The 144,179-nt window shown below is 35.3% G+C and overlaps 1 protein-coding gene and 1 long non-coding RNA gene across 3 annotated transcripts; one reads left to right on the top strand and one right to left on the bottom strand.

The window, feature by feature from the left end:
• Nucleotides 1-38,634: 38,634 nt before the first annotated feature.
• On the top strand, nucleotides 38,635-135,927 carry SCN1A (sodium voltage-gated channel alpha subunit 1). 2 transcript variants are annotated; one of them, XM_028830800.2, is made up of 26 exons: nucleotides 38,635-38,927; nucleotides 59,358-59,476; nucleotides 61,546-61,635; nucleotides 63,244-63,372; nucleotides 65,075-65,166; nucleotides 66,034-66,303; nucleotides 69,792-69,855; nucleotides 70,976-71,117; nucleotides 71,771-71,977; nucleotides 73,442-73,726; nucleotides 74,732-75,079; nucleotides 76,368-76,500; nucleotides 77,322-77,560; nucleotides 79,508-79,681; nucleotides 81,202-81,558; nucleotides 82,724-83,206; nucleotides 103,029-103,149; nucleotides 104,859-105,013; nucleotides 112,659-112,832; nucleotides 115,238-115,360; nucleotides 122,314-122,595; nucleotides 125,375-125,428; nucleotides 126,961-127,098; nucleotides 129,017-129,121; nucleotides 130,684-130,954; nucleotides 132,677-135,927. In XM_028830800.2, exons 1-26 carry the CDS (start codon nucleotides 38,664-38,666, stop codon nucleotides 133,849-133,851), a joined length of 5,994 nt encoding a protein of 1,997 aa, XP_028686633.1. In that variant the 5' UTR covers nucleotides 38,635-38,663; the 3' UTR covers nucleotides 133,852-135,927. The 2 variants fall into 2 exon arrangements, with proteins under 2 accessions (XP_028686633.1, XP_028686628.1); XM_028830795.2 differs by having other exon boundaries at nucleotides 74,732-75,112.
• Nucleotides 94,285-111,768, bottom strand: LOC144333392 (uncharacterized). The gene is made up of 3 exons (XR_013402013.1): nucleotides 111,674-111,768; nucleotides 103,027-103,143; nucleotides 94,285-94,421 (listed from the first exon to the last, which is right to left on the bottom strand). It is a non-coding gene; the product is annotated as an uncharacterized LOC144333392 (long non-coding RNA).
• Nucleotides 135,928-144,179: the final 8,252 nt, after the last annotated feature.

The following is a 144,179-nucleotide window of genomic DNA, read 5'->3' as shown; positions in this document are numbered from 1 at the left end:
AAACTTAGGGTTTTCTCGATTAAGGAAAACAGAAGGCCAACAAAGTCCATGTAGTACACACAAGATAGAGTCAACTAACACTTAAATCTGAAGGAAGCCATTCCAGTGCATGATTTCTTGCATTGGGCTTGTTCTCTTTCTTTTTGATTCTCCTTTCTGGTCCTCAGTGGGAGTAGAAATCACACAAACAGCTTGGCTCACTACTTTCTTTTTTTTTTTTTTTTTTTTTTTTTTTGAGACGGAGTCTTGCTCTGTCACCCAGGCTGGAGTGCAGTGGCCGGATCTCAGCTCACTGCAAGCTCCGCCTCCCGGGTTTACGCCATTCTCCTGCCTCAGCCTCCCGAGTAGCTGGGACTACAGGCGCCCGCCACCTCGCCCGGCTATTTTTTTTGTATTTTTTAGTAGAGACGGGGTTTCACCGTGTTAGCCGGGATCGTCTCTCGATCTCCTGACCTCGTGATCCGCCCGTCTCGGCCTCCCAAAGTGCTGGGATTACAGGCTTGAGCCACCGCGCCCGGCCACTACTTTCATTCACTCTCTCCTCTCATCGTTTGTTCAAAATGAACCCATTTGGACTAGTTCTTTAATATTCTCAGATGTTTTCCTGCTTTCAGAAACAGGGACAAAATAATTTATATATTAACATTGAACAACTCTCTGAAAACCATTGCATTGTTTAACTAATTTCTGATTTTTCTACCACTTTCCAGCAGAAAGCAACTTTCTTCTCAGAGTTCTTGATAGAAACTTTTTAAGAAATTTAAAATATACATTAAAATCTGTCTTTGATGAGCATTCTAAGTAATATGATAGCTGGAAGGAAGGTAAGGGAGTGGTAACAGTTTTAAAGTTCTAGTTTATTTTTCAAATATGAATAGTTACAGGTTTTTTATTATCTAAGAAAGAGAATTATTAATATCCTCCATGAGATCCAAGGATCACATTATATCTCAAACCAAGGTAACATTAGAGTGTGAAAAACAATTTTAATTATTATTTTATCAATTTTAAAAGTTTTGTATATTTGTAGGGTACAAGTGCAATTTTGCTACATTGATATATTGCATTTTGGTGAAGTTAGGGCCTTCAGTGCATCCATCACTGGAGCAATGTGCGTTATATCTGCCAAGCAACCTCCTATCATCCACCCGCCTTGCACCTACTACCCTTCCAAGTCTCCATTGTGTTTTATCTTAAAGTGTAGTAATTCTTACCCTCTAGCAATAACCTTGGTGTATGCATCTAATTCTCAGACGATAATCTGCAATTTCAAAACTTTAAAAGTAGCTGTTTAAAATTATAGCAAACCTATTATTTTATTTTATATTTATGATTTTTATATATATATATATATATCGGTTGCTCAAGCTAAAAGATGAATGAGAGGAAACATTTGAATCAATAGGATTCTTTTAGCTATTATGGTAATATTCATATTTATTGGGCCTTAGAGTAAAACAGTCAGGAAGTTGGTCAGAACAAGAAATAATTGTCGCATTCTTTTTTCATTTACGAGTCATTCATTTAACAAATATGTATTGAGAACCTAGTATATTTAATACTAGGTGCCAAGATAGCTACTCTTAAGTACTTAGATTCTAAATTTTAAAAAAAGCCAAGTACTACTGTTTTAACCACACCACTTCTGACATCATATGTGTGGGTTGTTTTGTTTTTGTTTCCCTCACCAATCAATTGTCTGACAGTCAGTTGAGTGTCCTACAATTCAGTTCAAGAATAACTTGGCATTATCCTCAGATACCATAAGTCAATGGCTCAGTCTCACAAAACTGCCCCACTTCAAACATCAGTTGCAAGACCCAGGCCTCTGGAACTTCTGACTGACCAGCTCTAAATCCTCCAGTTCAATAATGTGCTACAACAGCTCACAGAATTTAAGAGTTTACTATTTCCAGTTTATTATAAAGGAACAGCCTGGAAGAGACACACAGCAGAAAGTATAGGGTAGGACAAGCTATCCAAACCCCATAATTTAGAGTTTTTATGGAGGTCTCATTATGTAGGCATAATTGATTGAATCATTGGCCATTGGTGATTATCTTCATCTTCAGCCCCTAGCCCTTCCCTTGCAGATGGGGGTCTTTCTAGTGACTAGGCTCAATCCTGAAGCCATGTAGGGGCCCTCAGCTACTTGTCATCTCATTAGCATACAAAAAGACACTCCAGAGATTCCAGAGATTATAGAAGCTCTTATGTCAGAAACTGGAACTAAGGCCAAATATAAGAAAGATGCTGCTATCACCCATATCAATCAGGAAATAGCAAGGGTTGTAGGAGCTCTGTGCCAGGCAGCAAGGACTAAGACCAAATACAGGCACACCTCAGAGATATTACAGGTTTCGTTCTAGACCACCACAAAAAAGCCAATATTGCAATAAAGTGAGTCACACAAGGTTTTTGATTTCCCAGTGCATATAAAAGTTCTGTTTACACCATGCTATAGTCTATTAGGTATGTGATAGTATTATGTTGAAAAAAAGTACATACCTTAATTTATAAATACTTTATTGCTAAAAAATGCTAACAATCATCTGAGCCTTCAGCGAGTCATATAATCTTTTTGCTGGTGGAGAGTCTTGCCTTAATGTTGTTGGATGCTGACTGATCAGGGTGGTAGTTGCTGAAGGTTGAGATGACTGTGACAGTTTCTTACAATAAAACAACAATGAATTTTGCCACACTGATTGATCTTCCTTTCACAAAAGACTTCTCTGTATCATGTGATGCTGTTTGGTAGAATTTTACCCACAGTAGAACTTGTTTGAAAATTGGACTCAATGCTTCAAACCCTACCACTGCTTTATCATATAAATTTATGTAATATTCTAAATCCTTTTTTGTCATTTCAACAATGTCCTCAGCATCTTCACCAGGAGTAGATTCTATTTCAAGAAATCACTTTCTTTGCTCATCTGTAAGAAGCAACTCTTCCTCTGTTAAAGTTTTATCAGGACATTGCAGCAGTTCAGTCACATCTTCAGGCTGCATTCTAATTCTAGTTCTCTTGCTATTTCTGCCACATTTACAGTTACTTCTTCCACTGAATCTTGTACCCCTCAAAGTCATCCATGAAAGTTGGAATCAATTTCTTCCAAACTCCTGTTCATGTTGATATTTTTACCTCCTCCCATGAATCACAAATGTTCTTAATGGGATCTAGAATGGTGAATTTTGTCCAGATGGTTTTCAATTTACTTTGCTCAGATACATCAGAGGAATCACTGTCTATAGCAGCTATAGTCTTATAAAATGTATTTCTTAAATAATAAGACTTGAAAACAAAAATTATTCTTTAATCCATGGGCTGCAGAGGGGATGTTGTGTTATCAGGCATGAAAATAACATTAATCTCCTTGTACATCTCCATCAGAGTTCTTTGGAACATTGTCAGTCAGCAGTAATATTTTGAAAGGAAACTTTTTTTTTTCTTTCTTTTTTTTTTTTTTAGCAATAGGTCTCAATAGTGGGCTTAAAACATTCAGTACAGCATGCTGTAAACAGATGTGCTGCCATTCAGGCTTTGCTGTTCCCCTTATAGAGCACAGAGTAGATTTAGCATACTTCTTAAGGGCCCTAGGATTTTTTGACTAGTAAACGAAAATTGGCTTCAACTTAAAGTCACTGGTGACATTAGCTCCTAAGAAGAGACTGATCTTATACTATGAAGCTTTGAAGCCAAGCATTGACTTCTCTCTAACTATGAAAGTCCTAGATGGCATCTTCTTTTAATATAAGGCTGGTTCATCTACATTGAAAATCTATTGTTTAGTGTAGTCACCTTCATCAAAGATTGTATTAGTCTGTTCTCACGCTACTAATAAAGACATACCCGAGACTGGCTAATTTACAAAGGAAAGCAGTTTAACGGACTTACAGTTCCACATGGCTAGGGAGGCCTCAAACAATCATGGTGGAAGATGAAGGAGGAGCAAAGAAATGTTTTACATGGTGGCAGGCAGACAGTTTGTGAAGAGGGACTCCCCTTTATAAAACCATCAGATCTCCTGAGACTCATTCACTACCACAAGATCAGCATGACAGGGACCTGCCCCCATGATTCAGTTACCTCCCGCTGGGTTCCTCTCATGACATGTGGGAATTATGGGAGCTACAATTCAAGATGATATTTGGGTGGGGACACAGCCAAACCATATCAATGATCTTAGCTAGATCTTCTGGATAACTTGCTGCAGCTTCTACATCAGTACCTACTGCTTAACCTTGCACTTTTATTTTATGGAGGCGGCTCCTTTCCTTAAATCTCACAAACCAAACTCTGCTAAGTTCAAACTTTTCTTATGTATCTTTCTTACCTCTCTCAGCCTTCATAGAGTTGAAGAGAGTTAGAACCTTGCTCTGAATTAGGCTTTGGCTCAAGGGAATATTATGGCTGGTTTGATCTTTTGGTTGGACTTTCTCCATATCAGCAATAAAGCCATTTTACTTTCTCATCATTTTTTGTGTTCACCAGAGTAGCATTTTTAATTTCCTCCAAGAATATTTAAGAATATTTATTTTTCATTCACAACTTGGCTGTTTGGTTCATGAGGTCTAGCATTTGGCCCATCTAGGTTTTCAACATGTCTTCCTCACAAAGCTTAATTATTTCTAGCTTTTGATTTAAAGTGAGAAACACACAATTCTTCCTTTGACTTGAACATATAAAGGCAATTGTAGGGATTAAAAAATTTTCTTTTATTTGTATGGCTACATAGTAGGTGTATACATTTATGGGTTACATGAGATGTTTTGATACAGGCACATCATATGGAATAATCACATGAGAGTAAATGGGGTATGTGTCCCCTCAAGCATTTATCATTACTTTGTGTTACAAACATTCCAATTATACTCTTTCAGTTATTTTTCAATATACTATAAATTATTGTTGACTGTGATAACTTTTGTGTTACTAGATCTTATTCTATTTAACTACATTTCTAGATCTTACTCTATCTAATTATACTTTTATACCCATTAATTATTCCCACCTCCCCACCACCCACATTGTAAAGTTATTGACTGGAATAATTTCAATATTATTGTGTCTCAAGGAATTGGAAAGCCCAAGGAGAGGAAGAGAGATGGGAACAGCATGTTGGTGCAGCTGTCAGAGCAGGCATAACACCGATTAAGTTCACTCTTATTTGGGTGCAGTTCTTGCCATCCCCAAGCAATTACTAAAGTAACATTAAATATTACTGATCACAGGTCACCATAACAGATATAATAATAGTGAAAAAGTTTGAAATATTGCAAGAATTAACAAAATGTGACACAAATACATGAAGTGAGCACACGCTGTTGGAAAAATGGCACCAATAGACTTGCTCGATGTAGGGTTGCCACACACTTTCAATCTGTGAAAAACAGTATCTGTGAAGCACAATAAAGCAAAGTACAATATGTCCAGGTATCTATGTATATACTTCTTATGATAAGACCACACCAAGTATATAAAATATTTTTCAAAGATGGCACTTGTTACTTCTTTGAGACTCTCAATGTGTTGCATACCATGTTTAAGCTTCAAATTACTGATCTTAAGGAAATCAATGTTCTTATCTATCTGTACTGTTATCTTAATGTAAATTCAGTAGTGTGCCTAGTTAGTCAGGGTAGGATCCAAAATTCCAACCTGAAACAAAGACTTTTCTCTATTATAATGCCCAACATAACACCAAGGGTAATTAATAAACATACTAAGATGAACAATTATTCTTGATTTTAGGCAAAAAGAAAATTATTAAAAGATATATTTATTAATCGAATGCTGTAATTTTTGTTATTATTTCTGTAAAGTTCTAAACTTGAAATCCTATAGAGGAGGAAAGAATAAAAAATTATCAAGGCATTCTGATTCATACAGAAAAAGAAGGGAATCAAATAATTATCACTGCTTACATGATCATCATTGTAGTTTTAGCTCCTTGTTAGTTCAGTGCTTTTTTGTATATTTACAGAGTTGTGTAGCAATCATTACAGTCTCATTTTAGAACATTTCCATTGAGCTTAAAAGAAACTTGATGCCCACTTGTAGTCACTGTCTATTCCTACTCCCAGTCCTAAGCAATCACTATTTGCTGTCTCTGTACATTTGCTTATTCTGGACATTTTATATGAATAGAATCACGCAATGTGTCATCTTTTGTAACTTTCTTCTTTCACTTAACATATAATATCTTTGAGATTCATTCACCTAACAGCATGTTTCAGTATTCATTCCTTTTAATTGACCAATCATACTCCCTTATATGGATATATGACATTTTGTTTATCCCTTTACCAGCTAATGGACATTTGGGTACTTTCCACTTTTGGGCTATTATTAATAAGGCTGCTATGAACATGTCCATACAAGTCTTCATATGGATATGTATTTTCATTTACCTTGGTTAGATATCTAGGAGTGAAATTACTGGGTCATATAATGAATCTGTGTTTAACATTGTGAGACACTGCCAGTGTATTTCCAAATGCCTGTACCATTTTACTAACAGGATATGAGGGTTCCAGTTTCTCTATATCCTTCCTAACACTTGTGATTATCTGTTTTATTATTGTTATTATAGCCATTCCAGTGTGTGTGATGTGATGTCTCATTGGGTTTTTTATTTGCATTTCCTTCATGATTAATGATATTGAGCATCATCTGATGTGCTTTTGATTAGTCATTTATCTTCTTTGGACACATATCTACCCAAATCTTCTGCCTATTTTTATAGTTAGGTTCTTTGGAGTTTTTTATTATTGACTTGTAAGAGTTTTAAAATATAGATACATGCTGGATACAATCGCTCATCAGATATATGATGTGCAAATACGTTCTTTCCATCTGTGGGTTGTCTTCACTTTTTTGATGTTGTCTTGTGAAGTGCAAATGACTTTTTATGAAGTACAATTTACCAATGTTCTCTTTTGACCACTTATGCATTTGGTGTCGCAGCTAAGAAATTATTACCTCATCTATGTGCACCATAATTACTCATATTTTTAAAGAATTATAGTTTCAGCTCTTACATTTAAATGTACGATTAATTTTGAATTAATCTTTGTACATTGTTATCCACAGTTTCAAATCCTTCCTTTTGTATATGGATATCTGGTTTTTCTAGTAGGAGTTGTTGAAATGATTATTCTTTCCCAATTAAATTATCTTCACACCCACAGCTGAATTGATAAAAATTGTTAGCCAAGTTGTGTTCTCTTCTTATTTATTCAAGAATGATTCCGAATAAGAACCATTGCTACTTTCCATGTGTCAGATATCTAAATATTAAGAAAAATATTTCATCGCTATAAAATTCATACTTTCCAGTAAATTACATAAGTTTTACCATACAATGTTCAATACTGTAACATGTTCTGTATTTTAACTTTCGATATTTTTAATAACTGTTGAATTTTGAACTATTGTATTTTGTAGCCTCTCACTCTTAGGTGTTGTTATTCCAAATACTTTATTAATTAATTCAGAAACTATTGTGCGACTGTTATGGGAAAAGTACTTTGCATGATACAGTGAAGAATGCAAAGGTAAATGCTACTCTCAAGGTGCTTATGGACTAAAGCAAAAAACAAGACACATTTAGAAGCAAATATACTGGGAGGTAGAAGTCAGTCATCAAGTAACACCAGAGTTGCAGATAAATGCTTATGTGAATTCGAAGATTACTTGCTTTTTGTTTCAGAAAAGTGCTAGTGGATGAAGAGATCAACAGTCTATATGACAGCAAATTTGGTTCCATATTGGTCTTTAAAAGTAGTTAAGTTGGGAGGCCGAGGCGGGCGGATCATGAGGTCAGGAAATCGAGACCATCCCGGCTCACACAGTGAAACCCCGTCTCTACTAAAAATACAAAAAATTAGCCAGGTGTGGCAGCGGGCACCTGTAGTCCCAGCTACTCGGGAGGCTGAGGCAGGAGAATGGTGTGAACCCGGGAGGCAGAGCTTGTAGTGAGTCGAGATCGCGCCACTGCACTCCAGCCTGGGCAACAGAGTGAGACTCTGTCTCAAAAAAAAAAAAAAAAAAAAAAAAGTAGTTAAGGGCAAAGAATAAGCAGTAAGTTTCTGATGAATATAAATAAAATATATGTAACCGTTAAAAAGTATGATGTAGCCGTTAAAAAGTATGATCTGTGATTTAAAAAAATGAATAATAATATTCATGTACAAGACATGACAGTTACCAATGTATTGCCTCTTAGCTCTCTGTTTGGTAGCTAACCAGCAATAGTGTATTGGGCACTTAAAGCGTTTGTCTTTGACCGTGAGCATGACCTTACTCTTTGTCAGTAGAGGGCAGTGAAGGGTCGCTGCAGGAGGAACGGGCTTCTCTTCCTGGTTCTTAATGCTACGTTTTGATTTTACTTGGATCATTAGCAATGTGGACCATTAGCAATGGACCATTAGCAACGTGCTTGTGTGATGACATCTGGTGGTGTTTTTCCTCAGCCACATGCCCAGATGGGGCAGTCTGTTGATGACTTCACAGCCTTTATATAAGGGCCTAGTGACCACTTTGCCACAGTTCTCCCAACACAGACACTGCACACTGCCAACATAGACACATCCTCACTTCAGTGCCGCACTCCTTCTGAAGGCCCGCCCACCAACCTTAGCTCACCTGTGCCCTAAACGGTTGTTTCTGCTTGCCCAACTGTGACCCAACTATAGACCAGAGCTCTGGCCAGGACACCCCAGCAAACTATTCTGCTGTAGAGTAAGAGGGCTTCAACCACACTTTTCCCAATGACGTTTGGACCCCAGCCTTGGGATGGGAAATCCTTCCAGTTCATTCTTCTTCGAGTCCTCTACCTTAGCTCCAGGATACCCTTTAGATTCTCTTACATCTTTATAGTTACTCTCCTATCAGTACTTAATAATTCTTCATATATTAAACTTTCTCTGTTTAAATTAGCATGTGGTTTCTGTATTTTGATTGTGTCCCACACTGATTCCTGTTGCCACAAGTTATTTTGCTCAGTTAATATTACTGATTTTCAAATGCTTCAGTTTATAGGGGTAAAGACTTAATTTCTTGATGCTATCCCTGAAAAGGAATTGGACAAGTTTAACTTATGTCATCTTCTCACTTGGCTTCATGGAAGATAGCCTTTTCACTAGTGAATATTGGATATGGTCTAGCATTTCCACTGAGAAATAAACAGGCATTCATTCAAAAAAGTGTGGTTGATCCTATTTCTAATTCAAATGCTTTGATTATTATTGAGTTATTCGTATAGTAGATTTTCTAAGGATTCATTGTTTTTGGCCAAGATAAACCAAATGTGGTAGATGTAAACTATTTTCATATGGTCAAATATGTGATGATTATTTTAATGTGAAGGGTTTCATTGAAGCATAACTGCATATGTAGGAGTTTTAATATGTATGAGGTCTGTAATTCACAAAATTGTTGGTTGATTCTTTCTGTTTCACTTCTATTGGCAAAGGTTTGATTTACATTCAGGCCTGGTGGTAACCCTGTTAATAACCGAATTCAGTCTCTCATTTTAAACTTACAGCTCTGGCAAAAGGGAAATCCTGGATGAAGTTGTTTTTAAAATTTTATGAATGATTCTTTTTAAACTCTTTAAAATCTGAAACATTTTAAAAGTTCATCACTTTCTAAAGAGTATCCACCAGGTAAGGTCCAGGTACACCAAGCAAATATGTATAAAACATTAAATTAAGAAAACTTCGCACTTTTTCCTCTATAGCAAAAATCATAAGGAGTAAGACATATGATATAAGCTATTTCCCCTAGGACTTCACTGAGGTTATTTGAAACATATCAGAAGTAAGTTGAGAAATTATTTCATTTCTTTTGTTATTTTTATTCCTTGAGGAAATAACTTTTTTCAAGACCATGATACCAACTATTTTCTTCTCTACAAGCATTCCTGTGCTTTCTTACAACAGCATACTGGCAACACAAAGTAGCTGAATTGACTCAACGACAAATTTCTGTAAAGGCTGTTGGCTGAGAAATATCATTTGACGGTCTCATAGTCTCATATATAAAATGCACCTTAATTTACTCTTTTAATTTTTTTGAGACAGTCTGGCTCTGTCACCCAGGCTGGAGTACAGTGGTGCCACCTCGGCTCACTGTACCCTCCGCTTCCCAGGCTGAAGCAATCCTCCCACTTCAGTCTTCCAAGTAGCTGGAACTACACTCCCGCACCACCATGACTGGTTAATTTTTGTTATTTGTTGTAAGGACGGGGTCTTGCCATGTTGCCCAGGCTGGTCTTGAGCTTGTGAGCTCAAGCAATACACCTGCCTCAGCCTTCCAAAGTTATGGGATTACAGATGTGAGCCACCATGCCCAGCCCCATTTACTTTTTAAACTACCACAATCATTATTATATTGTAGCACTCTAGGTTCACAGAGATGATTAGGGACAGCTATGTTGGTAATTCAATGGATTCTGTTCTGTTCTTACCTTCCTAGATTATGCTGTAACATTAGACAATGTTCATCATTATCTCTTTCTTACTCTCTCTTCCCCGTTACTTCCTCCAGAAAATGGGGTTTTGTTTGTTTGTATTCTGCAAAGATTAAAGTTGAATTCTAACAATGAAAGCATTCATTTTGACTAAAGTCTAGTTCCATAATTTTTCTTAGAAAGTATTGGCAAATCTGTTTATGTCTCTTTTCAATTATTTTCCTATTATCTCTACATACCACCAATAAAATCAACTAAATTTAGTTTTATTTCAAATCACCCACTGGTTCTTTTATTCAAAAGATATTAATAAGCATAGTGTCAGGCACTATGCCATGAGCAGAGATATATTTCCAGGAAATTGATATAATAGGAAGAAACTAGGGCTAGAGTCAGGCAAATCGATATTTATATCCCAGCTCTAGCTATACACAGTATCACTTTAATTAGCTACATTTTTTCTGACTTTTGTTTCTTCATCTGTAAAATAGTGATAATAATATATATTTTCACATTGTATTGTAAAGTCTAAAGTTATGTTCACTGATACATAATGCAATTCTTGGCACTGAGTAGAGGCTTTAAACACTGTTAGTGCTCTTTATGGTATTTTTTTCTAAGTGACTAAAATATCATATTAATTTTATATGCCTCATAGGTCCTCAGTCCTTTACCTTTATCTACCTGGTGAATTTCCTTTTAGTTTACAAAACCCACTTCAGCTCTCACTTACTTAGGAAGCTTGTCTTAACATTTTTCCCCCTCATTGTATCCCAAAAGAATTGATTATATCCTCTTCTGTGCTTCTTCCGTGTCTCAAAGATAACTTATTGTTATACTTCCTCAATATTTATTTATTTATTTATTTATTTATTTATTTATTTATTTATTTAATTATTTGAGACAGAGTCTTGCTTTGTCACCCAGGCTGGAGTGCAGCAGTACGAACTCAGCTCACTGCAACCTCCACCTCCCAGGTTCAAGTGATTCTCCTGCCTCACCCTCCCGAGTAGCTGGGACTACAGGTGCCTGCCACCATGCCCGGCTAATTTTTGTATTTTTAGTAGAGACCGGGTTTTGCCATGTTGGCCAGGCTGGTCTTGAGCTCCTGACCTCAGGTGATCTGCCTGCCTTGGTCTCCCAAAGTTCTGGGATTATAGGCATGAACCACCGCGCCCAGCCTACTTCCTCAATATTATAATCTATTGGTATTCAACTGTGTCTGGCCTAATAGACTGCCTGCTCCTCTATAACAGAAACTCATATATATATATCCCAAATCCAAAGTCAGGCTTGAAATCTAGTAGGCAGCTCAAAAGTGATTTATTCTTAAACAGAATTGAACCATGCCTTAAGGTACAAAAGTTGTGCATTATCCACAAAAGCATAGAATATTACTGAAACTTTGTTGAATGGTATTTCCTCTGAAGCACCCATGTTTCTTCAAAGGACATACTTTTGTTCTTACTTATGGCTGTGTAATGTTCCGCAGTGTATATGTACCACATTTTCTTTATCCAGTCACCCATGAATGGACATCTAGGTTGATTGCATGCCGTTGCTATTGTGAATAGTGCTGCAATGAATATATGCATGCATGTGTCTTTTTGGTAGAATGATTTATAGTCCTTTGGATATATACCCAGTATTGGGATTGCTGGGTCAAATGGTAGTTCTGTTTTCAGTTATTTCGAGAAATCTTCAAACTGCTTTCCACAGTGGCTGAAATAATTTCCATTCCCACCAGCGGTGTATAAGGGTCCATTTTCCCCACAACCTTGCCAACATCTGTTATTTTCTGACTTTTTTTTTTTTTTTTTGGATGGAGTCTTGCTCTGTCACCCAGGCTGGAGTGCAGTGGCACGATCTTGGCTCACTGCAAGCTCCGCCTCCTGGGTTCACGCCATTCTCCTGCCTCAGTCTCCCGAGTAGCTGGGACTACAGGCACCTGCCATCACGCCTGGCTAACTTTTTTGTATTTTTAGCAGAGATGATATTTCACCATGTCAAACAGGATGGTCTCGATCTCCTGACCTCATGATCCACCCGCCTCGACCTCCCAAAGTGCTGGGATTACAGGCGTGAGCCACCGTGCCCAGTCCATGACTTTTTAATAATAAATAGTCATTCTGACTAGTGTGAGATGGTATTCTCATTGTGGTTTTGATTTGCATTTCTCTAATGATTCGTGATGTTGAGCAATTTTTCATATGCTTATTGGTCATGTGTATGTCTTCTTTTGAGAACTGTCTTTTTAATTCTTTGCCCATTTTTAAATGGAATTGTTTTTCACTTGTTGATTTGTATTAGTTCCTTATAGATACTGGATATTAGACCTTCATCATATGCATGGTTTGCAAATATTTTCTCCCATTCTGCTGGTTGTCTGTTTACTCTATTGATAGGGTTGTTTTTGTTGTGCAGATGCTCTTTATTTTAATTAGGTCCCGCTTGTCTATTTTTGGTTTTGTTGCAATTGCTTTTGGAGACTTTGTCATGAGGTAGGCATTGAGATTTCTAGAACTATTAATAGGTTTCCCCTTCTAGGAAGGAAGGTGAAAAAAGTTTCAAAAATAGAAACGAAGTGTAATTACTGTGCATATGTAAATTATTGTAAAAGAAAACATTGGAAGGCCAAGGCAGGCAGATTGCCTAAGCTCAAGAGTTCAAGACCAGCCTAGGCAACAAGGTGAAACCCTGTCTTTACTAAAATACAAAAAGTTAGCCAGGCATGGTGGCATGCACCTGTAGTCCCAGCTACTCGGGAGACTGAGGCAGGAGAATTGCTTGAACCGGGGAGGCTTAGGTTGCAGTGAGCAGAGATCATGCCACTGCACTCCAGCCTGGGCAACAGAGCCTGACTCCGTCTCCAAAAAAAAAAAAAAAAAAAAAAAAAAAAAAAAAAAAAAAACACCATAAATAAAAATAAAAAAAAGAAGAAGAAATAAATATATAGTATTTTTAGATTTACATCACTAATGGTGAATGCTTTGAGTATTTTGTTAAATCTAGTGGTAAACTCTATGAAAGGGCAAATTTGGAGGTCTATATTTGAGAAAAGTGATTAAAGAACTTCAGGACTTTCCTCTTAACTCAGTATCTTCAAATTTTGATAAAAACAAAACAAAAACAAAAAGTCACACATATATTAAAACTAATAGTCCTCTAGAATAGCATAGAATAAAATCACTATGACCTTGTGAAAAGAAATTGTCACATCAATGTAATTTTCTTTTGAGTTAAAGCAAAATGTCATGTTGATCAAGAAAAAAATAATGGATACCACTTATCTGTGTTTTAAGAAGGTATTTGCATATCTGTATATGTATATGTTCTTATAAAAAATGTGATCTTTCAGGCCAGGCGCGGTGGCTCACGCCTGTAATCCCAGCACTTTGGGAGGCTGAGGTGGGTGGATCACGAGGTCAGGAGTTCAAGACCAGCCTGGCCAACATGGTGAAACCCCATCTCCACTAAAAATACAAAAATTATGTGGGTGTGGTAGTGGGTGCCTGAGGCAGATAATTGCTTGAACTGGGGAGATGGAGGTTGCAGTGAGCTGAATTCACACCACTGCACTCCAGCCCAGGCAACAGAGTGAGATACTGTCTCAAGAAAAAAAAAAGAAAAACGTGATCTTTCATCCCTGATTTCCAATTTTCATATCAGAATTATGGACTACCACATGAATGAAAGAAATTGAACTTTCAGTGTCAGTTGATAGTAACAATAGACATTGACTCTCAAAAGTCTTCTGTGGAGTCAATAACTCTTTGAGAGAATTTGCATTTTATTAAATACTTACATTTGTATAATTTTAAAAGAACATAGTGTGAATGTTTGTAAGACATGTATTTAACATGAATCCAAAACTGGAGTGGGACATTATGGATTCTTGAAAACTTTAGAATAAAACTGGACCTAATTGTCTGCAATTATTCATCTGTATCATATTGCTTTTAGGGGAGGGTTCAAGTGGATCAAGATAGGTAATGATGATTTTATGACATCCTGGAGAAATATATTAATTATAACATATCTAAATTAATCTAAAGACTGTTACCATTTGATAGCTTTCATGCTGGATATTAAAATTAAATATAAATGTTAAGTGAAACTGATATTAATAGCTCTGAGGAATGTATAAATAGGAATCAGAATAATTTTGAAACCTTTAGGAATTGGCCCATCAAGGCAAGTAAGACTCTAGTGTCCAGTTTGGTTAGCTTGTAGTATATTTTGAACCAAGAACAAACTATACAAATAACAGGATGGCAGAGAAGCTAATTAGTCACAAATTTGGTAGAACCAATAAGGTTCTTTTATTTAACAGGCAATCGATAAATATTTGTTGTTTCTGATTGATAGCAGGAAGAATAGGATAATTATGGCATATTTTTATATTTAAAGATCAATTTTATTGTTTCAGTCCCCCTTTTTTAAAATATCAAACTGGCTTGTAAAATGTCACAGGCTAAATAAGGTATTATATTACTAAAAAACTTCATACAGTAATTCATACTAAGGGAAATGTACACAAAAATCAGACATCATCTTTTTACTGTTCTTATCATCATTATTCTATTACAGTTTCTACCCTAAGGAGATTAGTGAAGTTGGGCAGAAATTAGAAGGGAGCAAAAGAGGAATACAAATAATTATATCATACCTATATTATGAGGTTAAAATATTGAAAATTTTTCAGCTTGGAAAAGAGAAAACTAAACAGAGACATAATAACTGCCTTCAATTGTATGGGGGTTTTTCAAAAGGAGGGTACATAATTGAATTTGTATCCCTGTGGAAAGATAAATCACTAAAAATGGGTATAAACTGTAGCAATGGGGAGCTTATTTGTTTATTTTCTATTTCCAAAAATTATTTGATCTGGCTTACAACATCAAATACAATATAAAGCAGAATAATAAAGACCAAATGAGCTAAAAGGAGTGGTGAAATAGATGTTGCCAAATTCAGAAGTATAACAGCAATTTTTGTTTGATCCTGAATTTGGCTTTGTGATTTTAACAGCTGAAGGGGAAGGGTAGGAGCACATGGAGGATTATGTAGATAGATCCCATAGACTACACAGGAAAGGAGCACACTGCCCATCTCTGATAGCCCTATACCCTCAAGTGTATAACTGAGCATCGTTGCAGTTTAATAGGTCCTTTAGTGTTTGGTTGTTTGGTTGATTGGCATTTAATGATCTTTTGTTGTTGTTAAATTGTATTCTACTCCATGCTCAGCAACTAAATTATTAGAAGATGAAATTGCTAGTGAGATGCCAACTGAATAGAACTTTCTGGTATTTTTATCATATCCAACTTATTTTCTGCATTTGGCCGTACTTCGAAACATCTAAAATGCTAGATATTTTTATACTAAGATTCTTTGAATTTTGGAGTGCAACATTCGGAATGTTATTCCTTATTTCTGCCAAGAGATTATATAATGACATATAAAACTGTGACTTTATGTGGAAAATAAATTTGACTCAATTTAATATTCTGGGCACAACTTACTATCAACTACACTAAAACTTGTTCTGTCTGGCAGGTATTCTCTGGAGTCTAAATTGATCATTTAAAAGGACACTTTCAATCACTCAACTCATTAAGTGGCTCAGTGATTCTGTTTGCCAGTAGTCCATTCCAACACGTCTATCAGTATGCAATTCTCAAAATCAGTCATTCTTCAAGGCTCATTCCTTTTTTTCTCATTTAATATTTAAGGTGTAATAATAATGGCTTTCTTTTTTTCTTATCAGATGTTTATCCATCCTTCATAACATAGAGCTCTGGTATCCCAACTTGGTATTTGTCTAAGTGCTTGAAATAATGTTAAAGATCATTTTTTTGTGTGTGAAAGATTCGACCGATAAGGATTCTTTTACCTTATTTTCATGAAAAAGTGGGATGACTCAATTTCTCAATGTGAAAACATGTTGGGGTCATGAGTGTTTCTAATGAAATATCAGTCTTGCTGCCTGAATTTCTGGTTTTAAAACAAGAGCATTGAACTGTGAAAGATTAGACCCGATTTAAATCTCAAACTTCCTCCTGACAATGGTTATCACTTTATTACCTGTGATATTTAACTTTGCTGAACCTCCATTTTTCTCTCTATAAGGTAGTCAGTTAAAACAAAAGTTTAAGACCATGTTGTGTTCAGTGTTTTTACATTGTGCTTTCGTTAGAACACTTGTATTCAAAACATAAGGGCACATTTAAGCAGGTATAAGTAAAATGGTTTATTTGTTATAAGCATTCAATTGAAAATCCCATAGGCCAAAACCCAAGTAAGGCAAAAAGAGTTTCAACTGGAATGAGAAGTCCAGAAACATATCAAAACAGCCTACATTCTTTCTGAATGCTTGCATGGCTACTGTTATTTCTGTTTTTTGTTGTTGTTGTTGTTGTTGTTGTTTCTGTTTTGGACAATATGCTCTGCTTGCTTATAGCCACACATAGCTTCCTCATCCTCAACTCTGGATCATGTAGTGCATCTTCTCATAACATTCTGACTCACTCACTCTTACCTCATTTAAACACCCAGAAAGCAAATTCTATTGTTTCAGTTAAGCCTATAGATGAGTCCCCCTGTGATCGGTGTCCTCATAAAACCTACCAAGCCGTGGCCATGGGAAAGGGATGAAATAGTCACATGGTATAAACATAGTTTATACTTTCCTCCATGGGTTACATGGAGGACAATTTCAAAAAAGGAGGGCTGAATTGGCACCTATCGTGTTATTATAAAATATTTTCACATTTTATAAATTATAGAATTGAAGCTAAGGAAGACCAAGGCACTATTTTAATATCACAGTTTCGTTAAGGACTACAACCAAATTTTGAACCTGACTATTCTTTTTTTTTTTTTTTTTTTTTTTTTTGAGGCAGAGTCTCGCTCTGTCGCCCAGGCTGGAGTGCAGTGGCGCCATCTCGGCTCACTGCAAGCTCCGCCGCCCGGGTTCCGGCCATTCTCCTGCCTCAGCCTCCCGCGTAGCTGGGACTACAGGCGCCGCCACCACGCCCGGCTAATTTTTTGTATTTTTAGTAGAGACGGTGTTTCACTGTGTTAGCCAGGATGGTCTCGATCTCCTGACCTTGTGATCCGCCCGTCTCGGCCTCCCAAAGTGCTGGGATTACAGGCTTGAGCCACCGCGCCCGGCCTGAACCTGACTATTCTTATTCTAAGTCTAATGATCTTATCACAAAACTTACCTGGTTGAGAAAATAAATCTTCATGTCAGAAATGATCCGTTCCTACCTGAGCATGGTGGCTCATGCCTTTGATCCCAGTGACTCCGGAAGCTGAGGCAGAAGTATCACTTGAGGCCAGGAGTTCAAGACTAGCCTAGGCAACATAGTGAGATCTCACCTGTACAAAACAATTAAAAATAAAACCAAAAGATATGACCCGTTCTAACATTTAAATTAATTGAATCATAGATACATCTTTAATCAACAAACCAATACCTGCATGAATCGACTCAATCCCTTAGTTACCAAAGGCTTGCTTTTCATATTTGTAATGGATGCTTTTCCTAGACCATTCTCTGTAACGGTGTTTCTCAAAATTTGCCCATTCATTAACTCTGAGTGCTACATCCTAATCACCTGGACAAGCAGTTTAAATACAGATCCTAGGTCCACCTCTGAAACAAAATCTTGGGGTGGGACCTTGGACTATGTGTTTTCAAAAAGATCTCCAGATGATTTTTATGAATGCAATGGTCTGTATTTTCAGTTTAGTGTCTACTAGATAAACAGAAAGCAATATGCCATATTATTTAAGTTCTCCACAAAGACGCCTTTATTTAATTAAAACTTAATATTACATTCTTGGATTTTAAAGAAAAAAATATCCGAATGAAGCTCTAAACATTTGTTTTATGGCTACATGTTTTAGTTTCCTACATGTTTTAGTTTGATGATAACACTCGTGTTAGAATGAGATGGGTGGGAAGGACAGTGGTATTTGCTCTTCCTATAGCTTGTGCACTGAGCAGATGACCTAGGATAAGGCATTGATGATGAATTCAGTCAGTTATTCATTCATTCAAAAAAAAATTACTGAGCTCACTGTGGCAAACATTTTGGTTTCTTCAATAGGTTGCATAGAATGAAACATCAAGCACAAGACATTTAGTTGATTTCATTATGGCACTAAAGTATTTGACTTTTTCAAGGCTGAAGTTGACTTCTCTGCCTTCCTGAGCTGTAGGGAAAAGGGTCTTGCCTTGCCTATGCAGCCAGCAAGATGCATCAGTTTAAGAAAAGTGCTGAGTAATGCCTGCAAATGTAGCAGGCAGTCAGCCTCTTCTCTGCAGTTTGGTTCATGTCCTCTACCCATGCTATTTAACCCCCGATGTTTTTATAGCCCTATTTCTAAACTGAAAATGAACCTCAAACTGAATAAGGCATACAATAAATGTATCCATATTTTCTTTATTCAATTCAGTAACATCTAAATCCCTCTTGTGAGGACCCTCTGCTTTGGTCATTAGATAGTTAAAAAGATTGAAAATTATTATATCTCTAGTTTCTAAAAATTGCTAAATGATTTTCTAAGGTAAACACCTTTCTGTGTATCCAGTGCTTAACAGAATTAACGTTAGTTATGTGAGTTTTCAAAAGAAAGAAAGGAAAAAAAGGAAATCTCTTTTTTGTCTCAGCCAACAGCAAGCAGGGCTGCTCTGGAAAGAAATGATTTTATTTCTAGCCTCTCTGCGGCATCTCCCTACCGCATTAGTATGTTGCTGCAAAGCTATGCATTGTGTAACTTTCCCCATCAGTCAGTCAGCTGTGTAGTTCTCTTCCCTATAAAATCATTGTTCCACAGGAGACAAAAAGAAAAATACAGTGCAGGTTAGTTCATTATATCTTGACATCTGTTTCATGCAGATTGTGATGCAATAAAATACTAGTAATTTAAAGAGAATGTAATTGTGGTTTGAAATCACTTGGGTAAATCGTGTTATTTTAAAACACAAATCTTAGGAAAATGAAACTTAAACTTTGCATTATTTGATTAGGAGTAACAAACAACAATATGAATAAACCAATAGATATAAAATATTAGACTTTGGTACTTAGAATATGTTTTAAGAGTTTGCTTCTAGTATGAGTTTTAATTAGCAATTATTCATTAACTGAAAATTTTTGAGGACCTATTAAGTACCTATACTCTTCTGGGTACTATGGGAGGTGAAAAGGGAGTTTGAAGTTTGTGGCAAATGTATAGTAGTTACATTTTATAAGAAAATGTCTCATGCCTAGTGACTGGTAAAGACAATAAAGGCTGTAGACCGTGGTGACTAGTGAAGAACCTATGACCTGGCTTCTGCTTAAAGAGAGCTCAATGTTGCCAAATTCCTATTTGCCCTTTCACTTTTGCTAGAAGTGTATTGCGTCACTTGTAAGATTAAGGGGAAAATATACTTATTTTGTTTCCCAAAAGTTTATAGGTTTCTGACTTTCACAAATGCTTAAGAGCACTCTTCTCTTTGTTGTTATGGCCGTCCAGGTGTAACAGTTTCATCTTTAGAAGTTTAAATTATTTTCTCTTTCTTGCTGGACACAATGGCTCATGCCTGTCATCCCAGCAACTTGGGAGGCAGAGGCAAGAGTATCACTGAGGCCAGGAGTTCAAGACCAGCCTGGGCAACATAGAGAGACACTGCCTGTACAAAAATTTAAAAATCAACTGGGCATGCTGGTATGCATCCCAGCTACTTAGGAGCCTGAGGTGTGAGGATCACTTGGGGCCAGAGGTTTGAGGCTACAGTGAGCCATGATCTTGCCACTGTACTCCAGCCTGGCTGACAGGGTAATACCCTATATCAAAAAAAAAAAAAAAGAAAGAAAGAAAGAAAGAAGGAAAGAAGGAAGGGAGGAAAGGAGGAAGGAAGGAAGGAAGGAAGGAAGGAAGGAAGGAAATTTCTTTGGTTTGTATAGGACCTACTGAGCTAAAGTGAAGTGATAAATTCAACAAAGGAGGAGTCATTAATGTGGAAAGATGTACTACTCATATATTTGAGGATAATCTTACATCAATACTTTTAATAATGAAAGAAACATGAAAATCTGCTTGCCACTGGTTTTAACATTTACATTATCCATGTTTGAAAAATAAAACCCATCACTGGTTCCTCTCATGAGTATTTCATTGTTCAAGACAAATCCTAAAAAGAGTGAGTTTTTTCTGGCACTACCACCTTACACTCTGTACGCCCATTCCATCTTTTTATATAGTCTTTTCTTGGCACGTTGATAATTCATTCCATCAGAAAATCCCCACTAAAAGTAATTCATCCACATGTATTCTTCCACTGAAATTAACAGGTTCCAGCCAACCCCACCCTCTACCTAATCAACCAAAAAAAGCACTCTTAAGCCCTCTGTCTGACTGATTAACCCACTTTAACAATGAGAAATGCATTTTACATTGAGAAGTAAGTAGTCTCATTGATGCATAAACGACTCATATACTCCCAGAGATACTTGTCTTTTAAAAGGGAGCACTTGTTAACTGAACTGAAAATGCTAATAAATTGAATTTCAGGAAGCAGGAAAATAATTTTTTTAGCAGAGAAGACTTTCTTCATATTTAGGGCTACTACATTTGGAAAATAAACATACAAACTGTCCAGTTATATTTGACTTTCAGATAAACAATGAATAACGTTTACTAGCAGTGGGCCCCAAATATAGACAATGAGAACACATGGACACAGGGAGGGGAATATCGCACACCGGGGCCTATCGGGAGGTGGGGACTAGGGGAGGGATGGGAGAAATACCTAATGTAGATGACGGGTTGATGGGTGCAGCAAACCATGATGGCACGTGTAAACCTATGTAACAAACCTGCAAGTTCTGCACATGTATCCCAGAACTTAAAGTATAATAAATATTTAAAAAATTGAATGAGGTATGCTTATGCTTTAAAAAATCAGTTATCTGAAATTCAAATTTAACTGTGTGGCATGTATTTTTTCTGGCAACCCTGTTCAGATATCTTAAATCATCATGATGGTTACTCATATCCTCCATGTCATAATGCTGACCTTGGGTGTCCCTACCTCCAATCTGCCGGTCAAGACCCTTTGGACATCAGTATGTTTCCTTCACCCAACATTCTACCTAGAAAACAACAACAGTTGTCCCAACAAATCAGGTACTCTTCTAGGCCAACTTGGTGACATTCTAAAACAATAATGCCCTACCTAGCCCAGGGGCTTTGGGACTTTACTGGGGGTGAAGGTAGGGTAGCAGGTGAGATATACTTGGGAATTTAAAGAAAAGAAAATGTAATTTGAGTGTAGGCTTTAGCTGACTGTAATAATAGTATTTAAATTATTTATAAGGTTTTAACAAAGCATATAATCGAACAATTTCAGCTGTCACCTGCTATTGAGGAAAACAAAAAGGAAAATTTTCTTAGCACTTAAGAAATGTTAGAAAACATATTGATATGAAAGAGTAGAAATGAATCCAAAAAGCATACATTTTTTTCTTTCACAATTTTTGTTTTAACTATATCTTTTTCCAGTTCTTCATCACTGACACCTGAAAATAGGCATTGGCACCACAAAAATACTTAGATGGAGAGAATGCAGAACATGAATTGAACTTTATGTTCTGTTGTCTCACATGTTTATCAACATTCAGTTTGATGTACCAAAAATATTTTTAAATGAGATGCACATTTTAATGTGCATGTAGATTAGAGAAAAATCACTCTGGTCTGATAACTTCATGGGATTGTGAATACAGGTGATGTGATGGATGGTTGCCCAATTATTTTAAAAATGATTTGGTGACAATAATTCAAGATTGTGTTGCAGCTCATGCCCTTACACACACACACACACACACACACACACACACACACACACACAGACTTATGGGATTGAGAGAGATGTTCAGTTTTCAAAGTCAATATTTCAGTGTTCAACCTCCATTTTCCTCTACTCTGGGACTTAAAAAAATGAATCTGTTAAAATCAGGAATACCTAAATTTCCAAGTAAAGATCCAAGAAGCCTGAAGCCTAAAGTCTATTCATAAGGGAGCATCTACAATGAATTCAGTTACTTTGCAGAATTCTCAATATTACTATTCTCCATTTGCCAACTTCATAGTCTCCACATCTCTCACCAGTGCTTTGCACATTGTCTATATTCAATAAATATTAAAGAAATGAACGAAATTGACTGTATAGACCATGTCTCTTAGTCCATTTAGTATTGCTATAAAAGAATACCTGAGGCTGGGTAATTTTTTTTTTTTTTATATAAAAAGGAGGTTTATTTGACTTATGGTTCTTCAGACTGTACAAGAAGCATGGCACCAGAAGCAGCTTCTACTGAGGGCCTCAGGTGACTTCCCCGCATGACAGAAGGCAAGGGCAGCCTGTGTGGGTAGAGACCACATGGCCAGAGAGGAAACAAGAGACAGGGTGAGGTGCCAAGCTTTTTTTTTTTTTTAATGGAATTTTGCTCTTGTTGCCCAGGCTAGAGTTCAATGGCATGCTAGGGTCACCGCAACCTCTGCCTCCCAGCCTTCCAGGTTCAAGTAATTCTCCTGCCTCATTACAGGCATGCACCACTATGCCCAGCTAATTTTATATTTTTAGTAGAGACGGGGTTTCTCCATGTTGGTCAGGCTGATCTCAAACTCCCGACCTTGGGTGATCCACCCTCCTCAACCTCCCAAAGTGCTGGGATTACAGGTGTGAGCCACCGTGCCAGGCTGCTCTTTTGTTGTTGTTGTTGTTTTCAACCAGTTCTTATGAGAACTAACAGAGTAAGGACTCACTCGTTACAGTGAGGATGAGGCGAAAACCATTCATGAGGGATCCACCCATGACCCAGACACTTCCCATTAGGCCCCACCTCCAACATTAGGGATCAAATTTCAACATGAGATTTGATGGAGACAAATGAACCATATCCAAATTATAGCACCAACTGTCATACACTTAGACAGAAATAGACCTGGCTCAATGTCACATCTGCTGTGACAGATGTGCTGGACATCTGGTAGTGTCCACTCTATACAAATCTGTGATAATCACCAGCTGCTGAGCTCTCAGACAAGACAAAATTGTATAAGAATCCCTAGAGGGTCTGTTTAACCTGGACCAGTATACTACAGAAGGAATATAGTGAGAATGACTGACTTCATGTGACAGACTGAAAGCAATCTTAAGTAGATGTTTATATGATTATCACCTGAAGAATGATGAGGTTCATAAATTTGGAAAGGAGAACTTTATTTCTCGTAAAGGGCTGCAGCCTGCAGTGTGACCTTCTGACAGGTTGGGAAGCACAACTTCCAGCCAGAAGCCAGAAACAGACACTTCAAGGGAGGGGAAAAGGGAACAGAAATTTATGCTAAGCACAGTGGCCAAATATATATTCAATAAGTTGTAGGAGGGATCATGAATATTTATGAGAGGAGAAGCATGCACATCCTCAACTGAGCTTCATGCCCCTTCGTGGGATCCATGTGGAAAAAATGGCAGGATTAGCATGATCCGAGGGTGGAGTTTTCGACCCTCTGACATTAAAAGGTGAAGCAGAGGGCACAAAAATCCTTACTGCACATTCTCAGTGGAATGGCTAGAATCATTCCCTAGTGGGTGGTCTCTTATGAGGCACAAATGGAGGGACAGTGTCAGGTGGTTGGTCCATGTCACGGGGGGAGTCTTTTGGAAGGGCTGGTTTCTATTTAGCCTTTAGGGAAGAAAGCCTCATAGTGGTTAGTGAGGGAGGGGTTATAAGGAGGTATGTCTGACTCCCCGATCCCATCGTGGCTGAGAATTTAGTCTTCAAGGTTATTCTGGGATCCTTTTGGCCAGGAGAAGGTCAATTCAGTTGGGGGACTTAGAATTTTATTTTCAGTTTACATGATAAATTAAGCATAATTTTATATCATAAATGATAAATAACATACAGAAAATTTAATATAGTGAGCTTCTGAATCAGGAAATTCTCTCTGCCTTTCATCTTTCAAGACCTATTTTCTGTAAGTTCTTTCAGCTTTCTCTATGCCAAAATGGTTCTTCTTTGAACAAGAATCCATAGTAACCATTGCAGATAATATGCCTTTGCTTAGAATTGTTCTATGTCTAGATTTTATATATACAGAATCTGAACCAAATGAACCCTGCAGCTCTGATACTTCTAGTCTCAATTTTTCATAACTCAGGGAGGTTTCATTTGTCTTCAGGTCATTTGTTAAAGTGAAAGTGTCAAACACCTGATACTCATTCCGCAGGGTAGTTAATTTGTGCTTAACACTCTCCTCTCCCCGTTCCTGGATCTGTTTCTCTTTCCCCTGTAGTTTTTCTCTGCTTCAGCCCCGCTGCCTATGGGTTCTATGCTGTCTCTCTCCATATAGCAACTATGCCTGGACAGTTTTGCTTTGTGATGAGGTGGTTTCATAAGAATGCTTTTGAGCAGAAGAGTATTTTCAAATTGAGTTTATGCTAAAGAGAAACCCCTCTGAGCAGAATTCCACACAGAATTCTGCAGGATATTTCCTGCATAACACCATAAATGTCCTTCTGGCTGCAGCAGCTCAAGTATTTCTCTTGAACCATTTCACACCCTGAGCTAACTAACACTCAGAGAATGAAAGGTGAAAGTCTTAAAACATAAATTAAATAACTATGATTTCTTAATGACACTAATGACTAAATATTCCACAGAGATCCTACCAAAGGAGTGAACTGTGTGTCTCCCAGGAACAGAGTCTGATCATACCATTGTGCTGGAACACCATTGAGTCCAATAGGGATGGCACCATGGCCAAGAGACCAAAGAAGAGACTTGAAGCCAGCAAGGGAAACATAGGATTTATCTAGGACTCATATACAGGGGCGGTCCAGTGGCAGTGGGTTGGACAGGGGAACCACTAACGTTTGTAAAAAGCATGCAGTTTATATAGCATTTTCACTTAGCACTCTCCACCTAGCAACATTCATTTAATCCAAACAAAGGGCTTCATCCACTGTATGACCCACATTCCGAGGAATGGACCAGGCTTTGGAAATCCTTAATAATAAGGGGCGAATTTCCAGGTTGGCCACTTCCAGCCAGATTTCTTACCTCAGAATTCTAAACACACATTCTTTTTAGACCATAGAGTCATTCTCAGGGTAGCCTTAAATTATTGCTGTCAGGTGCATCTGCCATACAACCATGAGTCCTGAAAGGATATGCACACTGAAAATACTGCATTATTTTACCAAAGGAGTTATCAAAGTAGATATTTCCAAAGAAGGAATGTAAGCATCCTTCCCCCAACCCCCAACCAGCATTCTGTGTTAAAATGCTAGTGTTGGCGTCTTTTTCCTTCAAAGGGAATTGTACCAAGCCTGAATTTTTCTCCCATTATTGTCCCACAGCAATAAAAAGACAATTGCTGACTCAGGCACTATTTCCTCTGGCTGCTACTTATAGCTACATAACTCCTGCCTTTACCAGCACCATAGGCAACAATGATCTGCGATGTCTGAGAGCAGCGAGAAGAATGGCATTCATTCTGTCTCCATCTTTGTGGGTTTACATTAAGTTACTTCTAGACCATGGTTTTTGAATGAAATAGAATGGACTCTTGACATGTCTACAAAGAAGAGGCAGAGTCTGGAGTGGGAAGGGGTGGGGAGAGGAGGGCAACGGAAGTGAGATGGAGGCTGAGCAAAAACAAGAAAATGGAGAATAAAAGAGAGCTGGGAGAGAAAAGATGAACATCAGGAAAGGGGAAGATGAACAGACTGGCCATTAGACTTTCTCTTCTCCGAGTAATTCATTTTGTGCAAAACCTGTCATATACAACTTGGATATAGGCAGTGCATCTCTCATTGCCAGCTAAACAGCCCTTGGAGGCCCACACTGGGCTTTTAGTGCCTATCACCTCACACCTGGTATCTCAAAATCTGCAACCACGATCACAGTCATGAGGATTAGACTTCACTCTCTACATCCTCCCAAATCTCTCTGTCTAGTGACCACTCACCCACACAATAAGATTACTTATTTTCTAACAGGAAAACTTTACTAAAAGAGTTTAACTGAAGTAATTTTCTGACAGTGACAGTCATTACTATATTCTTGATATAAACTAATCACATTTGTTCGAAGGAATTCCCTTTAATTATTCTATGATCGCCTAGAAGAGATCCTAAATTTCACATGATTTATTATGTGAGCTATCCATGGTCCTACTCTTTAATGACAATCTTCTCTGTAAGGAAAAAAAATGAAATTAATCATCCTAATGATACAGATGTGTTTCATAAGAAAACTACAGGCAGAGCCTAATAAACTATGGCAGATCTGAATCTCAGGCAAACATTATGTATTGTATTGCTTTGTGAATTTTTTTTTTTTTTTTTTTTTTTTTTTTTTTTTTTTTTTTGGTTGTGTCGCCCAGGCTGGAGTACAGCAGCACCATCTTGGATCACTGCAACCCTGCAACCTCCGTCTCCCGGATTCAAGCAATTCTCCTGCCTCTGTCTCCCAAGTAGCTGGGATTACAGGTGCCTGCCAACACGCCCAGCTAATTTCTGTATTTTTAGCTGAGTTGGGGTTTCACTATGTTGGCCAGGATGGTCTTGAACTCCTGACTTCAAGTGATCCACCCACTTCGGCCTCCCAAAGTGCTGGGATCACAGGCGTGAGTCACCATGCCTGGCCAAGATATTGTATTTCTTTATTTGTCTAATCTGTTTAGCAGTCTGGTAATTGATTAGTGGCTCACACTGACAGACTAGTTAGCTTTGCTGTTAAACAACCCTGTAATCTCAGTGATTCACAACTCCTAGTAGTTGCTGGTTGCTCCAGAAGCCCTGTTCCATGTGTCTTCTTACTCCAGGATCCAAGCTGAGGGAGCAATCCCTATCTGAGACATGCCATTCTCAGGGCAGAGGAAAAAGAACAAGAAGCTGGGAGAAATGACAGTATTGCATGGGAATCATCTGTGTGGTTGAAGATCATGTGTGTCATCTCACATTTTGCTGACTAAAGCAAGTCTCATGGTCAAACTGACAAAGGGGCAAGGAAGTACAGTCTAGGAATGCCATCTGCTGAGAGGGCCTGCAGGTCACATGGCAGTTAGTGGAGATGTGTAATCCCTTACAAGGAGCAAATGGTTGGATGTCTACCATGACTAAATGCCACTGAGGTGCCCGTTTCACCCCTTCAAGTCCATAAGATCTGCTGTTTCTCTGTCATGCCTAGCATCTACGAGTCTTTGGCAAGACTGGGATCTTCCCTCTCTAGGATCTAGCTTTGCAGTTGTCCTATTTGAGATGTTTGTCACCTGCCTAGGTCACTGCCATCCCCTTCCTCATCTAGAGAGTCTCACTGCTTACCCATACAATTGTCTCCCCGATCTGAGATTTCTAACATCATTTTTGCAATGTGTTAAAGATTTTACTGAGAGAAAAGAAAGCATTAACTTCAAGCAGTTTCTGTTTACTGCTGTACTAAAATTTCTGAGGTAATAACGACCTCACAATTTGCTTGAAATAATTTAAAAAAGAGAAAAATATAAGCAAAGCACACGTAAATGTATATTTTGATAAACTATGTCACCACAAAATAAATTTTTCAGTGGCTAAGACTCTCAGCCCAAGTCTAGAACATATATGTTTCAGTACTTCATACTGTCAAGACATATTTTTATTCAGGAATACATTCAGATATATCTTATATTGCTCAGTGGTGGAGTTGTTGCTGAAGTTCAATTGCCATCAATTGAAGAAATGATAGTGTAGTTAAAGGCATATTTGGGAAATAATAATTGCTCAAAAGACTAGACTCAATGAACTGTTTGGCCAAAGAAAATTTAACACAGGCTGGGTGCAGTGGCTCACAACTGTAATCCCAAAGCTTTGGGAGGCCAAGATGGAAGGAAGGTCAGGAGTTCCAGAGCAGCCTGGGCAACATAGTGAGACCCCACCACCACCATCTCTGCAAAAGTAAGAAAATTAATCAGGCATGGTGGTGTGCACCTGTAGTCCTAGCTTGAGCTAGGATCACTTGAGCCCAAGAGCTTGAGGCTGTAGTGAGCTATGATCACATCACTGACTCCAGCCTGGGCAACACAGAAAGAACCCATCTCTTAAAAAAAAATTATCGTAAGTCAAAGAAAAATAAGATTAGAGATAGAATAATATCTATTAGAACTATTTTTGAGTAGGAGAGTTTTCTTCCCAGCAAGAGTACAAGACTTTGGGCTACAAGAGTATGTTCAAGCAGATGACAGCTGATTTAAACGAGGCTACGTAGTTCTATTTGTTATTCATCAACACTGCCCCACACATACTGCCAAACTGGGATTATATTTAAAGTTAACTTCAACTGATGGGATTAGAAATTTATATCCTATTTTATTTTTCTAGGTATTTTACTCAATAATAATACAACAAAGCAAAAGAGTCCCAATAATTGTGCAGTTTTATTAAGACATTTAAATATTCTATGTTACTTAATTCCAAACATGCCTAGAATACAATGTTTTATTTTAGTTCAACATATAACATTTTTATCACACTCTTTGTATTAGATTTACATTAGCATCTGAAGTAAATATAGGCCACCTATACAACAGAGTAATAAGTGATGCACTCAATTTGAACAAAGTAGTTTTTTGATATCAGGTCGACAGAGTCACTAATAGATTGAGTGATTTTTTTACTTCTTAGTTTATTATTAGAGTGTCTTGAAAAACACCCCTGAAGTATACAAATGTAGATACAGACATATGTGAAATATCTGACCTTATTTTAACTGCAGTTTGCATAAGGCTTGAAAAGCTAAGGGTAGATAATAAAGTTATTTTTAAATGTAAAAATTTTAAACATTTGGATGAAATATGTTGTTTTAGTTAACGCCAACATACTAAAAATTGGCTAATTGAAAAATCAAATGAAATATTTTTGTAATTATAATTACCCCAAATCAAATTATTTCCAGAAAAGAAATCTATAAAACAATACTTTCTAGGTTTGGGATTTCTATGTAAAAACCAATTTCTTTCTTGGCTGCTAAAAAATAGTTATGTGAGATCACAACAGCAAGAATAACATTTTACCTAGTTATTTTTATTATTATTGGCAGTAACATTCTTTTGTAAAGTAGGTGGCAAGAACACTACAAAACGAACTGAAACACTTCACAAATTGTCGTGCCCAGATGGTTTATGTCCCCAGAATAGTAATAGCTCTTTACAAGGAGATGGCAAGCATTTTGGTAGAAGTCTTTTTGGTTTCTCTTCAGTATGGATATTAAACTGCTTTATAGACAGAATTGAAGATATATAATTTTTCTCCACATCAGATTATATATTATAAGGTGGTCAAGATATATAAATGTTGCATAACTATATCAAACTTTGGAGTTACAGATAAATTATATAAAGTCATCTGCTCAGTTAGTAACTAGAAATAATCCGGTTTAGCAATACATAAAATGTAATAGAAATAAAACATAAATTGATGGCGGAGGTATAGTTCAGCAGGATTAAAATCTGCATCATATAATTCTAAACTTGAATATTATAATCATCTTCTTTTTTAATTTCGGTGTCTGCCATTTTTCAAAATTTTGAAGTCTCCATTTTTGCCAGAATGCTTTATTTACTGTATTTGTTTTGGGTCTCTCAAAGTAATATAAATTCCTTGGCGAGGCCTAGATCAATTACAGTAGATAAATACTATTGTAACACAGCTACTTATATTTTCATATATTTTACTTAATTTTAAAAACATATTTCATAACTATTATGGCCTGGCAGACACTGATTTGGGAATTAGAAAATAAAAGTTCTGATTTAAGTCCTACCATTAATAAGCTGTGTAACCTGGGAGAAATCACATATTTATTTTGAAAGTAGGAAGCACATAAGTTCTAAACAAAGAAATTGCCCATTTTTCTTTCATTCAGTTTGTTTTCTATTAAATGAGAGGAATAGACTAATCTGTTTTTTAAATCTTTGCCATTTCTTGGTTTTGATTTACTTATCTTTGTCTAATTCTCTTAAAATAACTCACTCAACCTTTCAGAAGTTCAGAGGTCAAGGTAAACTAGGTTTTGTCTGCCTGAAACCCTGTATTATACACTTACACTATTCCACATCAACAACAAAACACTATCATATTAAGGACTACATATATTCTTGTCTGTGAATAAACCATAAAAGCTGCACTTTATATTCAGTTCACTAATCAATTGGTTAGTAATTTTTTTCCTGTAAATCACTTCCAGGGTCAGATAAGGCATAAAATAATAGCAATTATTCTAATAGATCATAACAATAGCAGTGGAAACTGGGAGGAGAAAATGAGAGAATTGTCTCAGCAGGTTTAGGGAGAGGCAGGGGAGTGAGTAGGGGGAATTTCTTTTAGGCTTTAAAAACAACATGGAATTTAAGGACATTATTGAACCAAAAAAAGCCTCAAGACATTATCTCAGTTACGGTATTCCTCACATAAATACACAATGGCATCAGAGTGTGAAGTTGTGGATGTTGGGTGTCTCTCGGTGATGGGAAACATTAAATTTCATTCATCTTTCTCAGGTTCCAAACAAAGAAAAATTAGTCAGAGGACTAACACAGATATCACCTTTTTGTCTCACAGAAGTTTGTGTGGAGAGTATAGCTTTGTGTGAAAGCCCAAAAGTCCATTAACCAAACAGATCGAACCACAGAGGCCCAAGTAGTCACAGACAGAGCTGCTCCTCAAATGAAGAAACTGCATGATGATTAACTTATAAAAGGCCAGTTTCTTCAGGTGCAAAGCATTTATAAGGTTGCCTTTACAGTTAAGACTTCTGTGTGAAATGCCACAGGGAAAATGAAATACTTCATTGTGAGCTATCGTAGATATTTCTGTTTGACTAGAGAAAAGCAGATGCCCAAGGGAGTTTAATTCTAAGACTTCATGGGTTAGGATCGCTTTAAATAAAGCTCCTCCATCTGTACCTTGAGGGTCACCAAAGCCATATGGTTTACCAGTCCCAGTCACCTCAGTATAAACATCTTTTGGCTGTGATAAACGCCTACTCAAGTCCAGAATGTAATATATGTGTCCTCTTCTATGGGAAAGAGAGATATATAATGCCCAGAAGCAAAAACCTCATCCAGTACTAAAACATTTATTATAAGTAATAAATTAGTAAAGTCTTAGAAATGATACTGAATATTATCAGTATTAACTTTCTGGTCTTGTAAAGTCTCCCAAGAATGTACAGTGTTCCTAATCTGTAATTATAATGCTATAGATTTATCTCCCTCTTTTTCTTTCAGTTAGATATTATCAGATTATATCTTTATTTACTATTTGTACATTCTAACAAATTTTTCCTTATTATTCTTTTGTCCACGTTATTTGATATTGGTCATGTTATTGCTATTACTTTACTATTTCTTTCCACTCAAAATTTCCACTTCATTTTCTTACAGTCTTTTTTATTTTCCCATGATGTCTCACTTCCATTTCATTTTCTTTTGGATTCTTTTTTCCCTGTCTTCTTTAGGGTTCTTATCTAATTGAATTCCACTTTTAATGCGTTTTTCTCGTCTTCCAAAGAATCATCCTTCTTCCAGTTTTCTATTGCCTACTACTCTACTTATTCCCAACATTTTTAAAAATTCCTTCAGATTTGAAGTTTGCTAACATGTACTTTGTTACTTTTTCTTCCTAGCTATGGTTTCTTAGTTCTCTTCTTAATTTTATTTTGTCCAAATGCATAACCATAGTCATCTTGAAAAGGCCTCTCTCTTTGAAGTCTTCTCTTGTTAGGAAAGTTTCATTGTCTTATCTCTTTTGAAAGAAGCAAGGTCTCCTCTATGTAACCAAATATTTAAATGCTGGTTTTTATGTAAAGAGAAAGCTGTAAGGCAAAACTGCAGATTCTGTGAGGTTACTACCCCATATCTAGTGGCATGTATTTTCATAAATTAGGAGAATTAAGTCTTCTGTTATAAATTTTTAGAATAAAGAGGTAAAATCTCCTTTGTAAGTGTAAATGGAAAATTCATGATTTATTTCTGTATTTTAATAGAATAAGTACAGATTTCAAATGTAATTTAGAATATTTTCCATAATATTACTGAAAAATATTAATATTGAATGATATTTGACAGTTTTTAGGTATTTCATAATTAACCTTATGGGATTTTTAATGGGTTTTATTCTTATAATTATTGTAACATAATTTATATTTAGGTAGCATTTGAATAGAAGATCTACTTAGAGTTAAAAAAATACTTTTTCTAGTATCAGTATGCTCTCATTATAATATAGGTTATATTGCTCACATATGAATATAATTCCTGTATCTTAGGTAATTTATAATTATATATAATACATTTGAACTGATCATATTTGTCAGTGTAGAATTCATGTCTTCCACTTTCTTGGTTGTTTATTTCTCCAGTAAATGATAGCCAGTGACCAGGGAGATTTTCTTTAGAGAGCTCTTCTCAAATGCAGTATTTCTAGACAATAGGAAGGCTTTTAGTAACTGTTTCTGTCCTTTCACACAACTTCATGGACAATAACACCAAGTGTGACACTCTATTTGAAAGACGGTGAAAGTGGGCAAAGGATATGAACAGACAATTCTCAAAAGAAGACATGCATACAGCCAACAGACACATGAAAAAATGCTCATCATCACTGGCCATCAGAGAAATGCAAATCAAAACGACTATGAGATACCATCTCACACCAGTTAGAATGGCAATCATTAAAAAGTCAGGAAACAACAGGTGCTAGAGAAGATGTGGAGAAATAGGAACACTTTTACACTGTTGGTGGGATTGTAAACTAGTTCAACCATTGTGGAAAACAGTATGGCGATTCCTCAAGGATCTAGAACTAGAAATACTATTTGACCCAGCCATCCCATTACTGGGTATACACCCAAAGGATTATAAACCAGGCTGCTATAAGGACACATGCACACGTGTTTTTTATTTTTATTTTTACTTTTCCATATGAAGTTTCAAATAGATTTCTCTAGTTATATGAATTTTGTGATTATTTTTCAAAGGCTGCATTTAATTTATTAATTTAGGGAAAATTATATCTTTATGATATAGCATACCTATCTAATAATAGGATATACCTTTCCATCCATTTATATTTACTTTTGGGATTTATTCAAAGCTTTTACAAATGTTACATTATATATGGGAACATTTCTTCCATTGTATTTTTTCTCTTTGAAATACACTAGTTTTATAGTAGTTTTAGGTTCACAGCAAAATTAAGCCAAAATACAGAGTTTCCCCTTTCTCTACACACACAGAGCCTCCCCCCACTATCAATATCTTGCACCAGAGTAGCACATAGGTATTACTGTAAAAATAATCTATTTAGAAGAGAAAAATACAATGGAAGAATTTTTCCCTAAGTTAATAAATTAAATGCAGTTCAAATATACCTATATCGTATATAGGTATATTTTAACATATGTGCTATGTTATATGTGTTAGAATCAAAGTTCTCTTTGATTCAAGAGCTGTTTTAAAGAAAGTGTTTAGATATTGTATATAGTTACAATTGATGAACCCACATTGATGTATCATAATCACCCAAAGTCCGTAGTTCACATTAGAATTCAATCTTGGTATTGCACATTCTATGGGTTTGTACAAATGTATAATGACATGTGTCCATTATTATAGTGTCATGCAAAGTATTTTCACTGCCCTGGCAATCACTGATCTTTGTATTGTCTCCATAGTTTCGTCTTTTCCATAATGTCATATAGTTGGAATCATACTGTATGTCCATTTTAGATTGCTTCTTTCAATTAGTAATATGTATTTAAAGTTTCTCTATGTCTTTTAATGGCTTGATAGCTCTTTTCCTTTAATGCTGAGTAATATTCCATTGTCTGGATGTACCACATGTTATTTATCCATTCCCCTACTGAAGGACATCTTGGTTGCTTCCAGGTTTGGGCAATTATGAATAAAGCTGCTGTATACATCCGTGTGCAGGATTTTGTATGGACATGAGTTTTCAACTCCTTTGGGTTAAATCCTAAGGTATGCAATTGCTGGATCATATGGTAAGAGTATGTTTGGTTTTTAAGAAACTGCTAAACTGTCTTCCAACTTGCTGTACCATTTTGCTTGCCCACCAGCAATAAATGTGAGCTTCTATTGCTCCATATCCTCATCAGCATTTAATGTTGTCAGTGTTTTGGACTTCGACCATTCTAATGAGTATGTAGTGGTATCTTATTGTTTTAATTTGCATTTCAGTAATGACATATGATGTGGGGCATCTTCTTCTCATATGCTTATTTGCCATCTGTGTGTCTTCTTTGGTGGTGTCTGTTCAGGTCTTTGGCCCATTTTTTATTCAGATTGTTCATTTTCTTATTGTTGAGATTTAATAATGTATTGTATGTTTGGGATAACAGTCCTTTATCAGACATGTCTTTTACAAATATTTTTTCCCAGCATGTGGCTTGCCTTCTTATTCTCTTGATAGTATCCTTCACAGAGCAAAAATTTTTCATTTTAATGATGTCTAGTTTGTCAATTCTTTTTTTTCATGGATCATACCTTTAGTGTTATATCTAAAAAGTCATCACCTGAGTTCTGGTTCCAAAATGGCAGTGAAGAAGCAAGCTGGCACAACTCCTCCTCACCATCACTGCTAGAAAACCAAAAACATATATATGGCACTGAGATTATCACCAGAAATACTCCAGAACTCAAATATGAAGATGAGACATTTCCAAGAAAAACAGAGAAGTAAAAAGTTATCAACAAATTTAGAGTCAACTAGGTTTTCTCCAATATTATCTTCTAGTAGATTTTTAGTTCTGCATTTTACATTTAGATTTGTGATCCATTTTGAATTAATTTTTGTGAAAGGTGTAAGGTCTGTATGTCTAGGTTCTTTTTTTTTTTTTTTTTTTTTTTGCATTTGGATGTCTAGTTATTCCAGCAATACTTGTTGAAAAGACTATCTTTTCTTCATTTTATTACCTTGCTTCTTTATTAAAGATCAGTGGGCTATAATTATGTGGGCCTTCTTCCACACTCACTATCCTATTTCATTGATCCATTTATCTGCTCTTTTGTCAGTACCACACTGTATTGATTACTGCAGCTTTATAGTAAGTCTTAAAGTTGGGTTAGTGTCAGTCCTCCAACATTGTTCTTCTTCAACATTGTGTTGGCTCTTTCGGGTTCTTTTGCCTCTCCATATAAACTTTAAAATCAGTTTATCAATATCCACAAAATAACTGCTGGGATTTTGACAGAGATTGAATTAAACCTTTAGTTCAAGTTGGGAAGAACTGGTGTCTTTGATATATTGAATACTCCTATCCAAAGACATGGACTATCTCTGCGTTTATTTAGTTATTCTTTGATCTCTACCTCACTCCATATAGAAAATAAATTCCAAATAGATAAAATATTTAAACTTATAACATTAAACCATCAAAATACTAAAAATACAAGAAGAAAAGGTGATATATATGCATGTATGTGTATGTATATATTTTATATCCTTTTTCCTACCCCTTACTGCCCATCCCTCTGGATGCCTTTCTAAGCATTATGCAGTATCCAGAAGCCAAATAAGAATTAGATAATCACATAAAAATTTTAACATTTTTAATTAAATCATTTAAAATCTGTAGCACAAAACACCATAAAGTCAAAAAACATATATTTTTAAAAAGACCACACATCAAAAAATCAAGTGGCTAATATTTTGTCTTAAAAATGCTATAGATTGAAAAAATAAAAGGAAAAAATGGGCTGTTCCTTAAATAAGCAGTTGCAGGAAAGAAAATAAAAAATAATTCTTAAGTATAAGAAAAATATGTTCCACTTTTCTCATAGTAAGACAAATGCAAATTGAAATTATAATATGCTCTCATCTTTGTCCCTGTCAGGCTGGAAATATCAAAAATATGGTAACACATTATATTGGTGAAGATGAATAGGCACTCTGTTACATTGCTATCAGGAGAATAAGTTCATACAAACTCCATAGAGAGTAGTTTTGCAGTAACTATCATAATTAAATATTCATTCTTTGCAAAGCCAAGTCTACCTTTAAAAATTAATTTTATAAATATATCCACATTTATTTGAAAGTATGTGTGTAAAAATGTATTACTTGCAACTTTATTCAATATTAGCTAAAGATTGGAAACAACCCAAATACATTCAGGGAATTGGTTAAATAAATTATGGCACATAACATGCAATGGAAACCCAAGTAGCCAGTAATAGGTATGAGTCAAATCTATAAAAATTAAGACAAATGAACTCTAATATACATTTTAAGTAAAAAACGCTGGTGTAAAACAGTTTGTATAATAAGATTCCATTTGTATATGTATTTTACAATAGAATATGTATACATACACTCATGTTCTAGCACATACCTATTACATACCTGGAAAAATATATGGAAGATAGGTAGCAGTGGTTGCCTCTAGGAAGGGGAATTGGGCCTGGGAAAACAAGGTAAAAAGGAGACATTATACTGCATTTTCTTGTAGATGTTTGCATTTATATCATTTACATATATTTTCTATCAAAAAGCTAGTTAAAAACAAAAATTATATATATACATCAGAATATTTTATTTCTCTTTTGACAAAAGTTACTATATTTGTTATCCTTAAACTTTTATTTGCAAAAAATAAATGTTAGTATTTTCCTGATGCCTTATAGGGGAACCAGAGTTTGTAGACAGAACATTCAGTCTTCATTGATTAACAGGCAACCTATTCTTGCAGGTACTAAATAACTGCAGGTAAAGTTGTAAGAACCTCTGAAAACTTCACTTAATAGACTAAGGGTACATATTTAAACTTGAGTCCTCCCTTCTTCTGATCATCCACTCTGAAAAATATGGTTTTAAACCTCACAGCAATGAGAATCTCCTTGAAATTTGAGGTCTCTGTCCCTCACAAAATAATTATGACTGCAATTTTCTTATTGCAGTTTATATACACCAAAGCTGTAATTAACTGTACCATAGCTTGCTGACCTTAATGAGTTAATGCAGTCTCCAAATAAAATTCATGGCCAAGTGGCAGCTTAGGCTCTGGAATGTTTTGGCGCGGTAATATCTGTGAAATCTGAGCTCATATTAAATATGCCTTAAAACAATACATCTGGGATTTGGCGTCTGGAATCAGATCAGGTCTGACTCTGCTGTATGAGGTTGATGGTTTTGCCTCAGGCCTTCATAATATGGTTAGCACTATAGGACTATAGAATCAGCAAGAATTTCATTATTGCTCCAGTGAAGAAAAACACTTCAGTTTCTATTGAGTTTATGGCACCCTGACTTCTTTCTGATCATTTTTCTTGAAACAGGAGAATCCTGCTGTCTCCTGCACTTACAGCTATCTTCTTCCACCCCCACCTCCATCTAGTAATTTCTTTGCAGCCTAGCTTTTCTCTCCTTCTTACTCACATAAATGACATTTGTCCAACCGTGGACTGTCTTTATCTTTATATGTTCAAGTAAGCCAACCATGCATGGCTAATGAAGTGAACAGGACATAGTTCCAGTTATCTCAAATCTTAGAAGAGGTTAAAGCCCCGTCAGGACAGCAGTAACTATTTGATTGGTCATTAAGGTTGGTCACTGCAAACTATCCTGGCTAGCTTGGCCAGGAATCACTTGTCAGACCTAGAGGGTTAGATTTTATGTCCTCTCAGAAACAATTCCTTTTCCCCTCATCCTTGTTAAATGAGCTATCCTTTGTCTTTATAGGCACAGTCTCCATCTTCTCGGTGTGTCACAGACTGAATAACTCATTAGGACATGGTGGTAATTAGCCTAATGTACTTTGATTAAGGCCATATTTGAACCACTTTTAAAACTCATGGCACAGTTCCTGTATCAGTAAAACACAATAATTAATAAATATGGGATGCTTAACTAAACTCAACACAGAAACCATTTGTGTTAAAAAATTTTTCTTTAGAAATCACCTTTCAATTTAAGGAGAAAGCAAAATTTAAATCCTCTAGCTCCTGTTTCATGACAAGAATTTATGTTAACATCTCTTAGTCCTCTCTTTAAAATATCTGTATTCCTTTCATTTTAGGAATTTCATATGCAGAATAAATGGTAATTAAAATGTGCAGGATGACAAGATGGAGCAAACAGTGCTTGTACCACCAGGACCTGACAGCTTCAACTTCTTCACCAGAGAATCTCTTGCGGCTATTGAAAGACGCATTGCAGAAGAAAAGGCTAAGAATCCCAAACCAGACAAAAAAGATGACGACGAAAATGGCCCAAAGCCAAATAGTGACTTGGAAGCTGGAAAGAACCTTCCATTTATTTATGGAGACATTCCTCCAGAGATGGTGTCAGAGCCCCTGGAGGACCTGGACCCCTACTATATCAATAAGAAAGTGAGTGTTTTTTATCAGGCGTATTTTGCTGCTAATTGCCTGCTTCATTCCTTGGACTGTTGTAGCACCAACACATGCTGAATTAGCACAAAATCTTAAGTATCCTTCTGTTTAAGAAATGAAACACATTTGTGGGTGGTTTATGCATATACATGAGAAATGAATTGATTATATCATAACACACGGAACTGTCCCAAATGCACCATGACAAATAAAAAGAGGCCGGGTGTGGTGGCTCAAGCCTGTAATCCCAGCACTTTAAGGGGCTGAGGCAGGTGGATCATGAGGTCAGGAAATTCAGACCATCCTGGTCAACATGGTGAAACCCCTTCTCTACTAAAATACAAAAACTTAGCTGGGCGTGGTGGCACGCGCCTGTTATCCCAGCCACTCGGGAGGCTGAGGCAGGGGAATCGCTTGTTGAACAGCGAAGGCGGAGGTTGCAGTGAGCCGAGGTGGCGCCACTACACTACAGCCTGGAGACAGAACAAGACTCTGTCAAAAAAAAAAAAAAAGAAAAGAAATGAAAACAAGGAAGGAAGGAAGGAAGGAAGGAAGGAAGGAAGGAAGGAAGGAAGGAAGGAAGGAAGGAAGGGAGGGAGGGAGGGAGGGAGGGAGGGAGGGAATGGGCAGCTAATTTAATAAATTGACAGATTCTCTCCACAAATTAGATTTACTGTACAATTTTTTGTACTTTCTGTACTTGGAAATACTTGGAAATCTCAAAATCATGAGTTATAAAGACTACGGAAAATATGAATACTAATTTTTCATGCAAACAAATTTGATGCCACAAGGGTTTGAAATTCCTATGTCATGTTATAAACAACAAATCAATTAATTTCCTGAAGAAATTTTTTTACCTGTAAATTAACATTTTTACATAAACTAGAATTTTACAAGTTATTTAATATTTTGGTATTAATGTATTAATATTAGCAAGAATAACAAAAATGTCATAACCTGAAAAACCTATAAACAATATTTGAATGCGTGCTTTTTTTATATCCATGCTTGAAATGAATACCTTATATTAAGCATCCAACCGTTCATTATGACTGTCGTTTCAGCAAACCAAAAAGAAAAGCATAAAAAGTTTTAAAAAGATTATTGCATTGATTTTAAATTAAATGTATGACGTTAGGTGATTTGTAATATTTTCTTCTTTTTCACCTGACACAATGCATTTGTGACTCTTAGTGGAAAGACAGGGCACAAAGATTGTAATTAAATAATTTTTTTTGTTGGACCTGGACCTTAAAATGCCCCCTAAACTTTTAGGTACTGTTTCTGGCCCAGTTCTGTGTGAAGTTAGTCCTTGTCAAATGCATGCAAAAGTTTGGCATTTGTAATATGTGAATTTGAGGCAGTTTTATAAATCACTTCTGATTGACAGCTACAGTTTCAGAGGCAAGAGCTTCACAAAAGGTTGACTAGCCTTAGGTTCAGATTTTTTTTAACTTTTCAGGATATAATCAGTTTAAGTATAATATATTTTCCCTTTTTAAAAACTGGTCTATTCATTTTACAGTAGAGGAAGGAATGGATCATTTTCCATGTATTTCATTTTCTTCTAACTTTGCTTTTGAACACCATATTGTCAAATCTTAGTTAGTAAGAGATTATTAATCTCTTAACTGCCATTTAAGTTATAAGAAAAGTTGCACTTTATTATTTAATCAGCTCTTTGGAAATTAATATATCTGAAAAGCCAAAGTCCAAATTAAGCAAACTACGAGAACTTTATTTGCATAAGAAAAGTAAAAATGCAGATAATCCAATTGCTTAAACATTTTAATTCATTTAAAATGACTTCAGTATTGAAGTGAAGACTCTGATGTGTTCCAGGCAGAAATTCATTCACAGCGTAGAGTGTACTACTGTGTTTATAGCCATTGGATACTTCCAGTTTATTCAGAGGCTGCTCTTGGGATGTGTTAGTGGTCTCCATCCTCAACAGACCTTTCGCTACCCCTAGACACCCCGTCCTCACCTCTTTGGTGGCAATCACTATCTAAAAGTTATTAAAGCCACCCAGCATCTATCCCTTAATCAAACAGGGAAGAAATTTAGTATCTCTGCTCCTAGGCTGGGTCTTTATTTGTAAAACAAAAAATGAATGTTTTGAGAAAGACCAAATTAATGCATGTTGACAAAGGTAGACATTCTTCATCTGGAAACCAGAACATCCAATCAATCTTTTTTTTTTTTAATTAAAGAACTTTCAGACTGATAAAAGTGATTGTCTCGAGGGGATGCCTCCAAATAAAATGGTCCATAATTGGTCTATAATGAATTATATATAGCAAAGGATATAAAGACAGATGTAAATCAAAATCGTGCAAACATTTTCAAAATACTCAAAAGAAACATCTTAAAACTGAGGGTGAAAGGCCAACTCTGATGAAGTGACAGCCAGATTCTTGTGTTGAGGAAACCCTTATAAACTTTGTTAGGCTCACATCTAAACTTGCTCTTAACATCTTCTGTCCTTATCTTCAAATGCACATGGTATGAGGAAAGAAAAGCATTTTGGCATTTTGGAACAAATCAGTGTGCAAGTAGAACAACCTGATAAGAGAAATATTGTTATCAGGAAAGTGTTTTCCCCAAGGTAAGGTATATTCATGGCTTTTACATTGAGCTGACACCAAGCAAATCTTCAAATGTAAGTCATTCAACAGCAATGCACATCAAGCTTTTTGCAGGGCTGAAATCCTTAAAAACTAACATGGTGTGCTTAGAACACATGATGGAGTTATGTGTTTGAAATTTTCTTCTTTTGTGTTTTGATGTCTTAAGACTTTTATAAGTTGCCTGTATGCTTTTTTCTGTCTTTAATTTTCTTTTCTAATTGGATTATTTCAGTATAGAAGAATATTCTTAAACTCTGAATTAATTTGCTCTAAGTAAAGTTGGAATGCTTAGCAAAATCTGAACCTTTTTAAAAAATGAATACTTCTTTCAATATTCAAAGACTAATTTTATTTTAGTGACTGGGTTACCAGAGATTGGCTGGGTGATCTTCATTAAAACAATGCAGTACATATATACAGTACCCTTGACACAGCTAAATGGTCAAATAGTGGAAATGTCACCAGGGAAAATGTTTATTAGGATGAGATTTTCCACTAATGCTGGTATTGGGGGTGTGGATTAGGTTGGCCTGAGTAAAATGGTATATGCAGTTAGACTAGTGATTTCCTTAAAGTTGGACTCTAGTACAATAGTTAATGTGTCTTTGCATCAGTATACAAAGACTCTGGTTTTTTTCTCAACAATATAGAATAAACAAAACAAGCCAACTGTAAAAATATTTACAGAATCAATTCCTTATGTTATATTTTACATTAAAGTGCAGTAGTGTACATGCAAAGAATTTTTGTGAATAAAAACAACACAACCACCACACTGAAGCTCTCTGTAATCTTTTACACAGGCAATGTCAGTGAGCTTATAAAAATGTCACTGCTGAGGGTGTATTTTCCAATGGCATATGCCCACATATTTTTATCCTCTTTGTCCCAGTTTAAGATGTACAAATTATATAATGTTCAAATATTCTACTAAAATTGTTGAAGTAGTTTAATCCATGTTCAGTAATATTGTAGTAGTAACTAAAGAAATAGTAGCAACCATCTCATGAACATTCCTGATGCATAGAAGCGTTAGAAGGTTTTTAGATCCTCAGATGTTTTAAGCCTTCATAATTCCAGGTTAAAAACTCAGGGGAAAAAATGCTATCATAATACGGTGACAGTATTTTTCATATCATGTTAGCTCTGACTTAGTGATCTTTAGAACATGATTCCACATTGGGTTCCCTTTGTTTGTTTATTTACTTTAGCTGTGTAGCAAGGCACATTTTAGCTTGTGAACACACCTTTTTTTCCCTCATGGAACTTTTTTTCACAGTTTCCTTTCATAGCTTGGGCTGATTTTGTACCATTTGGCTCTACATTCAAATTCTTTACCCATTCTTTATTACAGAAAATGTCTTTCTTCTCATGTTCTTGTTAAAATTACAGATGACTCATTATTATCATGGAAGAAAATATCATTTTAACAATGTGACAGTTTACTGGAAATAGAATGAGATATTTTAGATCTGTAGTAAAAATGGATGTTTGTTAATTATGAAGTGCAGAAATGTATTCATTTTTAAACAGTCTTATGGATCATTTCAAAGTAACTTATTCTCTCTTTCTGTCAGCTGTTCTAAAAAGATGCACACTCTCTTTTTGTTGGGCTGCATGAGAAGTCATATATGAATTTGTGATTTCAAATTCATGTTTGGTATATGACTGCCATGGGAGTTTTTAGTTGTTAAACTGGGTGGAGAGAGTTTGTTTTGTTTTTAATTGAGATGATGGAGTTTTCCTTGCAAAAGTAATTAATGGGAAATCAGAAAAGTGGATGATTATTAAAAACTTATAATTCCATGAATTGTCATATGGGCAGTCCCCAGTGTGTAGTTGTTCTTTACTTATCATCAGCTCCTCTAAAACTTCAAGTCACCCAGATTCTCCCTTACATCCACAACCCTGTAGTTGACTTCCCAATCTTTCTCCTCCCTATGCACTGCTTCTTCCTTGTGCTTCTTTTTCCTTTGTCACCTCCCTGTCTCTGTCTCAGAAACAGTCCCAGGATGGTGATGTTGATAAATAAAATGATGGTTGGCATTTTTAGAGTATCTGCCATATCAATAGGAGATCCTTCAATTGAAAGTGACCAAAACCCAACAGAAACAACTTTTGGGGAAAAATAAAGGAAATGTGTCTAGCGAATCTGGTTTTAATATCAAAACACCCAGGACCTCAAACGATATCATGAGGGTAGTCCTTTTTCATGGTTACCTCTGCTTTCAACTATGCTGGCTTCATTTACAGGCTGGCTCTTCCCCAAATGGCAGAAATAGCCACCAGTGGTGCTAAACTAACATCCTACAGCCTTGTAACTACTATCTTCTGCTCACTAAAACAAGAAAGAAAAAAGAAAAAAGGCTCACGTTTTCTTCAAAAGCTCTAGCAGTTGTCCTAGAATTGATTCTAGTTAGGTCACATGGCCTCCTCTGAAACACTCACTTTGGTCAGTGGTATGTGATGGTCTCCTTGGTATGGGATGGTCTCTGTCACATACTAACATGTGTTGCCAAGGGGTGGGTCAGCTCCACCAAGCAACATGGGAAGACAGTGGGGCTGAGGTTTACTCCAAAAGGAAGAGAAGAGGAACTGTTAGAAAAGGTGTCCTAAGTGGACAAAAAAAAGAAGAAGAAGAAAGCTATGTACTCTACATGCTATATATAATATCAGTACAATTACTGTTCTTTTTAAATCCACAGATTCTTTCAAGATAGCTCTTGTCTTTATTTAAATATAATGAAACTGAGGTTAAATAACTTGCCTAAGATCACAAAACTATTAAGTAACAGAGACTAGTTTTAAAACTAGACCAATGGGTTTCCATGGCCCATTGTCATGCTGGTTTGGATTTGCAGTCATAGCACTAACGACAGCAGTGGAAAAAAGAGAATTCAGTGATAGAATCTAAATAAGTCTATAGCTGTTCTTCCTGTTTCCTACTCATGCCATTTTGCAAGATGTGATTCTTGTCTCCTAGGCTAGCAGTATTTCCCAGACCCTTACTGGTCATTTCACCATTTGGCCATTTCCTGCCTTTGTAAAAACTAAAATCTTAGACACTCAGTAACCTAGATTAGCTTCTAAAATAATTAGAATTTTTTTTCACACTAAATTCCAGTAGGGTGATAAGCATCTATTTTCAAAGAGCATCAATTCAGGAAATTTAAATTGTGTGCCTCTATAAGGAAATGGCATTTAAATTGGGATCTGAAGGTTAAAAAAGAGGAGGGAGAGGAGAATCTTCCAAGGAAAGAGAACAGCATAGAATAAGACATATAATCAAGCTGACCTGTAATAGGTAAGAAGAGAATAAGGTGAGGTTGGGGAGGTAGACCTGGGGCTAGATAAAGAGGATCTTTCAGTACATCTTAAAGAGCTTGAAGGTTATCTTCAAAGCAAAATGAATTCCCAACAAGTATTTGGGTACAGGAGTAACATGGTCCACTTTACAGTGTTAAAAATCACTCAACTTCTCTATGGAGAAATTTAGGAGTTTTATGTTTGATCTAGCATTTTGACCATGGAGATGGAGAATAATGGATAGAATCGGAATTGGTTTTGGAGGTGTTTAGGTGTCAGACAGAAGGAAGGTGATGGCCTCGTTTTCTTAGGTAGGAAGTTTGAGAAGAAAGATATTGAACCTGAAAATTCCAATACTAAAATTGGCCATGCTTGGAGAAACAGAAATGTTCTTATATGTGTACATTTAAGAGTTAGAATACAGATCCTTATATTTTTATTGACACTTTAGAATTCACAAGGGCATTGACATGTTTTATTTCACTTCATCCTCAAAACAGTCCTGAGATTGGTATTAGTATAATCTTCTCCACTGAGATGGAGAAATTGAGGGGAATAGTTTGCTCATAGTCCTCACACAGCAAGCTTGTAATCAAACTGGGCTCAAATGTGTTCTTTCCAGTCAAAGAGAAATTAACTGACCATATAATAGCGTATCAGACCCATGGTATGTACATTCTGATGATATAGGGCTGAAAAATGTTTCAGCTCCAGATTTTATTCTTTTCCCTTATGGTTATAGTTTCTTCTCTCTGCTGGAGAAGAGGTTGAGGGCTCTGCAGCTTTGGCTGACAAAAGCCTAGTTAGGCACTTTCTAGCGATGCACCTTCTGCAGAGTTATCTCCTCCAACGGCCCCAACCCTCCCCCATCCCACCCAGCTAAAGCTTAGGAACAAGCAATTTTACAGATTCTTCTCTAGGTACAAATTCTTCTCTTTTGTGTGAGCTTATGGCAACAATGTTTAAAAACTGACTATGAGGCATGGAGTTCACAGACATGTTTTGTTAAACTAACAAAATTACTTATAATTTTGAATTATTTTCTAGCATTTATAAATCAGAAAATCTTTCACACACACATAAAATTATACATCTAAGGATTTCTCTTGAAATATCAGTTCAGGCATCACTGTCTTATATGTCTAAAACTGGCAGGTACCTACTGTCACTTAGCCTCTGTGGGCATTTTAGTTTGTCATCTGTGACTTAAGGACCACATCTGTCATTAGGTGAAGGCTATATATTAAAGCTTGGTGGCACACAGGTAGGCAAGTGACACAGATTGTTGTTTAGTCTGATTATCCCTGGTTGAAAGGAAAAAATTGAATGAGACTAGGAGATGAAAAAATATTAAATATGGCATACTCTTTTCAGAGTCAGATAGAAAGCCTGCAAGAAAACTTTTCATCTCCCAGTGAGCCAGAAAAGGAAGAAAATCTTGGCTCGAACTCACAGGCTATAATAAATGTTAAGGGAAGTAGGTGAGACCATTTAAAGTCCTTGGGAAAAAAATGATATACCATGGAATTGGCCCAGCATAAGAAATGTTCCCAGAGATATGTATTATACTAATGGAATCTCCTGACCATCTACGCTGCTCTTCACACCCAAAACTTTGAAGCATCTCTCCTCTTGCAACATGGCTCTAACTCTGCCCCTTCATGCTGGAACCACTTCCCAAGCCAGCAGCTTAGAGCTATGAAAAAGTTAATAGCACTTCTGGGTAGGAGCTAGAGCCAGATAATTTTTCTGGTCTGACTTCCAGGGCTATTTCAAGGAAAGAAACTATCTTTTTCAGAGTAGCACTTTCTTACACATAGTGATAAAGTTTTGCAGTGCCATTAATTCAGAATTGTACTTCATTAACAGTTTGATAGATTTGTGGATCTAGAGATATATGTGTATCTGCGAGAATATTCACGGATACACATATATTCACACATATATATTCACATTTCCAAACAATTGACTTCCAAATGCATTTTTGGAACACAGCTCATGTACAAGTTGGAAATTACCTGTTTTAAACTTTGAAGCTAAAGGATAAATTTAACCAACCAGTAGTACATTCTACATTTTGTGTGTTGTTCATCATCGTAGCTCACCTTCCTGTGTTATTTCTTGTCTTTGCCAGTAGATTTACTTCAAGAGTAGGAAAGTGCAATAAATTTGGAGTCAGTCCTATTAATTGGCAATGTTTCAATAATGTTTAGATGAAACACAAAGTTAGAGCTTATGTTTGACCTATGTACTTTGAAGAATATGGCACCTAGATTGAAATAAAAGTTAAGGTAATGGCTATATTTAAATGAGAAAAAGAAACTGGAAAAGCATGGCTTGTTAAATTCAATGTCTGTCATGGGAAAAAATTGTAAACAAATCACTTTCTCTAAGCCCAGAAACAAGAAAAGATTACTAGATAATAACAAATATAGTTTCATAAATAGCAATTTCTACCAAATCATTATAACATAATTATTTTCTTAGTAACTATTCAGTTAGATCAAGGGGCAAAATTTCAATCCACATGTACAACATAATCATTGATATTTGGGCAATGGTTTGTGATTTTTTATAACCATTAGGTAACAAAAACAGATTAAGAGCCCTGCTATGACAGAATCATCTGGATTACTTATTTAAAGTATAAAAACTAGGTATCAAAATCTGACCAACTAAATTGGAATCGCTTCAAGTCTGTGAGCTAAGTACATTTATTCTGTTTTCAAGTGAGGTAACTGAGTCACAGAATGTTAAGAAACCTGTTGAGGATCACACTGCTAGAAGGCAGCAAAGTTAGCTTTTGAACCAGAAATCTAATTTCAGAGTTTCCACTCTTAAGATAAAACAAATCACACTTATATTTTTGTAATGTTGCTTCCCAGATTATTAAACTGTTAATCACCAGAGTTATTACCAATTTTTCTATATAACTTACTTCTTGCTTTTTCTTTAAAACCAGAAATTATTTTTACATGGCAAGGATTGCTGAAGAAGGTATGAGCTTGCTGAACAATGGATGGTTTCAGTTTAGGGCTGTGCTGCCCAATACAGCGGAGATTAATTAGCCTTGTGTAGCTACTGAGTACTTGAAATATGTAAGTGTGACTCCAAATTTCAAAGACCTCAGAGATAGTAAAAAATATATATAATACCTCAAAAATTTTTTATATCTATTTCATTCCCAAATGATAATAATTCAGATATGTTGGGTTAAAATTCATTTCACCTGCTTTGTTTTTCTTTTAATGTGGCTCTCAGGAAATTTAAAATCATACCTGTAGCTCAGATTTGTAGCTTACATTATATTTCTGTTGGAAAGTGCTGGTCAAGGTAAACCTTCATCAATTCTTCTATATTCTATTAAAACAAATAGTTGAGAATCTCCTAGTTTATAAATGTCTTGGTGTCATAACCTACGTATCTTTGTTTTCTCTTTAGACTGTAGCACAGGGCATTGCAAATATTGTACTAAACAGTTAATATGTGTATTTTGAATTGAAATCAATTGAAATTAACAATTGGACCTAAACTAGGTCCCTGCTCATTTCTGGATGTCTGCAATGCTCATACATAATTACCAACTTATTGTATATATGCTCAATAACTTTGGTACCTGTATATGAAGACATAAGTGACAAGGTACAACAACCCCTATTGTATGAATGTTACATTCCTGCAAATAAGTCCGTAAAGTGATTTTTCGTATATAAAATCTAGTTGCTACCTCAGTCACAATGCCATACTTCAAAATTTGTTTTGAAACAGAAAATTATCCACGTGTTAAAATGATGTTATTAATTTCTAACAGTTCTATTTCTTTGTAGAACTGCAATTAAAGCATTTGTTTTGGCCCTATAACAAATGAACTGAAGGACAAATATTAAGAATAATCATAGGTGTGACTGAATTGTACTAAACCACAAAGTCTTGCCGCTTGTAAGTGGAGCCAGTCATGTCAATGTTCCTATGAACCTTGGGCAGTAAAGATAGGTTTGTTTCCAGCTAGATGCTACTGTATAAACCTTTTCTCTTCCACCATCAACTTTGAACTGTTTCTTTTTTATTCAAATGACTTAATGGAATAAAAATTTTCCTGATAAGTTGTATTAATGAAATCTTTGTTGAACTAATTAGATTTAAAGGATGCTAAGATACTTCACTATAATAAGCTAACCAATACATTATTTTAAAAAGTTTTTAAAAAGTCACCCAATTTAATAGTTCATAAATCTTGATTAGCTTAAAGCTGCATAATATTTGTTTATACAGTTTAAGGTACAGCAATATCTTAGCTAGTCTTTGAACTCTTCCCTCTTGGAGCCCTTTCTTATATGTATAGCAGGGAAGGCAAATATCTATATATTTGAAAACTCTAGAGCTACTTATTGGTTGTAAGTAAACAATATTTCCTTCAGACTCTTCCCTCCCTTCAATATCATCAATACCACTAGTGGGAGAAAGTTGTATCTGAGAGTCCTTGGAAACAAGTATCCTTTTATTAATTCTTAACACTTATAAACTGAATGATTGGCTTCTTGGCTGTATAAGCAATTACAAGGAGGTAAGATACAGACAGTTGAGGAAATAGACATAAGATCATTACAAATAATAAAATTGACATTCCAGATGGAACTTACTCTGACATGAAAGTGCTATCATATTTAAAGTTATACATATTGGGTTGCTATACATGTCTGGGTAATTTTGCTTTATTGGAAGGCTGTTTAAAATCCATCAACACCTTAAAGCTACATCTATGAAGTTTGCACGTAAGCATGTATGTTTCAATCTGAGAAAAGTGGAGTTCTCACAGAAGAAATCCTATAAAAAATGGTCCTTTACTGTTGGCCTTATTGCTAGCTTCCTGGGTAGCAAGGATGTCTTGCACAACAGTATGTCTTATGAAAAATTAAAGCAAAACAAATACCGTTGTCAGTAAAACCTTACTAATTCCATTTATAAATTCAACTTGCAAGTGTTTTCCTTTGCATTTATAAATCTTGTTACAAAATAATCTTCTACACATTCTTTAAATTTTATAAATGAATAAAGGGAATACACTGTAAAAATCAGTAAATGTTTTCATCTAAGGCTTGAATAATTGATAATTATGCCCATTTGTTTTTAACTTTTGTGTCAAAGTATTAATTTTATCTATGTCAAAGGACTTTTAGATTTAGAATCACATGTAAGCATTGGGAGTGCTTTGGTTTCATTAAACTCACCCTTGCTGAGTTTCTGCCCTTTATACCTCCTTTTATCTTATTTTTTAAATTGACACATAATAATGGTACATATTTATGAGGCATATAGTGGTTTCAATACATATGATGTATAGTGATCAGATCAGAGTAATTAGCATATCCATCATCTCAAACATTTGTCACTTTTTGTGTTGGGAACATTCAATATCTTCCTTCTAGCTATTTGAAACTATATAATAAATTAATGTTAACTACAGTCATCCTACAGTGGTGTGGAAAGCTAGAATGTATTCCTCTTATCTAGCTGTAATTTTGTGTCCTTTAACAGATTTGTCTCTGTCCCCACTTTTCCCCTATTTTTGTCTAGAATCCTCCGCTCTTTTTACTTCTAGGCTGACTCCCTTTTTGGACCCTTTTGTGTTTGGTTTCTGAATCTTGCCTCTTTTACTTTTTAGTACTCGGGGCAGAAATGCTCCCCTCCCTTCTTTTAGATCTCTAGCTTTTCCTTTTACTTTACCACTCCCTGTCTGTCTTTTCTGTTTTGGTCATCTATTACCTCTGGTCATGGTTTGGGCTGAACAGTGGCCGAGGAGCCAGCATCACAGGTGTTTTCTTCTAAGTATGGTCTTGTCTCCTTAGGATGAGCCTGGTTATTTTCCTTATCCACGGAGGTACAAACAGTACCATCTTGATTATCCTCACACTCCAGCCCATGATTTAGACCATCTATGGATTGTCATTTCTTTCTCATTATCTCTTTGTATCACTAGTATTTGTTTCAAAATTGGCTTTTAAAAATGAAGAGATTCTTATTTTAAAATATATATATATATTTATTATATATATATATATATTCTGTGTTATATTTTTTTTTTATTTATTATTATTATACTTTAAGTTGTAGGGTACATGTGCATAACGTGCAGGTTTGTTACATATGTATACTTGTGCCATGTTGCTGTGCTGCACCCATCAACTCGTCATTTACATCAGGTATAACTCCCAATGCAATCCCTCCCCCCTCCCCCCTCCCCATGATAGGCCCCGGTGTGTGATGTTCCCCTTCCTGAGTCCGAGTGATCTCATTGTTCAGTTCCCACCTATGAGTGAGAACATGCGGTGTTTGGTTTTCTGTTCTTGTGATAGTTTGCTAAGAATGATGGATTCCAGCTGCATCCAAGTCCCTACAAAGGACTCAAACTCATCCTTTTTTATGGCTGCATAGTATTCCATGGTGTATATGTGCCACATTTTCTTAATCCAATCTGTCACTGATGGACATTTGGGTTGATTCCAAGTCTTTGCTATTGTGAATAGTGCTGCAATAAACATACGTGTGCATGTGTCTTTATAGCAGCATAATTTGTAATCCTTTGGGTATATACCCAGTAATGGGATGGCTGGGTCATATGGTACATCTAGTTCTAGATCCTTGAGGAACAGCCATACTGTTTTCCATAATGGTTGAACTAGTTTACAATCCCACCAACAGTGTAAAAGTGTTCCTATTTCTCCACATCCTCTCCAGCACCTGTTGTTTCCTGACTTTTTAATGATTGCCATTCTAACTGGTGTGAGATGGTATCTCATGGTGGTTTTGATTTGCATTTCTCTGATGGCCAGTGATGATGAGCATTTTTTCATGTGTCTGTTGGCTGTATGAATGTCTTCTTTTGAGAAATGTCTGTTCATGTCCTTTGCCCACTTTTTGATGGGGTTGTTTGTTTTTTTCTTGTAAATTTGTTTGAGTTCTTTGTAGGTTCTGGATATTAGCCCTTTGTCAGATGAGTAGATTGCAAAAATTTTCTCCCATTCTGTAGGTTGCCTGTTCACTCTGATGGTAGTGTCTTTTGCTGTGCAGAAGCTCTTTAGTTTAATGAGATCCCATTTGTCAATTTTGGCTTTTGCTGCTGTTGCTTTTGGTGTTTTAGACATGAAATCTTTGCCCATGCCTATGTCCTGAATGGTACTACCTAGGTTTTCCTCTAGGATTTTTATGGTATTAGGTCTAACATTTAAGTCTCTAATCCATCTTGAATTAATTTTCGTATAAGGAGTAAGGAAAGGATCCAGTTTCAGCTTTCTACTTATGGCTAGCCAATTTTCCCAGCACCATTTATTAAATAGGGAATCCTTTCCCCATTTCTTGTTTCTCTCAGGTTTGTCAAAGATCAAATGGCTGTAGATGTGTGGTATTATTTCTGAGGACTCTGTTCTGTTCCATTGGTCTATATCTCTGTTTTGGTACCAGTACCATGCTGTTTTGGTTACTGTAGCCTTGTAGTATAGTTTGAAGTCAGGTAGCGTGATGCCTCCAGCTTTGTTCTTTTGGCTTAGGATTGTCTTGGAGATGCGGGCTCTTTTTTGGTTCCATATGAACTTTAAAGCAGTTTTTTCCAATTCTGTGAAGAAACTCATTGGTAGCTTGATGGGGATGGCATTGAATCTATAAATTACCTTGGGCAGTATGGCCATTTTCACAATATTGATTCTTCCTATCCATGAGCATGGTATGTTCTTCCATTTGTTTGTGTCCTCTTTGATTTCACTGAGCAGTGGTTTGTAGTTCTCCTTGAAGAGGTCCTTTACATCCCTTGTAAGTTGGATTCCTAGGTATTTGATTCTCTTTGAAGCAATTGTGAATGGAAGTTCATTCCTGATTTGGCTCTCTGTTTGTCTGTTACTGGTGTATAAGAATGCTTGTGATTTTTGCACATTAATTTTGTATCCTGAGACTTTGCTGAAGTTGCTTATCAGCTTAAGGAGATTTTGGGCTGAGACAATGGGGTTTTCTAAATATACAATCATGTCATCTGCAAACAGGGACAATTTGACTTCTTCTTTTCCTAACTGAATACCCTTGATTTCTTTCTCTTGCCTGATTGCCCTAGCCAGAACTTCCAACACTATGTTGAATAGGAGTGGTGAGAGAGGGCATCCCTGTCTTGTGCCAGTTTTCAAAGGGAATTTTTCCAGTTTTTGCCCGTTCAGTATGATATTGGCTGTGGGTTTGTCATAAATAGCTCTTATTATTTTGAGGTACGTTCCATCAATACCGAATTTATTGAGCGTTTTTAGCATGAAGGGCTGTTGAATTTTGTCAAAAGCCTTTTCTGCATCAATTGAGATAATCATGTGGTTCTTGTCTTTGGTTCTGTTTATATGCTGGATTATGTTTATTGATTTGCGAATGTTGAACCAGCCTTGCATCCCAGGGATGAAGCCCACTTGATCATGGTGGATAAGCTTTTTGATGTGTTGCTGAATCCGGTTTGCCAGTATTTTATTGAGGATTTTTGCATCGATGTTCATCAGGGATATTGGTCTAAAATTCTCTTTTTTTGTTGTGTCTCTGCCAGGCTTTGGTATCAGGATGATGTTGGCCTCATAAAATGAGTTAGGGAGGATTCCCTCTTTTTCTATTGATTGGAATAGTTTCAGAAGGAATGGTACCAACTCCTCTTTGTACCTCTGGTAGAATTCAGCTGTGAATCCATCTGGTCCTGGACTTTTTTTGGTTGGTAGGCTATTAATTGTTGCCTCAATTTCAGAGCCTGCTATTGGTCTATTCAGGGATTCAACTTCTTCCTGGTTTAGTCTTGGAAGAGTGTAAGTGTCCAGGAAATTATCCATTTCTTCTAGATTTTCCAGTTTATTTGCGTAGAGGTGTTTATAGTATTCTCTGATGGTAGTTTGTATTTCTGTGGGGTCGGTGGTGATATCCCCTTGATCATTTTTAATTGCGTCGATTTGATTCTTCTCTCTTTTCTTCTTTATTAGTCTGGCTAGTGGTCTGTCAATTTTGTTGATCTTTTCAAAAAACCAACTCCTGGATTCATTGATTTTTTGGAGGGTTTTTTGTGTTTCTATCTCCTTCAGTTCTGCTCTGATCTTAGTTATTTCTTGCCTTCTGCTAGCTTTCGAATGTGTTTGCTCTTGCTTCTCTAGTTCTTTTAATTGCGATGTTAGAGTGTCAATTTTACATCTTTCCTGCTTTCTCTTGTGGGCATTTAGTGCTATAAATTTCCCTCTACACACTGCTTTAAATGTGTCCCAGAGATTCTGGTATGTTGTATCTTTGTTCTCATTGGTTTCAAAGAACATCTTTATTTCTGCCTTCATTTCGTTATGTACCCAGTAGTCATTCAGGAGCAGGTTGTTCAGTTTCCATGTAGTTGAGCGGTTTTGATTGAGTTTCTTAGTCCTGAGTTCTAGTTTGATTGCACTGTGGTCTGAGAGACAGTTTGTTATAATTTCTGTTCTTGTACATTTGCTGAGGAGTGCTTTACTTCCAATTACGTGGTCAATTTTGGAGTAAGTATGATGTGGTGCTGAGAAGAATGTATATTCTGTTGATTTGGGGTGGAGAGTTCTATAGATGTCTATTAGGTCTGCTTGCTGCAGAGATGAGTTCAATTCCTGGATATCCTTGTTAACTTTCTGTCTCGTTGATCTGTCTAATGTTGACAGTGGAGTGTTGAAGTCTCCCATTATTATTGTATGGGAGTCTAAGTCTCTTTGTAAGTCTCTAAGGACTTGCTTTATGAATCTGGGTGCTCCTGTATTGGGTGCATATATATTTAGGATAGTTAGCTCTTCCTGTTGAATTGATCCCTTTACCATTATGTAATGGCCTTCTTTGTCTCTTTTGATCTTTGATGGTTTAAAGTCTGTTTTATCAGAGACTAGTATTGCAACCCCTGCTTTTTTTTGTTCTCCATTTGCTTGGTAAATCTTCCTCCATCCCTTTATTTTGAGCCTATGTATGTCTCTGCATGTGAGATGGGTCTCCTGAATACAGCAGACTGATGGGTCTTGACTCTTTATCCAGTTTGCCAGTCTGTGTCTTTTAATTGGAGCATTTAGTCCATTTACATTTAAGGTTAATATTGTTATGTGTGAACTTGATCCTGCCATTATGATATTAACTGGTTATTTTGCTCATTAGTTGATGCAGTTTCTTCCTAGCCTCAATGGTCTTTACATTTTGGCATGTTTTTGCAATGGCTGGTACCGGTTGTTCCTTTCCATGTTTAGTGCTTCCTTCAGGATCTCTTGTAAGGCAGGCCTAGTGGTGACAAAATCTCTAAGCATTTGCTTATCTGTAAAGGATTTTATTTCTCCTTCACTTATGAAACTTAGTTTGGCTGGATATGAAATTCTGGGTTTAAAATTCTTTTCTTTAAGAATGTTGAATATTGGCCCCCACTCTCTTCTGGCTTGTAGAGTTTCTGCTGAGAGATCTGCTGTTAGTCTGATGGGCTTCCCTTTGTGGGTAACCCGACCTTTCTCTCTGGCTGCCCTTAAGATTTTTTCCTTCATTTCAACTTTGGTGAATCTGGCAATTATGTGTCTTGGAGTTGCTCTTCTCGAGGAGTATCTTTGTGGCGTTCTCTGTATTTCCTGGATTTGAATGTTGGCCTGCCCTACTAGGTTGGGGAAGTTCTCCTGGATGATATCCTGAAGAGTGTTTTCCAACTTGGTTCCATTTTCCCCCTCACTTTCAGGCACCCCAATCAGACGTAGATTTGGTCTTTTTACATAATCCCATACTTCTTGCAGGCTTTGTTCGTTTCTTTTTCTTCTTTTTTCTTTTGGTTTCTCTTCTCGCTTCATTTCATTCATTTGATCCTCAATCGCTGATACTCTTTCTTCCAGTTGATCGAGTCGGTTACTGAAGCTTGTGCATTTGTCACGTATTTCTCGTGTCATGGTTTTCATCTCTTTCATTTCGTTTAGGACCTTCTCTGCATTAATTACTCTAGCCATCAATTCTTCCACTTTTTTTTCAAGATTTTTAGTTTCTTTGCGCTGGGTACGTAACTCCTCCTTTAGCTCTGAGAAATTTGATGGACTGAAGCCTTCTTCTCTCATCTCGTCAAAGTCATTCTCCGTCCAGCTTTGATCCGTTGCTGGCGATGAGCTGCGCTCCTTTGCCGGGGGAGATGCGCTCTTATTTTTTGAATTTCCAGCTTTTCTGCCCTGCTTTTTCCCCATCTTTGTGGTTTTATCTGCCTCTGGTCTTTGATGATGGTGATGTACTGATGGGGTTTTGGTGTAGGTGTCCTTCCTGTTTGATAGTTTTCCTTCTAACAGTCAGGACCCTCAGCTGTAGGTCTGTTGGAGATTGCTTGAGGTCCACTCCAGACCCTGTTTGCCTGGGTATCAGCAGCAGAGGCTGCAGAAGATAGGATATTTCTGAACAGCGAGTGTACCTGTCTGATTCTTGCTTTGGAAGCTTCCTCTCAGGGGTGTACTCCTCCCTGTGAGGTGTGGGGTGTCAGACTGCCCCTAGTGGGGGATGTCTCCCAGTTAGGCTACTCAGGGGTCAGGGACCCGCTTGAGCAGGGAGTCTGTCCCTTCTCAGATCTCAACCTCCGTGTTGGGAGATCCACTGCTCTCTTCAAAGCTGTCAGACAGAGTCGTTTGCGTCTGTGCAGAGGTGTCTGTGTGTCTTAGTTTACTGTGCCCTGTCCCCAGAGGTGGAGTCTACAGAGACAGGCAGGTTTCCTTGAGCTGCTGTGAGCTCCACCCAGTTCGAGCTTCCCAGCAGCTTTGTTTACCTACTTAAGCCTCAGCAATGGCGGGCGCCCCTCCCCCAGCCTCGCTGCTGCCTTGCCGGTAGATCACAGAGTGCTGCGCTAGCAACGAGGGAGGCTCCGTGGGTGTGGGACCCTCCCGGCCAGGTGTGGGATATGATCTCCTGGTGTGCCTGTTTCCTAAAGCGCAGTATTGGGGTGGGAGTTACCCGATTTTCCAGGTGTTGTGTGTCTCAGTTCCCCTGGCTAGGAAAAGGGACTCCCTTCCCCCTTGCGCTTCCCAGGTGAGGCAATGCCTCGCCCTGCTTCAGCTCTCGCTGGTCGGGCTGCAGCAGCTGACCAGCTCCGATCGTCCGGCACTCCCCAGTGAGATGAACCCAGTACCTCAGTTGAAAATGCAGAAATCACCGGTCTTCTGTGTCGCTGGCGCTGGGAGTTGGAGACTGGAGCTGCTCCTATTCGGCCATCTTGAGCCAGAGCTCTGTGTTATATTTTTACTGGTTCTCCTACCTGAGCCACTAATATTTCTTTTTCTTTTTTTCTTTTTTTTCTTCAGATAGAGTTTCGCTCTCATCACCCAGGCTGGAGTGCAGTGGTGCGATCTTGGCTCACTGCAACCTCCGCCTCCTGGGTTCAAGCGATTCTCCTGTTCTCCTGCCTCAGCCTCTCAAGTAGCTGGGATTACAGGCACCCGCCACCAGGCCCAGCTAATTTTTTGTGTGTGATTTTAGTAGAAATGGGGTTTCACCATGTTGGCCAAGCTGGTCTCAAACTCCTGACCTCAGGTGATCTGCCCACTTTGGCCTCTCAAAGTGTTGGGATTACAGGCGTGAGCCACTGTGCCTGGCCGTCTCAGCCCCTAATATTTCTATCAGATTTTACTCAGCATATTTTGGGGGAAAGGAAGTATATGCAGTATGTTTGAAAGGTGAATCATATTTAGTCCTGAGCTAGCTCACTTTGGACCTTTCTGTGTCCACGTGCTCATATTCCCCACGGCAAAGGCATTTGCATTGCACAAGTCTGTTCAGATTTACGACGATCTCACAATGTCATTCATTCTGTCCCTGAATGAATCAGAGAAAAAGAGGGCTAAGTATTGTTGACACAGGTGATTGTTCTTCTAGTAAGCACAGGTGAAATTCTCCCTTCCTTCAAATGGACTTTGTGGTAAAGTTCTATCTGTTTTCTGGACTCATACTCCTTCAAAGATGATAGAGGGAATGCAGTCAGAATTGAGACTTGGAGCAGTGCTTCTCAAACTCTGTTGAGGAGGTGAGGTCTCTATTCTTCTGTAAAATGAAGTAAAAATTAATTTCTAGAAAACTGAAATGAAAAACAGGGCCACAACAACATCCCCTTACTTTTTTATTATTAAACAGACACAGCATTAATTGGTCAAATTGCCCTACAAATTTGTAAACGTGGACTCTCCATATCTCTACTTAACCAGTACCAGTTGGGGGACCATACTTTCACAGCCAGTTTAGGACACTTCTACCCATACCAGATAGAAAGTGCTTAATTTTAAAAAACTAACTCCATAAATATTTAGTGGGTAGAGGGGTGGGAGGGTGGGTTTGCTTTACTTGAATTTAGAAAATCCTGCAAGTATAGGGGAAATCTGTTAATGAGCTAAGACTATAGACAATTAACTATTATCAAAGATTCTTAGCAGAAAATAAACAAAAAGTTAATGCTTGCTATATCATAACATGATCTGTGCACATATGCATCCTAAGGCTTAAAAAAGAGAGCTTTTGAAGAATGAGTGAATTTAAAATGATGCTTAAAATTTCCTTCCACAAATATCTTCTTCACAGAGAGAAAGGCTTTCTCCCTGGCTCTGTCTATATAAGTAAGCACCTTGGGAAACACTGAGCCAGAGTTCTTTTTACACCCTTGCATGTTGCTGCTTTAATGTTTTATCTGCCCACTGCCAACTGATCTCAAATAAGTCTAATTTTTGGAAGGAATTTCATTCACATTCATGGATCCTGGATTCTTTAGGGGCTTTGAACTTTTCCTCTGTGATAAGAAAGCACCACGTAAGATAGGAAGTCAATTGGGATTAGAATTCAATATGTCAGCTAACTCAGAAATCCCAGTACAGAATTTAGCACTCCTGGTCAACGGATGCTCTCCAGGGAACTTGGCCTCCGGAAATCAATTATTGGATTACATCCATCTAACCCAAGAGTGGGTTTGATGATGACTGTTTTTATTTTCTATTATGAAGAGAGTGATAATGTTTATTTTATGAGGATAGATGGTAAAAACAATCTTTATTTCAAAAATAGTATCAGTTCTATTGAATGATTTTGCGTTCCACAGGATTAATTTTCAAGATACTTGAATTGGGAAAGCTGAAATCACTATAAAAAGAATGTAGTGCCTTAAGTTTTTTGGAATGAAATGAAATGTGCACCTATTTAAGACTTTCATTTAACTCAGACACTTAAAATATCAAGAAAATAAATGACTTCTTTTGGCTAATTGTCTTATGTACAATAACCTTGAGGGTAAGTATCAGGTAAAAGGTAAGTGGTATCATTGGATTTCCTCTCTAATTAAGAAGAGATCCAGTGACAGTTTGTTTTCATGGTGCACATTAGAAATTGTGATTGTGCTGCTTTCTCATTTAACTTTAGAATAATTTATTATGACAAGTAACAGAAAGTAGATAACAGAGTTTAAGTGGTTTATACTTTCATGCTTGTATGTTGTGTTCCTGTCTTACAGACTTTTATAGTATTGAATAAAGGGAAGGCCATCTTCCGGTTCAGTGCCACCTCTGCCCTGTACATTTTAACTCCCTTCAATCCTCTTAGGAAAATAGCTATTAAGATTTTGGTACATTCATATCCTTTTTCAAGTGATTAATATTAACTATTTGTACATAATCTGTAAGCACTTTGTAGCTAAATATCAAATTAAGTTGGGAAATGTCCATATTCTATAGTTTTCATCACTCTCATTTTGCATCTTTGTCATATAAGCCTCATTCTTAAAGTTCATTAATCACATAGACATTACTGAAACATTCAGTCTTTAACATTTTATATATTATGTATAAACATGTATTTATATGTACTTTTGTTATCTGTCTAAAAACACTTATATGTATTGAATCCTACAAATCTAAAGTAAGATAATCATATTTACCTTTACCATCTTTATACAAAGTTTGTGATGGTGTAGAATTTGCGGTGAGCAATGATATAATAACAGAAAAATCTACTTCCACACCCAAGTTTATCCATAGTTATGATATAAAACACTTCAATGTATCTTAGAATAAATCTTTAAGTATATTTTCTGTCAGAGAATGTCAAGAGTCTTTGGCCAGTACTTAGTTAATTCTTGAAATTTCCTGATGATTTTTGTGAAGGAAGAACTGGAATGTTGGCTGAATTTCAAATTCAAGTCATGAGTTATGATGCTGCCATGCAAAACTGATTGCTTAGTAAAGACTCTGGAAGTTAATGAGAGAAGTTGGCATATATTTCCAAATGGTCTTAAGGGATTTGGTTTCATGATTCATGGTGTTAAAAAGGACTTCACAACTACATTCATTTGTTGATCAATTTAGCAAAACAATTCATTTCTGAGTGTATCTTGTTTGATAGCTTTGACAATAATAGGTATTCAAAGACCATTATAATTATCATAAGCTCATACTATTTTTTAAAGGATTCTAAAATTTAAAAAGCCATTCTAATTTTAATATGATAGCAAGGCATTTCTTAGTGGTATAAATATGCTATTACTAAAATTAAAAGATTTGAAACATAAAAATCATATGATCAGGGTTTTTACACTTACGGAAGTTTCCTTATCCCAGTTTGTATTCGTAGTGCCATCATGTGGTCATTTGATGAAAACTTTCTTTTTCAGTTATGGAAAATTTTTGTTTTGGCAGTAAACTATAGTGGAAAGAATATTGGATCTTAATGCAGGAAACTTATATTCTAGTCCTGAGCCCTTTATCTAATTCCTCTAGAGCTTAGTAAGGCCTTATTTTCCTGATTTTTAAAATATAGTGATAAAACTTATTTTTTAGGGTCCCTTTCAGTTTTATAATTCTGTTATATCTGTTCATTTGTTTTAGCTACCACTTAGAGTATATTTACTTATGCACAGCGACTGTTCCAAGCATTTCCAATATATTAACTCGTTTAATCTGCACGTAAAAATGATTACATTACAAAATGAGTATATTATTAGCTCCATTGTAGAGAAGTAGGAGGAGATACAAGGCAATGGCACAGAGAGGTTGAGTCACTTGGCCAACATCACTTTGCTGTGTTGCATTTTAATTACATTCCCATCATGTTAAGTGCCAATCTTCAAGAATACTCACTTTTAATGTTATCGAATGCTGCTGCACTTGCATAACTCAGTCGAAATAGAGCAGCTGAACAATTAGCATCGTGCCGTACTTTGACTACAAATTGTTTTCATGCATTGAACTATGTTGGATAAGATGTGTTTAAGAAATTACAATATTGCAGATAAGTGGTCTTCCTCAACAATTTACTAGTTTATTTGCCTGAATGAGCTCAAGTCAATACTTTCTGTTGAAAAACTATGCAACTCCAGGTAGCACAAAAATAGTCTTCCCACGGAAGTTCTCTGGGAGGTGAATATATTGATTTAATAATAGTTGTAAAAACAATACCTTATACTGATATAATGCTTTTATATACATTATCTCATTTAATCTATACAAATACTCAGTGAAGGTGATATTATTACCCACATTTTACACATGCAGAAATTGAAATTTAAAGAGATTAGATGACTTGACCACAATACATTTATCCCTGAATTTTGGCTAAGCTGCAGTTTGGGCTTTTCAGTGTTAGCTTTTTGTAATATAGCACTTGGATTTCGATTTTCTTTTGTGCGTTCCTTAACAATAACCTACATTATTCAGCATGCTAATTATGTGCACTATTTTGACAAACTGTGTGTTTATGACAATGAGTAACCCTCCTGACTGGACAAAGAATGTAGAGTAAGTTCAACTTATATTTTTAATAACATATCTACATTTGGGAGTTTGAAACTGTGTCTTATTGTAGTTTTAAAAATAAAACTAAAGAGCATTTTATTAAAGTCATTTCTAGACAAAATTACTCAGCAAGAGGACAATGTTCATTGGCCCTCAGGCCTGCTGGCGTTATACCTGATTATTGCTCTCTTTCGCCTGTACCTGGTGTTTACCAGAAGACCAGCACTCTTGGACATTTACTCCTTTTTCTTTAAAATCTACAGTAGCCAAACCAAATGTGGTCAAAGCACTTGCAGAAAAGAGACAGTATGGTAGACCTTTGTTCCAGTTAAATTCCAGATAAATTCATTGAGTCGAAAATCAAAAAGAGTTAGTTACAAATGCCATATCGAACCTCACAAAGTTTTCGTTGCCAACAGGCACATTCACTTCATGTCAAGTCAATATAGTTCCAAGCGTGTACACCAACAAATTGAAAAATAATCCAAAGTTTCAGGATTGTAGAACTTGAAAATTCGGTAGACTGAAGACTAAACTAACAGAAGTGGAAATTTTGAAGAGTGTTCAGAAACCAGAAGCATTACTAACTATACTGATGGTGTCTCTGTTCTGGGGATACCTTCGAGGCAGAGAGGCCAGATTTGTGATAACTGAAGTTGGGCTACTCTAACCATAGCTGCTCACCTGCCCACACTTCCTATTTGTAGTGCCTGTTACTATACAGCTGCTGACCTGTAACAACTACAGAAGTATTAGGTTGGTGTAAACATAATTGTGGTTTTTGCCATTACCTTCAATTGAAGGTAATGTTTGTACCAACGTATTTCCAAGAGTGTTTCCTTTCCTAGACACTTCCAGGCTGAAACCAGTAAGAAAAATGACATTTTGAAGAAAATAATAAATATTATATACAAAAAATTCTAAAGTATTGAAGTTAATATGAGAGGCCCCACAGGTTTTCCGTTGCCCTAGTTTTTTTGTGATTTTATGCCACTCTCACACCCCAATTTCTGAGTAGGAGATGTAAACTTTGGAAACACCTAAGTTTCTGAATTATCACAAGAATTTTATTCTAAATTAAATATTTACTTTTTGTAACCCTAGAAATATTTACTTTGATTTTAAAGAAGTCTTTATTCCAAGTAAGTTAAATTATCTTGTAGAAAAAAAAAAAAGGGCATGCTAGTTTGTCAATTCCCTCTCATTCTTGGAACACCATTAAAATTGAGATTTTTTTTTTCCCTGAAAGGAAATCATTTCATGCTTCTGCAATAGTATTGATTGGCTATTCCATCATGTAAACATACTAAATATTTCTCAGGAGACTATGTTTATTTATGTAAATACCAAGACATTTCAGACAATGTCTAGATAGATTTAATATACCTTGTATTTCTCACACTACTCTTAAGACACTTTACAAAACAACTCTTTGTGTGTTAGAAAGTTGAATTTAAATTTAGGGCTATGTTTTATTTGTATGAAAATAAAGTCCATCTGCTTAGTTTTCTTTTTTAGTATTCATCTATTCTGCTGATAGAGTGATAAGAAATTGGTATGCTATGAAAAAACACTGTTACTTTATCAAATTTGTTGGATGCTTGTTTTCAGATACACCTTCACAGGAATATATACTTTTGAATCACTTATAAAAATTATTGCAAGGGGATTCTGTTTAGAGGATTTTACTTTCCTTCGGGATCCATGGAACTGGCTCGATTTCACTGTCATTACATTTGCGTAAGTGCCTTTTTTGAAACTTTAAGAGAGAACGTAGTTTGGTTTTCCATCAGTGCTTATGCTTTTAAGAATAGGCTTGCTTTACCTGTAGAATATTTTGGTGTGATTCATACATTCAAACTCTGGATTTCAATTTAGCACAACAAAGGTCTAAGTGGGATTTCACTATGGCATGAAGGCTTTGCAGTAGTTGAAAACTACAATTTTCACACGTAGCATCTGTCAGAAAATTTCACATACGCCACTCTTCCACACACACATGCACAACACACATACACAAACACATATGAGCACACACAATCTCATATCAAAACACAAGCATATTTGTAATACATCTGTGAAAATCACTTTGAAAATTATAGCCACGAAACAGTTCTATTGGCTACACAAATTTGCAATGACCTTGCTCATATTACACACAGTTTCTTTTATTGGTTTGGTAGAATAATCGAAAGTAAGTATCTACTAGCATCAAAATGATCTGACAAATCAAACTAAGAGAAGAAAGAAGATACTTGAAATATTATGTTTTTAATATATTAAATTACTGATTTCTAAGACCTGTAGAGGAGTGCATTCTCTCTGCCTTTCTGTTTCTCTCCTGACCCCTTTTCTTTCTTATTTTCTTCTTTCCTTTTATGGTTTTCTTCATCTCTTTAGTCTCAACATAAACTTCCTTATCCTTATCTCCTATTCATATCCACTCAGTAATATACACAGTTTATGCACTCCCATGCTTTTTATTCTAGTCACAGACTTCCTCAGGAAGAGACCCAGACAAAGAAAACCATTCCGGACTAAGTGAGAGTAGAGCATAGAAAGAGGCAGCCCAACAACACTTACCCTCAGCCTTCCTTCAGGAGCTGATTTTTTGGCCTCTTACAGTTGTGATGTAGTGGAGAGGAGCAGGAGAGGTGACACTGATATACTCAGGACTCCGAATACTGCGTGTCTGGTTGTAATTTCCTGTCTGATCAGGATGAGCCAATTCTTTTTCAGGTTCTCTGGCCACAGCTCAAAAGAAGGCATACCAGGATTTCCATTTCTTAAGATCAAAATGGCAATAATAATAGGGGCAGCACTGGACCCTCATAAAATATTGTTCTTAATTTGCTTAACTTTTATTTAAAAGTTACACTGGGAAAATCTTATCTCGTATATAAAAGCAGTAAGGCAATCTGCCTTTTCATGCCCAAATTTCTGTTCAGTGATTTCATATATCTTTTTCTAACTAAAACCCTAAACCATAGCCAAGATTTATTTTCTTTTTACAAGTTACACATGATATTGGTTGCATTGCTTCCAAAGTGACAACAATGGCGCCTACTTTATGAAGTTTACATTTAGCTAATGGCCTTAAATTATGTGAACAGAGGATTAGTGATGAAATCTAATTCCTGATTTGCCACTTACAATATTTATCATTTAAAATCACCAAGAAGGTCTTTATAAAAGACCCATGCAAGTAATATAAATCCTGCTAAAATCTTGAATAACTCTGATTTAATTCTACAGGTTTGTAACAGAATTTGTAAACCTAGGCAATTTTTCAGCTCTTCGCACTTTCAGAGTCTTGAGAGCTTTGAAAACTATTTCTGTAATTCCAGGTAAGAAGTGATTAGAGTAAAGCATAGGCTCCTTGTACCTACAGCTTTTTCTTTGTATCCTGTTATTGTGTTTGTGTGTGAACTCCCTATTACAGGTACGTCACAGAGTTTGTGGACCTGGGCAATGTCTCGGCATTGAGAACATTCAGAGTTCTCCGAGCATTGAAGACAATTTCAGTCATTCCAGGTGAGAGCAAGGTTAGACAACGAGACTGACCCATCATATGATTCAGCATCCTTCTCTTTGCTTGGCATTCAGTTTTACCGAAAATCAAGAATCATAAGACTAGGTGTTTCAAAGAAAATGATTCTTATTGTTTAGACATAAGCTTTATCAGACTTGGAGTGTAACAGTGTCTTATGTGAGATACTGTGATTTGAGGTCAAGGTGATTTGCACTTACAAATATCATGTTTTGTTTTGTTTTTTCACCATGTTAGTTTTATCAAGAATTTGCTCCCTTTTAAATGTACCAATCTCTAATTTCTTATTCATTAGAGTCATTAATGACTATGTGTATACAATGCAAATCTTCTAAATTTTTTGCTAACAAAAGAGAAGGGAATGAGATAATAAAAAATAGTGTGAGTCTGCATGGAGGATTTATTATCTTAAGGCACAATTATACTGCAAACCACTTTCAGTTGTACAGCAAAATCTTTCTTATTTATAAATAGGAATTTAAAAATATTTATTCAAGTATTTTGTCATAAAACTGACCTCTGACCCTAATGAAAATGTGAGGCAAGCTTCAGTAGCAAAAAGGAAAAAGACAAGGCCGTTTCCTTAATATAGGCTCCATGAAGAACATGAACCTTCCATTACTCTGTCTCGACATAATGGGATATGAATCTTCATTTCATTGCTTAAATCATTACATTTCTGGAATTCATCTTCAGAAGTTCTTCCCCCTTCCATGAAGTGTTGCTTCTCCATTAGCATTGCAAACATTCTTGGACTTATGAATGAAATCTATGTTTTCAAGAAAATTGTGTGAAACTTTTATTATTTCAGATGTGTTAAGTTTTCATAGTAATAGACTTCTTTCTTTCAGGCCTGAAAACCATTGTGGGAGCCCTGATCCAGTCTGTGAAGAAACTCTCTGATGTCATGATCCTCACTGTGTTCTGTCTGAGCGTGTTTGCTCTAATTGGGCTGCAGCTGTTCATGGGCAACCTGAGGAATAAATGTATACAGTGGCCTCCCACCAATGCTTCCCTGGAGGAACATAGTGTAGAAAAGAATATAACTGTGAATTATAATGGTACACTTATAAATGAAACTGTCTTTGAGTTTGACTGGAAGTCATATATTCAAGATTCAAGTAAGAATTATTGTTATGTACATTTCCTTAAAAAGTAGAATTGGATTGTTTGTAACACAAAGGATAAATCCTTGAGGGGCTGGATATCCCATTTTACATGATGTGATTAGTACACATTGCATGGCTGTATCAAAACATCTCATTTACCCCATATATACAAACACCTACCTTGCACCCACAACAATTAAAATTTAAAATTTAAAACTAACGAAATAAATAAAACACCCTCTAAAAAATAATTACTGTTATGTATATTTAGTCTTTTCATTGCTAATGTGCCTTCCATCTAGGCATGAAAATGTTTTTAAATGATCACATAACAAGACGTCATCTTTTAGAAAATTACCTAATCAAACTATTTAACAATATTTAAAATTATATTTTATATGGTATTTCTATCCTCTGGATTTTAAATAATAGATTATTTATATTTCTGGAACTAATTTTAAAGAAGAATTTTGTTAATCACCTTATCAATGGCTTACACATACATTTAACAATTTTGTTCATAACTACTCTAGTCTTGACTCCTCAATGCCATTTTCTATTTTATCATCATTTGGAAGCCTGAAGAATTCAGCTAGAAAGAATTTTCCTAGGATCCTTTGTTGTTTCCTGTGGTAATTGATATAATCAAAGGAGATAAAACATGTGAATGCCCTTTGCGAATTCTACAGTACTATGCAAATGTAACTCATTATACACTAATTACACAATGTCTCTTATGTATCAGAAACTTTGTAGTACACTGGGGAAAATAATGGAGATAACACATGGCTTCAGAGTGTTATAGTTTAATAGATTATTTTGTTACCTTAAGGAAATAAAGTGATACCTAAAAGTAAATCTCATTCATATATTTGAAAAGTAGTATTACATCAAAAAGAAGAAAATTACAGTTAATAAAGCTTCAGGAGAGAGTAATAGAAAATGTTAGTTGGGTGCAGTGGCTCACACCTATAATCCTAGCACTTTGGGAGGCTGAGGCTGGAGAATCACCTAAAGCCAGGAGTTTGAGAGTTTGAGACCAGCATGGGCAACATAGTGAGACCACCTTCTCTACTATATATATATATATATATATGTTATATATATATATATACACACACACACACTTTTTTTAATGAGTTGGGTGTGGTGGCATTTACCTATAGTCTCAGCTACTAAGAAGGCTGAGATAGGAAGATCACTTGAACCTGGGAGGTCAAGACTGCAGTGAGCCATGATCATGCTACTGAACTCCAGCATGGGTGACAGAGTAAGACTCTGTCTTGGAAATAATAATAATTGTGCTAACAGCCTTTCTCTTTTGAAAGTGACAATAAAAAGTGTGTAAGTTTCCTCTCTCTTTAATTTTAGAATCTGCCAGTAGTGATATTTCAAAAGCAAGGAGAGTTAGAACATGATTAATAAGAAAAGGAAAAGTCCTTTTTAAGGAAAAACATTAAACCTGCACAACTTAGATTTTTAGATGTTCTTGAATATAGTATATCTGTATTATTTTAAGGTGATGAATAATATTTTGGAAAAAAAGAAAGAAAACTTCAGTGACTGATTGTGTGGAACAAACAGAATTAATTACAGAAAGTTACTAGTTGTTTGTATTTATTAAAGTAATGATAGCATAGTTTAAAAAGCGAGTACTAATCAGTGTTTCCTTATAGTTATAAATCTGGAAAATACCTTAGGTTGATACAAATGAACTCTTCCATGACATTCAGTGATACGCTAATAAATAATTTACAAACAGCTGAAAATCTTTAGGTTTAGTTGTAAATCTTTAGTTGTTAATCTTCAGATTAAGAACAGTGTCTGAGCAATACACCAATGTTCCTTATTCACTTGATATGATGCCAGTAGGTCAACTTCAATCACCAACTCCCTGAAATCTGTTGTTTGTTTGTTTTACCTAAGTTTAAAATACTGACTATGAGGGTTATTTAGGGTTTATTCTCTCTAGGGAAAATTTATTGGACTGCATTTTTCCAATACTCAAAGTAAAGAAATAAATAATATCTGAGGTCATTTTCAGCTCTAAACATCTGTGATTCTTATTTTAAACCAAATGCAAATATAAATAAAGTGGTTCATTTTTGAAAGTAATAGAAAATTAAGTTTATTAAATTTAAGGATAAATATTATAACTGAAAAGTTATATTTTCCTCAGGTTAAGGCTAATCATTAAGGTTAGATCATGAATTTAATGAGCAAAACTTCATTTATAAATATGAGATACCAAAAATTCATCCATAAACTATCATAGTCCTTTCTCTTTGTTTAATTTTAATTCAAAGTTAGAAAATACTATGTCAACTTTCCTGTCTAGGTTCAAATAAGTCAGAATATTAGAAACAAAAATGATATTTTTCCTTATGTGGTTCTGTGTACTGTATGGAACTATGCATGGAATAAATTCCTCAGAAAACTTAACATCTAGAAAATATATCTTCTTACAAAATCCAACATTGATTGTTTAATTTCATGTTTTCCTCTTTTTGTCTTTTATTTACTTATTCATTCAATAAACTTTACAGAAAGGCTACCCAGTCTCAAACAAACACTAATATAGAAGTAATTAATGATCATGACTTTCTAGGAGGAATACTTGTAAATAAATAATTACAATATAGGAGTGTCACTATAAGAATAATTCAAGTATATATGTGTTACTCGTAGCACAATGAGGAGAGTTCTTAATTCTGACAACATTTAGTGGAAAGAAAGTTGAAAATATCAAGGAAAAAGTTACAGAAGAACTGGATGTTGCAAGACGCAAAGGAGTTTGCAAGAAACGGGAATCTTTGAGATAACGTTCTGTTCACCTATAGTCATTGTTTTAGCTTTAGTACTTAAGACTTTTTAAAACTGCTTTCATTTCAGTTGTTGATCTGGTTTATGCATATTTGACTATAAGTTGCCTATATTCTGGAAACTGTGAGAATATAAGTTATACTTAATTATTAAAATGTATAGTGTTAAAAATATAGGAGAGAGGACCAGAAAATATACTATTCTTTTATTTTGAAATGTGTGGCCGTTTTGAGAAAATGAATTCCTGTCATTCCTGTCTATTTTTACTGAATGAATTTTTTTTCATGAGAGTGGTGGATAAAGGCTAATACCTTTTTGAAAGATTGTGTTAGTACCTGTCATTATCACTAAATTTACATTCATAATGAAGAAATACTTTGCACTGTAAAGTATCTAATGCAAATACTTTGCACTATAAAGTATCTAATGTAAAGTATCTTTGCACTGTATCTAATCTAATGCCATTCCTTCATAATGACAAAATACTTTGCACTGTAAAGTATCTAGATAGAATATCTAGAGTTTGGAGGGAGAAGAGACAAATACTTGTGCCTTTGAATGAATTATATGTTTAAAATTCCTCAACAAACTTAAAAGAAGAACCTGACCTTCCTGATCTCATTTTAGTGTTTTTAACAATGCAAATGTTCATCATATGACTTTCTTTTTTCAAACAGGATATCATTATTTCCTGGAGGGTTTTTTAGATGCACTACTCTGTGGAAATAGCTCTGATGCAGGGTAAGTCAATAATTTGTGTGTATCTGTGTATCTTTCTGTGTACACATACATATGTGTATCTTTTCTCTCTTTTTATAGAAACTGAAGATAACAGCCAACTAATTTTATTGACATTAATTTGCTATATGTAAGGTTTTAGATAAAGTGTGAGATTATTTAAATATTAGGTAAGATTTATGTTTTCTAAAACAAGAAGTAATACTGTTAGACACATGCACACGTATGTTCATTGCAGCACTATTCACAATAGCAAGAACATGGAATCAACCTAAATGCCCATCAGTGATAGGCTGGATAAAGAAACTGTGGTACATATACACTATGGGATGCAATGCAGCCATAAAAAATAATTAGATCATGTCCTTTGCAGGGATATGGATGGAACTGGAGGCCATTATCCTTAGCAAACTATTTTTGCAGGAACAGAAAACTAAGTACCTCATGTCCTCACTTATAAGCAGGAGCTAAATGATGAGAACACATGGACACATATAAAGAACAACACACACTAGGGCCTACTAGAGTGTGGAAAGTGGGAAGAGGGAGAGGATCAGGAACAATAACTAGTGAGTACTAGGCTTAATACCTCGGTGATGAAATAATCTACACAACAAACCCCCATGACACACATTTAACTATATAAAAAACCTGCACATGTACGTGCTCCTGAACTTCAAATAAAAGTATAAAAAAAGAGGAAAATATCTCTTAAACATCCACTGTATATAACAGCAAAAATACAAAAAGAGGAGTAATCCTGTTCCTACTTTTTTAGTTTATATAGTAATAACAATGCTGTTTCTTTTAGATAAGTATATGGGGCTATAAACTCTGGAGACTCCATAGTAGTAGAAATGAAATGGAGATGTTGAAATTGCAAATTATCAACAAAAGTTATTTTGTAAAATATTATTAGAAATGCTGCACCATATTTTAATGATGATGCCAAGTAGCTAATAAGGCTATATGCAGTCAAAAGTTGGGAAATAGATTACTTACTTATTTATCAAACTTTTATTTTGAAATAGCAAATCTTTCTGGCTAGACAATATTATAGCATAGTATCAGAGTAAAAAGGCAGCAGAACCACTTGTAATACTTTCTTTTGCCCCACTTGCAGCCAGTGTCCAGAGGGATATGTGTGTGTGAAAGCTGGTAGAAATCCCAATTATGGCTACACAAGCTTTGATACCTTCAGTTGGGCTTTTTTGTCCTTGTTTCGACTAATGACTCAGGACTTCTGGGAAAATCTTTATCAACTGGTGAGACACTAAAGAGCTACACTCTCCATTTAAGTAAAAGTACACAAGAAAACCAATTGAGTTATGAAATTAAAACCAGAGGATAATATAGTAGAAAGAGCAGAACTTGAAACGAGACTTGACTTTCTCTATCCTATTGATTATAACACATATTGAGCAGAATGATGCCAAGGATTGCAATTCTCTCCCATTTCTTCTTGACTCAAAACCTGTTCTCTACCTTTCCCAGACACAGATTGTCCTAAACAGAAGGCACGTTCTCCCTTCAGCCTTATCTACCCCCTCAAATATTATCTCTCAGGTGGGAGGTAATGAAAATGAAGAAGCAGATATAGAAAGATAACTTTATTGTCTTCCTTGACTTTCCTAACGGCTCAGGTCTTTAATGGAGGACTCCATGGCATTTTACTGACTGTTTCATTCTTGGTGAATACAAAAATTCTCCCCTAGAGATCATAGTGCGAATCCATCAGCTAGGAGAGAAGGAAGAAGCTGAAGTTAAAGAAACAAAGAATCAAAAAAAGTACAGTGTGCTGTGACCAGCATAATTACTATTTATATCTGAGTTTGCTAGACACACAAGTAAACTGAAAGTTGAAGCCACCACTTAGTGAAATAATATCGAGAAATAATTCTGATATTTTTGTTTGCAGACATTACGTGCTGCTGGGAAAACATACATGATATTTTTTGTGTTGGTCATTTTCTTGGGCTCATTCTACCTAATAAATTTGATCCTGGCTGTGGTGGCCATGGCCTATGAGGAACAGAATCAGGCCACCTTGGAAGAAGCAGAACAGAAAGAGGCCGAATTTCAGCAGATGATCGAACAGCTTAAAAAGCAACAGGAGGCAGCTCAGGTAAAGATGCCCTGTCTCATGGCACTGACCTTTTATTGTTCTGATTGTTACAAAAATATTGAAGAGAAAGTGGGTACCTAAAGGCAGGTGGTTATATGAGGAATTTATTAACGATTTCTATATTTTGATCATCCATTTACTTTTATTTAGTTTAATTATTTTGTTTATTTTTTTAAGATGTATATAATAATAACCACAATAGAACTCTCTCATGTTATTTTAATCATCTTAAGATTCTCAAAGCAAAGGGAAAATGTTATTTTGGGGTATTTTCAAGTGAGAGACTTTTATTCAATGAGTAGCCTGACATTAGGAGGAAATCATCTTTTCTTAGAACAAGAAATTATTGGTTATCATATGAAGAGTTGCTCCTCTAGTTCTTAAACATAGTCTCCTTTTTTCTCTAACTAAAAATATGTTGGCTTTTAACATGGTTGCTTTATTTCCTTTATAAGGAAGTGATCAAATAATATAACGATCTCTGATATAGCAGCATCCAATAGACATATGAATGTCACCGATCTTACAGAGCTTGACCATCTAAAAAGGATTACTTGGTTTTATAGTGAAGTGTTAGACCTCACAGTGTGATAAATCATAAAATGCCTCTCCCATCTCTCTCATCTTTCTGTGTAGCATACAAACTTAATGTCTTCACTAAAGAAGAAAGTTGTTTCAGAAATATTAATTTATATGCAAGAGTAAATAATTTATCAAGGTTACCCTGGGAACAATGATAATAATTAAAAAGTGTCAACTTACTACCAGTACAAGCTATAATCAAAAAGCAGTGTATTATTCCATTTCCACATGTCCCTTAAGAACCAGTACCGATTCAAAGATGGTGGGGACAGTTTTTGGAAAACTGGATGTCTTATTTTGCTCGGCAGAAACTATTGATTCTCCCTTCTCCATTTTTCTGGATATTGTGGATGGGTGAGAAAGGGATTTTATAACTGTCCATAAATATGATTAATGATATTTTGAGGGTATTGGACAATCCAATTTCAATAATTAGAGAAAGGACCTCACGTCCTTATCCCATTCCCCTGCCTGAAGATAGGACTTCAAGTAATTCATCAGCTTTTCTTCCATACTTCAGTTTCTTTTTCAGAGAAAAGAAAACAACACTAATTAAATAGCAATTTTTAAAGTAAATCAAATCCCAAAAAGTAATGAATTTGTGTTCTTGTTGATACCTGATGGATATTTTTGAATATGTGGTTTGTGGGGCATTAACACACACATAATAAATGTTACCATGGAGAAGACCAGATTATCTCTGAAAGCCTTCCTTAGGTGGAAAAAGAAAATCTCCTCTTATACTTGCAGAGAATCTTCTCTGTGAGATGATCCTCAGTCAGCTCAATATATTTTTTAAATGCCATGCAAATACTTCAACCCTTTCAGAGAAAGATACAGTCTTTTCAGGTGCTATGTTAAAACTATTTCTCTTCAATGTAGCAGGCAGCGACAGCAACTGCCTCAGAACATTCCAGAGAGCCCAGTGCAGCAGGCAGGCTCTCAGACAGCTCATCTGAAGCCTCTAAGTTGAGTTCCAAGAGTGCTAAGGAAAGAAGAAATCGGAGGAAGAAAAGAAAACAGAAAGAGCAGTCTGGTGGGGAAGAGAAAGATGAGGATGAATTCCATAAATCTGAATCTGAGGACAGCATCAGGAGGAAAGGTTTTCGCTTCTCCATTGAAGGGAACCGGTTGACGTATGAAAAGAGGTACTCTTCCCCACACCAGGTATGGCACTGCTGAGTTTACTGATGCACGGTTGAAAATTAAAACATGGGAGAGAGGGGGAGAATTAGAAAATGGACTTAGGAATTTTTATCAACTGAATCGACCACTGTTGTGCTATATTTAAACCTATCCCTTCTGCACATAGTTATGCGAAAATTTTACTCCACAGATATGTAAGTCTACAGCTCAGTGTAGTTAAGATAACACCAAGTTGACAGTCAGGAGAACTGAATTGTCATTCTGATATTGTCTGCCGATATTTGTCTACAACTAATGACATTTAATCTTTTTGATCCTCAGCACTTTTAAGAAACAAAATGTGGAACTGGGGATTGTTGATCAAGAATGTCCTTAGGTTATTTTATGATTTTATGTTGTTTTTCCTCATAACTTCTTTATAAGTCACCACACATGCTTCTGAAAATATTAGTGATGGTACACTTGTTCAAAAGGCACATGGCTCTGAATTTCAGAAATATGAACTTCAGGTTCCAACAATACGATGCCTTATGGGTGAAAAAGAAATAATAATTCAAGTGATTTTAGAAAGGTGGAGTAAACTAAATCGTGAGGAGTATTGAAAGTTTTTGAAAGACAAGATCCATGAAAACCAAGGTGGTCTTGTTAAGGTCATGGTGCCAGTGTTCACTGAATGTTTACCATGTCCATTGCCATATTCTGAGGATATTTCCCTTTGAACTTGAGAAATGGTGGTTCAGGGTGTGTGTGTTTGTGTGTGTGTGTGTGTGTTGTGTGTGTGTGTTTCAACATGTTAAGGTTGCAATCTATCTCCTCGTTCTTTAATCCCAAGGGCTAGAAACCTTCTTTTATCAAGGTAATTTAATTTAATGTGAACGCACATAAAGTGAGAATGATAGTCAAAAGGAATGGGCCATATTCTGTCATGAATGCTGAAATCTTCTTCCACCTAATCTTGCAAAATGAAATCACATTCAAAGGGCCATATTAATATGGCTTTATTTGTTTGCTGTTTCAAACTTCTAGTCTTTGTTGAGCATCCGTGGCTCCCTATTTTCACCAAGGCGAAATAGCAGAACAAGCCTTTTCAGCTTTAGAGGGCGAGCAAAGGATGTGGGATCTGAGAATGACTTTGCAGATGATGAGCACAGCACCTTTGAGGACAATGAGAGCCGTAGAGATTCCTTGTTTGTGCCCCGACGACATGGAGAGCGACGCAACAGCAACCTGAGTCAGACCAGTAGGTCATCCCGGATGCTGGCAGTGTTTCCAGCGAATGGGAAGATGCACAGCACTGTGGATTGCAATGGTGTGGTTTCCTTGGTTGGTGGACCTTCAGTTCCTACATCGCCTGTTGGACAGCTTCTGCCAGAGGTGATAATAGATAAGCCAGCTACTGATGACAATGTAAGGAAGTTTTAAATAGTTCAGGCATGGCTGGCCCATTATTGTTGCACCAGCCAGTGTTTCTACAAAACGGCAACCTTGAGAATGATTCCTGGTTGGTCACGCTGTGAATGCACCTGCATCTTGTAATATCTTTAATAGACTAACCAACTAAAACCTAAAACCTTCACAGTCTACTGCACAAACCTGAATGCATTTACTTACTGAAAGTGCTAAGGATTAATTAGACACAATAATTACTGCCTCCAGTTGGAGGATTTGCTATATACCCACACTGAATTTAGATAGCAGGACATCCTCTAAGGCTCTGATATAAAAGTAAATGAATGATCCCATGTTTAAGTGTCAAGGGTGTATAATAAATCTTTCCAACGGATTCTTCAATATATCTCTGCTTTAGTTTAGATTTTCAAAAACACTGTGCTTAAGTAGATAGCTTCATTGTTACCTTAATACTCCTAGTACTCATATTTTTCTTACTAAAAAAATGCTGATATAGGTCTTCTCAAAATTAATCTAAATGAAGAGACACAAATACATTATTAATACAGACAGATAAAATAATTGTCTGTGTACAAAGGTATGCTATGTGTTTGTGGATGTACACCCAGATGAGGAATTTCTAAACAGATGCTGCCTCTTCTTAGACTGTTTACTCACTTGGAAATATATCAGCATGAGGAGGCATGACTAAGTCAGAATTAGATGACTTATTGCTTTGGTACCCTGGATGAAACTGTTGTCCATGCAGCATGTGTGTGTTCTTTTCAACATAGAGTTTGTGTTGTCAATGACCATCTACATCTTGTGTCCAGAAAATAAGATGGCAGCTAAGTGTGTTGCAATCATTGATACTTCCTTAAAATTAAAGAGCTACCTTCTCAAAAACCAAGTGCCTTGATCACTTGTAGGACTTTTAAGTTACTAGGCTTTTACTATTAGTTCAGAAATAAGGGTAATAACTGTCAAATATATCTCTTAAGAGTTTTATCAACTATATTAAAATTGTTTCATATTTTATAAAATTATGAAATCAGGAAGTTAAAATCTTGGTTTTTGCTGTATGACTAAATGGTTAACAGTTTGAACATTCCAGGCTAATGATACAATAAGTCAGAAATATCTGCCATCACCAATTGAATATGAAAGTGCATGATGCATGTGTTTCATGAAATTCACTGTGTCACCACTTGGTTGTTTGCTTGTCATATTGCTCAAATTAATCATTTAATGCATTAGCATTTTTTTTTTACAGGGAACAACCACTGAAACTGAAATGAGAAAGAGAAGGTCAAGTTCTTTCCATGTTTCCATGGACTTTCTAGAAGATCCTTCCCAAAGGCAACGAGCAATGAGTATAGCCAGCATTCTAACAAATACAGTAGAAGGTTGGTAACAAATTCTATTTTCGTTTCAATTATTTTCACTAAACTTATATTGTCTCATTTCAAATAAATATATTTGTGAGTTGGAAATAGTGCATTCTAATGAAAAGACAATAAGTTTAATTCAAGAACTGTTATCTGTTATATCTACTCAGATATTCTAGAAGCCTTAACAATTTATTTTAAACTCAGTGATATTGGGACTAAGAATGTTTTCCTAACTGTGTGGCAACTCTTTGAAAATGCAGAATAAAGCATTTCTGTTAGGGGTTTCTAATCTCATTAGTCACAGTGACCCTCTTTTTGTTCCATTAGTTTAAGACTTCAGCAGTACAACCCTTTTCAGCCTCATCCTAAGTACTCTCAAGATTGTAGAGGAAGAGCAGGTCATTTTCACAAAATAAAAACAAGTTAAAATGATGATTCTTGGGTCACATCAATCCCTATTCTAGCTCTCATAGTCTGAGGTTGACAATGTAGAGTCATTCACATAGGGCTGCACACAGCATCTACACCACCCTAAACCATGTTCCCATTGAGACTTCACATGAAAAACCACTCGCATCACTTGAGGCCAAGCGCTGAGCCACAATGTCAGTGCATAAGACAAAAACTACCCATTGTTACCTGGGCTCTATGTGTGTGTCTAATGAAATATCCTTGGGAGGTTTAGAGTAAACTCTGTAATTTTTTTTAAGAAGTACAAAAAAGGTTGCCTCTGTAACAAAAATGTGCTGATTACTGAAAATAAGTTTAGTGGATATGAAATAAATGCGTGTGTATAAAATATACCTTTTGGTGGTTCTTATTTTTTTTTAATCTAGAACTTGAAGAATCCAGGCAGAAATGCCCACCCTGTTGGTATAAATTTTCCAACATATTCTTAATCTGGGACTGTTCTCCATATTGGTTAAAAGTGAAACATGTTGTCAACCTGGTCGTGATGGACCCATTTGTTGACCTGGCCATCACCATCTGTATTGTCTTAAATACCCTTTTCATGGCCATGGAGCACTATCCAATGACGGACCATTTCAATAATGTGCTTACAGTAGGAAATTTGGTAAGCATATTGGAAGGTAAATGTGTTTAGTCTTCAAATTTTCTGCTTGAGAAACTGTTTACATTTAATTGTGTATAGCAGTCTTTCAACCACCCTTCATGCTTCCTGGCCCCCGCAAAATGCTAATTATATCATACTGGCTATACTCCACTTTTTGCCAAAAATAATGACCTTAATGTGCTCATAAAAACTGAAAAAGGCATAGGCCTACAGCACTACTTGAAAAGTCAACAGCAATATTTATAACTTTTCAAGATCCAGAAGTAGCTCATAGTTTAAGAACACACTTTTTGAGATATTATTACAATTTCCCTTACTGTAGAAGGTTAAAATAAAATTGTGGATCTCTTTTATCCTTCTTAGTCATCATCATTGCAAGAAATAATTTAACAACTCAAAAATGTCTCCAGCTTTTATTCTTCCAGGATCTAAGTAGTACATGTATTGTTTATCCATCTATTCCATATCAAAACCATGAACTATTTAAAACCTCCAGTACATTTTGTGTATTATATGATTACGAAGGTCATTTTTGGTGAAGGTTGCCACTTAATTTTTCCTTTTTGTGCTTCAAAAACATAAATTATTAAAATGTTTGCCAGTCAACTTAGGAATATTAGCTTTTATTTGCTGAAGGAAAGAGCTAGCTAAAGTAATATATGCATTTTCCATAATATTTGGTTTGAAGTTTAGGATTTTTGATGGTAGAAAGCAGAAACATCATGTATAACAACTGACATTTTATTAGTTATATTTTTGAAGTTCTACTATTTATACTACAGAAGTAAATTTGGCCGGGCACGGTGGCTCAAGCCTGTAATCCCAGCACTTTGGGAGGCCGAGACGGGCGGATCACGAGGTCAGGAGATCAAGACTATCCTGGCTAACACGGTGAAACCCCGTCTCTACTAAAAAATACAAAAAATAAAACTAGCCGGGCGAGGTGGCAGGTGCCTGTAGTCCCAGCTACTCGGGAGGCTGAGGCAGGAGAATGGCGTGAACCCGGGAGGCGGAGCTTGCAGTGAGCTGAGATGCAGCCACTGCACTCCAGCCTGGGCGACAGAGAGAGACTCCGCCTCAAAAAAAAAAAAAGAGAAGTAAATTTATTTTTTCATGTGCGTAACAAAGAATGATAACAGTAATGCACCTAGTATAGTAATAGATAAGAATGTATAACTCTGATTTGAGGGAAATAGGAATAAGCTTATAGAGAAATAAAACTGCTCATGGGCAAAATGTTGTCAGTACTTATGTTATATGAAGTCTGGAGAAAAAGGTAGTTTGGTATAATGGAAAGAGCACTGTTAAAAATAGATGACTTGAGCCGGGCGCGGTGGCTCACACCTGTAGTTCCAGCACTTTGGGAGGCCAAGGCAGGTGGATCACGAGGTCAGGAGATCGAGACCACCCTGGCTAACACGGTGAAACCTCGTCTCTACTAAAAAATACAAAAAATTAGCCGGGTGTGGTGGAGGGCGCCTGTAGTCCCAGCTACTCAGGAGGCTGAGGCAGGAGAATGGTGTGAACCTGGGAGGCGGAGCTTGCAGTGAGCCGAGATCGCACCACTGCACTCCAGACTGAGCGACAGAGTGACACTCCATCTGAAAAAAAAAAAAAAAAAAAATAGATGACTTGTACTGATATCCTAGTTTTGCCATTTTCTTGCTGCATGATATCAAGCAAGTCATTTCACCCATCGGAAGACCTTAGTTTCCTTATCTGTAAAGTAATAATTCTGTCTGCATTATCTATTTAGCGTTTCCACAAGGATAAAATTAAATAATGTATATGAGAGTCTTTCATCAACTACAAATTGCCATACAAATTTAAGTTAGTAATAGAATCGTTGTGGGAAAATAGCATAAGCATTATGTTCTAAGGGCAAATCTTATGTCATGTACATTATCATTATCTGGTGGAATTAGAGTAATTTTGTTTTGATCTTAGGTTTTCACTGGGATCTTTACAGCAGAAATGTTTCTGAAAATTATTGCCATGGATCCTTACTATTATTTCCAAGAAGGCTGGAATATCTTTGATGGTTTTATTGTGACGCTTAGCCTGGTAGAACTTGGACTCGCCAATGTGGAAGGATTATCTGTTCTCCGTTCATTTCGATTGGTAAAAAAAAAAAAAAAAAAAAAAAAAGCACAAAAACATTTCTAACCATCAAGGTTCTTGCATAGCAATGTCATAGTTTTTTTGCCACACAACCCTTAGCATTCTAAGTTTTTCTGTAAAATTTGCATTGTCAAAAACTTTTCCTATGTGGAAAAAAATTCTCAATTATTTACGAAAACCTTTATTTCAAAGAACATAGTTACGTAAAGGTTAATGTATTACTCAGTTGCTATTTTCATTAAGTACTGCTTCTAGAGACTACCACGGTTAATATTTCTAGACCTAAGAAAATATTTTTAATGAAAATGTATCACCTTTTAATAGTAACTTGAAAATATATATATAGCCCTTTGTAGCAGTGGATGAAAATCTGATGTAAGATGTTCATGCAGAAACTTTTTCTAATTCTGTCTCTGGAAAATATGCATCTTGCAAAAGTCAAAGGAGAGAAAGTCTGTAGGATTACTAAACATGCCCATTAATTTACACATATATCCTTACAAGTCAGGAAAATAATTGTAGAATCATGGGAAACATTCCAAGTTTTTCAGTGCAGGTGCATGTAGCTACGTGAATACCCCTAAGGAGCATTAATGAATAATGAACATTTTTCTCTACTTATATCAGGGCTCAGTATGATGTTACTTTGCACACTATTGGCAAATTAATATATTTCAGCAGATATTTCAGATTCAGATGTTAATATTATAATGTCCAGCCTTAGAACCACCTTTATAAAACATATTAAGAAGAGTTGGATTCCAAGTACTCATTAAAAATTCACTATAAGAGGCCTGGCTTGGTGGCTCACGCCTGTAATCCTAGCACTTTGGGAAACTGAGGCAGGTGGATCACTTGAGGCCAGGAGTTCGAGACCAGCCTGGCCAACACGGTGAAACTCCGTCTCTAGTATATATGTAAATATATACATATATACACGTATATATGCATATATACGTATATATATACACGTGTATATATATTTATATATATATTTATATATATTTTTTATATTTATATTTATATTTATTATATTTATATTTATTAAATATTTTATATTTATATATATATTTATATATATATACACGTGTATATATATTTATATATATATACACACACACATATACGTGTATATATGTATATATTTAACCAGGTGTGGTGGCACGTGCCTGTAGTCCCAGCTACTTGGGAGGTTGGGACAGGAGGATCACTTTTACCTGGGAGGCGGAGGTTGCAGTGAGCTGAGATCACTCCTCTGCACTCCCGCCTGGGTGACAAAAGAAAAAAAAAAAGAAAAGGAAAGAAAAATAATTCACTGTCAGAGAAAATGATCTACATGGTCAAAATATGGAAAATGCAGCTTTTCCTAGGGAGTCCAAAAATTAGCCATGAGCCTGAGAGAGTGAGGGCAGATGAGATATTGTAAGATATTGAATTCTAATTACCATTTCTAGGTAAAGCTCAATACATATAATGCTTTTAAGAACCATACAAATATATATTAATATTTTATTTTCCAGCTGCGAGTTTTCAAGTTGGCAAAATCTTGGCCAACGTTAAATATGCTAATAAAGATTATTGGCAATTCCGTGGGGGCTCTGGGAAATTTAACCCTTGTGTTGGCCATCATCGTCTTCATTTTTGCCGTGGTTGGCATGCAGCTCTTTGGTAAAAGCTACAAAGATTGTGTCTGCAAGATCGCCAGTGATTGTCAGCTCCCACGCTGGCACATGAATGACTTCTTCCACTCCTTCCTGATTGTGTTCCGCGTGCTGTGTGGGGAGTGGATAGAGACCATGTGGGACTGTATGGAGGTTGCTGGTCAAGCCATGTGCCTTACTGTCTTCATGATGGTCATGGTGATTGGAAACCTAGTGGTATGTACCCACTTAAGATACGCATTTCAGAAATACATTAAGAGTATAATGGAATGGTGACCGTTCTGTCAAAAAGAAAAACAAACTATGATTATTAGTTTAAAAGTCCGTTACCTTGGATATATTATCACTTTAACAACACAGCAATATAGCAGTGCCCCTACATTTTTTATACCAAATTCTATTTCGTCAGTCACTTCATCACATTTTTATGTGAATTACAGTAGAGTATCATATTGAAGACAAGTCTAAAAGGATGTGCTGGGACCATTTTATAAATTCGGAGCCAAGGAAGAGAGAAGTCTTAAAAAAGTGGAGAGAGAAAGAGCAAAATTACCATCCAGATCAGGACTAAAAAGTGGTGTCTTTAAGTGTTCGTAATGATTGTGCCGTTTCTTTGCCTCATTGTAGCATATGATATTCAATCACTCTGTGTCATATGGCAGATGCACTAGCCAACCTGAGTTTGTCAGTTCTCGAATAGCTAATGACTCCTGAAATTACCCTAATAGAGTAACTGATCAATCTTTCTCTCTCTTAAATTTGGAGTGTTACTGTTTATAGTATAGAAATATATAAAATATTCTAAAAGTATGTACATTCACGTGCCAGTCTCATGGAAATATGAGAGATTATTCATAAACATCTCTACTTAGTCAACAATGAATTATGAGAAATATAATAGATTAAGAAAACAAGTGTCAATGCCTATGTTAAGCTTCTGATCTTCATTCTGAGTCCTAATGGTTATTTTTCAATTAACATCCTATTTAATATCTTTGTTTATCAAAAAATTATAGAATGCATTTACATGCATAATTGGAAACATTAGTGATTTTTAAGAATTCTTGTGTAGTACCTATATAAACCTGTCTTCTTTTACTCATAAATTTTAGAGTTAGCAAACCCTTAGATTAGCTCATTCAATTTCACTTTACAAATGGGAGAACTTGAGAGCAATGGAAATCATGTCTTTGTCCAGGGATGTGCTATTGAGCCAGTCACAAATTCAGATCACCCTTCTTCTAATCACTATGCTGTGGTGTTTCCTTCTCATCAAGTTTTAGAACTTAGAGTTTCTTCCACACTGAAAAGAATAAGTGATTGTAATCTGCTCTTCCCTACATCGGTGTAAAATTATAATCATGTTTTTGTTGTTTTAAAGGTCCTGAATCTCTTTCTGGCCTTGCTTCTGAGCTCATTTAGTGCAGACAACCTTGCAGCCACTGATGATGATAATGAAATGAACAATCTCCAAATTGCTGTGGATAGGATGCACAAAGGAGTAGCTTATGTGAAAAGAAAAATATATGAATTTATTCAACAGTCCTTCATTAGGAAACAAAAGATTTTAGATGAAATTAAACCACTTGATGATCTAAACAACAAGAAAGACAGTTGTATGTCCAATCATACAACAGAAATTGGGAAAGATCTTGACTATCTTAAAGATGTAAATGGAACTACAAGCGGTATAGGAACTGGCAGCAGTGTTGAAAAGTACATTATTGATGAAAGTGATTACATGTCATTCATAAACAATCCCAGTCTTACTGTGACTGTACCAATTGCTGTAGGAGAATCTGACTTTGAAAATTTAAACACGGAAGACTTTAGTAGTGAATCGGATCTGGAAGAAAGCAAAGAGGTAAGATTCTATAGGTGTGTGAAGGTATGAATACATATACATATATACATATACACACATACAGATGATTCTCAATTTAATGATGTTTTGACTTAAGATTTTTTACTTTATGATAATACAAAAGCAATATCCATTCACTAGAAACCATGCTTCAAATTTTGAATTTTGATCTTTTCCCAGGCTAGCAATTTGTGGTACAAGATACCCTCATTATGCTGGGCAGTGGCAGCAAGCTGCAGCTCCCAGTCAACCATGTGATTACAAAGATAAACAACCAATATTCACCATACAGTATACTGTATTCAGTAAATTACATAAGGTATCCAACAGTTTATTATAAATTGTGCTTTTCTTTAGATGATCTTGCCCAACTGTAGGCTAATCTAAATGTTCTGAGCATGTTTAAAGTAGACTAGGGTAAGTTATAAAGTTTGGTAATTAGATGTATTAAATGAGTTTTGATGTACAATATTTTCACCTCACAATGAGTTTATCAGGAGCTAACCTCATTGTAAGTTGAGGAACATTTACAGTACATGTATTATATTGCCTGTATTTCTTATTACATATTTTCCATATAGATTTTTGACATCATGTAAAATTTTATTTCACTGAAGAACAAAAGATTTAACTCAAGCTAATGATTGAAAAATTAAAGGGTAATATAGTATATGTGTGAGTTTTCTCATCCTTAGTAATGGATATTTGTTAGATGAATGAATGAACGATCCAACAAATAGACAAACATCATCAGATTTAATACTTACAATAACCTGGAAAGAAATGTGTTATTATGTTAACTTTTCAGACAAGAAAATTAGCTCAGGGAGCATTACGTCCCATAACTAGTGAGGGGAGTGCCGAGAATTGAACTTAGAGCCCTTATTTACAAGTTCTGTTTATTGTTTGTTGCATCACATTGGCTCATGTACATTGAAGAGAACTTAGCAACAAGAAATATTCTTGTAGCTTCTTCAACTAAAATTACACTGCCCTATGCATTAGCCTGTTTGGACTGCCATAGCACTATACCATAACTGGGTGGCTTAAACAACCAAAATTTATTTTCTCACAGTCCAGAAACTGGAAAGTCCAAGACCAAGATACTAGCAGGGTCAATGTCTAGTGAGGGCTCACTCCTTGGGTTGCAGACAGACACCTCCTTGCTGTGTCCTCACATGGCCTGTCCTCAATGCATGTACATGGAAAGAGAGAGAACTCTGGTGTTTATTCTTCTTCTTACAAGTGCACCAGCCCTATCAGAATAAAGTCCAGCCTGTATGACCTCATTTAACCTTTATCACCACCTTACAGGCCCTATCCTCAAATACAGTCATATTGAGGGTTAGAGCTCCAGCATATGAATTTTGTGGAGACAAACCTTAATCCATAGCAACCTACTTTAAAATATTAAGTTAAAAGTCTAACGGATATATAAGATAATTAACAAGAAGTCTAGGACAAAGCACCTTTACTTCCCATTTAGTATTTGGAAATCTCAAAAACAGCAGGGTGCCCACCTTTCAGGCTGTATAGTCTAAATATTTTAAAGGATTGAATACATTAAAGACATTTTATTAGAGATATAATTCTATTAGATATCACCATGTCCATTGCATTTTGATGGTTGTCCATGGAAGATACCACAGGTATCTGACATTCTTTTGATTTATTGACTATATCCCTTGAAAGACGCTTCAAGTATTTATAATGAGTCTCTGAATAATCTAGGTCATCCTCCACTTTTAGGAGTATGGGGCTAATATTGGAGCTGGAAGCAGTTGCCTTGACCCTAGCATTAGAGTTGCTTAGTTAGTTCAGGTTTGTGAGATGAGAGAAGGGAAAGAAATATACTGCAGAGACGTAATAGTAGATAGATCCTGTCACATTTCTATGTCTATGGAAATAGATTCAGTACAAAAAAAATAGACTGTTTTTATCAATATTGTGGACTTTTTTACAGAATTTTTAATTTTGATGTTATGTCAGTTCAGACTTTGTTTATTTGAGTTTTCCTAAGGAATCAGATGAAGGCCAATTTTTGGAAAAATTGTTGTCTTTGTATTTATAAAATTGATTTTGAACTTCTGTTAAAATAAATTTAGTAATAGCCTAGTCTGGTTTCCTTTGTCTTGAATCTTTAGACCTATATTTAGCATTTGATGAAGACTAATGGCTACCATATGCTATCTGTTATATTAAAAAGGAAAAACACTATTTTATTACAAAGACCATCCATAAGATATACATTTTCTGTAAAAATTTGACATGATTCATACTCTTACTGTTGTTGTATATTGATCAAGGCTAAAAGAAACACTAACCTTTTTATAAAGCAACTATCCACTGAAGCACCAGGGGTAGTTCTGTTTCTTTCTACTTCATGGCATTTTATATCTTGGAACATTGAGTTACTTGAAATTTTAAATGTTAGGGTAATAGAAGCTTTAGAGATAATTTAATGTGGTGCTTCTCAAATTGTGAGTCATAGTTTAGTTAGACTTGAGAAATCCCTTTCATAGGCCAGGGTTTTTTTTTTTTTTTTTTTTAATGAAATAGTGATCCGCCCATGTCGGCCTCCCAAAGTGCTGGGAATACAGGTGTGAGCTACTGCACCCAGTCAATGAAATAGAATAGAATAACGTTAGAGCACATTGCATGTCACAGGGAGAAGTCCTGGTAAATGAAGCTTTTGCCGCCTGTGCTGACCTTTAATGTGTTGCTTGTCTAACTAGAATGCACCCACTTGGTTCATGGGCATAGTGTCTGAAGTTCAGGAGTTCTTAAGCTTCAGAAACACTGTTTCAGCTTTTTGAAGGCAGTGGTAATGAAGCCTTCCCAACCCTAAGCAGAACAGATTGCTTTCTTTTTTGGTTCCCAGAGATACAAGGCATAGAGCATAGTAATAAATAATGCATTTTCTTGACTCATGCATCTTACAAAGTACTATCATATTTTAGGATAGCTACTTATATGCGTGCATGTCTCTCCTTTTATGTGGTGACCTACTTAAACATGTTTGATACAAAGTAGACACTCAGATCAAACTTTTCCAGCTCGTTCAACTCTTGTTAATAAAACCATTTTGAAGGGCTCTCATAAATACTTTCTCTGATTAGGGCGTACTTGAGATTGTCATTTTAATTCCAATTATTTTGGACCAAATTTTTCTCTTGATTCAAGATTCACTTGAGTTAGGTTTTGTTGTTTTTGTTTTTGTTAGCCATGTTACCTTGTCACTTTACACCAGCCTTCTAAGAAAGTGATAATATCTCATCTTTTCCACATGAATTGCTGTTGAAATGCAGTTGTATCTCATCCAGATGAAATTTTGTAATTAAATACTGAAACTTCTATTTATCCCCTAATGATACATTTCAATTTCTTTTATTCATTTTTGAATCTGGCTTTCTTTTTATGTTCTTCTACAGATTACCATATTGTATCAAATTTCCTGGCACTTTTACTTCACAATTCCTTTCTCCTTGGTCAGAAATAAACCCATACAATATTGCTTGCCCTCATTGCTTCATCAGTCTCATACTGTATTCTGTTCATCAAAGTAAGGCACAAATTATGAGATATTCTGCTTTTAGAGGAATTAAGCTGACAGCAGATGCCCCGATAGATGAAGTCTTTGTTCTACATTAGGAATGCTGCCTGTAGTACATTAATCTCATCATTTTGGTTCTTTTTGTTTTAGCCTTTATTCTTTTTGCCTATTTTCATTTATTTAGCAGTTATCATATGCCAGGGAGATTAGATAATGGAGTATACTAATAAGCTATAAGGCATGATTTTATCTCTCTCTCTCTCTGTCTCTCTCTCTCTGCTTCTCTCTCTCTCTCTGTCTCTCTCTCTCTCTCTCTCTGTGTGTGTGTGTGTGTGTGTGTATTTACAGTTGGACCCTGACTTATAATGGTTTGACTTAATGATTCAACTTTATAATGGGTTTGTCATGAGTTCGCCCTATCATAAGTTGAGGAGCATCTGTGTGTGTGTGACTTTCAACCTTTAAGTATGAATTTTCATATTGAGACATATGTTACTAATGCAAAAATGTTACCTTCCGTGGCCTCTGTTAGACTAGTTTCATTTGAACATGTTATTGTTTCCATTCCTGAATTCCAGTAATGACTTATCTGCAATGCATCATTATAATACCTCCAAAATTATATTAATGCTTTGTGATAAAATTACAAGTGCCCACTGTTTATTATTCATACACTGAACATTTGTTTTTAGACATGTGAGGCCACAGTTATAAAGTTGGTAAATGGTTATACTCTGGAGCCAGATACTGGGTTATATAATTTCATTTTAGCTGCTTACTGTGTGACTTTACCTATCTAATAATCAGTTTCCTCATCTCAAAAACGTGCATATGTTACTGACTGCATTTTTGGGGCAGAGTATTCAATGAGATAATAAATGTGAAGTACTTAGCACCGTGCCTAATATAGAATATTTGATAAATCATCATTATTAGTATTACCAGTTGCATGCCACACTGTTCCAGGTAAGTTTTCTTACAAGAATTACTACTAATAACATATTCCACTATTAGTCTTTTTTTGTTGTTTGCCTTTTGCTCTCTGTAATAAATTGTTTTATAAGTTTATCTGGGAATGGTGATACATTTTATATTTTCTGTATATTTTTAAACTGTTTTGATTACATTCTTGATATGGTAAGCTCCTTAAAATATTTAAGAAAATTACTTTTCTAAGGGGCATTCCAATCAGGAAATATAAACATGCAGAAACCTAAAGACAGGAAGCCAGAGAGTGTATTTGGAGACAATCAGTAGTTTGGAATTCCTGGGGCATAAATCACAGGAGCTGAGGGTGAGATGTAGGTAAGGAGTCTCGGTTTCCAGGAAGCAAGAATAGACTGGTATGAAGAGACGTGCTGAGCTGGAACCTCGTATTTTTTTTTGCCTCTCACATCTGTGAAGTCACACCTAAGTATCCTCCATTCCAGAGCAAACTAAGGGCTGTTTTTCCTACACCTTCCTCCTATTGGTCTCCAAAAGAAGAAAGGGAATAGCATGAGTCACATTTCATCTTCTCTTTAAGTCCTAAGAGACTTCAACCTTCAAAGTACATTCAAGTAATTTGAGGAATTGTTTTTTTAAACCTCAGAAAATTTCTGGACTCATGCCATAGTAGGAATAATGATAAGCTAGAAATATGAATTTTTATTGAACATTAATAATAAAGAATGTTGACTTGGAAAGATCTGAGAGAGCTTTGAAGGCTGGGCAAAACTGCCAAGAGTATGCAAAAGACAATACAAAATCTCCTCTCCCCAAATAGAAAGTAAATTTATTTTGGTTATGGATAGTATTTTATAACATTTTTATCCTCTGAAGCACCTACCACAATGCTGGGTACATAACAGTTGCCCAATAATTTTTTGAGTTTTGGTTGATTTATATGAATACTAGATTAAAAGCCTATAAGCCTTTAAGCAAATCACTAAATCTATATTACCCTGTTTCCTAATTTATTAAATGAGGTATCTGTCCTATGATGCTTATAGAAATGTTATGAAGCTCTAAAAGCTATTTGGAAGTTAAAAATGTTCAAAAGTGTAAGGCAATGTCAAGAAAATTACTACTGTAATTCCATTTAAATAAAAATTTTTAAATAAATTAAGTTATTAAAGTTATATTTTTGGGAACAAAAATGGCATATTACTAAAGTAATTATAAAAGAAATATACTTGTTTTTGTGACGAGTGAGCTCTAGAATAAAGAGTAAAAATGTCAGTGAGGTCCTTGTAATTCAGATTATGTTAATAACAGCTATTGTTAAATGTTCACCATGGACAAAGTACTATTGGAGGGCATATATTGTCTCATTCAGTCTTTACACCATAAGACACACTGTTATTCCAGCCTTAAGATGAGAAAAATAAACATATTTTCAACAAAGGAAAACTTGCCAAAGTTACACAAATAGTACGTGGTTGGTCCTGGACTAGAATCCAGGCAGTCTGCTCCATAGTCACACTCTTAACCACTACACTAAATCTTAAAAGTGTCTGAAAATGTACTTTCTTTGGGATATTTCTGAAATAAATAATACTATTTGTTGAAGAACTAGGTACAGGTGTCAGCTATAGATTTGGTGTTAACTTCCAGTCACTGCACATTGGGCACAGGTTAACAGCATAGTCTGGAGTGTTTCAGAGCCCTCCCGCTTAGTCCTGAAAGCTCCTGTTCCTCTGGTGCTGGCCTGCACTTTAGGCTGATCTGCTTCTGCATTCCACACTGATCTGTGGAGGTCTAACTCTACTTACAGAGCACTTAGTCTCCCAGAGTGTGATAGTTGTGCTTAAGGAGCATCCCCTTCTGAGTTTAAAGCTGCTGGAAGAGTCTTCCAAATCATTAGGAAGAACTTCTATGATGCATCATTAGCTTATGAGGTCTTGAGAACAGGAAAAACACTAACCCTGTCTTCCCTTAAGTCCACAGCACATATAACATATTTATTAAATGAATGAATAAATAGATGATGGGCAGTTACTTCTAGATTTCCATTTTTTTCCCCAATTATATCACCGATATATACATTTTTAAATATACTTGCTGCTTTGCTGATATTTTCCCATTTAATACTTTTATCTTACCTTATATGGGTTAAGGAACATATGACAATCCCCAACCTAAGCACATAGTCTCTAAGAGATGGCAACTACTCTCTGTGAAGAGTACTATCCATGGAACCCAAGGTCCTTCTCCATTACTTCTAATTGATCACTAGGGACTGCCAAGGCTGCGTATCTTTGTCCACCTCTCTGCATCTCCACGGCTTTTACCCAGTGTCAGACCTCCATCATCTTCCAGTTTTACTGCTACAGCCTCCAAACGGGTCTCCCCTCACTAGCGTAGTCTTGACAAAACAATAGATGGTCTTTCTAAAATGCAAATCCCGTAACAGTTCTGTCCTCTCTAACCTTTCAGGAGTTGCCCATTGCTCACAGCATGGAGTCTATACTACTTAACATGGCTACAAGTCCCTGCAAAACTGACCACAGCTGACCCCTTCAGTATCATAGAATAGTACACCTCGCACTTCCCCACCCAGCTAAACTAATCTTTCATTCAATGGAATTCCCCATGCTTTATCAGTTCTCATCTTTGTACCTTTTCTCTCTGACAGGAATGCTTTCTTACTCCATCCTGCTTCACCTGACTCATCCTTACCCACCACATCCTTCTTATCCCAAATGTCACTTTATTCTACCCTGTCCTTCCTAGACTGAGCGAGGTGGTGATCTCAATATACTCTATACTACTCCTATCACAGTGTGTGGCGATTGCTTCTCTGTATCTTCCATTTGATTGTGAACCGATGAGGGCAGATACTGAGTCTAGTATGTTCACTATCTTATTTTTCAAGTCCTAGTTTTGACGCCTGGCACATTTTTGGTAGTCAAAAATCAGTAATTACACCTATTACAAACAATACAATACTGTGATGGAAATTGTTACATTTATCAAATAAGCACACGCCAAACAATATTCATGTGTTATCTTGTTCAGTCCTTATAACAAGGATGTGAAGTAAGAACCATTTTACAAATTAGGAACCTAAAGCCTAAGGAGGTTGGGATAATTGATTAGAGTCCATAAAACCAGTGATTGTGATTCAAACTCAAGTTTCTCTGATCCTCAGAATAGCGGTACTTTCAACTCTTTCATTATATAGATATATAGTTTATTTGCCCAGTAGACACTTATTAAGTATGTTATAATTTAACATTAAAAATCAATGTCAAAATAACATTATAGAAACTCTGTGCTCAATTTGGCAAAATGAATTTAACAATGAAAATTACACATTTGATTTGCATTTTGGTTTCTAGCTTGGGGATTATAAATGCAATTTTTCAGAATTTTTTTTCTTTCCAATTTTTTTGTATTACCATGATTTTCTATTGACTCAATATGTCTGAAATATGTTGCTTTTGTTCCCTTATATTTAATCATTGATACAAAAGTTTATGTGTGACATATCGAAAGCAAAATTCAGAGTAGTATATTAGAGTCATATTCTTCCACCTTTACTTTTATAATGGACAAATGTTTGACTAAAGAATGGAAACAATTAACATTTTGTAAATATGAATAATCCACTGAAGACTGTCCTTTCAACATACAGCTTGATGAAGAAATCAACTGGGAATAATGTGGGAATTAATGAGTTAATATTTGAGTTTTCTAGCTGCCCTGTGGAAATGTTGAGTCTCATCACAGTGTCTTTTCCATTGATATGATATTGTTCCTTTGTTGAGAGTCTTTAATAGGGGTCATTTTAATTTTTAATATGCATAGTGTACAATAGAAATATTTACTGGTGCACAATGTACACAATGAAATATTAATACTAATATTTCTGAGGTTGTAGAGAACCTCATTTAAGCATGACTTAGGAGATGTATATGTCACAATAGTAAAATACCCAGCATTAAAATAGTACCTGTCCAGTTTTAAAAATAAGTACTTTGGGTAATATTCTTTATATATTACATTTAAATATATGTGTGTGTGTGTGTACATATGTGTACAAATATATGTGTATATATACTATATATATATACATATGTATACAAATATATATACATCATATGACCACATATTAAGTATGCTTTTTACCTTTAAATTCCAGATTTAATTATATTACTTATTATAAATTTAGTAGGAGTATTATAAACTCCTACTAAACTCTATAAATAAGCTCCCTATAACAAACCAAGTTTAAAAATAAAAACATAAACATTGTAGGATCAAGTCAGAGAACAAGAAAAAAAGCATTTAATCACTTACTCTCAGAGAATATTGAACAGTGTTTTCTTTGTTTTGCCTTACCCTCAAGGTCAAATCATTTACTAGAGTAAAGAGCATTTTTTTAAAAGCAAGAAATTTGCATAAATCCACTGAGGAGGAAAAATGCTCTTACCATCAGGGTTGTAGTTATTAAGTGGTTATTGAATGCCCTTGTGTACAAGGCAAAGTGGATGCTTCATATACAATGTGGTCTCTGCATTCTGTCTTAATAATTTAGCTATTAAGATTTAGCTATATAATTTAGCTATTAAGATTCATGTGTGAAAATACACAGATTCTCAAATGAACTAGCCTATTTTGAAATTGGTAAAATTTAAGGTTGATTCATGGTTTAATAAATATTAAAATGGATTTTAAGAAATATTCCATAATCTCAAAACAGAACCAATTGCTTTATTAGTGAATAGTGAATTTCAAAATGAAATAAATTTCAATTTAAGAACAAAAAAGGAAAAATTAATTGGCCTTATTGATTTTTAAATCTATAAAAATACTTATTTGAGAACATTTTAGTTTTGCTGTTACAAAATTTCTTTAGTATTTTATCTGAATTCGTATTTTATGTGCTAACATAGAGGAGGACTCTTCCTACACATGTGAAGATCTTTTCCTTCCCTTTTTGAGTATTTAATAATAATAGTGTCACTATCCCAATCAAATAAAGAATTGGACCACTTCATCTTTTATCTCAACCATTAAAAGAATATATTCATACAAATGTACTGATTATGAAGGTTTTAATACAACTTTTTTAGCCTATGATAAAATGTTTTTTAAAATAGACGACATTTAGAATTTGAATAATATTAATAACAAAAGTAAATATATTATGACTATATATTATCTCAAAAAACATATTTACAGAAAATTCTTATTTTCAAGGGTTCATGGGATATTTCTATAAACTAATCATATACTAGAGCTCAAAGTAAAGCTCAATACATTTAAAATAGCTGGCATATAGGGTTGTCCAGTCACAATGCAGTTAAGCCTGAAATTAATAATAAATTGATAGAAAGCATTCCAACCATTTGAAAATTAAGAAATTTCCTCCTAAACAAATATAAAATACCTAAATAACTGTTTCAAAAATAAGAACATTTTATGTCAAAATTTGTGGAAGAAGACCAAGTAGTCATTGAATGTCTTAATATTACCAATATGATTAAGAAGGAATGAAAGAACCTAACAAATACCTTTGAGAAATTAGAAAAGGAACAAAAAAGGAAGAAGATATACATAAAGAGAAAAAATAGTGAATTATCAATGTAGCAGACAATATTGGTATAACAGGTATGGTTCTTAGGAAAAAAAAAATCAGTAAGACACACAAACTTCGGTATATCAGGCAGAATCTAAGATGACCTCAATGACACTTGCCCTTGTACAATCCACACTCCATGAGTGTGGTTGCAACCTGTGGATATGGTATCACCCTGTAACTACATTACATTTATGGCAAAAAAGGGGATGATGCTGGGTGGGCCTGACCTAATCAGGCAAACTCTTTAAATGCAGAGTGATTTCTCCTGCTATCACATAGAGGAAGCTGAAAAGATATGCTCTGCCTGGCCCAGAAAAAAGCAAACACTCATATCGTAAACTGCATACAGCAGCCATGTGGCCAGGGACTATGGGTGGCCTCTAGTTGCTGAGAGTGGTTCTTGGCCATGAACTGACAGGAAAGTAGGAAGCCCAGTCTTATAATTATGAGAAATGAACTCTGCAAAGGACAGTAAACTTGGAAGAAGATGCTGAGCCCTAGAAAAGAACTGGACTTCCAGCCAACACCTTGACATCATCCCAATGAGACCCTGAGCAAAGAATCCAACTAGGCAGACATCATCCCAATGAGACCCTGAGCAAAGAATCCAACTAGGCAGTGCCAGACTTCTGACCTATAGAAACTGTGAGATGGTGAATGTATGTTGTTCTAAGATGCTGGGTGCATGCTTATTTCTTACACAGACATAGAAAACTAATACATTTGGCAAATAATACTTGTTAGGAAAACTCAAATGATTTTCTATGTGTAAAGAGCAATTGCAATCAAAGAAGAATACTAACACTCCAATAGAAAAATAGGCAAAAGACCAGGCACCGTGGCTCAGTCCTGTAGTCACAACACTTTGGGAGGCCAAGGTGGGTGAATTGCTTGAGCTCCGGAGTTCAACACCAGCCTGAGGATCAGATGCTGTCTCTACAAAAAATACAAAAATTAGCCGGGTGTGGTGACATCACCTGTAGTCCCAGTCACTTGGGAGGCTGAGGCAGGAGAATTGCTTGAACCTGGGAGGTCGAGGCTGCAGTGAGCTGTGATTGCATCACTGCACTCCAGTCTGGGTGACGGAACGAGACCTGTCTCAAATAAATAAATGAACAAATAAGAGTCAAAAGAGACAAGTCACAAAAAAATATAATTGGAAGACAAACCTTTAGAAATATTACTCCTAATTGTTATCAAATAAATTAATATCAAAACAACGGTAGTGTATTTTCTACTTTTCAATTTGGCCGATAAAAAAGAAGAAACAAAAGCAACACATAAAAAGGAAAACAAAACAAAAACCCATGTAAATAATGCATTATGCTGATGAAGGAGACCCATGAGATAGATACTTACAAATCTCAGAACATGGTACCTTTCAATAAATGTTTAGTAATTGAATATTTCGTGTACAGCTAATAGTGAAATTAAGAGCCCAGCTATATGTGGATGGTTTCTTTCTTTCGAAGATGGGAATAGCTATTTAATTCTCCTTGGTCAGAGATGATCAGAGGATTTTTCTTTTTATTTATTTATTTGTTTGTTTGTTTATTTTTTGAGACAGGGCCTCACTCTGTCTGTCATCCATGCTGGAGTGCAGCGACGCAACCATAGCTCACTGCAGCCTCAACCTCCTGGGTTCAAGCCATCCTCCCACCTCAGCCTCCAAAGTAGCTAAGACTACAGGCATGCACCACCACATCCAGCTATTTAAAAAAAAATTTGGCTGGGCGTGGTATCTCACGCTGTAATCCCAGCACTTTGGGAGGCTGAGGTGGGTGGGTCACCTGAGGTCAGGAGTTCGAGACAAGCCTTGCCAACATGGTGAAACCCTGTCTCTACTAAAAATATAAATAATTAGCCAGGCGTGGTGGCAGGTGCCTGTAATCCCAGCTACTTGGGAGGCTGAGGCAGGGGAATCGCTTGAGCCTGGGAGGCAGAGGTCGCAGTGAGCTGAGATTGCACCACTGCACTCCAGCCTGGGCAACAAGAGTGAAACTCCGTATCAAAAATAAATAAATAAATAAATAATAAATTTAAGACACCATATTTTTTCTTTTTTTTTTAGTAGGGACAGCAGGATCTCACTATGCTGCCCAGGCTGATCACAGGACTTTTCTAGCCACAGTCCCAGCATGTTACCCAGCCTGTGCAGGCCCAACAGCCACACCCACTCTGAGTTTCCTGATCCTTTTCTCCTCCAGAGTCCAGATCTGCTCCCTCATCACCTTCTCTTCAGTCCTCACATCACATCTCTCTTTGCTTTAAGACTTTCCAAATGTATCATTTCAAATTCCAAAACACTCCAAAGTCATAGAAAATTAAAGCTGGAACTTTAAAGATCATCTCCTCATTTTACATATTTAAAAAAATGGGCTAAAGGAAGAATTATTTGAGCAAAGCCACACAGAAAGCGAGACGTCAAACCAGGTCTCGGTTTCTTTCCAGTTTATTATCGGTGGCTTTCTTTCCACTAATGTGGCCTGGGCCAGGAGAAGCGTGAAAAAATAAGATTGTTGGCTCCACTGGAGGCCATAACTTGTTTTAAAAGTTCTTGGAATAGTCAGTTCAGAAATGGTGAGTGACAGATGTGGCTTGGCTGTATAAAGTAATTTACATCATCTACTTACTCCGTATATTGATCATTTTACGACATGATAATATATGCACATATTCTGCATATATGCAAATGAAATGACCAACATACATACTTATTGTAATGATGTATAGTTATAAAATATTCATAGAGGCACCATGTTGAATTTAAAGAGCTTTAAAGTCAAGAGTTTTGTATCCCAGTTTTTTTTTTAACCTACTGTTTTTTGCCAAATCAATTATATTATCCAGATCTACTTTACCAATCTGAATATTGTACTTTTCTGAGGTCATGTTCAATTCCAGTCTCTCTGAGCTTCCAGTAAAAAACCTGAGTATAATTTGTCAACTTTATCTGATTGGTAGTATATGTTTTCACGTAGCAAAGCTTTCGCATTTTGCTGCTTCGATAAGCCTGGTTGTTGGTACTTAGAATTAAAAAGTCAGAACTACTAATTATTTATTTCTTGGAGAAAAAAGAAAACATTACAACTTTTCTAAAATGATTCAGTGTAACAAGATCATGTGAGTGACATCCCATTACTTTTGCCACATTGTATTGGCTAGAAGCAAATCACAGGTCCTGCCCATATACAAGGCATGATAACAGTGGCCAGAAATTTTGGAGACCATCTTAGAATTCTGTTTACTACAGACTGTCATGAATAAAGCATGTTTGCAGACATAAAGAAGAGATTCTTACATGTCATTCAATATACTGTCAATTCTTCTTCAAGTTTATAGATTAAACCTCTGAAATAACTTTTTTTAATGCCCACGAAGATACTATCTCTTCATTTGATATAACCCCCTCACCCCCCAGTTACTAGTGGTGTTGGTGACAAATTCTAAACTTTAAGAGACTTTTAAAAATAATGGCTCCTTGCATTAGTTTAGTGCCAAGTTGTTTTATCTGAAATTGCTAAATCTTGAAGACTTTTTTCATTGTATCACCTTTCTTCCACTGAAATTCATGATACTAAATTCCACATAATTTTCCCTATATTCACTACACATATTTTTTCTTTCATTTGATATCTTCTTTTTAAATTTGGGCATGCATTTCCCCAAATTTTGATTCAATTATGGTTTTCCAATATATTTTTAAAATGTTCATTTATGTATTTATTTATTTATTTTAGAAATGGGATCCGGCTATAATGCTGAAATTGTTCTCAAACTTGTAAGTTCAAGCAATTCTCCTGCCTCAGCCTCCGAAGTAGCTGAGAGTGTAGGCAGTTTTCCAATCTTTTTAAATAACATTTCAATCCAATTTTTTCATGTATCATGCATAAATTAGATGAAAGTGGAACTTCCCTGCTCAAATTAAAGCCTTCAGCCACTTAAGGCTGGAGTGAGATCTCTGCAGAACATTGGCTGGAAACACCTCTTCTGTAATATTAGTAGGACAGATGCCTTTCATTGCAACATACATACTAAATGTTGGTATAATTGTTGATTGAAATTTAGCTGTAGTTTATCATCTGCAGATGATAGACTTTCTCTAAATTCTAAAGTACATTAATGACTAAGCATGTAGCATTTTAGATATAATTTATACAAATTAAGTGTTTAAGCTTAATGCCTTTCTTATTTTGAAAAACTTACTATCATCTTTGAGAAGATCTTGGTGACTTTTATATTAATGTTTTTATTTATTTTAATCTATTGACTATGTAAAAAGGATTATTATTTGTTTAATTTAATTTTAATTTCTGTATTGATATTCCTTATTTAACATGCCAATCAAAACTCTTGTTGTTTCCCATATTTTGGCTAAAAACAGTTTAGTTCAGTCACTTGTGTACTTATTTCGTTTGTTTTTCTTTCCTTTCTTACACTAATGCTCATTTATTTACATTATATATAAATTTCCAGAAAAAGCACTAACACTTCTCTCAGGTTATCATCGTTTATCTAGAGTAATTCATTGACATAAGCCCCGTTGCTTACGGTTTAATCTTTCTAATATTCACGTGTCACTTTTTCTGATGTTATTATGATTTGAAAGTAGGGGAAAATTCTTCTTACCATTATGAGAATCAAGGTCTATCATAGGGGTTAGCCATGATGTGGCTTACCAGCCTCCCTTTGCAAAATGCTGACTTGGGAAGTAGAGCTTAAGCCAAATATGAATATCATTTTTAAAATCTAATTTTCAATCATATATTGTTCCTGAAAGATGTATACACTCCTCTGGATCCAAATATTCAACTGCTCCATTTATTTACAAAATAAAAGTGACATATATAAAAACATCACTTTAGACCCCTTGTGGTAGCATGGGTTCATTGTTTGGAGTGCTACATCAACGCTTTAGCATGAGCTGCACTTGTAATTCATCATCTATTGCTTCTGTTTAGTTTCTTTTTCCCCCCAGAGGACAAATATCTTAATGAATCATATAAAGCAACCTGAATTTAGTCTCTTTCTAGAAATTTATAATAGTACCTATTTAAAAATAATTATTCACACCTAATTTTATAGTTTTTTAATGTACATGTATCCATGTGGGGGATTTACCTGTATTACATTTATTCAATGACTTTGACTTAGTCTTTATAAATACAACAACACTTTTTAAATGCATTTTTCAAATTCTACAAGATTAAATTATACACTTACAGTATTTTAGAATAGTGTAAATTGATTAGAAAATAAACATAACTTATTCTTGGTAAGCATACCATTCAGCTGGTGAAAATACAAATATGCAGGTATGCTACCTGAGCAATTTTTGCACATCAAGGTCATCAGTTATTGTATTTTACTGAGAAAACTGCAAGTGTCATTTTGTAAGTCCATTAGAATGAAGAGAAGTTATAATAAAAAAGCAATATGCGCCCAAAGTAGTGCCTATAAAGTGTTGAAAGGGGTTTAAATAAGAGAGTAATTATTACTCTTCCACATTGATGGGAGGAAAAATCACTTTGAGAAAAAGCCAGAGAACATTAAGAAGTTCGCCTTGATTAACACACAGCTTCTATCTGTGAAAGACAAATTTGGGAGATTTGGTTGGAACTCTAAGTTGAAAACAAAAACTTTATCCATCACTAATATCTGAAACAGAGATATTCATCTATTCATTCATTCACTAAATGTTTATCAGTCATTCACCATACATACACTAAGCTTTGTGGACCACAAAGGTCTAAGTTGCATGAGGCTAGAATGAGGATGGCCATTTTTATTTATAGTTATATAAATAACTATATATATAAACAAAGAAAAGGTAAAAGAGTGAACAGAAATTTCACGGGAATTTGGAATCTGGCTGAGAAAATAGTTATTTCAGAGATAAAATAAGGAAAACTGTCTTTTGATTACTGCCAATGTTTGAAATAAGTTAAAGTAAACAAAAAAAATTTGAGTCTGGGTGCTGAAAGAGTGATATTGCAGAATCAGGAATTTGGTTAAAGAAGTACGTTTAAGATTGTTTAAAAAGTCATTACTTAGATTGAGAGCATGCTAAGTTTGAACATTATTAGGCACACCTCCACTTTCCTACTGTAGTTCAGACAGACTGTAGAATATACTTATATTGCTTTAAGAAGTTTTAAAATTAATTTGTAAACATGTAGAAGATCACTCGTCTAGACCTGTGAACTTTCCAAGTGCAGATATTCCAATAGAATGCTAATAAGCGCATTTGATCATCTTTTAAATCATCTTAAAACTTCTGAAATATGGAGTGGCTCCAAGCTCTATGCATTAAAAAAAAAAAAAAATACCTAGAAGCATATTGTATCCATCCATTGTGACTATCTTTGGCTTTGCCATTAATGTTTTACAATTTGGAGAAGTAACATTATTCACCAATTCCTGGATCTACAACCCACCCACGGTCCCAGTTTGTTTATAAAGTAGTCCTCATGAAATAGCAAATGTATTCAGAAACATTTAACACATTTTAAATATAAGTTAATTTAGAGTTCATATTATCTTGTAATGTTCATACAATCATACAGTTCATACAATCTTATAATGTTCTTAATATCCACCACATTCTTAAAGAGTTACCAAGGTACTATGAGTACTTACAAGCACTTGCTCATGTACTTGAAATTAGTAGTAAGTTTACTTTACTAACATTTAGTAGACAGGGTAGAGTTTGTGTGTGTCCAAATGCATGCCAACTCTTGCATTGTTCAATTTTCCATTTTGATGTTATTCTCGTATTGTGTTATATCATCATTACACAATCTTGGTGTAAAGATAAAATAGGTGTAAAGAGACAAAATAGGAATGGAAATCATATAAACTTAAAACTCAGATTTTTTTTTTAGTGAATTGAGACTCTAATGCAAAAACATCACAACACTATAAGTCTACATGTATTTTTAAAAAGTAATTCTGTAAGAGTGACCATCTTAGGTAAGCATCCTAAAAATAAATATCTAAATAAGAAATATAAGATGAATATCTTAATATTAAAATGTATTGAACTGTTGATCTATTTGTCTTCTTCAGAGAATGTCATTTTGAAAATGTGTCAAAAAGTAACATAAGTTCTTTTGAGTTCTTGTAATTTTCACAGAAAATAGTCATAACTTAGGTAAGTCAGGTAAGTCTTTGTCTTAGAACAAGTAATTGCATGATATTACTAGTAATCAAGGAAGAACAATTTTTATGTACATGTCCATGCCAGGATTTAATTCACCTTACAATTGGATAAAACACTTATATGTAAAGAATCAGTCATTTATGTGTGGCACTTACATGAAGATTAATTACTCAGCAACTTTTTGTTCTGCTTATTACTGACAACCTATACTGATGAAGAGTAGATTTTTATGCTAATATTCTATTATTTTGTGAGTCTTGATATAGACTGGAAAACTATGTAGGGATCAGATCTAGCAGATAACAGTTTTATATATATATATATATATATATATATATATATATATATATATAGAGAGAGAGAGAGAGAGAGAGAGAGAGAGAGAGAGGGGGGGGGGGGAGAGAGAGAGAAGTAGATTTGCTATTATAATTCTTTGTACCTGAATGCCTCTCTACACAAATTTATTCACAGGAAATAATATCCTTTCTAGTTCTTAATTAATTTTTGTGAAAACTGTTAAAATTCTCAAATCCCATTATCTAATTGTTTTATGAAGAATGGGCATCTTACACAAGATTGCTTTTCTACAGTGAAGAACAATGAGTGATGAAATGTTGTTCACATGGTTTTTATAAAATATGTAATGAATTTTATTATGGCCCGGAGAGTGCCAATCAAGGTCATTTTTAAAATATGAAGGCACTTGTTGAAGTGACAAGTCTCAGCCTAGGCGTATCACTTTACGGCCAAATGATGAATCTGTGTAATGTTGAGGATAAGACCTAAGAATTTCTTCAGAAGACTATGGGATGTTATGAGTAGTTTGACTGAGAATGTGACTAATGCCTGCCATTAGGTGATTTTCTTTCTTTGTCAGAGGAAGAAACCAATGACTTATTCCTGGATACATTTTTAATTCAGTGCAAATGCTAGAACAGAACATAAATATAGTCAAAGCTAAATGCAACCCAAAAGTAGATTATAATCTATTTGCTACTGGCTTTCATGTTGAACAATCAACTTTTCAGCTTCTTAGTATAGTATGCAAGTCTATTTAATATGTGTTAGAATGTTGAAATTAGTCTTCAGTGAGAAATATTTTTGTAATTTCAAAGGCCATCTTCAACCTGACTTCTCAGAACTATGACAGAGTTATATACCATTATAGGTCCTAATTTTCTGTAGCTGTCAGTTAAGTTTTTCTATTTTAAGAAATGAAAAGGAAAGGAAAGAAGGCAACTAAATATGGACCTAGACATATAAGCTATACTTCTTCAAGCAAATGCAAATATTTTGGTGAAACTCTTTCTGAAATATCAACACTCTTCTATGTATGTGAAATTCTTATTAACAATTGTAATATTGTGCTTAATTTTTACTATTTACAATATTGTGATAACGGGTTGAATGGCTTGTCATCGTGTGCGCTTGAATGCCTATTGGAGGGTCTACACGAGCCTAAAGTCTGGAAAAAACTGTACTAGATTTGATACTCCAATAAGGATTACAGATATTTCAGTTATCAGTGAATACTCAGCTTGTAGCATATTGTTGGTGTTCAAAAAAAATTAGTTGAATAAATTAATGAATTAATTACACTTGCCAAAAACTTATAAGCCAGTTTGCTGGTCTTCAGAAAGAGAGTTCATGAGTTTTTCCTATCTTAATGTGTAAGTTATTGTTTTCTATTATCTCTGCCATCTTTGTCTTCTGAGAACCATAGAAAGAGAAATGAGTATCCTATCACTATTGTCAAAATATGAAGGATATTGTTATTGTTGTTGTTGTTTAACTAGATTTTGTTCTTTCAGCTTCACATGGCATATTAACATAAACATGATTTGTCAGAGGAAACCGAATTTTCCCACACACTGTTTATCTCATTTTACAACACTTCAGGCTCTAAAATATTGGCCAGAAATTGAAGATGTCTATCTAATATCTCTAAGGTTGTTTATTGATGTAATTTTTAACATATTTTATAACAATTTCTCTCCAAATGAGTACATTTATAGTAAATAACCCTGAACGCCTTAACCATGAATCTCAGTAACATGAGTGAAAACAACAGGTGGTATTTTCACACATAGGTAAGACATTGTTAAAGAAATATGTAAAGTCAAACATTAAACTGCTGAATAACCTAACGACATTATTATCTTCTAAGGCAAGTTTTCTCTTTCTCTCCTGCTCCTTTTCCCTTACTCTCCTGTTCCTTTTCCCTTTCTCCTCCTCCCTCTTCTCTTCCCTCTGTCCCCTGCTTCTCTAATCCACAGGGCAGTGTTTTGCTCAGTACATGTGGCTGATGGCCTTTTGTAACCTCATAACACAGCAATCTGATTTCATGCTTACATTGTGAATTATGGTAAAAGAGTTAACATAGACAATGATTTTCTGATTTCCTCCTCTTATTCAATCTCTCTTTTTCTCTAAAAATATCTCTACCTCAAGAAGAATAAAAAAACAAATTTATAGTAATAATCCTTTATTGGCAGTCAAAATGAAAGGACTTTACTTTCTACGTCCATGTCACTTACAGAAACTGAATGAAAGCAGTAGCTCTTCAGAAGGTAGCACTGTGGACATCGGCGCACCTGCAGAAGAACAGCCCGTAGTGGAACCTGAAGAAACCCTTGAACCGGAAGCCTGTTTCACTGAAGGTAAAGAAAAGAATCCCAATATTAATCTTTCATTTGGAGTGCAGCTTGTTTAGCTGTTGGTCACCTAAAATAAATCACATATAATAAAACGGCACTTTGTAATAGATATAATTCAATTACCTCTAATATGTTGATAGACAAAAAAACTTAAAAATCTAGTGTTGTGCTTTGATTATATCTGCCCAATACGTGGAAGAGATTAAGAACATGGAGGAAAAATATTTTAATGTCATCAAAACTTCTAGCTTATGTTTTTAAATTAAATGGTGATTTCACAGTAAGTTAGCATCTTTAAAACACTAGTGAAAATGATCCTACACAGAATTTGCCTTAAAGGTAACTTTCTGACTGCTAAAACTAAATGGATTGCTAGTGCTAAATTGTGTTTCTTTAATGAAAACATCAGTTTCCAATGATTGTTGGATGAAGTGAGGAATAAATACGGCCCTTGAAACTCAATACCTAACCCGTCACAAGTTAAGTCTGGTGCAGTATGGGCAATAGATAGAAGAGATATGTTTTTCCTACAACTAATATTTCCTGTGGTCTGATGTCCCTGGAATTTGAGGTTTGGAAATATGCATGCTTTATATTTGATGTTATTTTTTTCATAGGCCTAGTATACCTTCAGTCTTCTTCTATTCCCTATACAAATCATGCATATCACTTAATGTCCTCTTCAAAACTACCCTCGTCTGACCATGGTGGAAGAGCAGCTTGTTCCTCTGAATGGCTGTAACAAGTATTTCCATTTAATTTACCTGATAACATATATTATCCTATGAAAACTCTTTCTCTTTTTGAACTGTTATATGTTGCTTTACTGTCTTCTTTCTCTTCTTTTCCTCCATTCCTTCATTCCTTAGTTCCTTCTTTCCTCCTTCCCTTCTTTTCTTCCTCCTTTTCTCCATTCATTCCCTTTCTCCTTCTTCTTCAAACACATCTTTCCCTCCTTTTTTTACCTTGGAGCAGGGATCCTGTATTTATATCTCTTTTTTTTCTTTTTTGAAAACCAGATTTTTTTGGTAAGGTTCTTGGGAGTAAGGTACATGTTCTGTGCCTTTTTGTGTGTGTAGCTAAGTGTACCTTTGTGTTTACAACAGTACTCAGAAGTACCTGTTGATTTCATTTAGACTAAGTGAAAGCAATGTGTGAGGAAGGCAATGACAAGTCAAAGCCAAACCATACAAATTACATTTTAGTGAACTAAATTAATTTTGCAAATTACATAAGCCCTTCTAGGCACATAACAAAAACATCCTGAATGGCTAGAAATGCAGGATTGTTGGAAGAGATCTACATTTTTACTCTCTATCCTTTAAAAAAGGGGGGAAGTTTTCTGCTTATCATTTTTAATGTCCAATTTAAAGTTCTTCTCTAGAATGACTTCAACAGAGTGCAACAGGATGATATGGTACAAGGAAAAGCTACTTCACATTTATTTGTAATTTACAAAGTTTTTCTTGTACAATAACACTGTGAGGCAGACAAAGCAAATACTGTTCACTAGGGAACCATTTAAAGAGGCTGAATGATTTCCACAACTTCACACAGCTGATGAATGTGCTCTTACTACTCTAGGCTTAGAGAGCTACCCTAGCAAGACAGAGATGAGCATAGTAATAAAAAGATAAGACAAGGACATTGCTAAAGGATATTATGGAAGCAGAGATATTTTATCTACTTTTATTTGAACACTATTTCTGCAGGCTGTGTACAAAGATTCAAGTGTTGTCAAATCAATGTGGAAGAAGGCAGAGGAAAACAATGGTGGAACCTGAGAAGGACGTGTTTCCGAATAGTTGAACATAACTGGTTTGAGACCTTCATTGTTTTCATGATTCTCCTTAGTAGCGGTGCTCTGGTGAGTGAATATTAAGAAAAGGTGATACGGCACTAATCTTTAGAACATTCTAATACTGATGACGTATTCATCCTTTCTGTTTCATTGTCTTAGTATCCAATGCATGCATTTTTAATTATCCTACCTTGTATCCTCTAGACTATAGATTTACTCTATAACTCTACATTTCTGGATTTACTTTTACTATGTATGTAAATACAATTTTAAGAAGCTAATCATTAATTTTTGCTTATTACTAAATAGTCCAGAAAGTGTAGCCCTTCAGCTTATTCATTAACACCAAAGGATGTGAATATTCGATTACTCATTGTGTAATAAGAAAAGAGTTATTGGAAGCCCTGGGATGGGAATATATATTCTCTGAGTTTTGATGAATTTTGTTTCTAAATGGTATTTATTATTATTATCTCTGATGGACAGTAGTAAGTCCTTAGGGACCACTCTCTGTCTTTTTCCAACTGTGTGCTCACTATTTTTGTGCTACTCAGGAAATAATGAAAGTTGGTAACAATAAATACTGGGCAGCATGCCTAAGAGATTCATTTAAGGATGGGTTTATCTTTATTTTTATTTTTATTATTTTTTTATTTTTTATTTTTTTTAAATTTATTTATTATTATTATACTTTAAGTTGTAGGGTACATGTGCATAACGTGCAGGTTTGTTACATATGTATACTTGTGCCATGTTGCTGTGCTGCACCCATCAACTCATCATTTACATCAGGTATAACTCCCAATGCAATCCTTCCCCCCTCCCCCCTCCCCATGATAGGCCCCGGTGTGTGATGTTCCCCTTCCTGAGTCCGAGTGATCTCATTGTTCAGTTCCCACCTATGAGTGAGAACATGCGGTGTTTGGTTTTCTGTTCTTGTGATAGTTTGCTAAGAATGATGGATTCCAGCTGCATCCAAGTCCCTACAAAGGACACAAACTCATCCTTTTTTATGGCTGCATAGTATTCCATGGTGTATATGTGCCACATTTTCTTAATCCAATCTGTCACTGATGGACATTTGGGTTGATTCCAAGTCTTTGCTATTGTGAATAGTGCTGCAATAAACATACGTGTGCATGTGTCTTTATAGCAGCATAATTTATAATCCTTTGGGTATATACCCAGTAATGGGATGGCTGGGTCATATGGTACATCTAGTTCTAGATCCTTGAGGAATCGCCATACTGTTTTCCATAATGGTTGAACTAGTTTACAATCCCACCAACAGTGTAAAAGTGTTCCTATTTCTCCACATCCTCTCCAGCACCTGTTGTTTCCTGACTTTTTAATGATTGCCATTCTAACTGGTGTGAGATGGTATCTCATTGTGGTTTTGATTTGCATTTCTCTGATGGCCAGTGATGATGAGCATTTTTTCATGTGTCTGTTGGCTGTATGAATGTCTTCTTTTGAGAAATGTCTGTTCATATCCTTTACCCACTTTTTGATGGGGTCGTTTGTTTTTTTCTTGTAAATTTGTTTGAGTTCTTTGTAGGTTCTGGATATTAGCCCTTTGTCAGATGAGTAGATTGCAAAAATTTTCTCCCATTCTGTAGGTTGCCTGTTCACTCTGATGGTAGTTTCTTTTGCTGTGCAGAAGCTCTTTAGTTTAATGAGATCCCATTTGTCAATTTTGGCTTTTGCTGCCATTGCTTTTGGTGTTTTAGACATGAAGTCTTTGCCCATGCCTATGTCCTGAATGGTACTACCTAGGTTTTCCTCTAGGATTATTATGGTATTAGGTCTAACATTTAAGTCTCTAATCCATCTTGAATTAATTTTCGTATAAGGAGTAAGGAAAGGATCCAGTTTCAGCTTTCTACTTATGGCTAGCCAATTTTCCCAGCACCATTTATTAAATAGGGAATCCTTTCCCCATTTCTTGTTTCTCTCAGGTTTGTCAAAGATCAGATGGCTGTAGATGTGTGGTATTATTTCTGAGGACTCTGTTCTGTTCCATTGGTCTATATCTCTGTTTTGGTACCAGTACCATGCTGTTTTGGTTACTGTAGCCTTGTAGTATAGTTTGAAGTCAGGTAGCGTGATGCCTCCAGCTTTGTCCTTTTGACTTAGGATTGTCTTGGAGATGCGGGCTCTTTTTTGGTTCCATATGAACTTTAAAGCAGTTTTTTCCAATTCTGTGAAGAAACTCATTGGTAGCTTGATGGGGATGGCATTGAATCTATAAATTACCTTGGGCAGTATGGCCATTTTCACGATATTGATTCTTCCTATCCATGAGCATGGTATGTTCTTCCATTTGTTTGTGTCCTCTTTGATTTCACTGAGCAGTGGTTTGTAGTTCTCCTTGAAGAGGTTCTTTACATCCCTTGTAAGTTGGATTCCTAGGTATTTGATTCTCTTGGAAGCAATTGTGAATGGAAGTTCATTCCTGATTTGGCTCTCTGTTTGTCTGTTACTGGTGTATAAGAATGCTTGTGATTTTTGCACATTAATTTTGTATCCTGAGACTTTGCTGAAGTTGCTTATCAGCTTAAGGAGATTTTGGGCTGAGACAATGGGGTTTTCTAAATATACAATCATGTCATCTGCAAACAGGGACAATTTGACTTCTTCTTTTCCTAACTGAATACCCTTGATTTCTTTCTCTTGCCTGATTGCCCTAGCCAGAACTTCCAACACTATGTTGAATAGGAGTGGTGAGAGAGGGCATCCCTGTCTTGTGCCAGTTTTCAAAGGGAATTTTTCCAGTTTTTGCCCATTCAGTATGATATTGGCTGTGGGTTTGTCATAAATAGCTCTTATTATTTTGAGGTACGTTCCATCAATACCGAATTTATTGAGCGTTTTTAGCATGAAGGGCTGTTGAATTTTGTCAAAAGCCTTTTCTGCATCAATTGAGATAATCATGTGGTTCTTGTCTTTGGTTCTGTTTATATGCTGGATTATATTTATTGATTTGCGAATGTTGAACCAGCCTTGCATCCCAGGGGTGAAGCCCACTTGATCATGGTGGATAAGCTTTTTGATGTGTTGCTGAATCCGGTTTGCCAGTATTTTATTGAGGATTTTTGCATCGATGTTCATCAGAGATATTGGTCTAAAATTCTCTTTTTTTGTTGTGTCTCTGCCAGGCTTTGGTATCAGGATGATGTTGGCCTCATAAAATGAGTTAGGGAGGATTCCCTCTTTTTCTATTGATTGGAATAGTTTCAGAAGGAATGGTACCAACTCCTCCTTGTACCTCAGGTAGAATTCAGCTGTGAATCCATCTGGTCCTGGACTTTTTTTGGTTGGTAGGCTATTAATTGTTGCCTCAATTTCAGAGCCTGCTATTGGTCTATTCAGGGATTCAACTTCTTCCTGGTTTAGTCTTGGAAGAGTGTAAGTGTCCAGGAAATTATCCATTTCTTCTAGATTTTCCAGTTTATTTGCGTAGAGGTGTTTATAGTATTCTCTGATGGTAGTTTGTATTTCTGTGGGGTCGGTGGTGATATCCCCTTTATCATTTTTAATTGCGTCGATTTGATTCTTCTCTCTTTTCTTCTTTATTAGTCTGGCTAGTGGTCTGTCAATTTTGTTGATCTTTTCAAAAAACCAACTCCTGGATTCATTGATTTTTTGGAGGGTTTTTTGTGTCTCTATCTCCTTCAGTTCTGCTCTGATCTTAGTTATTTCTTGCCTTCTGCTAGCTTTTGAATGTGTTTGCTCTTGCTTCTCTAGTTCTTTTAATTGCGATGTTAGAGTGTCAATTTTAGATCTTTCCTGCTTTCTCTTGTGGGCATTTAGTGCTATAAATTTCCCTCTACACACTGCTTTAAATGTGTCCCAGAGATTCTGGTATGTTGTATCTTTGTTCTCATTGGTTTCAAAGAACATCTTTATTTCTGCCTTCATTTCGTTATGTACCCAGTAGTCATTCAGGAGCAGGTTGTTCAGTTTCCATGTAGTTGAGCGGTTTTGATTGAGTTTCTTAGTCTTGAGTTCTAGTTTGATTGCACTGTGGTCTGAGAGACAGTTTGTTATAATTTCTGTTCTTGTACATTTGCTGAGGAGTGCTTTACTTCCAATTACGTGGTCAATTTTGGAGTAAGTATGATGTGGTGCTGAGAAGAATGTATATTCTGTTGATTTGGGGTGGAGAGTTCTATAGATGTCTATTAGGTCTGCTTGCTGCAGAGATGAGTTCAATTCCTGGATATCCTTGTTAACTTTCTGTCTTGTTGATCTGTCTAATGTTGACAGTGGAGTGTTGAAGTCTCCCATTATTATTGTATGGGAGTCTAAGTCTCTTTGTAAGTCTCTAAGGACTTGCTTTATGAATCTGGGTGCTCCTGTATTGGGTGCATATATATTTAGGATAGTTAGCTCTTCCTGTTGAATTGATCCCTTTACCATTATGTAATGGCCTTCTTTGTCTCTTTTGATCTTTGATAGTTTAAAGTCTGTTTTATCAGAGACTAGGATTGCAACCCCTGCTTTTTTTTGTTCTCCATTTGCTTGGTAAATCTTCCTCCATCCCTTTATTTTGAGCCTATGTATGTCTCTGCGTGTGAGATGGGTCTCCTGAATACAGCAGACTGATGGGTCTTGACTCTTTATCCAGTTTGCCAGTCTGTGTCTTTTAATTGGAGCATTTAGTCCATTTACATTTAAGGTTAATATTGTTATGTGTGAACTTGATCCTGCCATTATGATATTAACTGGTTATTTTGCTCGTTAGTTGATGCAGTTTCTTCCTAGCCTCAATGGTCTTTACATTTTGGCATGTTTTTGCAATGGCTGGTACCGGTTGTTCCTTTCCATGTTTAGTGCTTCCTTCAGGGTCTCTTGTAAGGCAGGTCTAGTGGTGACAAAATCTCTAAGCATTTGCTTATCTGTAAAAGATTTTATTTCTCCTTCACTTATGAAACTTAGTTTGGCTGGATATGAAATTCTGGGTTTAAAATTCTTTTCTTTAAGAACGTTGAATATTGGCCCCCACTCTCTTCTGGCTTGTAGAGTTTCTGCTGAGAGATCTGCTGTTAGTCTGATGGGCTTCCCTTTGTGGGTAAACCCGACCTTTCTCTCTGGCTGCCCTTAAGATTTTTTCCTTCATTTCAACTTTGGTGAATCTGGCAATTATGTGTCTTGGAGTTGCTCTTCTCGAGGAGTATCTTTGTGGCGTTCTCTGTATTTCCTGGATTTGAATGTTGGCCTGCCCTACTAGGTTGGGGAAGTTCTCCTGGATGATATCCTGAAGAGTGTTTTCCAACTTGGTTCCATTTTCCCCCTCACTTTCAGGCACCCCAATCAGACGTAGATTTGGTCTTTTTACATAATCCCATACTTCTTGCAGGCTTTGTTCATTTCTTTTTCTTCTTTTTTCTTTTGGTTTCTCTTCTCGCTTCATTTCATTCATTTGATCCTCAATCGCTGATACTCTTTCTTCCAGTTGATCGAGTCTGTTACTGAAGCTTGTGCATTTGTCACATATTTCTCGTGTCATGGTTTTCATCTCTTTCATTTCGTTTAGGACTTTCTCTGCATTAATTACTCTAGCCATCAATTCTTCCACTTTTTTTTCAAGATTTTTAGTTTCTTTGCGCTGGGTACGTAATTCCTCCTTTAGCTCTGAGAAATTTGATGGACTGAAGCCTTCTTCTCTCATCTCGTCAAAGTCATTCTCCGTCCAGCTTTGATCCGTTGCTGGCAATGAGCTGCGCTCCTTTGCCGGGGGAGATGCGCTCTTATTTTTTGAATTTCCAGCTTTTCTGCCCTGCTTTTTCCCCATCTTTGTGGTTTTATCTGCCTCTGGTCTTTGATGATGGTGATGTACTGATGGGGTTTTGGTGTAGGTGTCCTTCCTGTTTGATAGTTTTCCTTCTAACAGTCAGGACCCTCAGCTGTAGGTCTGTTGGAGATTGCTTGAGGTCCACTCCAGACCCTGTTTGCCTGGGTATCAGCACCAGAGGCTGCAGAAGATAGAATATTTCTGAACAGCGAGTGTACCTGTCTGATTCTTGCTTTGGAAGCTTCTTCTCCGGGGTGTACTCCTCCCTGTGAGGTGTGGGGTGTCAGACTGCCCCTAGTGGGGGATGTCTCCCAGTTAGGCTACTCAGGGGTCAGGGACCCACTTGAGCAGGGAGTCTGTCCCTTCTCAGATCTCAACCTCCGTGTTGGGAGATCCACTGCTCTCTTCAAAGCTGTCAGACAGAGTCGTTTGCGTCTGCAGAGGTTTCTGCTGCGTTTGTTTAGTTTACTGTGCCCTGTCCCCAGAGGTGGAGTCTACAGAGACAGGCAGGTTTCCTTGAGCTGCTGTGAGCTCCACCCAGTTCGAGCTTCCCAGCAGCTTTGTTTACCTACTTAAGCCTCAGCAATGGCGGGCGCCCCTCCCCCAGCCTCGCTGCTGCCTTGCCGGTAGATCACAGACTGCTGCGCTAGCAATGAGGGAGGCTCCGTGGGTGTGGGACCCTCCCGGCCAGGTGTGGGATATGATCTCCTGGTGTGCCTGTTTGCTTAAAGCGCAGTATTGGGGTGGGAGTTACCCGATTTTCCAGGTGTTGTGTGTCTCAGTTCCCCTGGCTAGGAAAAGGGACTCCCTTCCCCCTTGCGCTTCCCAGGTGAGGCAATGCCTCGCCCTGCTTCAGCTCTCGCTGGTCGGGCTGCAGCAGCTGACCAGCACCGATCGTCCGGCACTCCCCAGTGAGATGAACCCAGTACCTCAGTTGAAAATGCAGAAATCACCGGTCTTCTGTGTCGCTGGCGCTGGGAGTTGGAGACTGGAGCTGCTCCTATTCGGCCATCTTGCTCCGCCCCCCAGGTTTATCTTTATAAGAAGGTGTTCACTTCATCAGAATCAATTTATTTTTATATGAAAATTATTTATAAAAATATAAATATACAGATAGAATTTTAGAGAAACACTGACACAAAGGAAATACTTAAGCCATAGATAGAAAAAGAGAGAGAAAGAGAAACAAGAGTTTGCCTGATTAAAATGCAACAATAGTACAAGTTTCTTTAACTTCAGTTTATAATTCTAACACAGACATATATTTACCTGTAATTTTTCTGAAGAAAGAAATATTTTCTACATGCTACTTTAGAAGTATTTCACTGTTGAAAGCAATGCATACTTAGAAGTGAAACATCAAGATGTTCATAACAGAAGAATATATATTAGAATCTAAATGAAAAGCAATTTCATTTAATCATTGTCACGCTGTATGTCTGTTGAGAAACATAAACTATTAAAAAAACAAACAACAAAAAAGAAGCGGATGAACTCAACTATTTAGTAAAATTGGAAACTGTGAAGATCAATCACTATTTCTGCTTTACAAAAACACAAGTTTTCATTATTTCTTCAACCTCCTTTCTATAGCAAAAAAAAAAAAAAAAAATAGGAGGAAGCAAAATAAATGAAACAAAAGGAATACATAACTTCAAGTTGCAATGGCCACATCAGGATACAACATCAAGAACTTAATTCACTGGAATCATACTTTTCTTTTTCTTCTACCAATAGTCTTTCCCCTGATGAAATAAGTAAAAGAGCTTTGAGAGGAAAAAAATGTAACCGTAACTATTGTTTCTCTGCCCTCCTATTCCAATGAAATGTCATATGCATATATGATTAGGTTTTTAAAATAGCTTATAGAGTATAATCATTTTTGAAAGCTAATGTGTAACATTTTCTTTATAGGCATTTGAAGATATATATATTGATCAGCGAAAGACGATTAAGACAATGTTGGAATATGCTGACAAGGTTTTCACTTACATTTTCATTCTGGAAATGCTTCTAAAATGGGTGGCATATGGCTATCAAACATATTTCACCAATGCCTGGTGTTGGCTGGACTTCTTAATTGTTGATGTAGGTATCATTCATATTTTTGTCTCTGTTCAAGGTAGCTTGTCTTCTTTATATACAAATTCTAAAATAGTGAGTCTCAGACCACTATGTTATGTTGACAGACTATAATAACCACTAAATGCATATACTCAATGACAGTGTCATTTCTGGAAGACATGGGCTAATTTAATTCTGATTTAAAATAGCATTGGGGGATGGAATCTATGGTAGTTCTCTAGTTATCTGAGAAAGCTAAAGAAAAAACAACACATCAGCAGTTTGTAGGGAAAGTAGTGAAATAGGGAACTTAAAAGGTATGTTACTTAAATCCTTTATGTTGTGAATCAGCGGACTCAAGTTTGTATCCCGGGACCATCGCTTGTTGATTTTGTGCCACTGAGTTAGTTTCTTGGCCCCAAACTTTTGGCCCCAAACTTGTACAGTATTAAAGGCACTCAATAAAAACAGTGATGCCGTTGGGTGCTATAGTCATTTAAAAAAAAATTCTTGGGAGGCTGAGGCAGGAGAATGGCGTGAACCCGGGAGGCGGAGCTTGCAGTGAGCCTTGATCGCGCCACTGCACTCCAGCCTGGGCGACAGAGCGAGACTCTGTTTAAAAAAAAAAAAAAAAAAAAAAAATTCTCTTTGATCTACTCAAACTTTTTAAAGAATAGATTTAAATAGTAGATTATCTGGATTATGACTTCATTTTAGGGAGTAAGGTGTGCAGAGTATAGGGAAAGACAAGTCTACTTTATGTAGCAGTGAAAGTTTTCCTAGAATATAAACTAGATTTACGGCAAGCCCAAACAGCCCTTTATAGAATTTGTATGCCCAATGATTAATACTGCATTTACTGAAAACAAGTGACTGACTTCAAGATGTGTTAAAGTTAAGCATCATGTTTTCCATTATCAACTTGGCAAAATTTCAGCTTTAGAAAGCTATAGCAAAATTATCCTGACTTCGTATTGTTTTACCCCAAAAAGATACTAACCCAGCAAGACTATGAGGGTTTCTTGTGGAAGGTATGATTGAGCTAAGAATCATGCATGCATTATATCTCCTTGATCCTGAACAAAGGCAAAGCTAAGGCTATTTGAAAAACTTAACAATGTTCCTGTGAAATGAGCCAATTGAGAGAAATCTCAAAGGAATTGCTTTATCACATCAATAAGGGAGGAAGTTTCTAATATTGAGGTTTCAAGCATTAGAAGTTACATTATATTTCAATTTCAGAATTTTTTACACTATAATTTAAATCTAAATGTAATTTAACCCTTTAAAACTTCCTGAGGTTTGTTTTTTTTTTCTATTACACTTATTACACATCAGCTTTCTGGTGGAAGTTTTTAAGTTTCATTTTTGAAACATTTTAAGAAAATAATTTTATAGAAAATTTTGTAGTTTGTAACAATAATACCTTTATTTTCAAAGTTCTGTTTTAATTATTTAATGAAGATCAGTATAGCACTCTATAAAAAGACTAATTACAGCACATATCAAATAATGTAAGAAGTGTATTAAATATGATACAATTAATACATTTTTAAAAAGAAAAGTTTACAAAAATAGTGTCCAGTATATGTGGAATTGTCCGATACTAGCCTCTTCCTAACTAAATAAATTGTAATCTTGATTGAATGCAAAGTTTTGGTAAATTCCTTATTTAGAGAATTAGATACATAAGATTTGTCATTTAGTCACGTATATTACCTACAAATGAATACAAATGAAGTAAATTTATTGCTGTGTGTATTTGGTAAATATTCATTGATTGGCCCCTTGGGGCCAGGTATCATGGCAGAAGCCATAAATTAGTGTAAAGATTTTTGAAGAAGTTTTGTAATGGAATGTCTTTCTAAGTTACTTATGTAAAAATAAACTTTAAACAAGTGAAAATGCAAGGTATTACCAAGACAAAATATCACCTTTAAAACTGATGTAGTTCATTAATTTCTGAGAATACTAATTATGATTAGTTGAATATACTGATGCATGGTAGAAACTTCTTGCTTTTGTAACTACAATAGCAGTTTTTGTATTTTATAACTAGCTATAAGAAAAGCCATAAATTCAACAGCAACTTAATAAAATAAAGGAAGAATAGCCAATGAATTTTTTTCCACCTTGATTTCTTCTTTTATTTTACTAATTTTTACTTTGTTTTTTTCCTAATTATTCAATTGATAAATTATATGACATTTAAGGATTTTTTTCAGCTAGCTTTTAATTAATGTCCTAAAAGTTACATCGTTTGCATCAAACTGAAAATATTTCTTTAATTTTTTAAAGGTTTACTGAAAATGAACATTTACCTTCTGAATAATTATAAGCAAAAATTATACTTGTTATATATAGCAACTAGGAACTACATATTGAATGATGATTCTATTTATTAATTGTTATTATTTTTGTGTGTGCAGGTTTCACTGGTCAGTTTAACAGCAAATGCCTTGGGTTACTCAGAACTTGGAGCCATCAAATCTCTCAGGACACTAAGAGCTCTGAGACCTCTAAGAGCCTTATCTCGATTTGAAGGGATGAGGGTAAGAAAAATGAAAGAACCTGAAGTATTGCATATAGCCAAAATTAAACTAAATTAAATTTAGAAAAAGGAAAACCTATGCATGCAAAAGGAATGGCAAATTTTTGCAAAATTGCTACTTTGTTGTTTTATCTGTTGCATATTTACTTCTAGGTGATATGCAAGAGAAATAGGCCTCTCTTGAAATGATATAATATCATTTATCTGCTGTGCTTATTTAAATGACTTTATTTCCTATTCCTTCTTGGGAGTTTCCTTACAAATCTATATACAAAAAAAAAGCAAATGCATTATTAAAGTACTGTGTGTAATGATACAATAATAATCTAAAGTAAATTCTGTATCAGGTGCTTATTCTTTGTGATGATATACTGTACTTAACGAGTTTTCCTGAAAATAATGTGAATCACACATGTGCCTAAGTATGAATGTAAAGAAAAGAATGAAAGGAGTTGTTAAAATTTTTGTCTGTATAATGCCAAAGTTTGCATTATTTGAATATATTCAAGGTTAGATGGTTAGATATTGTTGACTGAATTTATAAAACTAGTAATACTAACTTAAAAATTACATACAAATCCACACCATTTTTATGATAATAAACAATTATAATGAACAGAAAATATAATTTTGACTCATTACTATAATTTATAAATTAACCTTAACTTACATCTTATTGGTCAGAGTCACACAAATTTTATTTTATCCTTCTTAAAGACCCAATAATCATTTTCCATCATTCGTAACAGATTAGAAATTTTGCCATTATTGACTTGTTATTCTCCGTGTCTTTTGTTAAAGCATGAAGCATTAATTTATAGATGTATAATATAAAAAATTAGTTCTGCTTTTTAAAAAAATATTGTCAAAACAAAACACTAAATTGTGTGATTCCAATAGAAAATCATTGCTCTCTCACCTCCTAAGATTAGGTACGTTTATGGAAACTAAGCTGTATTGTAGACTTCCATTTGCACTTTATACATTGTTTATAGCCTTATGTTCTCAAGTCTTATAATAAATGTCACTTCGTAAGAACATAAGACTTGTCTTCGATTTCCCTAATATATACGAAAATTTTTTCCTCATTATCAACAACTCAGTACAATAAAATACAAGTAGTCCTCTTTTATTTCTCACAGAGAGCCTCACATTTTCACCAAAATGTTATCAGAAATTCTCTCTGGGGTATGTAAAAATTAAGTCTGTTTTCCAATTAAATGTCACTTTGTTTTGTTTCAGACTGGCAGTTTCAGTTCTGGAGAAAAAATATCATTTCTCTATATTCTACTTGAAAACATGTTGCCTGAATCAAAGTAATATATTTTATATGGGTTATGAAATCTGAACAATGCTAAACTTTTGAAAATATTATAAACTTTTTACATCTGACCGTTTGAAAATTTGTTAAATCCATTCACTGGTCAAGTGCTCAGATATTTCCATACATTACACTTCATTGCTATAAAAAAGTTGGTTTTGTGGGTATGCTTTTAATTTTCTCAGAAATAACCATATCTATAATTATTAATCAATAATACCCTTTATATTAAAAGAGGTTACCTTTTCAAACTTGGAGTTTTAGACATAAAATCCTTATAAATGTTGATAGTGATAAAACTAATCATTTAAATGGTCGGATTTATGAATATGGCTCTATTCCTCATAATGACAGCATATACACAGCACTAAAATGACTGATCTCTTCAATACGTGTTTGGCATTGTAGAGTCAAAATAACCTTATACTTGATTCTATTTTTTATACTTCTAGTGTTTGGATTTTTTTATTTTGTAAAAATATAATCACGAGTGATGGTGAGGTTGGATATAAGAATGATATTATGATTGGGAAGTGAGATTTGAACATACTCAGAAACTCTCATTTAATTCTTTGCCCTAGCAGCATAAAATCGCAATAGCTGCGTCAAAGCGTAACACAGGCACTCATTTTATTTTTGTTGTTCTGTTACTTTTTCAAAGCATGTGCTTTTATGCAACATTACTGAATAAAGCATGTTGTACAGTGCTTCATAAGAAGTTAGAAAGTAACAAATAAATTATCATCACGTTGCACTTTGTGTTTTGCATGTTTTATGCACATTTCTGGCTGACAGCTTTTAAACATTTATTGTATTTCAAATTTCCAGTCCAAATTTTTCAACTTGTAAAATTAAACTGAGTGAATTGATGTCGCTAATATCTAGAATAATTAAAATTTGTATTTAAATTTGTATTTTTAATTTCCTAACCTAGGAAATCTTAAATACCTTCTTTTTCAAAAGAACTCAAGTCTTAATTGATAGGGAAACAGACAGAGAGCATCATGAACAAAAGATAACACCAAATGTTCTGTCATATCAGATCTCTAACTAATAACAAACTATATATTTCTATTTTGTATAGGATAATCTTGCTCCAACTTGGATGGGGTGGAGCGCTGGTTCCTCCCCTGAGCCCTTTATTATGGGTACTGTATTACCCCTTTTGCTACCTTTAATCCTTGCACTGTGACTTATGTGTAGTGGGGTGAGGGTGGGATTGGGAAGGGTACTATTAATGCACCACAGTAGGGAAAATACAGTATTTACATCCTAATCCCCTCTTTTCAATTGTCTTAAATTTCATTTGGGAAAAAAAAAAAACCTTTATGAATTTACCCTCTGTGGATTTTAACCCCAATGGTTGATATCTTTATGAAGTTTCATTGAATATGATTTAGTTGTGTGTATATGGAGTTATCCATTTATGGGGAGATTACTTGATTGGTGAGGGCGGGGGACCCTGGTGTAGAACAATTATGTGAAAAAACAGTTTAACTTGTTAAGCTCATAATACTGTTTGAGGCATACAGCCCCTGCTGTTTAGTACCTTGGTCTGGGTCCTGCAAATTACCAGTGAGATACCATCAGTTGATTATTGATACGTATGAGCAGATACTAGGGTGCAATATTTCAGGTTTTATAAGACTGGTATTGATATTGATTGTGACCATTCTCATTTTTTATTGTGTAAGTTCATATGGGGTTATTTTCAAAATGTTAACAAGGCAAAAAATAAATTAAGAAATAGTTGAATTAAGCACATGTGAATTGTGTTGTAAACAAAAAGTTAATATAAAAGAATCCACTTATTTGAATTATGCAGAATAGAATACACACCTAGAAATAAAACAAAAACATCTTATCATGAGCATTAAGATAAAATTTGAGGCATAAACTCACTTCTTAGAATAAGTAACTCCCAACTAACTTTCTAGGATTTTAAAAGATATCACAGTCAAAACATACATAAACATAACTCTATATTTTATTTATTCTTAAAGTTTAAGTGTATTATACAAGAAGAAGAGTTCTTATTTTTGAGAGACAGAAAAAGTCAGAATTTTTGTTTGGATCACTGATATATCATAGCTTACAAAAATAATTGTCTTAATTAAAACCCACAGTACGATTATTTTAGATTTTTAAAGAAAGATTCTATTCTTCTTCTTCATACTTAAAAATGGATAATTCCTACTTTGCCTACTTTTTATTTTTATTCACATACATTTTCTTTATTTCTATTACAGAAACACTAGAATTCATAAATAGTGTTGAATTGAAGTTCAAAAGTAATTAATTCAGATAAAAAGACATTTCTGCATGTATGAAAATTTCTAATGTGAATTTACATATTTAATCATCAAGCCTTCATTTGGTGTAGACATATTTTTTAAAATGCAGGTAATGAACCAGAAATCGAATTGGTTGTGCTAGAGCAGAGAAACTTTATTTGATGATGTTTGTTTTGAAAAAAAGCTTCTGAGAAGAAACAACCTCTAGTACAGTATTAATTCATTAAGATAGTTCCTTTCTCAGACATCTCCTTTCATGTAGCCTGAAAGTTCAATTTGTTCTTTCCAATTTATTCAGACTAATTCTGCCTACTTTCTTGCCGCCATGAGAACCAATTACTGCAGTTTTATTGAGACTGAAAAAAGTTAATCCACCTCCTGCTTTGCTGAACCAAGGAATGGCTTGGAACTCTTGGGAAAAGACAATCTTTTCTATGATCTTTCATTGTCTAATTTAATACATCATAAATATGACTATAGCTTTGTATAGTAAATTCCCCAATACTGTGCCAAGTGTTTTCTAAGATAAGGTTCTTTTATATTCACAAAAAAAATACAACTTTTCTCTGGGCCAAATGTATGCCAACTTTGCAAATCATATCCTGAGCTGCACGGCTGCAGAATACATGCTTGCATCATAAATTCCATAGAGTTCATTTTAACTCTAAATCAATCCCCAGTTTCAAAGTAAACCTTTCATACATATTACCTAAGCACAAACTTCTCCCTCTGCTCCGTTCCTTAATTATTCTCAGCCATATTCAGAAATAACATTTAAAAATTATGCTTTAATCAATAAATACTAAGCTAAACTTTGCTTCATTAATCCATTCATTTTGTCAACCATTATTTTATTCCTGTATTCAAAGCTCTCTGGTATATTCCTATATTCAAGACACTTAAGGCCCTGGAAGATTCATGAACATATTTTTGCATCTTAAATTTTTAGAAAACCTTACAAGCTGTCAGGATTACACTGAACTCTAGTACACAGTAATATGGTACCAAGATAAGTGGGAGCAACTCTTCCATGTAGACTGGAAAGAGCACTAGATGCTATTTATAGACTACTTTCTGAACTCAACTTGTTATAACCTTATTTTTTCTCATATGCCAAATGAGAACACAATACTGAATTATCTGTACAGTCTGTTCAGTACTAGAATTCTGATTCTTGAATTCAAAGGGGAAAACATTCCTCTTTATTTAGGAGGCTAAACTGGGGGGGCAAAGTTAGGCTCCATGAAAGAAGTGCTATTTGAACTAAAGCCTTTGAGAGGGGAGAGTATTTCAGAAAAGGAGCTATTAGACAAGGAATTTCAAGGTAAATGACATCTCAATTATCTGGCAATTATATTAGCATATGGTTATTATATTAATTGAAGTGGCATGAAGTATAGATGACCAGGGAAGTTAAAACCGGAAATATAGATTGTGGAGTGATGTGAATAGCAAGGTAAGAAAAATATTTGGTAGTTACCAGAGAGCCAATAAACAACTTTCAAGTGGGATTTGGGGAAGATTAATTCATCTTACATAGATTAAATGAAGGAGAAGGTTAGGAGACTGACGATAGTACAAGTATGAAATAACAGAGGGCGGTTCTAGGTGGTGACTGTGAGAATGGAAAAGAGGTGACAAAGCTGAGAAATGTTTTGAAGAAAAAATGTGAGACAGGTAATGTGAAAAGAAAATCAAGAAGTGGTATAGATAACCAGTGTTCTGCTCATACTCTAAATTGGGTGTTGAAGGCAAAATACATATTTTAATTAGTACTCTGTGTATACACACTAGAAACAGCATTGTAATCTGGATAGTGGACAAAATAATCGGGAAAGAAGACAAATAAATAGTAACTTGATTTCAATTTCCAAATCTCTAATCTGAAAGAAATCTAATTCCATCCATTCATTTAAAATAAATCATAAAACAAGAATTTATGAAGCCCATTGTATTAATACAGATAGTCAGATGAGATATGGCAAAGTGTCACCTGTCAGCTTGGTAGGTTGCATAGGCCACATCATTTGGTTCTGCCTGGATAACTCAACCAGATTAATTTTTCATACTCATCCCCTCCACCTTTGTCATTACTGGTATTCTTATTTTCTTTGGCCCACTTATCACACTGTTTTATATTCCCCAGAAGACCTAGAGTTCTTTACAGACTTTAAACAGGGCTCAGAAGTATAAGAAATTGGCTCATGTATTTTTGTTTACAGACAGGCAGTTTAAAAATAGTTCTAAAAATACACTGGCATCAAATGGCAAATAGAAGATGTTTTGATGACTACTTCCTTTGGATCAGTTGACAAGAATAATACAAACACATACGTGGAATTAAACACAGCTATTAATGTCCAAGTTTAAGGCAGCTGCCCCTTACAAGCATTTTAGGGTCTGTTTTTACCTTCCCTCTTAGCCACTCCTGTGCAGCTCCAGTGGGAGGGATGGAGGAGAAAGTAAGGAAGCCACCCCTATGTTGTTGCCAAACATGAACACTCAGATTTTTAACTAGTGGTCCAGAAATAAAGAGGGGGAAGACATCCTTCTATAGAAAAAAAAAGTAGATAATAATTGAACACAGAGCTTCATGTGATCACATCAGATTTGAGAACTATGTATAGCATCCCTCTTTTTCTTATTTTTCCAAGAAATGATTTCTATTATGTTTCATTTGAAATAAGTGTTTTGAATTAAACTCAGTAAATGAAACAACTGACATGACTGGAGCTTGAAATAAACGATGTGATGATCTAATGAAATACATAATGCAAATTGTCTTGCTTCTTATGCAAAAATTATTAGTCATAGCAATGCATGAATAATTAATGACAATTATATTAGGTATTTAATAATTTTTTATATTCATTATCTGAATTTTTAAGTTATTTTAAAAATATATTGGTCAAATCAACTCAGGTCCAAATGTTTTAGTTTTGTTCTTTAATATACTGCCTTTTTAAAATGAGTTAAACTTCTGCATAGGCTTTTTAACTTTTCTTTTTTCTGATAAACAACACAATTCTAACTTCATCTGGCAGCAAGTTCCTCCGATTTTGCTTTTCCTTTAACCTTTTAATGCTTCTCCCTCCCTTTTTTTAAAAAACGTTTTTGTTTCATTTCTTGGTTATATTGCCTATAGTTGTTTTCCTAAGTGTATTGCTTAAGAAAAAAAATGTATTTTAAGATTTTTTAAACCTTGCTTTTAAATATCCTAGAATAAATAGCCTTGATAGAAAAAAAAAAAATGGGAAAGCCAGAGATTACTAGGGGAATTTTTTTTCTTTATTAACAGATAAGAATTCTGACTTTTCTTTTTTTCCATTTGTGTATTAGGTGGTTGTGAATGCCCTTTTAGGAGCAATTCCATCCATCATGAATGTGCTTCTGGTTTGTCTTATATTCTGGCTAATTTTCAGCATCATGGGCGTAAATTTGTTTGCTGGCAAATTCTACCACTGTATTAACACCACAACTGGTGACAGGTTTGACATCGAAGACGTGAATAATCATACTGATTGCCTAAAACTAATAGAAAGAAATGAGACTGCTCGATGGAAAAATGTGAAAGTAAACTTTGATAATGTAGGATTTGGGTATCTCTCTTTGCTTCAAGTTGTAAGTGAACACTATTTTCTCTGAATATTTTTATTGTTTGGAATAATAAAATAATTACACACATCTATTATTTAGTACCTAAGAAAAAGTATATATTTCTTTCTATTTAAAAAATTTCAGTTTGTTAGTACAAGTTTATGAGCCCAGCTGGGTGAAAACATTATTACATGTAAGGACTGCAGATATAGTCAGTAGTGACCAGGCCAAACAAAGACCTCTTTGTCTTTTTCTTGTATTTTCTTTGTTTCTATATTGCTCTTTCTTTCTATATAAACAAGTTAATAAATAAATCAGTAACTTTGCCATTTTTATTGTGATTAGAAGGCTTGTTTCACTGATCAGCTACCAAAACAGAATACACTTAACAGATAGATCATCTTCCAAAACACATACACTTAATACACCTAATTGGACTGTAATTAATTCGTAGGGATTAACTGCTGCTGAAGTCTATTATTTCAATCAACGTTTGCGGAATGACATTCAGGTTTTAGAATTAGATCCAAATGTGGTGGTGGGCACTTGTAATCCCAGCTACTCAGGAGGCTGAGACAGGAGAATCACTTGAACCCAGGAGGCGGAGATTGCAGTGAGCCAAGATTGTGCCACTGCACTCCAGCCTGGGCAACAAAGAGCGAAACTCCATCTAAAACAAAAAGAAGAGAGAGAGAGAGAGAGAATTAGGTCCCCATAGTGAAGTGGAAATAATACCTGAAAGCAACTAGAAACAAAAATGAAGCACAAGCAGCTATTATCTTGTCTCAAATGACCTTTCAGCACCATTATTTAAGTCTATTTTATCCTAAATATTAGTGTTTTCACTATTGGGTCTCTAAGACTGGGTATCCAAGAAAAATAGCTTATAATTTATATTTAAAAAGGTAGCCCTTTTAACATTTTCATTTGATTCTGCTTCTAGCTGCAGCAGCACCACAACAAAGCAGGGAATAAAATAAGAGTCCAGATTATTTGAAAATTCAGCTTAAAAAAAAAAGACTGCACAATTTCTTTCTTCCCTTGCGGTTCTACAGTGTCTTTAGGGCAGAAATCAATTTTTGCTCACCAAGGTTATGATTTCAACTGTTCAGCCGGGAGACTAACTAAGCAAACAAACCAACACTAGTCAAAACCCTTTTGCAGCTCTTCCAGAGGTGTCTACTATGATTACTTTACAAATTCTCCCACCTTTTTGTTGGAAATTCTTATTTATCTTCTTAACATTTTTGACCTACTCGGAATATTCGTGCAATTAAAATAGAGATTTTTAAAATCTCTATTTTAAAAATGCCCCACTGGCAAGAACGGGTGGGGCATGTTGGCTCATGCCTGTAATCCCAGCTCTTTAGGAGGCCAAAACTGGAGGATTGCTTGAGGCCAGGAGATCTAGACCAGTGGGGGCAACATAGTGAGACCCTGTATCTAAAGACAAATAAAAATAAAAGTTAAAAAAATCTGGCAAGAATGTTTTCTTTAAAAATTGTCAACACATGATGACATTTATTTGGGCATTTATTGTAACCTTTAACGAATGACCACACTTGTAAATATCACTAAAGCAACCACTTCCTCCATAAATTTGAGGAAAGAAATATTTAAAATTTTAAGCAATCCTTTAAAATGTAAGCAATTTTGAAAATATAGTGATGGTCCTGTACAAAGCTATTAAATAAATTCTGCTACCAAAAAAAAAAAAAAAAAAAAACCCTCTAAAATACTGCTTCACATTTGGCTTTTATAGAATCACCTCTCTATTGATTAGTAAGTCATTGAAATGGCCCCTTGAATCACTTTTTTCTGTTTCTATACCAAGTGTGTAATGAACTTGTTCTATCATTGACCTAAGCCACTAACATATTTAACACATCTCTCTTTCATGTACAAAAGCCTTGTACTTTCTAGCTAAGAATCATTACTTTCTTTTCACTGCTGTCACCCACACCCTTGCTTAGCTTTTGTCTCATGATATCCACCACTTCACAAGGGTTAGTGTTATCAAAACAAAGATATATTGTGATACAGATGCTAAAGCTTTGCTAGCCTCCCTCACTAGCTAAGGAATAATCCTTTTAGGCCCACAGGACTCAAAATTCATGCCCTAGGACAAGTAACAAATTACTGTAAGTTGTTAGCCTGAGTATCCTTCATCCTGTGAGTGCCAAGTGTCTGCTGTACTATTGTTCACGTTTCTTATTCATATTAAGTTATTATCTTCAAGAATTTCAGAAAGAAAATAGAATATGGGATTATTTCTAAATGTTTTGCTCTAAAATTCTTAAAAAGATAGTTGCAACCCTGCCTTTATGTATCCTGGTACTATCCTTACATTGTTATAATAAAGAGAAATCTTAAATTTTCAATCACTTTGATCACCCTGCAGATAAATTTTAGCAGATGATCCTTAGATCTAAGTTGTAATTATTAGCCTGATAGAGCTATTGACACATGTGTTCGCATTTGTAAGACCTCCTAAAAGTGCTCCAGCAAATTTTAATACTGCTTTAAATATCATGATACCATGAACTCTAAAGAATTGAAAAGTACTTGTGAGTTGGTTATCAAATGGGAGGATATATCAAATGGTCATTTTGTTCAATATGTGTTCTAGAAATGAAAAGCCTTACTAACATACTGTCTTGGTCCAAAATCTATGTAAAATTTGTTTTGAAATGTCTTTCAAAAATATTCTCTTTTGAAAATTATATCAGTAAGAATATTTATTAAACATCAGGTCTAAATTATTTTTTACTCCAAAGTAAAACATGCATGTCCTTCTTAATAGGCCACATTTAAAGGATGGATGGATATAATGTATGCAGCAGTTGATTCCAGAAATGTAAGTATTCCTTGTATTCTAAGTCTTTTTATAATATTGACCAGGTGGTAAAATTAATCGGATAAAATATAACCAAATGAAATGATTCTATCTTGATTTAAAATATTTGGGAAAAAGTGTGTCAGGTAAGTATTCAAGCACAGCAATGTTTATCAGAAAGATCTTACTAAGATAATTCAACACATGCATTATTTTGAAAACCAAAGTAAGAAATTCATATATTTAATAACTAACAAATATTTTTCTTTTAAATATTTTCTATTTTGTTTCCTATTTATCCACACATTATATAATTAGTAGTAATTTTAGTGTATAGGGCCAAATTTGAAGAAATATATGATTTCTATCATTAGTTGAAATGTATAGTCACCCTCCATATTAGACAGCATGAAAACTTATGGATATTGTTCTGTCAGTCTTAGATTACTGTGTTGATTTCTTTCAAATAATCATATTTTAAACCAAAAAAAAGAATGCTTTTATATGATTTTTAGCCTCCATAAATTGACTGAAGTTGCAATCATTTCTGTGGCCAACAGATTCCTTTTAGTGTATATCACCAAAGTATAAACCTATTTTATTTGATTTCAGCCTCTTTAAGGCTCTAGGACCTAAACTGAAATTCACGCTCATTCCAACTTTGCTCTTCAAAACTTTGCAAGACGTAGTATTTTCTGTCAACCTTCATCTTTCTATCCTGAAGTCTCATCTGTTTAGTTTATCATCATGAAGAATAACATTTGTCCCTGCAGTCTTCAACCTGATAGTTTGGTGTTATCTTTCTCGAAGTGCATTTCAAATAGCTTTAGTTTTATGTTGAATATCATTTTGATAACCTCCAGAGTTGTTTTATTTCACTTTGTCACTTATATTTTGTTTTGTGTGTTTAGTTGGCTTTTAACTTTGTTGCCTTTAGAAGGACAGGAATCTGTTAAAATATTGTAGTGACTTTTTCAGTCCATTACTAAATTATAAGTAATAGTCCATTTGTTATAAGCACAATCTAGGAATTAAATAATCAACTGAGGATTTATAAAATGAACTGTCCATTTATGTCTACTTAATCTGAAAAATTCAGTGACTGTCACATTAGGGTATAGTGCCAAACATCTGAATGAACAACTCATTTCTTATTTGCTACATTATTTCATGCATACATGAATGATTGTTTCTAAACCTAGCCTATGGATATTTACAGTTTTAAAATTTTTTATTAATAATTTTAAAATTACTAAAATTCAGTACCTTAAAAGCTTGTAAATTTAGCACATTACTGTTCAAATGGAAGAATAGTATTTGTATTTATAGTTATAAAAATAGATTTTAGAATGTCATAGTAGCCACATTTTTCACATGAAAACATCCCTAAAGACTAATTTCAGAGATGTTTTTAGAGGTAGTTGATTCAGAAAAAAAAAAAATGCTGACATATTAGTAAGAATAATTTTTTTCTATTGTTATGAAAAAGCACCAATGATATTTCCAGCACTAAAATGTATGGTAATATTTTACAAAATAATCTCCTTTGGTAGGTGGAACTCCAGCCTAAGTATGAAGAAAGTCTGTACATGTATCTTTACTTTGTTATTTTCATCATCTTTGGGTCCTTCTTCACCTTGAACCTGTTTATTGGTGTCATCATAGATAATTTCAACCAGCAGAAAAAGAAGATAAGTATTTCTAATATTTTCTCTCCCACTGAGATAGAAAATTATTCCTTGAAGTGTTTTCTCTGCCAAATGCGTACTTGAATTTAGAAACCAAATGGGAGTATATATTATAACTGATTTTTCCTTCCTCTCCCTCTGTCATTCACTATCCATATATTTCCAGCTATAGAAAGCTAAGAATAACTGTGTTCCACACTCTTGTGCATAGGTTCGTAAAGTTTTTCTCCTTTTATTCATTATCAAGAAACATTTTCTGTCTTAAATATAATAATAATTAGAATAAAACTAGAAAGCAACCTAATATGCCCCTTTCCCGAAAACAACTTGTTATTATATGCGTACAACTACCCACTCCCCCTTGAAAATATATTTTCCAACTAATTTTTTGAAATTAGGAAACCGGATGTAAGCTTCTTCTAGTGTTTATTTTTATGCTTTTTTCTTTCATTGATTTCTTTTATATATTCCCACTTCTTTCTCCAAGATATTTAATTGTAAGCTATCCCTTTCAGTCTTGAATTGTATGACTCTTTATTATTTATCATTTATAAGGCTCATTTGATTGTCCCAGTTACTTATGTACATTATAGAACATATGGAAAGTAAATAAATATCTTCACTTGGAAGTAACTGCTGCCATTCACATTTTGTTTTTCTGTTCAGACTATTTCTATACATACTTATTGTTTTAATTTTTATCTATAATTATAAATTCCACTTTTGACTTAACATCAGTATTTTCTCATTTTGTTAAGTCTTCATACATACATTATCATAATTTACTTATTCATTCCCTAGTAGGTTGATAATTTAGATTGTTTTTAATCTTTAATGATTTAAATAGTACCTTGTTGAAAGTCTTCGTACATAAAAAAAGAGAGAGAGAAAATAAGGCTTTAATTATTTCCTTAGAATAAATTCCCACAATGAAGTATTTTACTCCCCCAGAGTAATATATCTACTCAAACTCCCAATAACAGTGTATGAGCACCCATGCCACTATTCCCTCACTGTCACCAAACATTATCTTTGTTTTTGAATACTTGGTATTTAATAGGTGAAAACTATTTAATTTTTATTTTTATGAATTTTATCACCTTAATTGTTATGACTTTTATGTATTTTATTACATTTGAACATGTTCTTAAATGCTTATTGGCCATTTGTGTTTCTTCCTTTATGTACTGTTGCTTCATCTCACTTGCTCAGTATGTTTGCTTTTTGTATAATGAGTGCTTTCTTTCACTACAGAACATTCTCCCCTCAATTCCCTTTTCTTATTACTAGTAGTATTCTGTAGTCAATATCAGGCTACTCCATTTCACTTACTTGCCAGTGTTCCAATCTTCTATCCCTACTAGTCTGTCCCATACTTACTATGCTATGAACTCTGATTTATCCCCTAAATCTCTCACTCACTCATCCAGTTTTCTTTTTATCCCTTTGCTCCAATTCTTGACAGAGTTGGAGTGACTTTTTTAATGAGTAACTCCAAACCATCTTGCAGTATGCATACTCTAACTCTTTGCTACATTTAAATAAGAAAATTATTACCTTTAACATCATAAAGGTAGTATGTATAGTATAAGGTACCAAGTATTTATTATCTCAGTGAACCAAATTTCACCATTCACTAAGCATATAGTCTTGGATAAAATACTTAACCTTTTTGAGATTTGGGGGTTTGTCTTCATAAGAAAATAATAATAAAGTCAATTTTGAATTATTTAAGGAATTAGATATTATTATCATACCTAAAGAGAACTTTCAATTTTTCACATTTTGAATCACAGATATAATTATGCTAATCAGTTGAATTTTGCATTTATTTTTTTAGCCATACATTTTCTATTTTAACATTGAAAAAATATGTGCAAAAGGACACAGTTTTAACCAGTTTGATTTTTCTTTTCTATACTTTGGAGGTCAAGACATCTTTATGACAGAAGAACAGAAGAAATACTATAATGCAATGAAAAAATTAGGATCGAAAAAACCGCAAAAGCCTATACCTCGACCAGGAGTAAGAAATACCAAATGATATGGGGGAAAATATAAAAACAAAAACTTGCATGGTTGTCTCACAAAAAAGAAAGTAGCTAACATTTCCAGTAGAAAAAATTTCTTTCACTTTTAGAGCATCATAGTTTGTATCTTTTATGGTAATGGTAACAACAACAAAAATTAAACACCAAAAAGAACAAGAAAAAATAGAAGATGCCTTGACTTCAAGAGATTTAGAAGCATACCATTAGAATCCATATTAATTGGCCAATGGACACATAGACCATGTGATATGCACAAGAGAAAGTTAATCACACAACTCAAGAACGGTTGCCAAGTAATATCAGGGAAAGAAGTAAACCTTTGGATGGGGCTATAAGAAATGCAATTTTCTAATATTTTAAGAAATGGATGAAGTGTTGAGTGAAATAGCACCTTACTTCTATTTTATTTTTCACTAGAGATACTAAGTGTTTTAAAGGAGGAAAGAATTCCAGTATCTACTACTCATATATATGGCTACAGAGTTAGATATTACTAATGTCTGCCGAAGTCAGGGTCACTAATTACAGTTTATGATGATAAATAACAATACTCATGCTTCCATGATGAAACAAACAAACTGCTATTAAAATGGAGAGCCATTATCCCACACTCTAAAGATGTTTGTGATGATGATCTGAGAGGTTTCAGTAACTCCTAGGGTGCATCAAGGAAAAAATAGTAGCAAATACTCATATTGTGATGACTGAATATTGCCTTCCTGAGAGTGATCGAGAAATATGCACTTTCTCTGTTAAAATTAGCACTGAAAGTAGAAAAGAACCAACAATTTGTAGGAAAAATATGTGAGAAATGCCCTCAGAATTCCTCAGTGGCCCAAAGAAATAAGCCTGCGGATGACGTTCAGTGACCAGCAGTGGCAGAACTGGGAAGCAGAATCACAGATCAATGACAAAGAACATGAATTTTTTTGACATAAACATATAAGAAATGTCATTCTGGTCCCATTATCCTTGTGCAGGTTCAGCATTCTGTGTCTGACAATGTTAGCCAAGGCTATTTGGTAGAAGAATATGAATATTGATGTGGTATTTAAATGCATAATGTTATAGATGTGTCCTGGAAATTCCAAATTCTCTTTAACAATTATTTCAGAATACAAGTGAAATATTAATAGTACTATATTTTAAAATGGATGTATGGTCCAGCTGATCATTAGAAAGTCTTGAAAAGAAATTAAATGGGTTTCTTACCTTCTCATAATCTTAAAATGTTGATATGCATTGCATATCTCTGGAAGAAATATACAGTATCGAGTGTTCTGGTTTTGTTTTTTTTTTTTTTTCATCAGAAACCCTCTTTGGACAAGGGATTGTTATTCTGAGAAATGCACATTAGTAAATGGCAATTTAAATAACTAAATTTTAACAATTAATATGCTATAAATCATTCTTACAAAAATCAGGGTCAATGACTACTTTGCAAGAAACTAGAAAGTCAATTAATGCAGAAAGTACTTGATGCTAACGCACATGAGAAAACTCCTTTATTGCTAAAAGCATTTCTATTTCTCTACAGAACAAATTTCAAGGAATGGTCTTTGACTTCGTAACCAGACAAGTTTTTGACATAAGCATCATGATTCTCATCTGTCTTAACATGGTCACAATGATGGTGGAAACAGATGACCAGAGTGAATATGTGACTACCATTTTGTCACGAATCAATCTGGTGTTCATTGTGCTGTTTACTGGAGAGTGTGTACTGAAGCTCATCTCTCTACGCCATTATTACTTTACCATTGGCTGGAATATTTTTGATTTTGTGGTTGTCATTCTCTCCATTGTAGGTAAGAAATATTTAAAGTTCTTAAATTCAGTTAAATAGAAGTGAAAGTTGAAACAATCAAGATTAGATTCAAGATCATCCCAGCAATCAGAGATAATCACTGTAAATATTTTGATACATTTTATCCAGATGTTTGGTTTTTTTAACATAATGTCTCCTACTGTAGTCAGTATTGTTTCTTATTCTATCCATTTAGAATAATTATACTTAGTGTAAATGTAGTCATTTGAACTAGACCTGTGCTATTAAGTAAGATAAAAATGTTTTTGACATGTTGAGATTGAAGAACCAATACAGTATCTAGATGGTTCCATTAACAAGACTAGAAATGTAGTCTGGTACTCAGGAAAATTGCTTTTAGAGAATAGACATGGAGTCACTAGCATATAGATATTAGTGGAAAGTGGTTTCAAGATAAGGAAAAGTATTGCGTAAAAAGAGAATAAAGACGAGGACAAAACATTATTAGCAAATGCATATAGTAGGTTCTTTACGAGTGTCATGTAGAGATTTTCTAGACTACCTTAAAAATGGGTTTATAATAATGATGCACAAGGGAAATACAATGACATGGGACATCATTAGTACTATACTTCAAAGCCTGGAACATATAACTAGCCTCATGAGCAATAGCTCATTTCATTAGACACAACTAAAGCTCTAGTAAAGTGAAAAGCATCTGTCTGTGGGCCTAAACTATTCATTCTTCCCTAAACAGGATGATATGACTGGTTCAATATTTTGCTATTCAAAACAAGGCACCTCTGTTGGACAGATTTTCATGCCACTCCCTTCTCTGAAGAAACTGGCCTTATATCCAACACATTGTATACAGCCTTTGATTCCCACTAATTATAATCCTTGGTTATAACTAGTATGGCTAAGGTATAAAGGTGTATTCCTACACATCTCCTTCTCTCTCTCTTACACACACACACACACACACACACACACTCTTATACTTCGTCTTTTCAGAATGAGGCATTTAAACTTGAAGGCATTTGGTTTCTTGAGCTCTTCTTTTTAACTTTACAAATATAGTTTTTATTTAAAAAGCAAATGGAGAGAGAAGGTTAAAATAAGAAGACTGAGATTACAGTGTTAGGTACAGGAGACCAAAAAGAATTGAAATACAACATTAAGTACAGGAGACTAAAAAGAGCATCAACCTGGGATCCTTTTAGAAATGCACCAGAACATACATAAATAAGTATATAAAAATATTAGAGTGGAACTTAAGTAAGTACCAAGATCATGGGGAGGTGAAAGTAGCATCAAAAGCTACCAATACTTTCAGATGGAAAAGGAGTAAATAGAGAATTTAGAATATGGCAATTTCAGAAAAAGTCACTGTATACATATAAACTTGTACCTATACTGTTGGGCCGCTACTGTTCAGTCAAATGTGAATTTTTAACTTATTTTATTTCTAAATTCTGACTTGGTACTTTACGTAAACTAAAAGTAGTTTATAAACATCTCTTAAAGATAAAAAAAAAAGTACTGTAATCCTTATAGTTGAAATTATTGCTGAATTTCAAAATTAAGATTTATTTATAATATATAATATGCAATTGTATATATGTATTATATAGCTGCCATATTTAAGATAATATAACTGAGTTCAGGACTCTGAACTTTACCTTGGAGCTTTAGAAGAAACATATGTTTATTTTTAACGCATGATTTCTTCACTGGTTGGTATTCTCATTGTTTATTCTAGGTATGTTTCTGGCCGAGCTGATAGAAAAGTATTTCGTGTCCCCTACCCTGTTCCGAGTGATCCGTCTTGCCAGGATTGGCCGAATCCTACGTCTGATCAAAGGAGCAAAGGGGATCCGCACGCTGCTCTTTGCTTTGATGATGTCCCTTCCTGCGTTATTTAACATCGGCCTCCTGCTCTTCCTGGTCATGTTCATCTACGCCATCTTTGGGATGTCTAACTTTGCCTATGTTAAGAGGGAAGTTGGGATCGATGACATGTTCAACTTTGAGACCTTTGGCAACAGCATGATCTGCCTGTTCCAAATTACAACCTCTGCTGGCTGGGATGGATTGCTAGCACCCATTCTCAACAGTAAGCCACCCGACTGTGACCCTAATAAAGTTAACCCTGGAAGCTCAGTTAAGGGAGATTGCGGGAACCCATCTGTTGGAATTTTCTTTTTTGTCAGTTACATCATCATATCCTTCCTGGTTGTGGTGAACATGTACATCGCGGTCATCCTGGAGAACTTCAGTGTTGCTACTGAAGAAAGTGCAGAGCCTCTGAGTGAGGATGACTTTGAGATGTTCTATGAGGTTTGGGAGAAGTTTGATCCCGATGCAACTCAGTTCATGGAATTTGAAAAATTATCTCAGTTTGCAGCTGCACTTGAACCGCCTCTCAATCTGCCACAACCAAACAAACTCCAGCTCATTGCTATGGATTTGCCCATGGTGAGTGGTGACCGGATCCACTGTCTTGATATCTTATTTGCTTTTACAAAGCGGGTTCTAGGAGAGAGTGGAGAGATGGATGCTCTACGAATACAGATGGAAGAGCGATTCATGGCTTCCAATCCTTCCAAGGTCTCCTATCAGCCAATCACTACTACTTTAAAACGAAAGCAAGAGGAAGTATCTGCTGTTATTATTCAGCGTGCTTACAGACGCCACCTTTTAAAGCGAACTGTAAAACAAGCTTCCTTTACATACAATAAAAACAAAATCAAAGGTGGGGCTAATCTTATAAAAGAAGACATGATAATTGACAGAATAAATGAAAACTCTATTACAGAAAAAACTGATCTGACCATGTCCACTGCAGCTTGTCCACCTTCCTATGACCGGGTGACAAAGCCAATTGTGGAAAAACATGAGCAAGAAGGCAAAGATGAAAAAGCCAAAGGGAAATAAATGAAAACAAATAAAAATAATTGGGTGACAAATTGTTTACAGCCTGTGAAGGTGATGTATTTTTATCAACAGGACTCCTTTAGGAGGTCAATGCCAAACTGACTGTTTTTACACAAATCTCCTTAAGGTCAGTGCCTACAATAAGACAGTGACCCCTTGTCAGTAAACTGTGACTCTGTGTAAAGGGGAGACGACCTTGACAGGAGGTTACTGTTCTCACTACCAGCTGACACTGCTGAAGATAAGATACACAATGGCTAGTCAGACTGTAGGGACCAGTTTCAAGGGGTGCAAACCTATAATTTTGGGGTTGTTTAACATGAAACACTTTAGTATAGTAATTGTATCCACTGTTTGCATTTCAACTGCCACATTTGTCACATTTTTACGGAATCTGTTAGTGGATTCATCTTTTTGTTAATCCATGTGTTTATTATATGTGACTATTTTTGTAAACGAAGTTTCTGTTGAGAAATAGGCTAAGGACCTCTATAACAGGTATGCCACCTGGGGGTATGGCAACCACATGGCCCTCCCAGCTACACAAAGTCGTGGTTTGCATGAGGGCATGCTGCACTTAGAGATCATGCATGAGAAAAAGTCACAAGAAACACAAGTTCTTAAATTTCACCATATTTCTGGGAGGGTAACTGGGTGATAAGTGGAGGTGTTTTGTTGATCTTGTTTTGCGAAATCCAGCCCCTAGACCAAGTAGATAGTTTGCGGATAGGCCAGTAAATCTTAGCAGGTGCAAACTTCATTCAAATGTCTGGAGTCATAAATGTTATGTTTCTTGTTGTTGTATTAAAAAAAAAAAAAACCTGAATAGTGAATATTGCCCCTCACCCTCCACCGCCAGAAGACTGAATTGACCAAAATAACTCTTTATAAATTTCTGCTTTATCCTGCACTTTGTTTAGCCATCTTTGGCTCTCAGCAAGGTTGACACTGTATATGTTAAGGAAATGCTATTTATTATGTAAATAGTCATTTTGCCCTGTGGTGCACGTTTGAGCAAAAAAATAATGACCTAAGCACAGTATTTATTGCATCAAATATGTACCACAAGAAATGTAGAGTGCAAGCTTTACACAGGTAATAAAATGTATTCTGTACCATTTATAGATAGTTTGGATGCTATCAATGCATGTTTATATTACCGTGCTGCTGTATCTGGTTTCTCTCCCTGCTCAGAATCTTATTTATGAGAAACCATATGTCAGTGGTAAAGTCAAGGAAATTGTTCAACAGATCTCATTTATTTAAGTCATTAAGCAATAGTTTGCAGCACTTTAACAGCTTTTTGGTTATTTTTACATTTTAAGTGGATAACATATGGTATATAGCCAGACTGTACAGACACGTTTAAAAAACCACACTGCTTAACCTGTTAAAAATGTGTTTAGAATTTTACAAGCAAATATAAATACTGTAAAAAGTCATTTTATTTTTCAGCATTATGTACATAAATATGAAGAGGAAATTATCTTCAGGTTGATATCACAATCACTTTTCTTACTTTCTGTCCATAGTACTTTTTCACGAAAGAAATTTGCTAAATAAGACGTGAAAACAAGACTGGGGAGTTGTAGATTTCTGCTTTTTTAATTACATTTGCTAATTTTAGATCATTTCACAATTTTAAGGAGCAAAATAGGTTCACAACTCATATCCAAATTATGCTTTGCAATTGCAAAAGGGTTTAAAATTTTATTTGTACTTCTGGTAGTACCTGTACTAACTGAATTGAAGGTAGTGCTTATTTTATTTTTGTTCTTTTTTTCTGACTTTGGTTTATGTTTTCATTTCTTTGGAATAATGCTACTCTAGATTGTTTTAAATATAATGTGGGCTTCATAATTTTTTTTTTCCACAAAAACAGAGTAGTCAACTTATATAGTCAATTACATCAGGACATTTTGTGTTTCTTACAGAAGCAAACCATAGGCTCCTCTTTTTCTTAAAACTACTTAGATAAATTGTATTCGTGAACTGCATGCTGGAAAATGCTACTATTATGCTAAATAATGCTAACCAACATTTAAAATGTGCAAAACTAATAAAGATTACATTTTTTATTTTATTGTTTGCCCAGTCACTTTTTGTTAACAGAATATTATAATGATATGGAGATTTTTTACATTACAAATTGGGGGAGAAGGGGAGCACACACACACACACACACACACACACACACACACACACACACACAGAGGCATGCCCAGGTTGACAAGAAAACCTAGGGTAGATATGTCACTGGGGGTAGGGGGTAATGACCTCCCAGAATTACAAGCAGCAGGTGTGTTCTCTGTTAGGGGGAAGAACTGGTGTCAGAGGATAGCTAGTGATTCCAGGAGGAAGAGAAGTATGGGAGCCAGAGTGATGGTGGATGACCACTTGAGCTATGAAAATAAATCTTTAAATCATATTTAAAAATTTAGAGTTGCCATGTGTGTAGGATACTGTGTTTGCTCCTCCAGAGCCACTCTCTATGCTTCTGTATCATTCCGTGTGTCCCAGAAGGATGACTTCTACACACTGTATCAATGGGCTCTCCTACCTTTGAGCTCCCAATTGGTTTGGCCATAAGAAGCACCAGTGGGAAAGCACCAGAGAGAGAAGATTGACATAGGAATATTTCTTCTCCAATTCCTTCTTTGCTGGGTTGCCCTGGGTTGGCACTGGACTCATTCCTCCCCCAAAAGTCATACTCCAATCAGACTGCCCCTCATACAACTGAAGCTGCTTTCTCTGGGGTCTGGTAATCACCCCTCCCCTTGCTCCTTCAGGTCTGCTGCTGCATTGAGAGTGCTTTTGAATTCCTTGTAGCTTTCTCCTAACATTGCTGATATCTTTGTAAATGTCCCCTTCATGAAATTCTTCTATATGCCTCATTTCAGCATGCCATCTGTCTCCTGCCTGGCTGATACAAGGTGATTCAATAGCTCATGAAAGTCAGCAGGAAGCAAAGATGTGCCTTGCTTCAGCTTGGGGTCTTAATCTTGTTAACTTTTGCAGATAAAGAAAAATAGTAACTGGGGGAACCACAATGAAGTCCAGTGCAGAATTCATAGATATCATGGAAAGGTTACTCAGGTGGTCCAGATAGTAAAATTAACAATCTAAATAAATCTATCTAAATTTCTGAGGAATGAGAAGCCTTCCCTTGTCATCAGGTGAAGCCAGAAGAGGGAATATAGCCTCAACTGGAAAAGGGACAGTAATTAAAAGTGCTTTTCCCATCCTTGTACAATGGAATGACTTTGCCTCTTCATAACATCACAATCCTAAAACAACACCTCAATTAATTCCGATATATTAGTAGCTGAAAAAAATTCCCATTTCCAACTAAGATAGGTAAGAATTATAGGATAAACTCTGCAGAATTTTTATACTACCCATCCACGCCATTACTCACTGTTACCTTTCCAAATACAAAGAGAAGAACTGGTAAAACATAATCATATAAATCTCCACATTCCACGGTGTGTCAGAAACAGCTAAGCAGAGAGAAAAGTCAACATGGAAAACATTGTTTGGTGATGTTTACATATATTTTTGCCAAATTTCTTTCCATAAATAGAACTCTAACTTTCTAATTCAGTATTAGATTTGCCACAGATATCCTATGCAACATTTTAGGTCTAAAACTCTAGGTTAGAAAGTTATGTGGTAAATTTATGCCTCCTTATAAACACAAAGATAATTTTTGATCTCATTAAAACTTATTTTAAAAAAAAACTTTGCAAATAGCCTTTAATATCTCTGTAAGACATGGGGTTAGGTGGAATATTATTCTGATTCAATATTTCATTTCTTATGTCTCATCTCGTATACTTTCTAAGATGAAAAAATTAGGTAGAATGTATTTCACATAAACACACATTGAATTCTTTATTTTGGAGTTATAGCAGACTATAATTAAGGCTATTCTTATTTTCTCAAGTTTGAAATGAACTGAAAGATTGATTTAGAGGTCAAAGATCAAAATATGTTTATTTCCAATTATGATTAATTGTTAAAGGTAAATTTAAATGTAAGGCTAGGTTGTTCTGTTAATAATCTGTTTCTGTATTAGACTAACTCATGCCATTAGTGGGAGAACTGTACAGTTCTAGAGTGGACATATGAGGCCTTTTTTCAATACCTTTGTAAATGAGACAAAGAACAACTCAGCACACATGCCTCCTGCAGACAAAATAGAAGCACAGCGGTTGCCATGAGTCATACATGTTTCTTTCTTCCAACACCATCATCAAGATAAGTTCTCTTCCTACCATCAAGGTAACTTGAGCTTCTCCGTATTTTTTTCTCAAGATAATTGAGCAAGATACCACACAATTTTAATTATACAATGGAATTGAAGGCGTTCTAAGAACTGGTAAATAATAGTATTTTAACATTCTAAATAGTTATTAGAATCTAAGGATAGATTATTCAACTGATGTGTTTTAAATAGTATTTTATATTTTATATAAGAATAAGTAGGGATTTACAACACTCAGAATAATAAAATCTAGCCCATTCTTTGGAAATATGAATTAAAATGTATCATTGAATATATATTTTAAATGCTGTTAAATTCCTTTTTAACATTGTCAATTAAAGGACATACCTTCTTTACCAAAAAAAAAAAAATCTCCACATTCATTTTGACATATTTGACATGATATTTTCTGTGCTAAAAAGTAATTATTCTTCAAAGAATGATGAGGTCATGTCAGTAAGATGCAGGAACCAAGTAGAAGAGGCTTCCCACTGACCAAATCTGGGGCAAGTTGAGCATCAAAATAAATGATAGTAAAAGATTATAATTCATTGAATAAAATAAGAATCAACAAATACATACTGATGTAAATAAATAAGGAAAAATACAAATCTGTTTCTTGCAGTTGAATGCTAACTAACAATTGTAGAAGAAATAATGGAGTTAGAAAATCACTATTTGGCAATCATCCTAATGACAATTGATTCATACAAGAATCATCGATGAGTATTAAAACATGGGTGAAAGTTTGATGAGGAATAGGATATTTACATAATCTTAAAGTATCTCTTCTCTATTAAATAAAAAATTTAAAAAGAAGAAAATATACTTTGGAGAAACACAGCAGACAATACCTTCAAAGATATCATCAATTATGAGACCAACTGATACTATGTGCCTCCTGATAAAATATCCTGAAAGGGCCACATTACTTCTAACCATAATCTAACCAGAAGGAAAACCAAATTGAGGACACACTATAAAATAACTGGACCGAACTCTTTAAAAATGTCAATGTCATGAAGGACAAAGAAAGGCTAAAGAATTCCATGAGGTCAAAGAACTATGACAACTAAACACAATTCTGGATGGAATATCAAATTAAAAAAAAACAAATAATACTATTGGGAAAGCTGAATACATTTGAATATGGACTATTTACTAGTTATTAGTATTACAATAGTGCTAATTTTCCCAATTTTGTTAAGACTAGTGTGCCTATTCCATGAAAATAGAAAACATTCTTGTCCTCTGAAAATGCATGCTAAAATATTTAGGGGTGAATGCAACAATGTCTGCAACTCATTCTTGAATCAGTTCAAAGAAAAATGAGTTACATGTATATATATATGTATGTATGTAAAGAGAAATAGATAAAAGTACAGATATCTGTGTGTCTTTAGAAAGGGGAGGATTTTTTTTTGGCTATGTGTTATTGAAGTGCCTATGTCTGCGCGTTCACACTATCATATTTTGTATGCCCTGGACTTTATAATTTCTACCTTCAAAATTAGATCTACTGTTTGTAATTAATTCAATGTATACTGGTTTTTTAACTACTATTCTCATTTCCTAGCAGTAATCTTCCTGAAAAGTCACGAAATGATTACCTTCCTTGTTCTTCATAATAGTCACTGTTTAATTAAAATAAGAATATTTTAGAAAAGATCTGTGGCATAGTGGTTAAGGCCCCAGTATTTGATGCTAAATAGATCTGATTTGGAGAATTGTGATAGATACTCTGGTGATTCTGTCTATACAATAACAGAAGGTGGCGCTTTGCTGTCTAAGCTGGGGACCAGACACTGTGGATGTAAAGAGTAATTCCAAACACAGCTCCACAGAGCAGCACCCCTATGACAAAGTTTTCATATGTCTATAGTTAAGCCAGAAAATTAAGAATAATGCCATAAATATTTATAAAACTGAACATATCCAAGTTAAAAGACCTTTATTCTAAAATTGTGTCTTTTAGATTGTTTTCTAAAGACTAATATCATTTAATGTTTAAATGTTCTTTTGAAATGATGGTGAGAATATGTGATAATGAGTTATTTGTTTTAATATTTTATTTGGCCAAGTGTAAAATTGGCAACCTGGTGTCAGTCCTCCCATTTGTATTTTACTGGTGCATGAAATCCAGAAGTCTAGTAACCATTGGGATAGACAACTCTACTGCATAAGTTTGTATGTTTGTATATCTGTATCACAAAACCCAGACACTCGAACTATATAAACTTGTCACACTAAAGACAGCAAATATGTCTGGTAATTGCATATTCTTCATGTGTGCACTGGAATTTCTTATTATATAAGAAAATAAATGTGTTTCTGAATCACCACGAATTGGGTACAGCTGATAGTACTATTCTTCCTGGCACATGGAAATATCCCACTGAGGTTGTCAATCAATATTGATTTAATCAGTGTGGCAGCAAAGGCACTAGAAGAGGAAAATACTCTAGACAATCAAGACTAGATGGGAAAGTTGCATCATCAAGAAATTCTTAAAATCACAAGTGGATAATTTGCAATATCAATTGATTTTACTCAATGGCTCGAGTCCTTTATCATTCCCTTAGAACACTCCTCATATTTGCAGATAACTCAGCCCCTCACCTCAGCAAGAAACAAGAGTACATCATCATAAACTTCCTCAGTTTCTTTCCTATCCAGTGAAAACTACCTAAGTCCCTTTTCCCTTCCCTTTTCCTTCCCTTACCTTCCCTTTTCTTTCCTTCCATTCTCTTCCTTTTTCCTTCCTTAGTTTTTCTTACTTTACCTCCCCCTCCTACCTTTTTCCCTTTCTCCCTCTCTCCCTTCCTTCCCCCCTCTCTCCTTCCTTCCTTCCTTCCATCTGTCCTTTTATATCTTTTCAGAGATTAGGTTTACCCATTCATTTCTACATTTTCAGATACTTTGCTCCATGACTTGTTCTACTTCTCTTGTATCTTTATTCTTTCCCTCTTGACTGATCTTGTGTCTGCCTTTGCATTTTCAAAATCAGTTTTTCTAACCTTAAAAAATAACTTTGCTCAACCCTGATGCATCTTTATTCACTGTGTCATTATCTCATTATTTTTAAAGGTTGGTTTCTAAAACCAGAGCTCTATATTCATTACCTTTACTCTTGGTTAAAATTAAAATAAATAATAGGTCTCAGCAATATTCATGAGAAAATTTGACTGTGAATAATCTTTTTGGTATAAACACTTTGGATTTTCAAAATGTTATGCTAGCTGTTAACTTTCCCAATAACATTATGAGGGAAGGGCTGGAAAGTACAAAAGGTAGATATAGGAACCAAGAACATTACCCTTATGGAGCCAAGCTATACATACTCTGTCTCTGGTTATCATAAATACACCTCCTATATTCAATGCTTGCTTAGAAAGGCATGATGGCCACAGAGCAATTCAATTATTCACTGTGATGGGTTTTTTGTTTGTTTTCTCCCCACAGAATGCAACTTATGAGGATATGGAGACCAGAAAGTCCCTAAAATAAATTTGTAAAAAAAAATTTTAAGGATAAATTCATCATGAAAAAATACATTGTTATAAAAAATTTAATTTTTCCTCTAAGTTGTTATGAACTGACTACCCCTGTGTTAATTAAATTTGCCATTATGCATGCGTATATTTTGTTGGAAAGCATTGAGATACAAGTCTTATTTTTCTTCTTCAAACTGTTTGAAATAAATTGTGACTCAAATTCGAATACCAGCCCAATGCTGAATCTTACTCTTCCAGAGCACCTTCTCTCTCTTCTTCATGGTCTCAAACGTGGCTCCTACTTTTACCACTCTAAATTAGCTAAATTTGATCTTTATTCAGTCTTCATCATATCTGGCAGATTTTTTAGAATTCGATGGTGATGATGATCATCAACTCCCTCTTTAAATTGCATCTTACTGTGTCTTCCATAAAACTAGAGCACCCTAGGCCTCTTACTACGTCTTTGATTCTTTTTGTTGTTGTTGTTGTTGTTGAGATGGAGTCTCACTCTGTCGCCAGGCTGGAGTCCAGTGGCACAACCTCCTCTCACTGCAACCTCCACCTCCCTGGTTCAAGCAATACCCCTGCCTCAGCCTCCCGAGTAGCTGGGACTACAGGCGCACACCATCACACCCAGCTAATTTTTTTGTATTTTTTAACAGAAACATGGTTTCACCGTTTTGGCCAGGATGATCTCGATCTCCTGACCTCGTGATCCACCCACCCCGCCTCCCAAAGTACTGGGATTACAGGTGTTAAGTCACTGCGCCCGGCCTATATCTTTGATTCTTTGCATTTACTCATATCAATTTTTTTTCTCCTTTTAGATTTGTAGTGCAGCAACAGCCTTTTTGCTGAGTTGGTGCTGCATCTTCACCTGTTTGTTGGTCTTCTGTACTTGCATATTCAGCTATCACCTTAAACTTAATATGTCCAAAACTAGTCGCTTTATAGTCTATCCCTATCAGCCATCAACAAAACTAGCCAGAAGTCAACCTGCTTTCCCCATATCTGTTATTGTTCAAGTTATCTTTCTAATTCAGCAAAATAAATAAGTACAATTACAGGATATATTGAAGAACAAATGAGTAATGCTATGTGACGATACAAGGGAAGGTTATATAATAGGAAAACTTCTTTCTTTCTTTTTTTTTTTAACAGAGTTTCCCTCTGTCACCCAGGCTAGAGTGCAGTGGCGTGATCTCGACTTGCTGCAGCTTCCACTCCCCGGGTTCAAACGATTCTCCTGCCTCCCAAGTAGCTGAGATTACAGGCGCCCACGACTGCACCTGGCTAATTTTTGTGTTTTTGGTGGAGATAGGGTTTCACCATGTTGGCCAGGCTGGTCTCGAACTCCTGACCTCAAGTAATCCGCCTGCCTCGGCCCCCCAAAATGCTGGGATTACAGGTGTGAGCCACCACGCCGAGCCTATAATGGAATAACTTCTGATCTGGGTTTTGAAGAATAAGGAGGGTAGGACAGCCAGGAGAGCAAAAATATCAGACCAATGGCCAAAACCACAGGCTCTAGAGTCAGATTGCCTGGATTCAAATATCAGCTATACTGATATTACAAAAGTTCCTTAGCCTCTCATTGCCTCAATTTCATCATCTGTAAAAATGGTAATAATAATTCTTATGAGGACTAAATGAGTTAACGGAAGTAAAGCTTTCAGATCAACAGTTCCAGGCATATAATTACTAAGTAAGTCTTTGTTCTAATGATGACAATCAAAGACACATATGAAAATGAGAAAATGACTTATAGTTTCTGTCCCTAGTGATAAGCAGAAAAGGGAGATGAGGAAGGGACTTTACTGACCCAAGCAGAAATAGAAACTAAGAACCCATGACTGTATTGTCTACCTTGGACACTAAAATGGACAGTTCAGAGCATTTTCAAGAGTTCGCTATTGCTAATGTGAAAAGTGAGCAATGACAGTGACTGAGAGACAAGCAAGATTCAGTTCAAAAAGGCCTTTAAATGCAGGGTGGGGGCCTTGGTGATGAAGACCCATTTAGAAATTTGTAAAAGAAGTGAAAGTCAGTGAGAGCAGATTTTGACTTCCAGACAAAGGAAATATTCAATGTGAATTTTATAATTGTTTTTTCTAATTCTGTGAAAAATGACATTGGTAAAAAACAATAAATGTTGGTGAGGTACAGTGAAAAGGAAAGGCTTATACATTGTGGGAACATAAATTAGTACAATTTATGTACTATTTATATACAATTTATGTTTCCTCTATGGAAAACAGTATGGGAGATTTCTCAAAGAACTAAAAGAGATCTAACATTCTATCTAGCAATCCCCCTACTGGGTGTCTACTTAAAGGAAAATAAGTTATTACATCCGAAAGACACCTACATTTGCAGGTTTATCACAGCCCAGTTCACAATTGCAAAGATATGGAATCTACATAAGTTTCCATCAACTGAAGAGTGGATAAAGAAAATCAGGGGTGTCCAAGGTAGACAATACAGTCATGGGTTCTTAGTTTCTGTTTCTGCTTGGGCCAGTAAAGCCCCTTCCTCATCTCCCTTTTCTGCTTATCACTAGGGAC

This window comes from Macaca mulatta, chromosome 12 (assembly GCF_049350105.2).
Source record: "Macaca mulatta isolate MMU2019108-1 chromosome 12, T2T-MMU8v2.0, whole genome shotgun sequence".
Lineage (NCBI taxonomy): Eukaryota > Metazoa > Chordata > Mammalia > Primates > Cercopithecidae > Macaca > Macaca mulatta.
This window is presented reverse-complemented; position numbering and strand designations above follow the sequence as displayed.

Bases quoted from the DNA above. Each gene is read 5' to 3' on its own strand.
- SCN1A (XM_028830795.2), top strand. From the start codon at position 38,664: ATGGAGCAAACAGTGCTTGTACCACCAGGACCTGACAGCTTCAACTTC. The intron at 59,477-61,545 runs ATATCCTTTTTC...ACAATAACCTAC, and splicing joins ATTAAGATTTTGGTACATTC to ATTATTCAGCATGCTAATTA. The intron at 65,167-66,033 runs GTGAGAGCAAGG...TCTTTCTTTCAG, and splicing joins GACAATTTCAGTCATTCCAG to GCCTGAAAACCATTGTGGGA.